Source organism: Rhamphochromis longiceps, linkage group LG12 (assembly GCF_057381845.1).
Source record: "Rhamphochromis longiceps isolate RC_006_pf linkage group LG12, R_longiceps_female_GT1.1, whole genome shotgun sequence".
Taxonomy (NCBI): Eukaryota; Metazoa; Chordata; class Actinopteri; order Cichliformes; family Cichlidae; genus Rhamphochromis; species Rhamphochromis longiceps.
In genome coordinates, this window is record NC_140568.1 from 43,096,138 (window position 1) to 43,236,284 (window position 140,147).

Below are 140,147 nucleotides of genomic sequence, written 5' to 3' on the forward strand. Positions count from 1 at the left end.
TATGAAGTAGGCCACATCTTATGCAAGTCTTTTATAAGTTTTTACTTTTCCATATGGGTCAGCTGCCCGTCGGTGCAAGTGTAGTCTCCATGAGTCTCCAGTGGTTCATAAAACTACAATAATACTTAATTTCTAATTGAAATCAATATTGTTAAAAGCTGTAAAATAAACCTAAAGCTTTAATGAGGTAAAATGAGCACAGAATTCTCGAAGCTCTGCCAGTGCTGACATGCAGCCAGTGTGAAAACTGAATGTGTTCAAACACAGCTCACTTCAGAGTCAAACGTGGCATCACAAGTGAGACCTTTTTTTGTTTCGAGCATGTTTGAAAGCAAATGACGCACAAAACACTTCTTAGCTTCCTATTTGACTGCTTTTGTGTTATGAACCAAATCTGATAACTTTGTGTCTGAGTGTTCCCTCCATGTATAACAAACCATGTTGTGTAGTTGGTGCTCCATGTGCTCATCCACTCAATGATGCAAATACCTGAGCTATATAAGTTTTGCAAGAATTGTTTGGTTTTGCAGAAATGTGTCGTGTTAACCTGCTTTGATATGTTGTTGTTACTTTGTAGTGTAGTGCACCAAAATAGCCTAAAAACAATTTGCAGTCATGATGCAGCAGCACAGCTGTGGATGCAGATATCAGCTAGTTCCCCCCTTTTTAATATTGCTTAATAGAAGCTTAAATTACACATGCCTGAGCTTTCTCCAGGATTTCCACTTGAGCAGACACTAGTGTGCTTCTCACCCTGTGAAAGGGAAAATAGGCTCAGGTGACCTGACTTTGTTTAGGGGATGAAGATGGATGGATGTTGCAATGTTTCCATCCAGTTTTACATTAGTTGCAGAGAATCTCAGAGTCACTGCTCTTTGTCTTGCACTAGTGGGTCACCTGCACTGACTGATACAAGCTAATCCTCAGACTTTTATTTTCCCAAAAATCAGAAGACTCCAATTTATTTGATTGCAAAATCTTTCCTTTTTTGTAACATTTGCACAAAACATACATGAAAAAAAGACTCCTGCTTGGTGTCAGGAAAGCATGTGGGAAAAAAAAAAATACTTGTTAAGTTTCTTTGGCAAGAAAACCAAAAGTCAGGAGGAGTTAAGCTGTAATAGTCCTGCCACGTGCCAACATTTCCTTGTTGTTGTGCCAACTTTCACCCATTTCCAGTCAATGAGCTGAGAGAACACTTTCAGTTTCGCCTGCTCACCTGTATAAATGCACCTGTAGTTCTCCTCCTCACACCATCGCCTCCTCTGCTCTCCTGAAGAGACTCGCTCAAGCAGCCAAGCCGCAGCAAACCTACGAAGAATCAGAGACATGGCTTCCCGAGTTGCAGCTCTGCTCTTGCTGGGCGTCCTCTGCTTTAGCTTTGCATCAGGTAAGACAGAGAGAAAACAGGTGCAGACTGCATGACATCTCTCAGATTTAGACTATCACATGTATAAAACTCTTCTGCCTGTTAAACTGACATTGGTGTGTGTCCTTACAAGTCTTCTCTTGTAATTTCTCCCTGCAGGTGAGATCGCAATGGACTGCTGTCTGCAAGCTATCGACAAACGTCTGCCCTCCAAAAACATCGTGGACTACATCATTCAGGAAGCTGGGAAAGGCTGTCAAATAAGCGCTACTGTGTAAGTGTCAAACACGTGCACAACATTCATGCATATGTATTAAGTAGTGAGTGTATTTGTGCAGGGTTGCTTTCCTAAAGACCCACAGTGCCTGGTTTACCTGTATTTGCCTCATCTCACGTCATGATCTCATCTGCTTTTTCAGGTTCATTACCAACAGTGGCAGAACTCTGTGTGTCATCCACCCCAGCCAGAAACCATGGGTGAGAAATCTCATCAATATCGTGAACAAGAAAAAGCAACAGTAAATGAGGTGAGAACGAAGCGATTTCCTCACTCCATCACATGTGATTTTTAAAAGTTATTCCCTGTGCACCGGCTAATCAATGAATCTTCTGCTTTTTCTTAGATGAACAAACTCTGGGAAGGATGGATGGAGACAACCAGATCTCATAGTCTGTGATGGCAATGTTGCACTGTAGAAGATTAAAACCTGTTAGAGCGATTACGGAGAAATCATCATTTCATCTTATTTATAATGTTGTCCTGTATAAGCTGCCATGCCTCGGCCATTGGCTCAATATATAGCTACATGTGTTTCTTCTGTTTTTTTGTGGTGACTGCGGTGAAACTGTGGTGAAACTCGAACTCTGAGACGAGCAGCTGTGGACGTCTCTTTTTTCTTTCTTCCTTTTTGTTATGAATGATCCATAGAAATAGAAAGATTTGCCTGAACTTGCCCTGGAACTGACAGCAGTGTTACAATCCTGTTTCTGTCAGTGTCTGTGAATGACTCGCATTTCTGTTTTTGCAAGAGCTTGTACAAAATCTGATGACACGGCTTGTATATATCAAACGTATTGTAGAGAGTTATCCCAAAATAAACTCGGATATTATTTTGTAAATTCTAGTTGCTGTCTTTTTATTTATGACTAAATCGTCTGTTTCTCTAACAAATCATTTAAGAAAAGAAAAACAAAAGTTGTCACGTTTTCTAATTACACACACACACACACACACACACACACACACACACACACACACACACACACACACACACACACACACACACACACACACACACACACACACACTTCATTCACACACCAGAGAGCAACGTGGGATTCTGTATCTTGCCAAAGGAAATTTGCCATGCAATTCCAATTCCTTCTAATTAGCACATGACCTGCTCTTCCTCCTGAGCTACAGCAACGCCAAAGTAAAATTCAAAGAACTAAAAAGCCCAAACAATAAAACAGAATAAAACGATAACTGAGAGTGAATGAAAACAAACTGAGCCATATGTGCTCAGATAAAAGACGTGTGATGGTGGAGGGAACATGAGTTCCTTATCAGGGTGTATTTAGCGGTATCTCACTCTGCACCTCTGTGAGCGCGATGTGTTATCCAGCAGCCACACAGATGTTACCTGCTGATATGTGGAACTGGTGTCGTGCCAGAAGAACTATGAACACACACACACTGAAGAACTGTTAAAGTGGACCAGTTCTCCTCATTTCCGAGATCATATTTCTATACTAGAGTGAGTTTACATGATTATGATCAAAGCAAACAAAACAAACTCCTCATATACTGGGTCTTGCAGCAGAAACACGTCCTTTAAGCTGTCTTCTGATTTGCTTGTCCTTGCAAACAGAAGGTCAGAACAGCAAGCTGCTGAGTGTTCTGTGCTTACAGCCACAGCTGTGGCTAACAGCTAGGAGTAGAATAACCATCTACAATTGAGTGTTTTGGACTTTTGGAGTATTTGCACATGACCTAACCTCTTTCCCAAAAAGTAGATTCTGTTAATCTGGACGTCGGGATGAACTGAATCTAATCAGAATACTTACAGCAGGCAGCACGCTGATGGCGCATGCGCACTTACAAAGGAACCTTCTGACCAAACTTTACACAAACAACACATTGGGAAGACATGTCAGAGAGGTGGGCTGATAGGAAAAGACAACGAAAATACATAACATGAGGTGAGGTGAGAGGAAGAGAAAAAAACTCCACTCAGAGTGAGCTCCTAATGGGAGAACAGTTTGATAACAGAAAAACCCCACAAAAAGCACATGACTGTCAATACACCACAGAAACACAAGACAAGCAACAGGGACGGGTAAAAGGGTGAGAGACAGCGCATCCGGTCCTGCAGCATGTCTGCGCCGGTCCAGTCGACCTGCCATCTGACCCGGGAGGAGAAAAGCATCGAAGGCGTTTGGAAAGGGGGGTGTGAGTGTGTATCAGTGTGTTTGTGTGCGTGTCCAGAGTTCAGCTGAGACAGTGTCCTTCGCCCTGCCAGGCTAAGCAAACAGTCTTCCAGCCGACCCAGGTGGCCTTGCGTAGGATAGGAAGAAACCGTCTATCCACAGTCTGTTATCAGGGTGTTTTTGTTCAGCTCCGGCCTTGAGACCACAGCTGGCGCAAAAGCGGTAGCCGCATGAAATGCTGGTTTTTACTTTAGTGCGAACAACTCGTGTGAATTTCAAAGCTGTTCTAGCATTTAGATAAACATCTAAATGTCAGCTCGAGCTACACTTGTCATCCTTTTTTTAAATGTGATGTTGATGATGTGTGAGAGGTTAGTGGTGGTTACAGGTGTTTACCCTTCTTGTTGCTGCTTTGCTTGTGCGTACACGTCTTTTACAAAGTGTGCCTCCGACTCTCACGATGCTCGCCGCTTGAAACCAGTCTGCTCTGCATACATACTGTAGTAAGTTGGTTCACATACATAACAGTAAAATGTGGTTAATTGTTGCTTGCATTTGTGATTTCCTCATGCTTCAATGTACAGCTCTGGGCAAAAGTTCCAAGTGTGTCAGACGTCTAGAATTTTACCCCTTTAGCGAAGTATCTCATTCAAGATATTTAAATCGACTTACCACACACCTTAAAATGTTTACCAAGAAGAATCGACGTCGTTGTGTGAGGCAAATAATAACTGGAAAAGGTTATTTTTCTCTTTTTTACATGCATCTCCTTTTCTTTTTGGTTACAGTTACCATTATATTGGTTTTGCTGTTTCTGTGTAGTTTTTCAGGCCTTTGGGGTTTATTATCGTTGTGTTTATTCATGTGGCAATAAATGATCAAATAACAGCTGTTTATTTAAATGAAAATGTTTGACAACGCCACTTCCAGGAAGCTGTGCCTGACAATTTATGAAACCTTCAAATGGAAACTGGAGTTGGCCTAAAGACTCGACTGCTGTAAGTGTAAGTGACGAATGACTGGCGGTAAGCATGCTGAACATTTATGAGAATCCAGGCTGGGATTCAGAGGGTCTGAAAACAGGAAGTGCTTCCAGCTCATTTTGACCATTTGACCTGCTCGTAACAGAATCTCTGTGCTCACTTTAAAACTGTCCAGGGAGCCAAAGATCAGCAGTTCACGGCATTTCTTTTGAGTTTCCCACAAGATACATGATCTGTATAACTACAGACCACCCAAAAAGGAAACACGCTCCTGGGGGGGGGGAAGCACTTACTCTGGTCAGATCTGCTACAGATGTCCTTTCATAGCAAAACTAAACGCTTCAGATTTCTGTTGACTTTCACTCTTGTCTTATCGGTAACTAAAAAACCCAAACAGTCCAATCTGAGACTTTCTCCAAACTTTACCGTAAGTGTGATTTGTAAACTGACTCAGTACTTCAGCATGCTTTAGGATTGTTTATCTTTCAGGTTTGTTTGCATTTCAACTTGGTTTCTTCCATCAGATTTCCATTTTCAGACACAATCTACCTCAGTGTTCATGTTTTGTTATCACTTCCATATCTATGAAAGCCATATCTGGTTTATCAGGAGTTAGAAAATTCCCAGGTTTAACTACAACTTGGACACAGACTGGTAATCACAGACCGCATATAAAAACATGTTGCAACAAAATGAATTTGTATTACTGTGGGGCCTTTACCTTACAATATAAAGTGAGGTGAGTGTTATTGTGATTTGGCACTACATAAACAAAACTGAACTGAATTGAACTGAAAACCATCTCAATATTTTGTGCACCAACATTTTAAGGATGGCCATCACCATCTTGGTATTTGAAACCAGATTTGACCATATTGGGATGAGAGGGTGGAGTTATTAGCTCAGTTATCAGCTAGCATTTGCAAGCCTGGTTAGTTACAGGATCGATCAACAGGACATGTTCCTGTCATGGACTCTGTTACCAAACAGTAACCAGACGTCTGACATGTGAGTGCAACAGTCAGCTGTTTGTGAGGGCTGACTGCTCTCTGGAGGATGCTGCTAAAAAGCTTCTTTCAGCTTCTCCTTATTTGCAAGGAGCACCGAAGTGGATGGATGTGCATAACTGATGCGCTTCCTGATGCAGCCCTATGAAGGAGTATTAGGGCCACATTAAGAAAAAAACTGTTGATCATTTGGAGATTGAAGGCAAAATTTAAATCATGGAGATTACAGTTGTTGTTGCCACAGCTGCTAAACCCCTTGTGAAAGCGAGTTATTGAAAGCAACTGATCAACCATCTTGTGATAGAACATACATCCTCTGTATTGCACGAGCGTTCAGCCATCGATGACCTCGCATCCGTCCATTACATTTCATTTTGTGCAAATCCCCTCTTGCAGGTTTGTGTTCTTCTGTCTGACCAGATGCAGCTTTCTGCACCATGGTTTCGTGCATCATGACACTGTTTATGTGCTAAAAAAAAGTTCTTCCTTGTTACTAAAACTGATTCTCGATTTCATTACAGCAGCCGTAGCAGTTTTTCTTGAAATGCCAGCTGTAACCTTCACATCTCTAAAATAAAAGAAAGTATTTGGGCCCCATTTATTCTGGACGTCTTGAGAACGCTCCATATGAAAGTGCAAAAGAGTGCGATTTCAGTGACATCTGCAGCACTTTATTTTCAGCCCATGGCTTGGATGTTTTTAATTCACACTGGAAAAAATGACATCAGCGTGGTATTAATCACTGTGAAAAAGTGGGCAAAGGTAAAAGGTGAAAGTTTTCTGAAATGAGTATGGATGACCTCTGGCCTTGTTTAACTCTAATCTTCATGCCTACCTGCATCAATAACCGTGCATAAACTATTCTCGTAAGCATGTCTTCAAAGACACATTGCAAAAGCTAAAACATGTCCTTTCTTGTTCATGCAGGACGCAGATTTATAATGAGAGACTTTTTCCAACACAGTCCTTTCACATGGATTACTTAATGGAATCCTGCCAGAGGCTATAATTCAGGCGTATCAACTGTTTAAAAACGTTCCTGTAAGTGCTTCAGCAGGGAAAGTCCAAACACTGCACTCGCCCAATAAGGCAAACTTCCACCCAGCAGGTTACAAGAAACTGAAACTCACTGGAATGACACGTGAGAATCAGTGTTTACTCCTGTTAATGCATTAAGACGGCGGTGCAAGCAACTTCTTATTTCCTTCAACAAGTTGTTCAAAAGTAAGAGGTCATCAGTCTGTCACAATTGTTCTAAGTTCCTCAATACTATAAGGGGGGAAGAGAAAGCTGCTCTTTACAGACACCACATTCAGCTGCAGCGGTATCTGTTTCACTGGAAGTACAGCTCTTCCATGGAGGTATCATTTACGCAGGAACAGATCAACGAGGAAGTTTACAACAAAGTGTTGTAATAATGGGAATCTTTATTCTTATCGCAGGTCCTGATTTGATTGTTTCTGGTCAGACAAGTCTACAGCTGAAAAGTCAAATAGACCCTGAGGGTACTTCACCTCAGGTTTGAAGAAAGCTGTGTTACAGGAGGCTAAAGCGCTCTCTGCTCAGAGCACTGTTTCTTATCTCAAAGTTGCTTGTTTTCTGTATTCCAGCTAAGCTATGCTGAAGGACATGCATGTTTATTTAAAATAACAAAAACCATCCATGCATCAGTTTCACACATATCAGCTCAGTTTGAGGCTACCGGTTAATCTAAACTCGTGTTTTTGGACTTTGGGAGGAAGCCAGATTAGCTTCACAGAAATGGGGAGAGCATGCAAACTCCACACAGAGATGCCCCAGATGGGATTTAAACCAAAGCCCTTCTTGCTGTAAGAATACAGAAATGTGCTCAGTGCCAACCTGACACTAAGTTTACTCTATTCCACAGTCACCAGTCAATCCACTGGAGCACCTTTGAGATGGAATTGGAGATTATCATCATGAACGTGCAGCAGACAAATCTGCAGTCACTGTGGGACGCTATGATGTCAAAGTGGAATAAATTCTCTGAATCCTGGAAGCCACGAATAATTAAACTGTCTGGTTAGATTAAACCACACTGAGGAAACCGTTGCTGTGAACTGGCACTAAAACAGATAGAACTGAATTAAAAGTCAGACAACATTTGAAAAAGAGACGTCCCAACAGCCCTCTTTTCATTTCTCTTCTGCTCAACATTGGTCTGCTCCCTTTACTGGGAAGGAACACTTCCATACATAATTCAAAAAATTATTGTTGCACAAAAATCCACAATTTCTCAGAGACAGTTGGGATTTTGGAAACATCATCAGGACATCAGTTTGTGCCACATTAATGTGAGGTGCTATAGCGTAAGTGCGACAGGCTGGTGACCTCTGGGAGGCCAAGAGGATGCACAAGTCTCCCTAACCAGAGGATTGATGTCCCAGTAGTTTTCATGTACAGGCAGTGCACTTTGGGAAACAAATGTGAAAATTTAAATTGAAGGTTACATAAGAAAATGTGCAAAGGATTTGGTTCCAGTCTGTAAACATGTTTTTAAATGCGTGAAGTTGGGCATTTTACAGCGAGGGTCTGTGGAGGTTGACTTCCTTTAGGAGCCAGCGTCCCATGATTACTGCAGCTTTTTGACGTCGGTGTTAGCTTTGTTTTACAGCACAGGAGTTGCCACTTTGGTCCTCTGCACATGTAGTGCTGTTTGTAGATGATGTGACATCAGTTAAATCGATAAGTTGAAATAGATCGTTAGTGAAACAGGCTCTCTACGCTCGTCTACACGAGGCATTTTATAGAGCATATTGCAGCCGTGTCAGTTTATTTTATTTGAAACAACTTTAATCGACTTTAAACTTTAAACACATTTTGACTTTATTCTCAAAATGAACAACAACGGTTCTATTTTTCAAATATAAATGTGGCCCTGGTACTCCTTCAGGCAGAATTATTATTTATTTTTTTTAAAGTGCAACAAGCACGACTACATCTCATTCAACCAGATCTGCAAGTACAACCTCTGTCCTGCGATTGCTAGGAAACACCCCACAGACACCTGCTTCATGGTAGAACTGAACTCAGGACCTTCTTGCTGTGAGGCAGCAGTGCTAACCACTGTGCCACTATTCAGTTCTTGGTCCTTGCAGTGTCTGAGCTGCCATATCCATGAATTACTAACCATTTTTAGAACTTAATAGAAGTAAATTAAATGTCCTGCCTTATTTTTAAAGTTGAGCTTTTATTTCACTTGTGTCCACACCCTGTGCTTCATAGGTTTGCTTTAAGCTATGCCTTATCTAGTTGTACGTGAGCCCAAGTCCACTGGATTCAGCACACAGCGATACAAGTCAAATCCTTTAGTTGTTTCTAATCTATATGACCGAAGCATTTAACTGTACTATATTTGCTCTTGTTACTTTAATATCTCCATAGAAGCTGTTAAACAATATGGGAAATGTCAGTGGACACTGTGACTGAGAATACAGTCCAATGTGGTCCAGTGGGGCTCCCAAAAGCAAACTACAGCTATTTATTTATTTATTTTTATCAATTTTTAAAGTCAGTGCAAGAGTCACATGTTTGTGTCTGCAGGGTTTCTCTCCTGTCACTCCAGCTGCCCCCCACAGTCCAAACACATGCACTGGTTCGGTAAACTAGTGGGTGTGACTGGCTGTTTGTCTTAGACTTCGACTTCTCCACCTGCGCAGACCTGAGTTGGATAAGTGGAAGAAAATGGACGGATGCTACAAACTCCTGGGGTTTGATCAAATGTGTGCTTAATGTTATGTCTGATTAATTTCATCTTGTTATCGTCAACAGACAGTGCCAAGAAACAGCTGTTAAAGCTAAATAAAAGAGGGGATTTTTCTTTGATTAAGAGGGAAGGGTTTAGGAGAAGTAGAAACAGGAAGAACAAAGTGGGATGATGAAAAGTGAAAGTTTGAACAGGCCGGTTGCATAGTGCACGGTTCCTATATAAGGAGTGCTGCAGCAGCAGTCCCCTCACTTCCTTTGCCACAGTAGTTGTTGAAGGGAAGAACAGGCTCTGCATCAGTGCATCTGTCTCCAGAGAAACCAAAAGGCAACTCTTCCTGCAAGACCAGACATGGCTCCAAGGGGTGATGGCAGACTCTTCCTCTCCATCCTTTTCATCGCTTGTTACTGCACAGGTGAGTTTCTCCCAGGCATCCTCCGGTGCCAAATCTTTTTATTTTCTATTCATGCATTTTCATCTCAGGCAGAAATATGAAATGAATCACTGCAAAAACATGTCTGTAGGCTTAAAGGGATGCAATGTATCTTTAAAAAATAATCACTTGAAATGACAAATAGAGAAAGCAGTAATCCTAAATATACATCTGTGGTTCTGTAGAATTTGAGTTTTACGTTTGCAGAGATTCCTGACAAATGCATCTCCAATTGTTTCTGCTAGATTTACAATTTATGAATCATTAAAGAGCTGAACAAAAGAGGACAGCAAAGTCTCGTGCAGGATGTAGAGATGAGGGTGACATCCAGTAAAAATATAGTAAAATGATGAGCAGAATATTAAGTAAATGTGAAAATTAACTATAAATATGCTGATAAGCATTGTTTATCAGTGCAATGGCAAAGGTGTGGCAGTGGCATTCCCCTCGCCTTGGTGCATTCTTTGTTGTAGGTGAAAGCTAAAGTTCAACTGTGGAAAATCCCTGTCCAGTGACAAAAGCGTGCCATGCCCCTGGGCGTGTTCGTCACTCTGGGGACTGCATCCTAATAACTACTAATAAGTTGCACGCATGTAGTGCTGAACAAACCTTTCCTGGAAATATGTTCTTTAAATATATAAAAGTAGTAATGATGAAAAATGATGCAACTAAAAAGAAAAATCTTAAAAACTATGAATGAAAAGAGGCAAATATACGAACCTGATATGTAACCTGACGCTTAAAAAACTATAACAGCTGTTTTCCTGTAAAACCTCACAGCTCAGCTGGACTGAACCTACGTCACCTTATCCTTCACAAACATGACCTCAGAGACAGAGCATGTGTTCGTGGTTTCGTTTTGGAGCGTCACCTTTTGCTGACACGGTCTTCTTTGTGTTTCAGTGACGCTGGCACAGGTGCCCGTTGACTGCTGCTTGAGTGTGGCAAAAAAACCTATCGGGAAAGGTCTCGTCGCAAACTACCACCATCAGGTCCAGGGACAAGGCTGCGCTATTGATGCCACAATGTAAGTTCTGATGAGGTGCAGTGGATTATGTATGTAAGGGATCAGGATATAGAGACATGCTGCTATCACAAGCTCATTTTGACCTGAGTGATTTGTGTTCTGGCAGATTTCTGTCCAGAGGTGGCCGGACAATGTGCGCCCCCGTTAATGAAAAGTGGGTGGAAGGTCTGAAACGCCACGTGGATCAGCTGAGGAAATTCTGCAAGAAACAAAACTACACGGTACGTTTACTCTACTCTGCTTCTCAGCAAGATAAACTCTTTAGATGTTTTCAAACGAGATGGTGACCCTACTTAAGCGAAATACACTTGATTTGAAGGAATAGTGCCGCTTTTTAGGAATGTAAGCTGCAGTTTTAAGAAGACTGCTTATGTGCGCTGAACAGGTACTCCCAGAAAATCATCACATCAGTCCCACTGTGTGAAACTTATCTTCAGGCAAAGTTAAAACCAAGCAGTGAATTTAAAAGTCCAAAGGTCCAAATTTTAAATCAAATCAAAGTCTTTTTAATATTAAAACACCAGAACTTACACCCACCACCTCCTAACATGGACTTTCTACATCAGTAAGATGTTAGTTTAATCTCCTGCTTCATCTCCAATTCGTCTCCTTTTGCTTTCTTGGGTTAATGTTTTGTCTGTGACGAGCTTCTGGATATTTTTGGGGGGATGGTGCCTGAAACATCTGGATTTCAATTGTTTTTACATCACTGAACAGAGGTCACTTTAGGCCTGAAGGTTTAGACACTGAGGTTAGAAGTCAGGCCAAGATGAGTGTTATGGATAAAAAATAACCCTTAAACAGATGTTTATTATTTAAAATTGACACCAGTGCACATTTCACATGCACTTATTCTTATTTTACAATATAACATTTACTAAGCAATACAATAAATAAATAATAAATAATAACATGTCTTCAAATAAAAACACCAGAAAAAGCTGCAACGTATTAAATAGTGAGATTTAGAAATGTTAGATCATATATATTTGGACTTTATGCTGTCGTGGCATCATCAGTTAAACTCCTCACAGACTTTAACCAAAGCAGCCACATGTTTCAAGCCTCATTTAATTTCAAGTGTTTTGAGGCCAATGAACTGTTAAACCGCTAATCCTGATACTGGTCATGTGGTGGTGCTCACCTCTCACCTTCAGCTGTTTGCTAGGTGCACATTGTTACCCTCTGTGTTGCTTTTGTGATAGATAGTTGGTTATTTTTAGAACACTCTCTTTTATTCCTCGCTAGTGACCCGTATGTTTTTATCTTAGAAAGCACAAGTCGAGACACAAGCTGCAATCACTTAATCGCTGTTCTTGCACTCGACTGGATTACACAAGAGTCCCCTGTTACTGTGTCATTAGGCACCATGCTTGACAAAACAGGAAGTTAAAGCCGTGGTGAAAATAATGACCTTGGGGTTTCTGAACATTTGTATTCCTACAGGGCAAACGCTGCACTGGAGTGAAACCCTAGTGAATCAAACGTTGACCCTTCAGCCAGAGCAGTGGTTCCAAGTCAGCGAGGAGAAAGATGGGATCGACCACAACATGAATAAATTAAGAATTTAAGCTTAATATGAAAATGATCAGCTATTTTTCTGCCTACTAAAACAATATCTTGCCTTTTTTATGTAACTATCAATTTTATGAAAGACAAAATATTTTGAAGGACGTTATGTTTTGTATTCTGTGTGTTTTGTTTTAGAAGTAAAGGGTCTGTGATATCGGTACATGAAAAAACTGAAAATGTGATTGTTTGTTTAGTGTCTGGTTCGCTAAGCAACTTAAAACTCAGGAACAAGCAGTTTGTTGGTCATATGGATTTATGTGAGTGTTGATATTATCAAAATAAAGCTTCCCCCCCAAAAAATCCAAATCGTGCCTGTGTTCTTTGTCGATGATGCTCTACTCTCTGTTAAGACTGAAAATGAGTAAATGACCTTCACTACAATGCTATAATTCATCTTAATGTAGGTATATATTCAGACCCTGGCTTATTTAGCTTTACAATAGGGGCTGAACCCATGTTCATAGATGTGTTCATAGACATCTGTGTGGAAAATATTTGCCCCTTCTTTATTTCTTTGCATATTTGTCATATTAACATGTTTCAGATCATCAAAGAAATGCTATTTTTGCACTAAAGTGTTTGGATGACTGAGAATGACTCTTTCACATCTCTGTGGAGAACTTTTGGCCGATATTATTGAGAAATTTCCACACTGGAGAGTTTTCTAGCATGGCCAGCCTACTGACAGTCACACCAAACCATCTGAATATGATCTCATTGTTGAATCATGAACACTGACCTTAACTTTGACAAGTGGGATCTGCAGTCCTCACTCTGCCTTCTGGATGAGTTGTTGATGCACTCCTGTGGATGGTGGCTCTCAGCACCTTAGAAATGGCTTTGTAACTTTTCCGGACTCATAAATGTGACTTTATTTCTCAGCTCTTCCTTTAGATTGTGATGTGATGCTTTTTGAGATCTTTAAGCCTGCTTCAGTTTCTCAGGCTCTACTCCAGCGATTTCTTGGTTCAGCAGGTCTGGCAGTAATCAGGCCGGGGTGTGGCTGGTGAAATTAAACTGGGTCACAGTTAATTCCTGATCTGGGGCAATTATTTTTCCCACACGGGGTCAGCTAAGTTTGGATAGATTTTCCTTTGATAAATTAAATAATGTTTTTAAAATATGCATTTTGTATTTACTCTGGTTAGCTGAATATCAAAGTTAGTTTTGATATTTTTTTACAGGACTGTAATTAGTGCTTTGAACATCTTCACAGTTTCTTTAGATGACTCATATAATGAATCATAACTGCTTTGAAAATATGATAAAAGTGCTTAAAAGCGCTTGGTTGGTTTAACCAGCCATCATTTAGCTGTGGGAAGGTTGGAACCCATCCCTGTTCTCATAAGGTGGTAGGTGTGGCACATCCTGGACAACGATGCACTCTCACATTCACACCTATGGTCAGTTTAGAGTTTCCAGTAAACCCAGCATGTAGAAGACAGAGTTCTGAGAGCTTAAACTGTTTTGCATGAAAACTGTATGAATATCCACGAATAAATCAAAATGACTGCAGGTCAGAACACACGAAAACACACACACACTCGTTTTTATATCTTAGTGAGGACATCTAATTGACATAATGATTTCCATACTTGAACCCTAACCATCGAAAACGAATGCCTAACCCTAACCCTCAGCCTAACCCCAACCATAACCTAACTGTACACCAAAACCACATTTTGAGCCTCAAAAATGGCTTCAAACTCGCTGGGACCAGGATGTTGGTCCCCACAAGTATAGTAACATGCCAACTTTCTGTCCTCACAAAGATGTCTAAACATGTGTACACACACACACACACACCATAGTTTGATGACCAGTCTTTACTCACCCCTTGCCTTTTGATTCCAGTTCTAGGTATGGTGCACTTTGCACTTCACAGTACCAGTGCGTTACTGCGGAGCCCTCTGTTTGACCCCTCTCCTGCAGCTGGGCCACAACCACAGCCTGCCACCACAGGTCCCAGGCTAAAGTGGCCTATTTCAGATATGAAAGTTACTCGTTGGTCTCTCTGGGTATTTGGATCCTGCATAACTGTGTATGTGCAGGTTTGTCTTTCCAAAACACTGATGGTGTCACACAGGCCTGAAACCCTGGTTAAGAGGCAGATAGCATTCCAAGTGTTGAAATGCTAAACTGATAATTACATGGTTATATGTCAGTTTAGGATTTGGTTTAGTGAATGTGGTGAACATCAAACGTTGGCATAGACAGCTCTGTGGACTGCTGTGTTCTGTGCAAAACCTCAGACTCTTGTTTAAAGACATTATGGCTCCATTACCAGGAATCTTCATTGAACCCAATAACTGGCTAATTCCAAGAGACCTTCACATTTTCAACCACTGCATCACCACAATGATCAGAGAACTTTCATATAATCTTTGATTTACTCACAGTTTCAGTGGCTACATGAGTTGGTTTTTTTTGTTTGTTTTTTAAGGCCACTTTCCTAAGATGTCAGGATTTACAGGAACTACTTTGGCCTCACTGTTTTCACAGTTACGCAGACGTCCGAAACTCCAGCAACTCAATTTTATTTGTGTAAAAGCAAAGAAAACAAAGCTGCAAACGTCCATTTTGCAGCTGCTTATTCAGCTGAGTCAGCTTTTGTTGTGAGCTTGCACAACTTCCCTTTCACAGTAACATAAAACCCCCACAAAGTGAGACCATGAGGCATTATTTGGGTTTTATGTAATAGACGGTCTGTGAGGTAACTTTAGAAAACGAGAATTTACACGCTGGTAAATTTGGAGTGAAATTTCAAGGAAGTGTCAGTGAGACATTTAATAATTTACTTATCTGGATAAAGTTTAATCTGGTGTGTGAGAAGGCCTTTGTTATCCTCCACCACACATTCAGGAAATATAGAGCATTAGATTTCACACTAGGCTGTCCTCTACGGATTGATTATGATGATGTGGGAACAACACCAACACAAGGATATCAGATCATCCGTCATCTACAGTCAATGCGCCAACATTTCTCTTACAACTCCTTCATTTATTTCCCAACAGATCCTTGTGCCATGACTGTCATTATAGTGCAAAGACACTCCCAAGAAGGAAAATCCCTCTCTTCTTTCATTACATTAGGTATAGGCGTGTAGCCACATATATCACAATGGCTCAGGCTGCTCTGAGTTAGGACATACCTATATGCAAAAGAATAAATAAATGGAGAAGAAGAAATGGAAGCGCGGTCATTTTTCTGAGGAAAAGGCATCTTTTCAGGGGAATCTAATCTACGTCTTTGCGGTTAAACCATTAAAGAGGAACTGTGACACAAATAAGAGGCACTCACCGTGTGTCAGCACACAGCAGTCAGTGTGTCTGCAAGAGTGGCTCACAGAAATATTAATAGCACAAAGAAGTGATTCTTGCAAAATACACAAATTGGCAATATCTGATCACAAATGTGAGTAATGTGTCCAGGGCAAGCTGCCTGACCGTGAGCTGATTTCAGTTGATTTGCAGTTTCAGCTGAGCCGTTATTAGCCTGAAAAACTTGCACCAATATTAACAAAAACATTTCCAGGAAAAAAAAGCTGTGCATTTAAATGTAAGCAGACACGACACGTTGTGCACTGATGCATGTACTTCTAACTTTGCATTTGAGCGCTGGAAATGTGTTTAACTTCTGTCTTTGTGAGTTATTTCAGGTTTTGAGACCGGACCCTTGACTGGAACTTTTCAGTATTGTGATAAGAAATACAGTTAGGTCCATAAGTATTTGGACAGAGACAGAGATGCTGGGTTTCCTGCTTTTTATTGTGATACCACAACTTTACTGCAGCAGCTTCCAGTTGCTGTTTGTTGTGGGCCTTTCTGTCTGAAGTTTAGTGTTTAACAAGTAAAATGCATGCTCATGATCAGGTGACTTGTCCATTTAAGAATATTCCACTTCTTCGCTTTGATAAACTCCTGTATGTTTGGATGGTCATTGTCCATCTGGATTAGAAAAACCACCCAATCAATTTGACTGCATTTAGCTGGATTTGCGCAGAGAGTAAGCCTCTGAACACCTCAGAGTTCATTCAGCTGCTTTTGTCCTGTGTCACATCATCAATGTGGATTGCTTTGGATCATGAGCTGTTCCACGCATCACTCTGGTAGAAGTAAATCTCTTTAACATCTGTCCAAAGAATGTTTTTCCACAACTTTGCTGGCTTTTTTAGCTCTTTTTTCAGCAAAGTCCAGTCTAGCATTGCTATTCTTGAAGCTTATGAGTGGCTTAACCTTGCAGTGAGCCCTCTGTACCCTTTACTTTCATGCCATCTTCTCTTTAGGTGTAGTTGGATATCAGTACGCTGACCTCCTGGAGAGTGTTATTCACTCGGTTGGCTGTTGTAAAGGGTTTGTCTTCACCATGGAAATGATTCTGTGCTCATGCACCACTGTTATTTTCTTGGATGTTCAAGTCTCCTTGCATTGCTGAGTTCACCAGTGCCGTCTTCCTTTCTCAGGATGTACCATTTTACCACTCCCAATATTGTAGCAATTTCTGGGCTGTTTTTAATCTATTTTCACAGCTTGGGACGGCTTGTTTCAACACATGTTGTCAGTTCACAGCAAAATCTGCCAAAGCAAGCACCACACCTCAAATCAACTCCAGGCCTTTTATTTATTTAACTGATAATGACATAGCGAAGGAATCGCCCACACCTGCACATGAAATAGCCTTTGAGTCAATTGTCCAATGACTTCTGTTCCCTTTCAAAAGAGGGTGGTGCACACTAAGGAGCCGATGCTCCTAAACCCTTCATCCAGTCCGAGTGTGGATACCCTCGAATGAAACCTGAGAGTCTACACATTATGTCCATGTCCATTATAGAACTATAATTGGAACATGGTTCAGTAAAAAGGTAAAAGAACTGTAGCTCTTCAGAGGATATTAGAAACACCTGGTATCAGTTTGGGAGAGTCGTGATCTTACTGCTCTATAACTGCACAGATGTATGACCGAGGGCACTTGAGGATTTGTTTCTAGCTAATTAAAGCATGTGGTCATTCATATCATATACAACATGTGTAGCTTTTGTAGCATTACAGAGTCTGTAAAATGTTGCACATATTAATATAATTTTTACTTTGTCAGGTCAAACATTTGAAAGACAGCAGCACTGATAAACAGAATATTCTCATCAGTGACTGTGGAAAATACCCACCTGTGTGCTGGAGCTGAACTCAGAGCTCAGTGCATATCTGTGACGCTCTTCCACAACAAACTGGGGAAAGATTCATTTTGCAGAGTGACATTTTATATCACCAGGGGTTATATGTTATCGACTATTTAGTGTATGTTGAAGTCTAACATGCTCTGTGCTTTGAAACCAGGTGAATCATCAGATTAAGTTACACATGATGATGCACGGCTTTCACTAGCATATCTGTCAGCACCGCTGGCAAACCTCCCTGATGGCAGACAGATGCTCAGCTCTTAGCTGGTGTTAAATTACCCACCCTGGCTTTGATGAGCTGTTGACTGACATCACTGTAAGCTTTACCTCTTCAACCAAGAGCTGTCCTTAATTGCCCCAATATAAATGTCTCCTAAGTATACAGGTATTTAACCCCCCGCAATCCTAAACACATTAAGTGTTATATACACTGAATTATCAGTGTTGTTGCTGTTTGAGGATATATGACACTACCCTTCAATGAAATCTTAATTTTATGTCAATTTTTTTTTCTCATTTCCTTGTTTCAAATGTTGTTTCTACATTTTATGCAAAATTGTTTTGCAAATTAACACTTCTGAAGTATGTTTTGCTTCAAAGACTTTAGAATAATATTAAATCCACTCATGGATCAGGCTGGTTCAATGAGCTTTAGCAGTACGGTTAGATTAAACAGGTATATTCTTAACTACAACCAAAGTTCAACTTGTGTAGCTTGACATCAGTACAGAAGGGCATGTGTGGAGACACAGCTCCTTAAAGAGAGGACAACTTATAGAAGTAGAAAAATGATTTGATATATTTGCCTCTCAAATACATCTTCAGTGTGCAGCACATTAGTTCATGCACAGGTGGCTCAGACAAAAAGACAATATCGCCCTCTGGTGGCAACATGTGCTACATGTGGAATGATAATAATATTGAGGGCGTAATGGGAAGGATTTCTTTTTTAAATCTACTTCAGATCTGCAGACAATTAACCTGTGTAACTGGAACACCACTGGAACTGGAAAACTCAACTGGTGTTTAATGAGACAGAATAATAATAATAATAAAAAAAACAGACTTGTGTTTTATATATAATCATGGAGAAATTCACAGAGCTCTGTGCAGACTCGTAAAAACAAAACAAAAAAACCAAAACATCCACCACACAAGAAAACACTACAGAAGATGATTCAGTCTTTTGTGTGACTTCACGAGTCTCTCGCAGCATTGTGGAGGAATTCATCGCTACAGTTCATTCAGGTTTGTGGACATTTGTTTATGCACAGTATTAAATAAGGTTGAGGTCTGAACTGTGATCGGACCCATGCAGCACCTTGATTCTTTTCTTTTTCACCCATTCTGTTGTAGATTTGCTGCTGTGTTTGGGATCATTGAGAATTTATGGACAATTTCATGTCAATAGCACCTTTAGAAATAGATTTACTTGGAAATTTGGTGATGTGTTCAATGCTTATTTTACCTGCTGTAAAATGCCCAAACATCTGCTTTTACACAGGTGCTTAAACTTACTGATTCCTAGTTTATCAAGTAGGCTTGATTAGCAGTACCTGGCTGTTACTTACGTCCTATGGAAGCGGTAAAGCTGTATTTAGTTTGCATGGAGTCCTGTGAAAACTTAACCACTCATAAATCATAAGCAGCTGAACGCGTTGGCATAGCATTAAAGCAGAAAGCACAACTTGCACCCTCAGTAGTAATAATAATAATAATAATAATAATACAACTGCCTGACACATCTCTGGTTGCAGCCACTTAGTTTTATGCTTTTCCAGTAAAATTTAAGATGGGAACACTTACTCAGCATGCCCATCACTGGGGCAGCGCAGAGCCTCACTGATAAATGAAGCAGGTATTTAATAAGCACGCAGTGAACCGAGTCGTAAGCTGGATGCTGCCCATAAATCCAGAGTGTTCTCGGGTAGAAAAATCCCTTCAAAGGTGACGTGTGAGGGGGAAAAAGACACTGGAGCCACACGAGTTTGTGATCACATGAGCACTTTGTTATTTAACATCCATAGTAGTTTGATAATGTCATACGTACACATCATATAGTCTGGACACAGAGAGAAGAGCAGTGTCACTGATGCTGAAGGTATTTACAGGCAGCCGGGAGAGAGAATGCAGGGAGAAAACAGACGAGAGAAACAAAGATCACTCCTTTCTTTCCTTCTCTCTTATGTCACTCCTACAAGTATTTTAATGCACAACATCCCAGATAATTAAATGCTTAATTCTAAAAAGAAGTCTCTCTTTGCCTCTGGCCCCCTGGGCCTCCCTCGCCCGTCTCTGTTTTAATTACTGTGTGTTTATTTCTGTCGGTCCCCGGTGAGCTCTGAGCAGGATGGCAACGAACAGCAAACCTTCCTCCAACGTGACGGGCAACTTACAGTCAGCAGGTTGGTTAGCAGTGAGACTAAAGCTTATGCTCGCTTTCTGTAGTCAACATAAAATGCACTGAGAAACCTTTAATAACATTTGTACGTACAGCTCTACAGCAGAAATTAATTCAGGAGGGTTTTAAATATATTTACATTTGGATGAAATGTTAATCATCTCGCTGAAATTAGATGTTAAAAGTCTTACATAAAAATAAAAACTATACAGCAACGGAAAACTGAAATGGTGAAATTATATCCTATGTGAGATTTTCAAAAAATACACAAGCATTCATTTATTTAATATATGTACATTAATTTGACCTGTTTATAATTTTCCAGACTGGCCTTCTGTATACGTTTAAAGTATACAGTCGGAATTTTAGTTCTCCATCAACTCATTTTGAGCCTAAGGCCACATTTTGCACCTGAACAGGACCCCCCCAGAGCCTCCATCACAAACAATGTGTCGGGGTTTCCCTTTAAACATCAAAAATATCACCACAGATCTCCTTTTCTTTCACGTGAACGTGTGCAGACATAAATCTGGAGGACGGGTCGCATTAGACGCGTCAGAGCATGTACAAAATACACCATCAGGACAAATAGCTGGACAGGTGCCCCCCCCACCTGCACTCTTTAATGCACAAGTGTAGAACTCCAGGCCTCGAGGGCCTGCAGGTCTTAGATGTGTCCTTGATCCAACACAGCTGATTTAAATGGCTCCAGAGGCCTGGTAATGAACTCGACTTGACCCAGGGTGAGATCTAAACCCTGCAGGACACCGGCCCTCGAGGCCTGGAGTTCGACACTTGTGCTTTAAGGCATGAATGAGATCTTTGCACTTTGAACTGGAATAAACTTCCATGCTGGAGTAAATCCCATCATCCCCTTTTCCAAAGACACCTGCACAGCTATGCTTTGCTTTCATTTGACATCCATGTTTTCTGTAAGCATCCATTTAGGTGCTTCCCTCAACTTATTAAATAAATAGAATTTATCAGACGTTTAAGTCACTAATGCATTTACAGTATGTACCAATAAATCGGGCCGTGTTACCACCAGCTCAGTCCTGCCATCCTCACAGGTTGTCAAGTCTTCTTAGATGTGAGAGTGAGGAGAGGGGGAAATAGGACGGTAAGGAAAAGCAAAAGATTTCGAGAGATTTCATGCAAGTCGTCGGTGTCAACCATGGTTTTATCCCAGCTGTGAGGAAAGGAGGATTACTTTGACTGTCTATCCATCCAACAGTCACGCTTAAACGAAGGCAGATCAAACAAAACGGAGGATAAAAAGAAAAAGCTGATTCTCCTTCTGCTCTCTTTTCACTTTGAATGTCTGAACAGCTGCTGTCACGAGCTCGTGTGCAGATCTCCACCGTCTCATTAGAATAATAAAAATATGCTGAATCACAGAACATTTATCCAAAAGCTCTTACATTCATATCAATCTTACCAAAAAGCAAAGACTCACTCGTTTCTACACGAATGCAAAGATCATATTAGCACTAAGTTTACAAGAGGACGTCAAACTAACCTGCGCCGGCACCGAGGGCGATCGTTTGAGCGGCGAGTTCAACGTGTGGCACAGCTGTACAGCACAGTGCAGCCAGGTGTGGAGCACGAGAGATCTGCCTATTTTTTTGAAATTAGAGCTGGATGATAAATAGACTGGACCTGCACATTGCTAAGCTAGAAGGAGAGGCAGAGAAAGAAGCGCTTGAGAGTCTTTGGGTTTGTTTGTGATCTTTGTGGGGTGCTTTTTTGTTTTTTGGATGTATGCATGCATACGTGTCTGGGTGTACCCTTGAAGCAGATGTCTGTTTGTGGTTGAGCCTGCATGCTTGCCCTCGCAGTCATGTCTGCATCCTCTCCAGCTTTACTACAATGATTTGTCTTTTTTTCCCTTTAAATTACAGATGAAAACGGGTTTTTGTGTTCGGTCCGTGTGCGGGAGGGATACCCTCCATGTCTGTTTGGCTTCACCTTTCGGACAGTTTTCTCTTGCTCAGCATTGCCCGAAACCAGGGGCATCCTGGCTGTCCTCCATGCTGTTGAGGGTGACGTAGACAATTGGAACCAAACCCCGGGTGGAGCCCAGGGAACAGAGCAGCCAATCGGGGTCAGCCTTGCTCAGAACGCGCAGGATGTCGCCCTTGTTGAAGCTCAGCTGTCCGGGCTCGGTGGCGATGTGGTGGCACAGTGCTCGTACTTCGCTGAGAAATCAACACGGAGGCAGAAGGTGAGGATGAGTGATCGAAAAGTATTCGGAAACATTTTTTGAGGGAGGAATGCTTGGCATCACTTCCAAGTAACACTACGATAACACTGCAGGCGGTTCCTACCAGCTGGACTGTAGTTTGGCCTCAGCTGGGTACGTCGACGCTGGTGGAGCTGTACTTTGGGTGCGAGTTGGTGTGGCAGGAAGCTCCGCCTTTTTTCCGGGGCCTGCTCCAATGGTCAAAGCTACAAGGTCGAGAACAGACCGATCCAAGCCGAGCCAGCCAGATGGAGGTCTAAGAAACACAAACACAACGTGAAAACAAAAGGCCGATGTTAGTCCAGGTCAGTCTTTCGTCATTTGCGGCACGACATCAACGGCATCCAGTGAAGCAAAAATATATATAAACCCACTAAATTTGTAAAGAACTGGAAAATGTTCCTCAGGAAGAAGGTGATCGTTCTGTTCGTTTCAGATTAAGATATACAAATGATATTTTGGTGGTTTCAGTCATGAACATTTTCTCACCTGGTCTTTTGGGTTTTTGGCTTCTGTTCACCTCCTTCTGCTTTCGAGGGAGAACCGACACTAGAGCCAAAGAGCCTGCTCCAGCGCAGACTCTGTCCCTGTGAGGGGCTCTCATCCTGGGCTCCGCCGTGGCTCCCAGTCACCGTGACCTCCAGAGGGTTGGTGTGATTCTCCTGGTTGAGGACAGACTCTGGGGGGCTGCCCATCCACGAAGGCCGCCCCCTGGATCCAGATGAGTCCCCGCTCAAGCTACTGCTGCTGCTCTTCCTGCCCTCACCTTCCTGAGAGGCCTCCGCTCCCTCCACCACTCCCTCTCTTGTGGGTGGGATTTGGCCCTGTCGTCTCTCCGATGACTTCTTCCTCTTCTCGGTCTTAACAAACTTTGTCCCCTCTGTGGATTGGTCGATGTAGACCTGGGAGGACTGCATGAGCTGGTACCACCAGCCGGCCTGCCTGTCTTGCCGCTGACGCCCTTCATCTGCAGGAAATCTGTCTTTTTCCTTCCTCTTGTCCTTCTTCTTTTTATCTTCATATTCTCCATGGCTCTCCTGTCCTACACCTTTCACCCTCTGCCCTTGGACCCCCCTCTCCTTCCATAAATGTGCAAACCCTACTTCCTTCACTGTCCCTCTGCAATCAGGCCCAGCTGTCATGCTCTGAGCTGTAACGCTCTCTTTCCTCAGCATCGATTTCCCCGCTGCTGCCTCTCTTCTCGATCCAACTCCCTCCATCCTTGGCCATGTTCCCTCTCGCCTGAGCCCCGCCTTCTCTTTCTTCACCTCTGCGCTTGAGTCTTTGACCATTTCACTGACAGTGTTGCTCCACCCCCTCATGAGCTGGAAGGTGGAGCACTTCGACTGGTCGACGCTCTGGCCTGCAGAGCAGAGCTGCTCTTTGCGACGAAGCTGCTCTTGTCCCTTTTGGAGGAGATGTGGTTCAAACAGCAGGTCCAGGTCAAAGGGGAGCAGTGAGAGAGGCTGCAGCAGGAGGAGGAGCTCCTCAAAGAGGGGCTGACACGGCCCCTGTGACAGGGGAAGGAAACCCCAAGGGCTGTAGTATGCGGCAATAATATCTGAATAAAAGATAAGAGAGGTAAGGAGGCGTCACAACAAGATGCACAAGAAGAAATCCGTCGTTTCAGTCACTATGGTCTTACCTTCATGCGTGTAGAGGTGATTGAACCAGAATTCCAAAGATTTCAGACTAAAACAGACAAACAGTCACTTATTTAAAACCTGCAGCAGAGTAAAAGTCTCCTGCAGAAGACATTTAAACAGTCATCACACCCAAAACTGAGTCTTTTAATCAGCTCTGACATGGTTTTAAAGGGGACCCGTCATGCTCTTTGTTATTCTCTGCTACTGATGATAATGGGGTCAGTGTATGGAAGTCATTCTTTAGCTCCCGAGTGATTTAGACGCTCAGTGTCATGGTTCTGGGTCCTTTTGACCAGTGTTTTGAGTTTTCTTGTGTTTTGGTGTCTTTTGTATTAGAATTAGTTTACCGCGTCCCTCTGTGTGTGTCTTTGTTTTTGTGTGTTTGTGTGAGCCCTTGTGTCTTGTTTCCCTCTTCTGTTCCCATGTTCCCCTCCTTGTGTGTCGTTCCACGCTCCCCCCATCTATTTTTCCCAGGCCGTCATGTCTCTCCTCTCGCTCTGTCTCGTCTCCGTTAACTGTTTCTGCGTCCCCCTCGTTATCTCCTCCTGTTATCTACAGAATCCATTTTGTTTCCCTAAGTGTGCTTTCCTCTCAGTTCCCGTGTCATGTTGGGAGTTAGTCTGCGTCTTAGTGTTTCCTGTTTTATTTTGACAGTCTTGGTGTACTTAAGCCTTCTGTTTCTGTCTGTCCAGCGTCGTGATCTGTCTCGTTCCCTGCCGAGTGTTCTGCCTTCCCACCTGTTTAGTTTCATGCGTATTCCCAGTTTAGTTAGTTTTTGTATTTCTGGTGTTCAGCAATGAAGCTGCCTTCTGAGTTTATTCTTGCCTTTGTGAGTCTGCATTTTGGTCCATTTCCGCCTTCACACGGCCAGCTTTGAACTCAACTCTTGCCTTTGTACTTTCATGTCCAACACACAGTTCATATATCCCAGAAGCCCCGCCCACCCACTGTTCAAACCTGTTCAAAGCCTATTAGAGGAAATCTGGGAGGTTGCCCCTGACGATGAAGGCCAGCATTAGGTAAACTGAAGTGTGAAGTATTCAACGTTACTTTACGTACCTCAAGAATAATAATTTAGTGCTGATTAGGCAAATATTAGGCCGTCTTTAAGGAATAACACCAGTTCAAAACACACATGAATACACTTCAGCTTATAAACATGTCCTCAGAGAGCGGGTAATCAAAACTTAGAACAAAAAGGTTACGAGAGACAAATAACAGCTCACAACATGATTACTTTTTTCATTCAAAAAAAATCTGATTACATTTCACTGTAGGTTACACACATAGCCACAAATACACCAAAGCACTGACCAACAGGGGGCACTAATGTGCCAAGATATGCAGGAATGTACCAGAAAGAAATGGAACAAGAAGTCATGAATGCAAACAACGTGGGGTTTAAAATACTCAGAACGAGTTTTCAATAGTTTCTAATCTGTTTGACTTCAAGAATTCACAGATTGTGTTTTTCTTAACTGACTGAGACTTTCATCCATCACCTCTGTTATCGGACATAAACAGTAACGCTTTTAAATGCAATGCACTTCAGCACACCATGATGACCTCGAGAATAAACCTAAAGTAGAAACGTCACTATTTTGCAGTCACTAAGACCCAAAAACACAGAAGCTGTTGTCGTGTCAGAGCGAATCAGAGTGAGCTCAAGGCTCAGAGTGTAAACTGAGAATGAAAACAGCAGTAAATGAAACGACTCACTTGAGCAGGCCGAAGATGAAAGCATTCAGTCTCATGCTGTGGCTCGTGAGCTCCGAGTACTGGCTCACCTTTGAGAGCAGGCTGTGGAGAACACGTGTGGACGGGCCTGAAAGGACACACGTTTCAGAAAACACATGTTAAGCTTAAACAACATCTGCAAAAGAATGAATGTAGCGGTTTGTGAATGCACCCCAAATAGAGAGGAAAGTACAACGAGTAAGCATTTTGGGACCCTGGTTAGAAGGTGAAGTTTGACATGGAGGTAAGGAGCTCATTTCTTTGTGCCCTGCTGCTCTGCAGTCACCTGAATCCTGCTCATGTCAGCGCTGCCAAAGGTCAAAGTTTCGTTTTGTTACAAACACAATCTATGCCTCCTATTAGTCATTTTTATTTTTTATCATATTTGTTTTTATTTATCTGCTTTGCAGTTCATATTTTATTTGTTCATGATTTTTAATCTTCTAATGTTTCATTTATCTTTCTAAATGTTTTACTGCTTGTTGTTTCCTTTCTAGTCTTGTGAAGCACTTTGTAGTTTTATTTTGAAAGGTGCCATTCTACTCTATTACTTCACTTCATCCTTCTGCACCATAGTTGTCTGCTCCGACACTGATGGTGAAAATCTTGCAGTTTAGTTCAACATGTCACTGCTTCATCACCTCTTAGAATTAGTCAGGCCTTTGTCAGCGCAGGGTCAGCATTACAGTGAGCGAGTCACTGCGGTGGATCAATACTAATGCCAACTTCCCGCAAAATCAACTTTAATTGTTAAGTATCGGTATGTCCCCTCCACCCCAGCTCTCTCACCCAGCTGTGTGGACGCCTCCACGAGGCTCCAGGGCTGACAGCGGCGCTGTCCAATGATCAGGTCCAGCACGTAGGCCTTCAGACCGTCCTGCAGCACGTCACGTAGAGCCGGACACAGATACTTCAGGATGAGGTGACCCACGTTGGGACTCACCCAGCTGTTCCCGAGCTTTGCCTGGCGGGTTGTAGAGAAGTACAGTCACAGACTCAGAGATACGAGCTTAACGCTACGACAAAACTGACATGTTATAGCGGGAACATAGAGACAGGGAGACTAGACATGAGACGTGGGACCAGGAAAGGTACAGAGAAAACATGGGGACAGAACAGGGACTGTCAAAATAAAACAGGAAGCACACGACAGGTACAGAGACACGGACTTGATACTGAACAGAGGGAACATGGAGTGAGTGACATGAGAAATGACTGACTGGGGAACATAATAAACACAAGGACAGAACTAAACATACACCAAACATGAGGGGCACAGGAACCAAAACCTAAAAACTAGGAATCACAAACTGGACAGCAAGAAACACAGAACAGAAACACTGGGTCACCGACCCCGGACCGTGACACTGTGGTCCACCTCACCAACTGATAAACTCACATGTATTTGCCAGAAATTATATTATAATATTACCACTGTAACAATAAACGATAGATGTTTGTGTCATTGATGCTCTGAGACAAGATTACCCGACCGTGGGTGACAGTCTGACAGAACGCTCTGTCCCCCTGACACTGAATCTAAAGCTACTGAACCAAGCGCTGCTTTAGATGCAGCGTGTGTTTATTCTGTATTTGTCCCATATACAAATACAGAATAAAAATACAAATAAATATTACATAACATTTGCTACAAGTACACAAACAGCTTGCTCACTCTCACCAAGCAGTCAGGTGGCGCCATCTGATGGTGAAGCTGGTGTAATTCACCACAAAACACACATTTTGGTTCTTTTGCGCTTCATTGCAGTTGTGATGTGTTTGTGCAAATTCTATACGTATAACTTTGATCAGCCAGTAGAACCAGCGTGTGAGTTCATATTCACAAATGAGCAGTTCGTGCCATCGTGTGTGGCTGCCTCACCTGTGAACCCCAGGCTTACCTTAACATCGGGGTCTCTGCTGGTGCCGAAGTGAGCCACGATCAGATCCACTGCAGTGTTCACGGCTTTCACCAGAGCTGACGAGACAAACCGAGCAAAGCGTCTGTAAGTCCATCTTTTTATTTCTGTGTTACTGTGGCAACAGTCACATGGCAGTCATCTGTGTGCTATTTTACAAAACCCCTGCAGGAAGGTGAGGTACCAATATAATAATGAGTCTGAGCTCCAAATCTGCACTGTTAGATTTGCTACAGCAGTAAAGTTGTCTTCTAGGGATTTGACTCACATCAGTCTGAAAACAAGACAAACGTTGAAAGATATGAGTCACAAAACGCTGACAAAGAGTGCAATTCAGCTCCTACTGAGCAAAAAGCTTTTTAGCTTCACTTTGAAGGTAAAGCAAATCTTTGTGTCCTGGTTCATCTGTGAAATTGATTTTTATGAAAGTAAGGTGAAAGGGCTTAATCAGTCTGCTCAGCACTCATGTCGCTGCTCTCTACAGCTGTGTAAACCTGCATTATCTGGTAGGAGGATGATCTCCTCTCTCACTGCTGTGGCCTCGGATAACTCTGTGAGATCCACTTCATTTAGGGTGATTTGATTTTACAGCTCACAGGTTGTCAGTAAAAAAAAAAAAAAAAAAAAAAATGAAGGTGTCATCCTGCTTTTACATATTAGGAAGGACTAAAGTTGAGCATCTAAACAGGAACAGTGATGCCTTTTTTAACTGAAGAGCCAAATAATGTCTGAATTACCTTCTAATGGACTTTTATGGGATTTTTTCCTTGTATTTAAAGATCCATGAAAATTGTACTTTGTGTTTAATCAAAGTTAATGCAAACATGTTGCTCCTTATAACTATCTAAGAGTTGTGTTGTAGAAAAGCGATCGTGGCTCAAGAGTTGGGAGTTCGCCTTGTAATCGGAAGGTTGCCGGTTCGAGCCCCGGCTTGGACGGTCTCGGTCGTTCTGTCCTTGGGCAAGACACTTCACCCGTTGCCTACTGGTGGTGGTCAGAGGGCCCGGTGGCGCCAGTGTCCGGCAGCCTCGCCTCTGTCAGTGCGCCCCAGGGTGGCTACAATGTAGCTGCCATCACCAGTGTGTGAATGGGTGTGTGACTGGATGTGTAAAGTGCTTTGGGGTCCTTAGGGACTAGTAAAGTGCTATACAAATACAGGTAGTGCATGAGGTGAAATCTGATGTTTCGTGTTTGTATTTTGGCTTGTACACCGTTTCTGGAGGTTTTAAGCTCTTCTTTAAGTGTAACTAATTAACGCTTAGACCAGCAGCAGCTTTTGTTAGTGTGAAAAACAGTCAGATCCCTGAATCACACTCGTATTCAGTTACCAGACAAGGAAAAGCAAAAAAGGAGAACAGTGCACTTTTGTATGAAAGACTTAAGGGAGCTTGAATTTAGTGTGAACTCTCCTAACAAATCGATTAATTCTGTATCGTTCACAGACAGTAATATTTATAAATGTTGGGAGATCCCTGCAGCCTGTGAGCCCAGAGGCACAACAACAACACCATCACACTTTCTTAGAATAAAGACCCGCTTGTTGGTGTGTGTGGAGAACGGTAAGCAGTAACCCTAAACCGAACCATAACCTAATTAAACATTAAAACCACATTTGGAGTCAGAAAAATTCCTTCAAATTTGTGGGGACTGGGGTTTTGGTCCCCACAAAGATAGGAATACACACACATAGGCATGCACACACACACAGAACCCCCACCTCTCTTCTGCGTCAGGTCAACAGAGATGTGAGACTGCGAGGACGAGCACAAAGAGGAGGAGGTGGAGGCGTCCGGGGAGAGGCAGAACTCCTCAGGCGGCTTCTCTGTCAGGGAAAAGTAGTCGGACAGGAAGTCGCTGTAGCTCTGCTGCAGCTTAGCTGATTGGCCCACTGCTGAGACACACACCAAGTCACTATTAGAGGCATTGAGGTAAGGAGCACACTTATATGAGCCTACTAATACTGCCAGTACTTAAAATATCTGAGTCTATTGTTTAAATATTTGATATTCTTGCAGGTCTCAACAGTGCCAAGAGATTTTTGAGCACCGTTGAGTCGTCCCAGCTTGTGGCCAGAGGGGACCGAAGGGAAATCAAAAACGTTGCGTCTGGCAGGTCGTGGCCCCAATCCAGCAGAAGCATGGCACCCCGACACCCTCTCCACTCCCAGAGGGTTTCGACGGCGGTACTCCCTCCATTTGAGAGCCTGAGGCGAGAGGTGGTGCGCTGTTGTGGGACGGGAGGTGTTAGGGTTGCGATAAAGGGGTCGGATTAGGGTTTGTTGATGAGACAGATGGAAATGATACGCAGGAACAAAGCAGATGAAGATGGGCGTGTGGAAAAGGTGAAGGGAGGACAGGAAAACGTTTAAGGTCATGCATGAAGGGAGAGAAGAAAGAGAAAAAGAGAACAGTAAGAATCTACAGGAGCTTCTTTTTGACAGTAAGTCAACAGAACTTTAATTCAATGCAGATTTTATAAACCAACTGCATCAGGACAAAACCTGCTGAGCGATTCTGTAGCGAAGGGCTGACAGTTAAAAGAAGGAAAATGTAAAGGCATGAGAGACGACGAGGGGAAGATGGCCTCAGTCAAAGTGAAAGCAAAGTGTGAACAGTGAAAAAAAACTGTTCACCTATTTTAAAACAGCATTTTCTCATCAGGGATTTAATGAATAGTTTTTAACGGAAACGTGAGATTTATTTATGGGCGTACCATTATGTGTCCTGGCTGCGTGCCCTTTGTTGCCCTCCTCGTGCTTTGCAGAGTCGAGGCAGCCCAGTGGGCTCAGAGTGTCACTGTGAAGCGCTGGTAAGCCAGGCAGCCCTCCACGGCGGAAACAGTGTCCCTGCACTGCTGGCAGCATTGGTGGCACCGCCCCTCTCTTCAGCCCCAGTGATGAAGGAGGAGGAGTAGGGGGTAACGGCGCTGATGCCCCCGCCTGTTTTATTGTGGGCGGGGTCTGCAGGGGGCCGAGGCCGGCTGAAAGGGGGCAGGAGAGGCTGTGCGTTGGCTTAGGGCTGGGGGTGCAGGTGGAGCAGGTCCCGGAGCTGGGTGCTCCCTGGAGTCGGACCGGGGAGTAACTCCCAAGAGGCGAGGGCCTAACCGATCCAGGAGGAGGAGCCGTTGTGATGAGAGAACCCTGGAAGCTGTGGACTTTCTCAGCTGCGTCATCGCCGTCCTCCCCGACTGGACCTCCAGAGCCTGAGCCCAAGCTGGAGCGGGCCTGCATGCTAGAGATGTAGCCTGTGAGCAGGGGCGCCAGGGGCTTGGGCTGGGGGGCTTTAGCTGCAAACTGGTGGTGGAAGGTAAAGGGCTGGATGGGAAGGGTCGTGGGCCGCTGGTCCTTGCTGTAGCGGACCACTGCTGAGCGGCTGTCTGCAGAACTGGAGAGACCACCTAGAAGAGCCCAAACACAAACTGCTTAGTTCTAGTTTGCCACACGTTTAACAGTACAAACCTGCTCTGACAGCAACAACAAACAAAGATATAAAAAGTCCTGACTCAAAACTGCAACTGAGGACTGTTAATGTACTGAATATATCCAGGAGTGTCACTATGTGTGTCTGTGGGTGTGCGCGCTTCACCGTTAATCCAGCCTGCTTCATATTTGTCGGCTGTATTGTTGAGTAAATGCGGTGCCAAGTTTGAGGTATTTTGATGGAATGCTTTTCATGTTTTTGTGCCTACTGTCTTTCCTCGGGGCAGACGAAAAGCTCTTCTTCTTAGATTATCACAACTAGCAGCAGCTCTGTCAACTCCCTGCATGTGAGACGTTCAGGGGACATATTTGAAATGCAGAAACAGAACCCTAACCCCGTCCACAAGTGAAGCATTTGCAATAATGAGCTGTCAGTGCTGCAGCTGCATAGCTAAGTGTTTAATGTGTTTACCAAGATGTCACAAATGCATCTTTTACTCCCATTTATATTCTCTTTGACCTCTTCTCTGAAAGCTGAGACAAGCTGACCTCAGTACAAATGTGTGTTGCAAATATTTATTTCCACTGTGGATTCCCTTTTGCTGATTATTTGATTTCTCGGTTAATAATTTAGGAAATAAAATAGGATTATCACAGACTCCTCCAAATTCCTCACACTGTCCAATCAACAGGCTAAAGCTAAAAGTCAATACATTTATAAAGACTCAAACACCACACATATTCACAGCTCAGATACTCAAACAAATAAATAAAGAAATGAAATAAAATCAGTACAGGCCGGCGTAGAAACTCATGAACCTGCAGGTCATCGCAGCTCAAGACTGCACAAACAGAAAGGTTAGAAGTGAAACCACAACACACAGCAGAAAACTGCCCGGTCATAAAGCTCAACCGCTCTTATCACAGAGAACCACACTGCTATTCACAGGCCCACACACACTCACTCACTCACACAGACACACAAAGACAAACACACACATGCAGACTAAACCTGGGAAAGTCAGGAGACACAGCAGCGAGGAGAAGCCTTTGTCTGCAGTGTGTGTGTTTGTGTGTGTGCTCCTAGATCCAGCGCACTGGGTGACAGACAGTGACGTGTGACGTCAGCGGGGTTGCGCAAGCTGTTTGTCGCCCAACGGCCGGCCCACCAGTGCCACCTGACCCGAGTGCAGTAGCTGTTTCTCAGCCACAGACAACAAGCTGCTGTGGAAAGCGGGGGGAAGGGAGGGCGGAGTGAGAGGAATACACACCCAGCAGGACTCAGCTCCCACTGGGATGGAGAAGAGAAGCCCTCATTCTCCGACTCTGGATCTGCTCTGTCATCCTTCTAATTGGACTCATTTCTTTTCTCGCTAACTGGCCTCTCCCAACTTCATTCTTCTTCCTCTCTGCCTGTTTTTCTCTTCAGCTCTTCTCCTGTTTCACAGATGAATCCATTAGACAGCCGAAGCTTTTCCTTTGCAGCTCTCTGCTTTATGTTAGCATCATTAGTGAGCAAGCTGTCTCCCAGAGGCTTTTACTGAAGCCTGTACTGTACTGCGGTGAAACAACACAGCTGACTGAAGTGAAGTCTAATGAATAATATATGTGCTGAGATTCTGCACAGCCTTTCATTACAGCCTTAAATTATCACGGCCTTTATAGACACAACGTTACAAACTAAGGGAGGAACGTGCCTCTATTCTTTGGGATGATCCTTTACCAAATTTCCCCTCGCCTTCTAAATTATCAATAAATCCTCGGTTTCACTTCCCAGCTGAAGGGCTTAAAGACGTGAAATACAATCTGTTTCAATCACTACTTTCATCTATACTCAGTAAATCTGGTGAGGTGACGTGTTCTAGGTTGTTCCTGCAGGTAGAAGGAAAGAAATACAACCTTTCCATTTTGTGCATAAAAGTCTACAAGGACTATTTTAATTATACCCTCAAGTAAAGACAATATTCATTATTGTGATTTAGCTGTAACGTAACAGAAAAATCAGCTGTTAGATGATCTTCCGGTGTTGAATGCTCTAATGTAAAAATGTAGTTGAAGTGCGGCCCACAGGCTGGTTGTAGCACGCCGTATGTTTTCATGTATTATGGCGCAGCAGAGCAGGACGAAACCCAGAGAGCATTTCTCTTTAATTCCAAGAAACCTTGTTAAACACTCAGCCGAAGGCAGAAGTCTGTTTTTAATTATTAAAAGATCATACAAGTCCAAATTAAAAAGATTTTTTTATGTTCCTCAAATGATGTTCGGATGACCCAGTTTTCCACTAGCACTTGAATGCAGCATACATTTGTGAATCTGTGTGAAAAGTGCCTCAAAACTGCGCATGCACAAACGGAAGCTCATCATTTAACAATCAAACCTCAAACGTTTGTGCATCATTACTACAGGTACTGATCACTGAAGGTTTCCAAATATGTTTTTGTAACGCGTCTTCAAACGTGTGTAGATCAGAGCACATATTTGTGAATACCCACAAATCACACACATCTGTGACACATTTGAGGCTGATTTCTCTCCGTACGCCAGCCGGTCTACAACTATAAAAGGCGACAGCTGGGGCTTCCTGGGATATCACTCTCCCAGTGCTCTTTACCCTCCTTGGTCTTATTCCACAGGAATCCCAAGCATGTGTTTGTGTATTTACCTAAGTAGACAAACAGCGAGCAGCTGAGACTGAGCTGACGACGGTCACTGTTCTTATATGTACAGAAACTGATGGGTTAGTGACTTAATTCATAGAAATAAGTTATCTTGCACAGTTTAAAAGTACCTGAAACCCTAACGAGTCAGAGTTAGTGGCTGAAAACTTTCTGATTTTACTTAAATCCATCCATCCACCTCAGTCCAACACTGTATTTGTGCTACTCTTTGACAATAATCTTTATTTTAACATTAAATTACCAAGTACAGACAGTTATCTAATGCACAGTCTATCCATTTAGTGTACAGTACTGTACAAAAGTCTTGGCCCATCCCTCATTTTACTTTTTTTGCTTCCAAGGACACTCGTGATCTTTTAAAAATGAGCATTAGCTCTCTGGGTTTTCTGCAGGTAGTTTTCTTTGGACATTCCACTTCTATTTCTCTAATTTTCAGTTAGTTTCTCTTTAGATTTTTTGTTTGTTAAGCTACTTAATGCTCATTTATGAATCATTCGAGCCTGAACCAGTGTTGTAATTGTATATTTAGTCACTTTATTGCAGAGGGCTGGTGTGACAGCAGAGGACGTTAGGTGTAGGATGAGCTGTTGTGGCGATCCCTAAAAGGAGGAGCTGAAAGAAGAAAAACCTTTAAGCACTTTGTTACTAACAGCCTGTTGCAAACACACATCATTTGACCACATTTCTCAGTTCAATCTAAAAAAATTGAAAAGTTAACACAGTCTGAAGTATTTTTGCACCAACAAGCTGATTCCCAAAAAGTTATTAGCTCTGAGAAACTGGCGTGTGGCGTGTCTTTACACAATCTGAAGAAACTGGACAAGAAGAGGACAAAAAAAGAAGAAGTGGCAGGCTTACAAGAAACTATCCGCAGCAGACGAACAGCATCTGAAAATCATGTCCTCAAGAAATAGGAAATAAATCCAGCAAAAACCTGAAACAGGACCTGAGAGATGCATCTGGCCCTTGAGCCTCGATCCATCTACTGTTCACTGAAGCCTCATCAGAAATGGTCTCAGTGAAAGGATGGCTGTCAAGAAGCCGTTCTTAAGGAAGGCAAACTGGAAGAAAAGGCTGAGGTAAGAACTGGACTGAAAACCAGTGGCAACAGGTCGTACGGACCCAAAGGGCAGGTCAAAGCATACCTGGAGAGAAAACCACAAAACAGAACACTGGGACCGGACGTCAACATTACTGAAGCCGTGTCACGACAGAGAGCAGAGCAAAAAACAGCCGACATCCAAAGAAGAGCGCCGAATGTCCTTCAAGAAGCTTGGAGAGCTACTCCTGAACTTGCCCGAGAGAGAATAAACGTGGTCATACCAAATATTGACTTTCAAGCTTGTTAGAATTGTACAAACTATTTTTGTCTTGATGCTGTATTTCCATGCATCTTATATCTGCACCCGTTTCTTTTTATCCCTGCAAAATATACAGGAATGAGGGTTGGCTGAAAACTTTTCCATAATGCGATATGTTAACGGCTTTACTCTCCTTTATTTTCATTCACAGATGCAGATGTTTCAACTTCAAATGATTTCTGTCCACCTAATTGTACAGTACAGAGTGCTTTCATTGATTCCAAATCCATCTTTCTTTTTTTTTTTATTCCTGATTTAGTCTGCAAGAATTACGCCTAAAACTCCACGTGTACTTGTAACAACCAGCATACTGTGCTAAATACATCCAAATTAAGCAGAATTGATCTGTTTTCAGGCACAAACAAAGGCAAAACAGGATTGTGCAGGAATACAGTGACATCTTAGTCATAAGTGACTAAGGTTGGCTGAGAAGGTGATGTGGGTACCATTTCAAGTTCAACAAGCCAAAAAACACTTGACACCAGTAGAAACTCCTCCGTCAGATTCCTCACATCTCTCAATTCTGGAAAATAATCCAGTGCTACAGATGGAGGTTTGTGTTGAGGTTTCTGAGAATAACTGATCTGTTAAGCCAAATGAAAGGGAGCTGAAAGGCATCACATTCAAACACAAACTTCATTAGAAGTTTCAGAAATAGAATTGATTGAGAGCGATGACACAGAGGTTTCTATCTACGAGCACTTGTTTTAGGAAGGATGGCACAAACATGCAAATATACAAGCCACACACACACAGCTCAGCAAGCTGATGCAGAGCTCTGTGGGGGGCGGGTGTTTCACTGCATCTTTCTCTCCTCTCTCACCTGTTTGTTATTCTGAGCACGCTTGGCCCACTTCAACCCTTCATTCCATCTAAAGCACGCACACGCACACACCTCAGAATCTCAATAACCCTAAACCTAACCATAACCTAATAACAACCCTGACAACACCTTTAAGCCTCAAAAATGCCTTTAAACCCCATAAGTGACTGTTGCTTCTCCACAAGTATAGTAAGATGCCAATTTTCTGTCCTCACAAAGATGTCTGAACACGCACACACACACACACACACACACACACACACACACACACACACACACACACACACACACACACACACAAAAAGTGAAAAAACACGGCCGAACAAAATGCCTGTCCACACCTGAGGGATATTACCTCAACATTTGTTCACATTTGATGATCTGCTGTTTAAAGTAAGTCTATAAAGTATGTAAAAATGTCAGCATATTTACAATTGAATGAAAGGTTTTAACTGTTTCTGATTTTTAAAACAACTTTCTTTCTTTCCCTTATAACGAACTCACAGTCAGGGCTTGATCACATGATTCATACCTTCGTGATGCTGCTATTGGCTCAGGGTGCAGGGGGAACTTCCCAAACATGTTGCGTTTATATGTCATTATTGCGTGACATCAGCTTTTATCAAACCAAATACTTTCCACTGGAGTTTGCAGAGCCCAGATTAGTTCAAAGTAGGGCTGCTCGATTATGGCAAAAATGATAATCACGATTATTTTCACTGAAATTGAGATCTCGATTATTTGACGATATTTATTTAACCCTTTAAGACCTACCATAGAACCAAGTCCACCAGAGCTTATATTATTTTTTTACATGTTGTAGTGCCATTTGTGGGAGCATTTCAAGTTGCTATACAACTGTTATAGCCCATATTTTAATAATATGTATGCATTAAGTCCATAGTAACTACATTAATTGCAAAAAAGTGCAATAAACTACAAAAAAATTGAAAATCGTTTTTTTTTTTTTTACATATATTTCTACTTGGAGAAATTTAAGAGGTTTATCCCTCAAAACTTTACATACAAAAAAGTTGCAAAAAATAGTTTACAACAACAGGAAATTTATTTTGAGCGTCTTCATAGTTTTATTTTGGAGATACAGCAATTTTTATATACTGCAGGTAAAACAAAAAAAAACAATCCTATGATGCAAATTTGCAAAGAAAACAGCATGTGCATCAAAATAAACTATTTCCAGCAGTGCAATTCGAGTTCTAAGCATCCCAGCAACTATTCAGAAAAGTCAAACATGACCAGTATAGGCTTTTAAGGCCTACAAGTAAAAAACTACATTTCCGCGAAAATGACGTCACCTCCGGTTTCGGGGAGGAAATGGCCGACATGTGATAGTTCGCACCGACGTCTGTTTCACTGTGGGAAGTGTTATGAACAGCTGATCGGATCGGCAAAGCGTGTTTCTGGAATATTATGTTTTTGTTCCTGCAAGCGCTTTTTATGCAATTTTTGCAAAGCTTTATGTGGAAGGAAACCGTGACCGAGGACAAGCTGATGGCATCAGATGTAAGTACAACTCCTCCGGTTTCACATGCAAAACAAATTATTGCGCTAGCTTACACGGTTCCGGTTCTACAGGGATTTAAAAGTAGTTACACAAAACGGAGCGTGCTGCTCTGACCGGCTTCAATGACTTTAAAAAATAATATAACATAGTGTGCAACACCACTGAAGTTTTTTTTTTTTTTTAACTCTTTTCAACCAACAGCAGTCACTCTCCTCTCCAAATAATTTCTGCTTAGCTTTCCACGCTTCCCTCGGGTCCTCTTAATCAGCGGTCTCCACCCTTTTTTGCGCCACGGACGGTTTATGCCCGACAATATTTTCACGAACCGGCCTTTAAGGTGTCGCGGATAAATGAAGGAGGGGCTAATAATCGGCTCAGTCATTTTTAATGATCGTTGAAAGCCCAGATCGTAATCGTGATTAAAATTCGATTAATTGAGCAGCCCTAGTTCAAAGGAAACTATGTATCTTCCATTCATTAGGTAGACAGAAGGAGAACAAATGAATGCTAATGTGCTCGAGGCGGATATGTAGATGGGAAATTCTCTAAGTGTAAAAACTGTCAGTTTAAGCTCCTCTGTCCCTTTGCAACCTAAATGAAGGAATAAATGAGGTTTACACTGTTGTTGTGCAGTGTAAGAGGTGGTGTACCTTCTGCCTTGGCCCGGGTTTCTCTCCCCCCTTCCAGGTGTCGCTCTATGCTGCCTTGACTGTAACATCTGGTAAAGGGCACAGGCGACAGGGCCTGACTGTCAGCCTCGACACGCTGCTCCAGGATCGGAGAAAAGTCCACTGAGGAGTGCGAGTGAGAGGAGACGGCGTCTGAAGCAGCCTTCACCGAGGGCGATCCACCCGCTCCTCCATTTCTTCGTTTGCTTCTAGCTATCTCTGCGAAGGAGGTGACCCTCGGAGGAGGAGGTGGGGTCGCGGCAGCGCCCTCGCTGAGCCGGACGGGGCAGCTCAGCATCCGCTCCAGCGAGCCGAGCCGTGGAGACGGAGACTTGTCCAGGTTGCGATCGTAGCTGCGAGAACGTGGACGGCTTCCTGCAGACGCTCCAATAACGCCCCGACCAGACAGAGGAGGAGAAATGTTGACATACACCTGGCCTTCAATCACAGGACCAGCTTTAGCTCCCTGCTGATTCTTCCTCTTCTCCTCATCCTCATCATTGTCATTATCATCATCATCATCCTGCTGAATAACGAGGAATATGAAAAGAAAAGACTGAAAGTTAAACTTTTTCCAAGAGATTATAAAATAAAACACATTACTAGCTGTGGTTAAGAGGTCAAATTAAAACCAAACCAAAGGCTTAAACTGACTAATCCAGATTTGCTTTGACACAGTGGCAGTGGCACTGTTACCGACTGATATTAATACCCTTCAGTCTACATAAGTGCTAAAATAATCCTCAGACATGAGCAGATAACTGCAGACGGTGGCTAGTGTCTAAAACGAGCCAGTGCCAGACTAATACCAGTGTTACTGCTATTTAAAGGTTTCACTGTTTCAGTTTAATTTACAGTTTAGGAGCTCTTTATGTTTCTTCTCCCCATTTTGCCTTTTCTGTTGAGTCAGATGTAATTTCTGTCTCTGTTGTTGATTTGGTCTTGCTTCACTGACCAATTTAGTTTTAGCTACATAAATAACAACAACAGTCACCGCGAAGTGCTTCATATTATAAGTTCAAAGCCTTTACAACCCCAACAATCAGACGACCCCCTATGAACAAGCACTTTGGCGACAGTGGGAAGGAAAAACTTCCCTTTAACAGGAAGAAACCTCCAGCAGAACAAGACTGAGAAGGTGCAGCTATCTGCCACAACCAGTTGGAGGGGAGAGACAATTAATAAACATTACATCATAATCACTTGTTTGTGTAACGTAATTAAACTGACCTTTACTTAACTAAAAACATCAAACACAGATTCAGTGGAGGATAAATCAAAGACTAGATCTTTTACATTCGACTTGGATTATAGATTCTTTATCATCATAAATCCTTATTCACAGTTAAGTGCTGCAGTTATTCAGTAAATCAGTGTATTTACCTTTACACATAATAAATAGGAAAACAAAACTGTCACTGATCATATTCGATTATAATCATATTATATCAAATGGAACCCAATGTGACATTTTAGTTTTGTCAGTGTTACAATTTTACATCACAAAATAGCTGATGAACTTTGACCCTTTGGTCGCACTTCTAGTGGACTGCATTTCCACTCTCGTGTGGACCTTTGCATGCAGTGTATCCTGAAATGGATTAGGAACTGTTGAAACTACAGAGGCCGGATTCTCCACTCACCCTAGATGTCTCTCCCTCTTCATCCTCTTCCTCCACTCCTTCCTCGTAAGCTTGCTGCCTGAAGAGGAAGTACTCACTCGGCTGAGTCGGGGTGGGGCTGCCTTTGCTGTGTTCGTCTGAGCAACTGTGAACCGAGGAGCCCGCGGGACTCGGGGACGACTGCGACGAAAGGTCGCACGTGACCAGTTTGTAGTAGTTCTGGGTGGCGACGACCAGTCGTGCCTGACTCTGGAGACAAGAAGCGAGGTCGCCAGAGGACCCTGCGTGAGGAGGGTGGTAGGAGTTGCAGTTGGCATCGAGGTCAAGAGCCCCCTGGTGCTCCACTGAGCAGGAACAGGTGGAGGAAGAGGACAGGCGTGGTTCACGGATGAGAGGGAATGTGTTTCCAAGTTGTTGAGATAGGGGAGGTTCGGTTGGAGAAGTGTGAAGGTCCAAATAGAAAGCCCCTCCAGTTGAGTCTCGGTTTCCTGGTAGATCGGAAGCAGATGAGGTGCAGGAGTGGTCGGTGGAGCTGTTGAGGTTGGTGGGACCGGACACTGGTGGCTTCTCTGGGACGCTGTTGTTCATCTTGTTGTAGATGGCACTGAAGTTGACGAGCACACCATCGGAGCTGTTGCAGGAGGAGTCGCTGCCGTAGCCTTGCTGGCACTCTAAGAACGGCTCGGAGAACGCCTCGGGGAAGTGCCGAGGGTAATTCTGGGAGAGAGTACAGCAGGAGCAGTGCTGGGTGGAAGAGCTGGAAGAGTAGGAGCCTGTCTTGCTGCTTCTCCCACACCTCATCGGATGATCTTCGTCTTCTTCGTCGTCATCACCCCAATCTTGATCTCCGCAGTCCATCGACATGTTGGAGCCACTGCTTCCATGGCGCCGTTGACTGGCAAGTTCCAAAATTTCGAGGTCTTCTAGGTGGTTTGAAAGATCCGAGGCGCCACCTCTCAGGGACTCCCCACTACTTCCTCCCACTGAGCTGTGAAGGAGGAAGGGCTGGGGAGCAAAACCAAGGTCGTGCAAATGGAAGGAAGTCAAACCGTCACTGAGAGCAGAGTGAGCGTCACTGTGAAGGTGAAAGGAAGAGTCTTCAAGGTAACCACTGAGGTTGTCACCGTCATCTTCTTCCCCTTCGTCATCCTCGTCCTCTTCGGTATTCAGCAGAAAAGGATTTTGACGGAATGGATTCCTGTTCCTCGGTTTGGCTCTGGGTAATGTGTGCGCTGTAATCAGCTGGTCCTCCGAATTGCTCGAGGCAAATGATGAATCATCGCTGGCTGTGCTGCCGCCTCTCCCGCCTCTCCCGCCACCCTTTCTTTCTCTTCCTCCATTGTGGGAGGACCAGGAGCCACTAGAGGTCTGGATCAGGCTGCTGTAGAGGAGAGCTTCTCTCTGGAGGACGTCTCTCTCCGGAAGGGAAGTGGTGCGACTCAAGCCCAGGTTCTCTGGTGGGCTAAAAGGGTTGGTCCTCTTCATTGAGCTCCCGCAGCCACCCTGCCGCCTACTCGACACCTGACAGTGCACCAGGGGAATGTGGTGCACAATCAGCGTCTCACCAGACAGTTTAGGAGGGCTGTCCATGGCCTATGAGGAGCGAGGGAGGGACTGGAGCTGCAGCAGCTGAGCGAGGCCCTGTACGGGTGAGGGGGGGAGGCTGAAACGAGGTGTGTTGGCAGTTGTATTCACACTCTGTTTGCTGGGCCTCTCTCTGCAGGGCAGCCAGGGATTTGGAAGGAGAGGTCAGGGAAGTCTACACCATGGTCAGAGTGATACATCTGGAAAACACAAAGACAAAAGAAGTTAGGAAAGCAGGCAAATACACGCACGCGCACATGCACACACAGGGGTTGAGGCTACAAGGTTGTAAAAAAAAGCCAGTGAAACGGTGTTAGATAAAATCATAACTTATTAGACCACAAAAAAAAAAAAAAAAAAAAAGAGCTGGAAAAAAAAAGGCTGTTTTATTGGTGTTTGGTGTCCTTGTTAAACATGGGACATCAGAGCAGAGTTTTCAGTTAGTAGGTAACATCAGAGGCAGTTAGGGTACCAGGACTTTGGTACCCTATGTACCGCAGCCAGCTGCATGCTTTTTACTAGCAGCTCCACCAATATTATGGTGATATTCTGTCCTCATATCCGACACCATCAAGATATCCACGGACAATCTGCCCAGGTATAATGTGATAAATCAACTTCTATTCCATAGATGTTTCTTCTTTCTTGAGCAATTTCTTGGCCGAATGGTTGAGATCAAATGGAAACCACAGCAATGAGCTTTCAGTTTGAGTAAAACAAACCGTTAAAATGTCCCTTTCAGTGTCTTGAGGAACAAATCTTCTCCTGCCCTTCACAAACTGCATTTCAGTTCTCTCAGATTAATGAATAAATAAACGACATATGGTTTTCTTAGCTGAAGACTTAGCTCTTACTGTTAGTGCGTTGTTACATCTTGCACAGAAGTTCAAAAAAAAAAAAAAAAATCACATATTTCTGTAAAGTTACCATATAGTATTTACAGCATACCATAATACTGTATACCATACAATATAAGTACAGTTAAAGTATTGAATGGCTTAAACCACAATCATTTACAAAAACCTCGTCCTTCAAGGAGCATCAGAGCTTTCATTAGCTTGTAATACACGGGATCAGCTAACCCCAAAGTCCCAAAACCAATCACTGTAAAGCCCCTCCAGGGAAAGCAATAACAAACCAGTGACTGAAGTTTTCCTTTCCCAAAGCAAACAAGAGTCTTGATGAACTCCCCATAACTGAAAATTTAGATTCTGTGTTTACTTTTAGTCTTTAATGGAAGCATCCACCCAGCAACAGGAGCATCCTAACACAGCTAACAGGGCTCACACTGTGTTTAAACTTTAATGTTCGAGTAATTTATGAAACAACAGGAACAGATGAGTGTGTTTATTTGTTCTCAAGCCACTTTTCTTCTAGTAAAGCCTAAACACACCTAGCTTCTTTTTTTGTTGCTAGCTTAACTAATGTTAGACATGAGAAAAATAGAGGACATAATGTAAGAACAAAGTCTGCTGCATGAAAACAGTGAGCACTGTGTAAAGCAGCTCTGTGTAAAGCAGCTCTGCAATGGTCTCTTTGTTTTGGGTTGGTTGAGCTCAGGGGTAGTTCCTGCATGTCTTGCTTTCTTCTCTTCAGCCTCCCTTCTGAGCAAATGTCTGTAGTCTGCAATTAGACCAGGAGTACTTAAGGCCAGAGGGAGGAGAGCCAGAGCGACTCTGCAGTCTGCTGCTGACTGCTAAATCCTGCTCAGTGAAGAGGAGGGTGTTTTTAATCATTTAACCTTCTTGACTTGCTCTTTTAGTGATCAGCTTCTAGGTTTTGCCGTCTCTTTCTTTTCACTGTGACAGAAGCTTGTCTGTCCCTTTCAGTTTAATAAGTAAAAATTAAACTTCTATTAGCAATTTTTTGTTTCTTCCCCACATGACAGACTTTCAGGAGAAGGTAACGGGAAACCAGAGCTGCATTACAAAAGGTCAAAAACCATGCACAGACGATCAAATTAATAGTCCTAATGTGGTTTTGTTACTCCAAAAACTCGACAGCATCCTCCACTGCAACCATACTTGTTGTTAAAATGTAGTAAAAAGAGAAATTAGAGTTCTGGAACTACAAAACACAATGCACAGTTGTTTCCACCAATGATCAGCGAGTCTCCCAAAACATTTAATAAACTGTAGTAATGTAAAGTAATCCTATTAAAACAGCTTCAGTAGCTGTAGAGAAACACATGCAGTGGAAACAGTGAGAGCCAGTAACACACCAAACAGCTGACTCTTAAACAGGACTATGATCTCATCCTTATTCACATCACACCCTAAATAACAGACACAGGATTGAGCCTTCATCCTTCTCTTGCCCCTCAAACGATCAAATCTCCACGAGGCCCTCACATCTTCTTGCTGTCAGATTATATTTGTTGGTGCAAACACACATTTACCTAGCATGCAATTTATCTTCAAATAAGGAAAAAAATATTACTTTGCTTTTGTTTGCAGGTATGTATGCACTACCTTGCACTCCATCAAGTCTGTCATTTTTCAATTACAGCCCAGCAGCGTTTGTGCTGATGAAACTTTATAGATAAAGGTGTCTTTATATGTCAATACATGTAACTCCCAAATTAGGTGTCGTTACAGAAAATTTACACAAAAATGATGTATTTCCTCATGCTATTCTCACCGCACTGAGGTGAATAAATACACTGAAAGTCATTTTTCCATCAGATTCCCACTTCCTCCCCAGAGGAAGTAAAATGCAGCTCTATTTGCAGTAACAACATTTCACACAGGCTTTAATGCTCTTTATCATTTCAGACGCTGGGAAGCTTCTCCATCATTTGTTTATAGGATTTTTCTAATCAAGTTATGTAGAAATGCTTCATAAACCACCTTTCTATCCTTTGTGTAGTCCAGACTGATATGTACTGTACGCAATCTCAGATTAAGTGCGCCTGTGACTAAAAAAGTGGGAAATCAGATCTGAAGATAAAAGCAAAAGCCACATTTTAGCATATTGGAAAGCTGCACTGCTAACAGTTGCATGGATAAGAAGATGAAGATATAAATGCTGGTGAGAGCGTCACGATCACGATGGAGGCAAAGACACACAGCAGCTCTACAGCTACGTGTTCGCACTGTGCGACAGGTTTACTTGGTGGCACTGCAATAACTGTGATGCTTCTCTTGATATCCGACCTTTTAAACAGAGGTATTTGCTGTCGGGATGGACTCGGATTTCACCTCAAGTGGAGCTCAACCTATTTATCTCAAAGCTGTGAACAAAGAAGTGATGGGTTCCCACTAACCTGTGCTGCAGGTATAAATCATGACATTTTCTGACTTTTCTTTTTTAGTATCTTGAACTTTTTTTTTTTCCTCTGCCCGTTCTGTTGGTTTTTGTCTTTTGCCCTTCTCCCCCGTCCCTCTTCTCAGCTGTTTCTCTTTCCCTCTTTCTTTCTCCCAGTCAAGTCTGTCCCGTATTCAGTAAGTGAAAATAAAATAAACAATAAAAGGTGAATCAAATGGACCATTACGGCAAGGCTGGGATGGTCAATTTGGTAAAGTAAATCCGTTGGGCATCTTTCTTTGCCTTTAGACAACAATTCTGATGGCAAAAGAGCCAAACAGGACAGGCACAAAAAAAAAAAAAGTATCTTGAACTGATAAATTATAGCAGGAAGGAAACTATTGTTCGTCACGGTGTGAAAACCCCCCACAGTGAATGTGAACCTGCACCTGCCTGGGTGGAAGTTGTCTTTCATGTGATAGCGAAGGATGGAAAAGCCTTTAAATTCCTCCTGGATTAAACAGCAAAGTAAACAAACAACATGGACCAAGATCTGAGCCCACGTTCACCTCACTGCATTTAAAAATCACAGTGAGGATACTGAATCGAGTTATAATCGCAGACCATCAGAAGAAGCTGACTGACAGAAAATATAAACCATCGGTTGTTTGTTTAGGGCATCATTAATTAAAAATACCTGTTTTGTGACTACTTGCCATAAATTAATTGTAGCGACTGAAACAGAGAATAAGACGTTTCTTAGCTGCCGCTCTGAACCAAAGCCTAAACTAAACCATTACAGCACTAAAAATCGTCACAGCTTTTCATTTTATCATAAACAGTTTCATGTAATTTTCCTTTTCTTGACGGACTAATATAAGAACGATTTTCAATCGGCGTATCGTATGAAACACACTCATCATGCACTTTTATGTGCGTTTCAAACAGAAAAGTGCATTTTGTTTTGTTTGTGTGGTAAGAATCAGAAGCCTGACATCTCATTACTACTACGCTTAGCAACATGATGTCCTGTTGTTACATAACAGAGACGACACAAAGACACCTGACGCAACAAACCACCAAAGAATAAGTCTAATCTTCTTGCAGCGTATTCTCTTTAAGTGTTGAATACAAACGCTCATGTGGAACAGAAAGGTAAGTGAAGTATACAACATCATAGAATCTGCTCCTTTCTTCCGAGACTCCACATATCTCTGCATATAATATACGTATCAGGTCCAAGAAGCCTTCAATGTATCTGAGGCTGTCACTGGTTCCTGTTAGCAGAGTCACATTAATGACTCTATGCGCAGTTAAAGACTCCAGGCGAGGTTAGGGAAAGCCAGTTGGTTTTATGAGATAATCTGCAGGATTAGGTAGGCGAGACTGTAATGTGTCTTCAGATTAGACAGCTGTCTCGTTCATATCACCTGTTGCTGTGAATTCTTGTGAAGATGATGAACTTTAGGAGAGCAGCCCATGTGAGTATTGATCTATTCATGTGAGGAATCTCTTTTCTACTCCTAAGAGTGTGAAAAAGACTGTGCCTGGACTTCTGCACGTGTGTGAAGACATTTCATCTCTCAAACAAGAAGCCTGTTCAGTTCTAAAAACAAAAAGATGGAGGGACTCAGGTTTAGTTGGGGTTGTCTGCTTTGGAGGCGGGCGTTCATCATATAACAACAGGATTTCACTGCTGAAAGCAGCGGTGATGAAATATATCAGTCTTCTAAGCCTGGTTTTTCCCAGATTTCTTCCTGTTAAAAGGGGAGTTCTTCCTTCCCACTGTCGCCAACTTTGTGGGTTAATCTAGTCTCTGAACAAAACTAAACTCATTTTACATACTGCTGAGTAGCTGAAGCAATAATTGTACTTCTATTACATTTTCTGTTTAATAATCTAAAAGGTGCAAAATAATTAGTAAAAACCGCCGTGTCCCTCTTTAGACTCACCCCTGCCTGCTGCAGCTGTTATTGATCGTCTGCAACTTACAAGAAACCAGCAAAGATTGTGGTGAAATATATGAACTGCATGCAGACAGATTCTGTTTGGGTGGTGGTGAAATCACATTATTCTTCACGTTTAATTTGTGATAAACATAATTTGATTAAAGACACTTGTTGGACTTTCACCAGTGAGATTTTGATTGTAGCTTACTGTAGTTTTCACATCAGAGTTCATGCTAAGGAAAATAAAAGCTGCTCATTATCTTAAAACACTGAATAGCTACTTTTACGTGAGCTTAAAGAGCGTTTATATTTAACTGGTCAAAGGGGCCTCTGCCTGTTAAACCAAAAATAAAATCAAATAATAACAATTATCTATTGCTTTGCAACACAAACACACTTGGCCTCTCTGCTGTGTTCACCGGGGACTTTTCACACAACATCCTGGTTGTTGTTTATAACCGTCACCTCATGAGCCAGGTAACCGAGTGTGACATCATCTGCTTTGACTGTGCAAGATGACAGTCCACAGTCTCACTGCTTTCCTCGATCCTTTAGTGATTTTACAGATATCAATTTCTGAAAAACTGTGACAAATATGTTTCCTTTTGATGATTAATAAAGACAATCTGAGGATTAAAGTGTTTGCAGGGATGACTGATACTGACAAAACAGCTATGAGGAAAAACATTATGTCAAAGCATTTTTCACTACAAGCCACGTTTCACCTTTCATTCATACAGCAATTAATTTTTTGCAAATCCAATTTACTGTGGAAATTTGTTTTAAACTGACAGAATCAGTTAAAAGCAAATGATATAAAATTTCTTACATTAATTTAATGCATGTGTCTTTATGAAAATCATTTAAAAATTGAAGTATCAACAGCTAGGTTGTGAAGACATCTAGGCACAGACCCACAAGTTAAGCCTTTTTAAATCTACAGCGTGATATTTATGCTACATCAATCAGCAGCAATGAAACGGCGCTGTGTGACGCTTGTCTCAAAACTGCCTCTTAAGAGATTGACAAATGTATGCAGGCTGCCAAGCTATTCAGCTATTCAGGCACACGCAGAAATGACAGAGTGAACAGTGAATACGTCCAGTGAATGCCCATTATGCTGCATTAACCACCACATTTATCTTTTTGGCATTTCTATGGGGCACCCATACCCATGCAGTTACATAACTGCAACAGTTCCACCCCGACAAATATAAATAACGGTCCTACAAGTGAAAAAGTTAATCTAAAACTGATCAGCCTTTATGCAGCCTTTGCAACAAAGAGCACAATACAGTGCAGAGAAAGCTTCTGCACACTTTTCTTAAGAAAACATGCACAACCAGCCTCACACAAGCCAGCAGCAGCAGCATGACTGAATTCTGTGTTATTACCAGATTGCAGCACATCTGATCAGATAACGGGTTAAGAAGAACAAAGAGGCTGTGTTTGGCCAATCGAAATCCATTTCCCATGCAACATCAGAAACCCTAGCTACAATGCCACCCAATCAGAGCCCTGCTCCACGAGGGGCAGCATGAGAAAGTATTTCTTTTCTTCGTCTCTCTTTACTTCCAACACAATACCTGCTTACATAAGAACCTGAATTCATCCAGAAAGGTCGAGCTCTCTCAGGACGTCCTACTGTTGATGCTTAAACAGTCTAAACCCCGTTAAACCTGACGAGGAGACCAGAATATCATTCTGAAATCAGCAGCATCGGATTGTTAGTGTTTTTATTCACTCAACTAGTCTCCAAATCTGTCATGAGCCTGAAAATACACAAGACAAAATAAACACAGCACCTTCAGATTCACAGCATTTTATACCCACAGTGCTATTTTCCTATACTGTGCAGTGTTTTAGCATCATTTAGCTAAACGTTCCAACAGGTAAATTTGCTGACGAACATAGTTGCCTTTTAGTACTGAGACCTAACCAAAGTCCTGCAGCAGAGTAAACATAACTAAATGCCAAATCTGCTGAGGGCACCAAAGACTTCCTGTAACTTCATGATCATGTTTCAGTGTTCAGACTGGATAAAACTCAACAGCATCCCTGATATTTACTGTAATAAAATAGGAATTAAAGACAAGTCAAATAAATTGAATGGTGGCTTAAAGAAACAACTGCCCGCTTTGACAGTAACACTGTCACCGTGAGCTGTGTGGCAGGCAGTGGTTGGACCCACGCGCAGGACTCAAGACGGAATATTTAACTCAAGGCAACAGTTTTTATTCACCGGCAGCAAATGAAAAAGAAACACAAGACGAGCACTAGAAACAAAAAAACAACATTCAAACTAGGAAGGATGATCTAAACTAGGAGTTCATGACGTGGCGTGACATAACCTGACAAAACATGACGACTGAGGCAGGGGCGTAATTTCCAGGGGGGTTAGGGGAGTTATGACCCCCACAATAATCAGACACAGCCATTATAACCCCCCCAATAAAACGATGAATTATCTTGCATAAGTAGGCTGTTGATTTTCTTTACTCATTTCAGGTATTACGAGCTAAATAGCTGCATGTTTAATCATCTGGGAATTTACCCAGATTTATTTATTTAGACAGAGATCTTGATCCCCCCCCAATGTTCAGCACAAAGTTACACCCATGGACTGATGAATACACAACTAACGCAGAGGACACGACAACGGGCAGGGAAAAACACAGGGCTTAAATACATACTGGTGTAATCAGGGAATGGGAGACAGGAGGGAAACACTGCTGGGATAATGACGAGACACGGGGAGGCAGAACTGAAACCATAACCATGGGACAAGGACTACCAAAGTAAAACAGGAAACTAAGACGCAGACTAGACACTAAGACGTGGAAACACAGGAACCTGAACCGCAGAGATGATACAAAACAGAAACCACAACCCAAGGACTAAAGACGTAACATTAGCAGAAAACCATAATTATAGCTAGAATCACCAATAAACACAAAGCACTGAGTCCGTGACCCAGTACCGTGACAAACACTCAGGATCGTGTGAGGAAGGAGCTGTACTGCCGTATTTTTAGAGGTTTTTTCGCCATGAAACAGTTAATCAATAATGTGATAACGATGGAGAACAAAAAAAAGACGATTTTTGGTCTCTGACACTCTGATAACTACGGATTAGTAAAAGGTTCTTGTTAAAAAAAAATCAATTCCATTATTATCTTTCTCCACAACTACGTCGTTAATGGGTTCCTCTGAAAGCATTAACAGCATAGCTTAGATGCTAACTAGGGTGGGAAACTGACCTATTTATGAAACACGAGAGGAAAAGGAAAGCAAAGCTGTAACAAAGGACATCCTCCCTCTTAAATCATCGGGGCTGTACTTCCAGGAATGAGTCTAAGCCCAGGAGGGGTGCATCCGAGTGACGGCACACCCTCGACGGGCAGAGACAGCACAGCCAGACGCAACAGCAATTATGATGATGGATGAAGTCCACGCACAGCCAGACACATATTTATTGCAATAAAACACAAGCAGGTGACAACTTGTTTCAGTGAAGAAGTCAAGACAGACAACAGATTCAGGCAGATTCAGAGAAAATAATAAAACGTCGAATTTAAACTGGCCTGTATCAAAACTGCTTAAAAACGTAAAAACAAACTCAAATTCACATCTTTAGTATACACACACACACACACACACACACACACACACACACACACAAAATATACATATATTTTTTAAGAAAGAAAAAACGTATTAAATGAATAATTTAATGTCTTAGAAGTATAATTAAATGGCTGGAGGATGCAGAACAATTGAAAATAAAGCACCCTGCTCATACAAAACGGTACAAAGAATGAACTGAAAGGAGCTGCTGTACACCACCTATACCTGTACTGCCTCTGCAGCCAATTTAAATGAATGGGAAAGCAACCATAGCTGTAGTTTTACTGCAGTTACTAAGAACTACATGTGTAGAATCACCAGTCAGGTCCGATAAAGAAAAAACAAACAAACAAACAAAAAAAAGAAAAAAAACATGTTGAAAAGTTGAATTTGCTCCAAAATAAGGACTAATTTGTTTTTTCCTTCGTAAACGGAATTTCTATTAAACATTAGAAGATTCATAGATGAATGTATACGATCAGTTTCTTTGGACCATCCCACCAAACGCCATCAGAGATCCACATACAGCCAAGAAAAATAACTAAACTTACCAACAACCAACAGCACGATTGCATTACATGTTACACATCCTGCATCTATGATTTGTTGGCTCGTTGTGGAAAACAAACAAACAAACAAACAAACAAAAACAAACACTGTCACAGAAAACAAATGTTTCTCTTTTTCAGACAGTCCCTGCTTCGCTCTCATCTCCTGCAACAGTCTGTAGCTGTCTTGGTGCCGAGTTATCAATCAGTGTTTCTCTCTGCAGAGCGACTGAATGGATCTTTTGTCTGTTGCACACATTCGCCGTCACAAAGCAAAATAGAGCCAGACAAAAAGACGGGAAGAGCTAAAAGCGAGGAATGCTGCAACTAAACAACCTTGATGGGTTCTTGGAACTTTGAGGCCGTTTTACCGCTGCGCTGAACTCGACGAGTAACAAAAGGTTTATCTGCTACTCAGGAAGAAAGAATATGTAAAACATCCACACAGATAACTAAAAGGAGAAAAATAGAAAACAAGCAGGAAGTGACCCAGTCACAGTACACTGAGTCACATATTCAGCGTGGAAACATTCCACCAAGTCCAACCAGCTGCCGGGAACAAAAACACAAAGAAGGATGTGTACCAAAACTCAAACAGTCATGAAATCCTACCATACTAACTCAAAACTAGAGCATTATACATGTATGAGAGAAGGATAACAAGGGGCTCTACTGTTCTAACAAATAATCACATCCATCTTATCTGCGGCTCGACTGGTGCTGGAATAAAGGCCGGGGGGGACTGCACGGGCTCAGTTTTACACCTGTGTTGTCAGTTTAAGCTTGCACTGATGTTAACATGCACAACCTTTGATTTAATTCCATTGTTTAAGAAACACTGTTTTGCTTGTGATGCCAATTCTCCAATAAGGGGACCACAAAGTATTCAAGAGACCATAAACGTTATGAGGATACACAGACTGTGGATGATGTTTCAGTCTCATCCATAATAACTCAAGAGAGCTAATCATACATACAACCCCAGTTCAAAAAAAACAGGACACTGAAAATAGAGCATAAAAACAGAATGCTGTCATTTGTAAACCTTTGATAAAGACGGGATGCTGCACATTTTTCTGAGTCGTGTCGCTGCCACGATACGTCTCACCGTGTCTACTTTCTACTGTAAAAAAAAAGTTTGAGATTTCTGAATAATTGCATTGTTTCAATTCATATTCCACATGTTTTTGATTTGATTCACCATCTATTGATCTATTTAGCAGAGTTCACTGCACTACATGCAACTGAGGGGTGGGGGGTGGGGGGGATGCTACCTGTTGACACAGCAAAAATCGGTCGTCCTATTGATCCTGTATGTTTAGCGCCACTGCCACAAACATATGAAGGTGTTGCTGTCCCACAGGACTCCTCTTTACTGCTTTATCACAGAATCCCCAGCATGACGGCCTTTATAGCCAAATTTATTATTGCTTCAGCTCTATTCTATTTCTACTAAGCATCACTGCATTTTATTGAGCTTTTTGCTCTTTTAATTTTTTTTTTATTTATTTATTTTTTTTTATGTGGTTCCTTTTGAGATATTTACTCTATTTTATGGCACTATTCTGCTGTATTGAGCATAGTATTGTTTATTACTTCTGCTGCTGTAATAGAGGAATCCATCAATCTGTAAATCAAATAAAATGCAGTCATCCCTCTGCTACTCCAGTCACATTCAAATGCCTTTATCATTGTAGCGCCTTTAATTTACAATACAAAGCGCCTTGAGGAAATGGTTGTTATGATTTGCTGCTATATAAATAAAACTGAACTGAATTGAAATTGAGCTGATAGAGGTGACAGTAACTGCTCATGATAACCGAGATATGCACATCTCTGAACAGATGAAGAAAAGTGATACCTGCACTAAGAATTACAGCACATCAGTGCACTTCTGGCTGCTAATCGCTCCTAACTTTCAATTAAAAATGCAATTTATTGCCCATAAAACAACACATTAAATTTCAATACATGAAACAGAAACACCGGTTTTCTCACAGAGTTAAAGAGGTTTCCCTCCCCGCTGCCTAACCACTCGAGGATCATTATATAAATCATTTGATTATTGTGCCACGTGACAAATATCTTCTTGTTTTAATGACCAACCTATTCAGTTTTATCTAACCTGACAAAAACCATCACCATACTGAATTCAAACGTGTCCAGATGAGGATATTTTATCCTTTTTTGCAGATAAGATAGCAGACAAAGATCTTCACCGTGTGTCACATGACACAGGAAACTCTCTTTTATTTTAAGTAACTGCTTTTCTCACAAACACACCCTCAGAAAATGATTAAGTGCAGGTGGGATTTTTGCTGGTTGTTATATTGAACAGGTTGAGCCACAGATTACTTCAAAGACTTGTCATTACAGGTATTTAAGTTCCCACAAAGCCTGACAGCGTGAGCATGAGTCTGCATGAACAACACGTGACACCGTGACGTGTCAAACACAGATGTAACCAGCTGTGAACATGACACCAGGTTTCATCAGTATGACTTGCAAAGCATGTTTGAAAATGCAGCGCTGCAGTTCTGCTTCCGGCCATCTCACCTCCGTTCCTCTCGACCTCCTCCTCACACTGTGCTGACTTTGTCCTTCTTGCTCCTCTCCTCCTCCTCTGGTCCACATCCAAACACCTCTCACTCTGTTCCCCATCTTCTTCTGACACGTTATTGCTTGCTCTCATTTATCCCCCTCCCCACTTACTTGCACCAAATCCCTGCTCGGCTACCCTTTCTGCTTCGCCTCCATATTGCACTGCAGTGTAACGCATCTTTCCTTTACTTCTGCCTCTCTCATAATCTCCCTTCCCTTCAATCTCTCTCTTCCCTTCCGTATCCAACTGACACTGACTGTATATGGTTTCACTGAGATCACCTATTACAATCCAGCAGTGCTTTTATTTTGCGTGGCCAACAATCGATTCACTGCCAGTAAGAAAAATGTATAAGATAAACTTGTAAGTAGAACCAGAAGAATTAACTTTAATGAATGTTTTTAAAACTTTAACTGTGGTTTTACTTCACTTCGCTCTGAGCCTCCATCTGGATCACATATCTGTCTGGTCCTGACTCAAAAAGCTGAATAAGGTATTCTGATAACAAGCCAGTCAGCTTTATTTGTCAAGGTGGCTTTGAGTTTTGTTTATTTACATTTTCTATATGTTTCTTGGTTTGCTTGGTGTTTCTATTCTCAGGTTTTACCCTCACCTCCTCTTGCAGTCTTCTTTCTGTTGTACTTCTTTGATTTTTCATTCCTGGAGTTTGCGTTTACCCCCAGCTTCCCTGTGTCTCCTGTTGAGTCTCCATCTCTGTGTTCAGTCATTTTTATTGGTTACTTCCAGTTTTATTTTGGTAGTTTTGGTCGCCTGTGTCTTGTATTGAGTTTATCTTCCCTTGTCTCGTTATCCCTGATTAGTTCCCGCTGTATTTCCCACGGCCTCGTGTATATATTGTCCCAGTCTCCCCTTACTCATTGTAGTGTCGTCTCTCAGAGCTGTGTGCTTCCCTGCTCAATAGTTCCTGTAGTCCTTGTTGTGCGTCTCCTGGTTTGTGATCACCTTGCCAATTGCTTTTGGACTCATTTAGAACAGCCGGCAAAAAAGGTTCCCTTTCCATTCCCCCCCTGTGTTCTGCAACCTGCCACACAACTGTTGTTCTTTATTAACTAAGACAAATGTTGTTGCAGCAGGAGAAGCAGGAGCTTCCTCAATGCTAACATAGCGCAGAGGTCAGAGATCATCCCTGAAACACCAACAACTTTTCCTTTCTTTCTTGCAATATTTTGAGTTTAACAGTTGTGACGTAACAGTTTAGATTTACTCAATTTGATTTTACAAAGTTAGGAAAGTAAAGTTTAAAATCAATCCTTAAACATAAGTAATCCACATCAGCAGATATCCAGAGCCAACCTATTGATATTATATAAGAGTGGGAAAAAGTTAGATTAACGCATTGCTTCTCTCAAGCGCTTTAAAAAAAATCAAATGTAGTTAAAAGGAAAATGCTGAGATTTTTGTCACATAAGCTAAGACAGTCTTGCCGCCTTCACACTGAATGATTTTGCTTACATGTCACCCTCCCATTCTTCTCAGCAGCACAGTGAAAATGTCCACAGTACTCTGATGGTGTCCCAGCAGCTCTTTCACAGTCAGACAAATCAGCATGCAGGGCGGGCAACATTCATCTGCTTCAGCAATAAACACACGCACACAAACTCACAACTCTCCCAAACAGCCGTCTGGGCGCCTTTAAATCAGCGAAGCATTGCAGGCCGCGAGACATGAAAGGAACAAAACTGCCATAATAAGCTGGAGGGCAAAAGCTGTGTGGGTGCACGATCGCATGTGCTTGTGTTGATGCGTTCGACTCAAAAATTTCAAAAGGGAAAGATGCATATCCGACGTGCACAGCCATTTTCCTTTCTGACACCGACTGTGGCCGTGTCCTTACACTTTGTGCTGGTTCTGCTTTGCTTTCCTTCCACGGCCGGCTGTGTGATTCTGTTTCATAGCTTTACTTAAATAAGTCATTTCACACAGTCAGTGGTTTATGAAGACTAAAAAGGACTTATCAGCGTAAAAACACTATCAGTAAAATGTGCTTCAAAGTAAGACGTGCGTATTTTATTATTAGTTGCATAATTAGATCAGAGATTTTTTTAATGATGCTGCTGATTCCAATCTTGCATGATTCCTTTTTCCCCTGAAGACTATCAGCGACACACAGACCTGTTCAACTTTTTCCTGTACTTTAAACAATACCCACTAATCTGAGCCAAGTTGGAGCTAATAGTTTAATTAACTGAAATTAAAGCAATGTGAAAAAAATAAAGGTTTGTAGAGTTGTACATTGCTCCCAAGTGCCAAAATAACCAAGCTGAAGCATAAACGCCAAAAACTGCAGTTCTTCGAACGGCCACTTGAGGCAGGCTCTGAAAATCATCCCACCAGACTCCTGTGTTAAAATGTCTGATTTTACAGCTTTAAAAAGTACGTTTACAGCCTGGTACTAAAAACAGCTTAGTTCTCTAGAGTTAATTTCCCCCTTCGTATTTACTGAACACAGGATTGTTTTTTATAACTCATTCCTAATAGATTGATCTGAAAATTAGTAAACTTGATGTTTGCAACTTGCTAACATAGCTTGTTAGCATTGGCTGACAGCTTAGCCGTCCACCCTCTGGTCAAGTTATGGTCACTTCTGGCTCCAAAAGCCCAGTTCACTACCAATATGCAACTGTGTGGAGTCATAAATCTGCCTCAGATATTACTAAATTATAGTACTTTAGTCAATGCACTTTGTTAATTTGAGTATTGCCCTTTTCCTGGGAAGCCAAAGGCTTTAAACAAAAAGACCCTGATCAGCAGAACACTTGCAAAAGCCCTAACAGAGATGTTGCATCAAAATCACAAGGAGGTTCATTTCCAGGCCAAACCACCACAGGCCTGCAGAGGCTACACGCGGCCTCGGCTGATCAGCCGTGAAGAATCAAGTTCTTAACACGTTTCCTTGACTTTAAATGCTGAGTTGTTGGGGGATAAATACCTCGGTTACAAGCTTACTGTCACAGATTCACTCTAAAACAATGGATTCTGATTTTAAGCAACAATTTTTACGATAAATATACCTCACAACTCTAGATATACATTTCAAGCTGCAAACAGACAAAATTTAGAGAGGCCAATTATTATATGTTATGGTTGCAGATCTTAATAAGCAAGAACAGCACAGTCTACTCTGAGCACGGAGTTACACAAACATGAGCTAAAGAAGCTCAGTAAGAGATGACTGGGAGATGCTGGCATGGCTTGAAAAGGTTTCCAAATTATGTTTTTGAAAACTAACTTTGTTCTTTACAAACTGGAGAGTCTCCAAAACAAGCATTTGTGTGGCTGAGTGCAGCTGCAGATAACAGAGTGCTGAAATCCTCTATTCAGGAAAACTCGATTACACGCTGGGAAACGGGCGTCACGTCTGTGCATGTTTTTTTTACATACTTAGCATAGCTCAAATCACAGCACACACTAACACATAGGAAAGCCACACATGTGCACACACACACACACACACACAGAAACTATTCACATCCGGCCTCAGCAGGCCTTCAGTTACATAACAAGAGACACACACACACACACACACACACACACATATTTGAAGATGAGGACAGGCAGCTGAACAGCGAGAGGAGGCACATCGCCCTGACTCAGTGAATCCGCCAGTTTCGAGAAATGACCAGTACGCTGAGGCTTTAGTCCTGTAATGCCATGACGATTAGCTCAGCGGTCACAAGTCCTCCTTCACACTGACTGGTGACGCAGACAGAGTCGGCACAGATTCATGCTTTGCTAACACGCTGCTGCTTTAAGTGGCTTTCACTGTGAACAGTGTGAGCTGCTCTGACAGTCAACAACAACTTTACATAAGACAAAACAACCAATTTGAATCCCAAAATTCAGAGTTCTGGAAACACGTGACTTTAGAATAAAAAGCATATCCACCACAACATATTTATCAGCAATCAGAGCTTACACAATCACCTGTTGATGGGCTGGAAATGGCCAGTTGGAACATTTTAACATATTGTGCAACTTAAAGAACAGCAGATAAACACACTGCTATTGTAAAACTTATGTTGATTCTATAGCTGCACCCCAGTATGAGTGTAATGACACGGTTTGGGCCCTTGGGTTGACTTAGGTTAATACTCTGACGCTATAAGCATCAGCCTAAGCCTGCTGATCTTCACGGCTCTTCCTTGATCTCTTTCTGTCTTTAATCAGTGAGTTCAGTAAATTTCGCTGCAGCAGGATGTAAGGGCAGTTCGGGCAATGTTTTAAAAACAGTGGCAGTCGTAATACTCTTCAGTGCTTTCATCATGAGAAAATTGTTACATTTTATTTCAGGTTCTGCATATTTGTGTATCTACTTCTATAATCTCTAATGGAGTACCTAACCTGAATCAATGTACGCAACCAGCAGGGAAAAAAATGTATTTTAAAATTTCTTACGAGTATCTAATTTTATTATTAGTACTACTAATAAAAATGTGAGCACAGCTCCTGCAACAAGCTCTACCACAGCCTTCTAAGTCTAACTGTTACTACTACAGCTATAATCCTAAAAGGAAAATCATCTGTGCCCCACAGGAAGAGCGTAGTAATCCCACAACAGTACAGGCTACAAAATAAACAAAAGTTTCTTTTAAATACAATACTGATAAAAACAAAGAAAATAGAGAGTATAAGTGAGACAGAGAACTGCAGAGGTCAGTAGGGCTGCATAAAGCTGACAGCTAGCTGTAAACAAATGGATTCAGGTTCTGGAGATTAGAAAGCAAGGCAGAAAAAATAAATTACATAAGACACGCTGAGCTTTCTCCCTTCCGCTGCTTCCCTCCTGAGATTATCAGGTTATCTAAAAGAGCACCAGGACAAGCAGACCACCTGGTGTATTAACATCTTGCATGACTTATTATTGCATAAACAATGCAGACAAAACATCTGGAGTCCAAAACAAGTATTCAGTTAATCACTGAATCAAATAACAACTGACCTGTTAAACAAAACACCACAAAATAGAAAAGATGTCACCAAGACATCACACAGTGATCCCTGAGAGAATGATCAGTGTCGTCACTTTATGGCATTTTCTTTCATTATGTAATATTTTAGTTGGTAAAACTTATACATTAATGTGACCGTGACACAACAATGCCTTTCAAACGAGTTATCTGCATCCCCACCATGTCGCATAATGTAATGTAATGTACCTCAACAGATCAACAACAATCCACAAAAAAAAGCAGCAATAGGAAGAAGCCTTAAAAAATAAAATCCTCAGAGAGCATGCTACAGTAGAGCAACTCTATAAAACTGAATCCACTATGGTTACTTGAGTGTTTTGAAAAACATATTTACAGTTTACTTCATTTTTTGCCTCTTTTTTCCCATCGATGCTCTGACAACCAGATTGGCTTGTCTTTTTGAGTCAGCGTCCAGCGGACATCTGATCCAAATCTCAGATCAGTGCATCGATAACATTTTAGATCTCCCATTTCCTTGTGTTCTACATTACCTCTGATGCATAGTAGGGATGGGCAGATCAATACTAAGGATATGTAGCCTTGTTCTGAGTATCAGTAACCAACCTCAGTAGGGTCTATGGCAAAAATGGATCCATCCATCACATATCAGATCAAACGTAGATAAAAATCAAGTTTTAGTTCCGTGTAATTTATGTTTACTGCAGTTCTGAGCATTTGCAAGGTTTTCACCTATTTAGCTTCAAGAATTTACTGTCTTGAACCTTTTAATAATGGATCTGAACAATACAAAACAAAAACACAGATTTTTTTTTTTTTTAAACTTACATGGTACGGTACATTTCCTTTTCAAAAATACAAACTTCATATTTCTATCAGTTGAACTGATCCTGTTTTCTTTATATTTTTATTTATTGTATTTTTGTCTCTTGATCCATCCTATACACACATCCTGCCTTTTAATAGTGTTTGCTGCACACGTTTATAGTTCTTCGATTCAGCCAAGCTTTTATTTTGTAAATCTTTGGCGGAAGTCATCCCTTTACAATCTTACTAAGCTGACGCTGCTCGCGTATCCCTGTTGTTTCTACTAATAAGGGATCAATATGGTGATGGCACGGTGCAGGCCGCTGGTGTCACCAGTGCAGATGATCCCGAGCAGTCGCAGTTTATTACCGAACATCGCGCCCTTCGCTCCGGAGCCCAAGGCCCCCCTGAAGCCGCGGATAGATGATCGAACATGGATGATGTGTTAGACCGTTACCACGCTGCCTTTGTGCTGCTGCGATTAAAATAAATCTTTGTTTATCACGTCAGAAGGCAAACGGGCACATCCATCCACTGAAACTGTCATTTAATCGTAAAAACAAGGCGTCTTCTAACACGACACAGCGGTTTGAGGGTGACCATCGTCTGAAAGCCGAGCCTCCGTCCCTCCCGATCTGATCGAGCTAGGCATCATTTTTCTGCCTCCGACGCGATGCTGCTGAGCGGAGCCCTTTTCCCTCCGCACCTCTAACCAAATCGCTCACAAAAGAAAACAACAAAAATCACAATTTAATGCACTAACCTCGTCTCCGGGGTCGGCGGTGGTGTTGTTCTCGGTGAAACGCATGTGCAGCTGTGGAGGAGCGAGGCTTGTTTTCTCACCGACAGACTGCGGAGCGGACAGCGTCAGCGGCGCTGCATCGCAGGATGGGCTGGGCTGGAGCGGCACGTCAGCCTGAAGTCACAGCCTGGTCCCAGACTGGATTATCTAACCCTGGGTGGGACAGCTGCCGCTCATTAATAGCCCCGTGACCTCAACCAGCGAAGCTATACTGACTTAATGAATGCACAGTTCACAATCGCATGAATATTGTACGAAGAAAACACAATGTATACTTTATTTGCCCCAAAGTTGGGAAAGTCCTTTATGACAACGGCTAAAATCCAAGTTAAACACAACATACAACAAACTTCTCCAGTGGTATATAATTCAGTAAGATACACTGTAACCATTTTGGCAATATTACAAAAACAAAAGAGTTAAATTAAAATGCAAAAATAAACAATGTATACATTTTTAAAATGACTAATAAAATGATATAATTTACAAAAACTATAAATGAAAGAAAAATGGAACAGTAATATAAATAGCACAGTATAACAGATTATAAAGTGGGATTAAAATGACCTGGTGCACACACAGTGTTTAATAAAAAAGTAAAAAGAGAATAATAAATTATTGACAGTGGACAATAAATTACGCTTTACCCAACGGATCTGTTGCAGGGGGCCCCCACAATTTTTTTATAGGCTTAACCATATGGGGGCAACTAAAAATATTGGGGTGGCACAGCAGAAACAGAATTTTTACAGTTGTATTATGATTTTGTGAAATATAGGTTACCTGAAAAATACGAGGGAAAGGAGTGAAAGAAAAGAATTATATGCATAGTTAATTTCCTGCTATTAAAGTTTATTTCACTGAAAAAAGTTATATATGAAAACTAGGGGTGCAACGATACACAAAATTCACAGTTCGGTTCAATACTTTGGTGTCACAGTTCGATATTCTTTCGATACAAAAAAATTGTTCATGCTTTTTTAATTTGTCATTTATTAAAATTATAAATATATATTTTGTACAGTTTTTAAATTTAATGTTGCTGAAACAACAAAATACTAAATCTATCTGATGGAGAAATCACTCATCTTTGGAAAAGAGAGTTTATTACAGAGAAATGTCTCTTTCCAAAATAAAAGCTATACTATAGCTTCTTCTGGGCTATATTCTCAGCAGCATATTAAACATATCAGGTCCCCATAAGGAGAATCCTGTGCTAACGGCTGTCTAAATGACTCGGGTAAAGTTTGTAGCATGCTGCTTGTTGTTTTTGTCTGCTTCCACTTGTCTTTGCACTAGGATGATGTCGGAGTAAATGTGCAGTCATATTCGTTATGTTCCCACTAGTGCTGTCAGCGTTAATCTCGTTAAAATGACATTAACGCCAAAACGTGGCAAATCTCCATTAACGACCTACCGCGGATCACCCGTGTGTGGGACTGGACTGCGTGAACACGTTAACAAGCTAACTGCGCTAACGCACTAGTTCCCACAAATTGAGCATTGCATGGCACATCCGACATACTGTTTTACTTTTGTCCATGACGCGCTTACCTTCAGGGTCATGCTTCATATGAAAATAGTTCCAAACGCCAGATCTGAATGAGGGTGGGGGAGGTTCAATTTGCCATCTTGCAGCGAGCTTAGCTTCTGTCTTGCTAGCTTGCGCTGCGCTCAGTGGATCTGCGCTCGACAGTGCAGCCTAGGCGGAGTAGTCGAATGCAGATCCACTGAGCTCTCAACACAGACAGCATCATCAGAAGACAAGTTGATAAAATAAACAAAAAATGTTGTATTGTTCGATACATATGCGTACCGAACCCAAAGCACTGTATCTAACGGTTCAATATCTACACGAGTATCGTTGCACTCCTAATGAAAACCAAATAAGATTTTGAAATCCATAATAATCTGTTTTTAATCGATTATTTGATTGACTAGAAGTCCCAACCACCGCTTTAATGATTCTCAGCAGAGCTGAGCACAAGCAGCTTAAGATTCCCTCTCCAAGAATGGAGTTCACTTTAAGAGTAAACTTGATCAGGAAAGACAGACACGTGTTGGATCATGTAAGACTGTGAACTGTTGTCTGTCTATGTGTTGGCCCTGAGATGCAACAGTGATCTGTCAGGATCAAATACCTGTGAATAATATAGAAAACAAATTCTACCATCACTTTGATCAGTAGTTATTTCACTGGAAATACGACTTTGAAATTTCAAACCCCACACAGAGACCTTCACGGGTTTCAATGCTACGTGTTTACTGGTGCAAAACAAAACCATCTTTTGGCATCACATTTATTCAAAACAGTTTTGCTCCATCATTTTCATGTCTAAAAGCATCCACAAAATCATCAAGGTTCATGGCTCTAGCCCTTCTTGCCTCAGTGCTTAATGCCCCCAAACTGCTGAGTCGGTTGTCACTCATCGTGTTCCTTAAAGAAGATGTGAGCACTGAAAAGCTGTGCTCACATGACGCAGGTCACGGTAATGGAAGTGCTATTTTGCACGGTTTGAATAGTTCACGAAACAGCTCCTTATACGGCTCATGATAAGCTCTAATAAACTTGTGTTTATGTTTTACAGTCGCTCTTTTTTTTTTTCAAGAATTCATGTTAGTTGGGGAATCTGTATTTCCGGTTGTTGATGTTGCTGTGTGTGTACTGTGCAGAAAATGGAAAAAATTTAGATTTAAAGCTTGTATACCTTTCATAATAACAGTTTCCTGATGATAATCTTCTCTTCTCTCAGACCGAAGCATGTCAGTGATTGGAGGAATGTACCAGTTTGAAATGATTCCTTGTCTGTGCTGATCTGTCTTTGAACTACTGGAGTGGAAATATAGTAGGCTCTAAGCCAGAGCTTGGTGTGACGTGACGGCCTGGAGATGCATCACCAGTGTTACCACCAGTGTTTCAACAAGAGCGTCAATAACAGCTGTGACTAAACTGAGCTGTGGGGATGGCAAAATATCAGACAGATGTTTGACCTCACCAAACACAAAACAAAGTTATAAGAAGACAACATTTAGATGTATTTAGGCTAACAGACCTCTTGTCTCTACAGTTCTGTCACCATTCCCTTCCTCAGATAACTCTTTCAGCAGACGTACAATGGCAGGTAGTCTGTCCCTCACTGTTGTGTAAGCATTGTACCTTCATACCCACTGTGTTTCTATCAGCCTTTGTAACTCTCTAGGTGGACCTTAAATATTTTCCCTTTGTACCTCTGGCCACTTTTGGTACCAGAAACAAAAACATAAAGCTATTGGAAAAAAGAAAAAAAAACAGTCTGCTTCAGGAATGCATTTCACACTGTGAACTAATACTAAACTTAAACAATGTGCATTAAAGCAAACATAAAAAGCTAATGGGGCATAAAATTTAACGCGTGCCTGCACACCTGTGTTCTTTCCACTCATTACTGAGGCCCCAACATTTACAAGGTTAGTGTTAAACCACAAGGTGGTTTCTGTAGTCAGGCCCATACTTCTGCAGTATTTATAGCAGCATCCAGATGCTCTGCAGCTTTAGAGTTGAGGAAGCACCCACACACTGACCCTTTATAATAATATGTTATTACAAAAGACATCTGGTCCTTCTTACTGAGGTCTTTGGTTACATCCACCATTATAATAAAAGCCTCACTTTGTGTAACTTCACTAATTATTGAGGAAAGGCCCATTTCAGCCAGGCAATCCATTATTTCATTTTGTGTAGCATGTCCAAGGTATGTGACATTTCTCTGACTTGTCATTTTTTTCCTTACAGCAGGATCGTGCTTTGCTCGTAGTTCCATAATTGACAGGAGATTTCCTTTATTTTCACCATCTCTGTCATTGTGTGCTCTCTGTGCTATGTTTTGACAAGCTGATTTGTTGTGTTGCAAAGTTATTGCATATGATATGATTTTCTGTCATATCATTCTGCCCCGCCCCAGGCAACCGCCCATGTCGCCCGTATCAAAAACCGCTACTCGGTGATGGCAAGCTACATTGTAGCCACAGCCACCCTGCCCTCTGACCACCACCAGTAGGCAACGGGCGAAGTGTCTTGACAGTCTTGGTCATTATGGACACAACGACCGAGACTGTCGGAGCTGGGGCTCGAACCAGCAACCTTCCGATTATAAGACGAACTGCCAACTCTTGAGCCTCGATCTCCCCCTCATTCAAAATCTGGAAAATAATGATTTTATGTTTGTTTTATTTTTGTAACTGTGTTATTTTAGTCAGATTACTTTGAATCTTTACATCCTGTAACTTGATGGAACAAAACAACTGATATGTGAATACAGTAACTAAAAAAATCAGTTGAATTAAAATGAAATTAGTGCCTGGGCCTGCAAATTATATCTTACAGCAGGTTTAAAATTATTTATACCATAAACTAAAATATTACATGTTTGGCTACAAACAAATAATATGAAATAATTGACCTGTAAATAAAAAACTTGAGTTTTTTTCTCAAACAAAAGACAATTTTGTTGTGTAACATAACCAACGGGACTCTCATAACTTTGTTTATTCTAATCTTCTTTTTTCTCATGCATGGAAGAGGTTTAGTTTAAAAAGTTGGGGGGGCCCCCGTCCCCCCAACAGCTGAACAAAGATATAAACTATAAACAAATGGCAAAGTTGTGCAGGTTGCAATGATTGCCTGAAACTGTCTGATTAATTGTACTTGTTGAAAAGCAAGCTTATGGTTTCTTCATTCTCATGCGGCTTGCCCAACCTGCAACCATTATCTCAGTTCACAAAGATGAGGGTCAACAACCAAACATCTTAGGTTGAAATAAGAATATGTCTGATAAAGGTGAGAAGCCATAACAACATGATGAGCCTCACAAAAGACTGTAGGTGATGCAATCTCCCACACAAATGGGGCTGCCAGGCCAGGTGTGGAGAAGAGGAGACAAACAAACCTCTTATGGATTTTGCAGAAGATTATTTCATTTAGACTATACATTATACTATACTATACTACTATACAGCATAATTTGAAGGACAATCGTTTACTTTCAGAATGGCTGAGGTTCAGGGCCTAGAGTAGGTCATCTACTAACTGCAAGGGTGGTAGTTAAATCCCTTGCTGATCCACTCTGCATGCCAAAGTACCCTTGGGTAAGATACTGATCCTCGAGTTGCTCGATGCATTTAAATGTGAATGTTAGACAGAAAGCGTTTAAACGTAGAACTAAAAAAAACTCATATGAACGGGTGAATGAGACATGCTGTATAAAGTGCTCTGAGTACCAGTGTTGAAAATCACTATACAAGAACCAGGCCACTTTCCTTCCCAATGAGATTTAAACTCCAGTTCAGTTTGAGTGAGAATTGCATATGCTGAGCTCCACCTACTGGTTTCCTGATGTTATTGCAATGGCCAAGACAAAGTTACCCACAGGAACTAAAGCTGACATGACGTTAATGTGAATAGGCCCGAATCCAATCCAGCCCTGATTTGTACAGCCTTGAGCTCTATGGATAAAGATTATGTCAGTTAGTTATCCAGCTATCTTTCAGTTCCATTCAAGCCCTTAAAAAACGCTCCCACTTGTCTTTATTTCATTTATGTTATTCTTTAACATCAACAAAAATATAAACTGTTCAAATATGTACAAAATCATGTATTGTTGTAACTGAATTTTAAGGCGGGAGAAGTTTCACATATCAATACGTGTCAATACATCACTCGCACTTCTAACTTTAGCTCTATAATCAGAACAATGGTTTGGCTTTTTATCCACTTACATACAGTGGCTGTTGTAGACTCTGTTAGGATCTCGGAAAAACCCACAGAGGGATGCGGTGGGTTCATCACTGTGTTCATCATCATTATGTTACAAATAATCTGACACCAACAGAAAGATTGCATGCTCAGTCACATCACACAGGATGCTCTGTTAGCTAAGTCAAAGTCAGAATAAAGAAAAGAAATAATGTCGTGCTACAGGAAGCTCTAATATTCAAGTGTCCCCAACATTTAAGGATAGACTATTTACCATTAGATTTAATTGTTATGTGCCTAACTCACTGATTTGTTGCTTCGATTGCTTTCATTTCTCCTCTTTTCTCTTTTTTCTTCATCTTTCTTTTTTATCTTGGTGTCAGATTGTTAGATTTAAATTTTTTACACAATCATCATACATGCCACTTGCACGCACAGAGTGAGTGGAGTCAAGTGGGGCTCTCTTTAGAAGGCCGGGTCTCTCATACTTTCACTGCAAACTTTGCACACTCTGCCGCTGCTGGAAAGTTAAAGTTTGTCCGTCTTCAGCACCACACACTGGCATCACTAAGCAATTGACTGGTTCAGAAAGAAGTCTCTTCTCTTCTGAACACCTGTGTATCATAGTGAATCTGCATCAGGTGCAAGCAATCTGTCTGTTTCCTGTCAGTTGCTTTGGAACCGAGAACTTTGATTGGCTGTCAAGAGAAGATAAATTGGGTGCCTTGACCCTACCTGATACTGTGCTGCAGAAGGAGGGAAGCAGAGTTGTAGTTGTTTTGTGCTGGGCTAACAGACGCTAGATTGGGGCTTCTCAAGTTTATACCTGATATTATTTCTGCTTGAAGCAATGAGCTTTATATTTTGGTAATCTCAAATAATTCTTTTCCTGAGATTTATGATTTTATTTGATGTGATCACAATAGTTTGTTCAAATATGTTTTTGTTTTAGTGTGTTGCTGCCATGGGTACTTCTTGTTGGGGAGCTTCAAGCAAGTATGAAACGTAAGTCTCATGTGAAGCTAGAATTTGAGTTAAGTATGACAAACATGGTTATTCACTATTAAATTTCATCTCTTTTCAGCTTCTTATCTTGGCTTTGGAAATCTTGATGCCAGTAAGCAGGTCTCGGGTGACCAGCTTCATCAGTTGCCACACTGGTTCCAGCCTCAGCCTCGGAGCTCTCTGGCTCCTAGCTCTCAGCCCAAGGTCCAACCCCAGTCTCGCAGCTACCTCCCCCAGCCATTGCTGCAAGCTCATGGTTCTCAACCACAAGTCCAGCCCCTGTCACAGCCCCTGGTGCAGGCTCGCAGCTATCAATCTCAGCCACAGGTTCATAGTTACTGGGCTGAGGCCTATCCCCAGCTGCAGATTCGCAGTCAAGGCCATCCTGAGATCCAGGGTCCCCCCCAGGTCCGTCCCCACACCCAGCCTCGGAGCTTTCAGAATCGTGCCCAAATCCAACCACAGCCTCGCAGGATTGAGGGCCATCCCAAGACCCAGATGCAGCCTCAGCCTCGTACCTTTCAGGGCCAACCCCAGACACAGACTCAGCTGCAGCCTCGCAACTTTCAGGGTCATCCTCAGGGCCGTCCCCAATTCCAGCTTGAGGGTCATCCCCAGAACCAGTTGCAGCCTCACAGCTTTCATGGCTATTCCTACCAGCCACAGCCTCGCATCTATCGTGGCTATCCCCAGGCTCAGCTGAAGTCACAGCTTCAGCCTCGTAGCTTTCAGGGCCATCCCCAGGTACAGACCCAGCCACAGCCTCGCAGCTTTCAGGGTAGTTCCCAGACACAGCCTCATAGCCATCAAGGCCATCCCAAGACCCAGCCACAGCGCCAGCCACAGCCTCGCAGCTTTCAGGGCTATGCCCACCAGCCACAGCCCCATAGCTTTCAGAGCCAGGCCCAGAACCAGCTGCAGCCCCGCAGCTTTCAAGGCCAGGCTTATCCCCAGGCGCAGCCACAGCCTCGCAGCTTTCAGGGCCATCTCCAGGTACAGACGCAGCCACAGCCTCGCAGCTTTCAGGGCCATCTCCAGGTACAGACGCAGCCACAGGTTCGTACCTTTCACGGCCATCCCCAGGTCCGTCCCCAGACCCAGCTTCGTAGCCATGAAGTCCATCCTGAGACCCAGCTGCTGACCCAGCCACAGCCTCGCAGCAATCAGGGCCATCCCCATGCCCAGCTGAAGTCCCAAATGCAGCCCAGCAGCTTTCAGGGCCATGCCCATCCTCGGGCCCAAATCCAGACCCAGCTGCGGCCTCGCAGCTTTCAGGGCCAGGGCCATCCCAAGGCCCAGACCCAGCTGCAGTCTCTCAGCTCTCAGCCTGAAGGCTATCAGGCTGACTCACTGCCACAACCTCGTAGTTCTCCGGCTCAGCCCCAAGACCAGCTGCATGCTAGCAGTTCTCAGTCGCGGGGCCACTTAAAGCCTCGCAGTCATCATGCTCAGGCCAAGACACAGCCTCATAGTTATCCAGCATATCCACATGCCCATTCTTACTATCAGACTCAAATCCCAATACAGGCACGCAGCTATCAAATGCGTCCTCGGATGATGCGTTACCAGCACAGACCTCATCTTCAGCCTTGGGTAAGGGCAACTGGCACAAACCACCAGATTCTGCAAGGGGCTTAACCGAAGAGGTATACTCCATAAAACTAGTTGGTGTTTACTTTGTCGTTTTTTGTTTTTTTTTTTCCTCTTTCCCTTTAGAACCTGCATAAGCTCAACATCACTAATTATCTTTCTCATTCCAGGGCCAACATCAGAAGATGGATCATTAACTGCATGGATACAATTAAACTGATCTTTAGGGGAAATGTAAATAAATCTTTCTAGATGAGTCTGTGTGTGGGCTAGCTTATTTATACTTTATAGTAATATCTCACAGTTGTGAGAGCAGGTGGTGCATGTTTCAAATTTTTAGCTCAAACTGAAGCCATTCATGTGCAGCACTACGGCAGGCAAAGAAGATCTGCTCTGAAAGCACAGGTGATGCGTAATGACCTGCTCTTCATTTTGCTGGTGACCCAGTTCAACTGGAACTTTTTTCTTTTTTTTTTTTCTTTTTTTTTTTTTTTAAAAGGGTGGGGGGACCCAGGCAAAGAACCCTACTGTACAGAACTTAAACAAAATAGAGACTTTAACATTGGTTCTGCATATAGAGCCAAAGTTTACATTTTTTTTTTTCGGCATGTAACTGAAAACGTATGAAATCTTGAATACTTTTTTGCACCTTTTATTTCCAGATTGCTTTTAACTTAAAAGAGAAAATCCAACTGATTCAGAGCAGTATTCAGTCTGGTTACTAGATAAAGTCAGATTTTTGATGTGCACCAGAGACAAATGAGTCTCAGGTGCACATCTAAATTCACTGGGTAACTGCAAGAAGAGAGAAAACAGGCCTTCATGGAAAATTGCTGCATGCAGTGCACTCGCAATGCTTAACTCCCATGTTCCTTTTCAACAACCAGCAAAGCGACCAAATTCATCTCTTTATCAGTTAAGTATCCTCCAGGAGGTATGGATAGAACATAGGTGGTAGAAATAAGATTGTTCATTATAAGCTTTGAAAATGTGCATGTCTCTGATAATTCCCTTGACTGATGAAATGCTGTTTGTCCAAATTGTAGTTTTGGTGGATCTTGTTAAATTGCTTTGAGATGTGGAGACTGCAGGCCTGTGACTAATTCCATTTTGTTTGGCAATCCCTCCAAGTCCTTAGCAGAGGCATTCCATGTTTTTGAACTTCACAGCACATTTAATCTATCAACTGTTTCCTATCCAGCATACAGTGTTCCTACACGTCCATGCTTATGTTCTGCCATTAGGTGGCACCATCTGACATGAAACTTGAGACTGTCATGGACATGTTGGGACTAAAAGACAAATACTGCTGGGACTAGAACATTTTAATAGTTTTTTTTTTTTTAAACTATAAAACCAGTTTCCCTTAAATGGCAAATGTCAGGATAGATTCTTTAAGGAACTGCTTTCTAGAAAGTTGCTTTTAACTGAAATGACTTTACGCTGTCTCAGAAGTATAACTTGTGCTATAATGATATATTAGAATGAGTTAAAATTCTTCTATATCTCCTGTTTAAAATGACAGTCACATTTTAAGGTTTTAAAGTAACAACAAAGTAACACGTAATGACAGCTGCAGCTTAAAAGTTATATAATTTCCGGTCACACTAATGCTCAGACGTGTGTGTGTGTGTGTGTGTGTATATATATATATATATATATATATATATATATATATGTGTGTGTGTGTGTGTGTGTGTGTGTGTGTGTGTGTGTGTGTGTATGTATGTATGTAAATTAAAAGGTTAAAAAAATACAGTTGAAAACTGACATTAAGCCACCAAAAAGTCAGCTGTGAATGCAGCTTGAGTCACTGCAGCAAAAGGTTGATCCTGCAAGAAAGGCCAGAGGGCTGAAGAGGCGAGCCTAGTGATTGTTTTGTCCTGCCTCCCTTCAGCTGTGGCAGATGGCCCCGCCCCTCCCTGAGCCTGGTTCTGCTGAAGGTTTCTTCCTGTTAAAAGGGAGTTTTTCCTTCCCACTGTCACCAAGTGCTTGCTCATAGGTGGTTGTCTGAACATTGGTGTTATTCCTCTGTAGTATTTTTAATCTTGAGGTGCCCGTTGCTGGGATTTGGTGCTATATAAATAAAACTTAACTGCATTGAATAAAGACCGCCAGTCTCCAGAGGGGTTTCTGTTTCAATAGTCACTACAAGCACAACTGGTTATGTTAGTGTTAAATCATGCAATTTACATGCTACACTATGAAGTCCAGTGTCCAAAGAACTCCCCGAACATCTGCGCAGTTAATTGTATTTGGTCTAGTTTAGGCCATGTGTCACCAGATCCTATCATTTAACAGCATAATACATTTAGTAAGCCAATCTTCTTTAGTTGATTTCTTATTAATTTTTTTTGTTTTGTTTAATTTTTGTACATTTGTTTTTTTAATTAGCTTCTTTACATGCAATATTGCTTTGACTCTGAGTCTAGTAATTGCATTGGCAGTAGTGATGCGTTATTGTTACCTAACAATAATAAAACTCATTTTAATCTTGTCTCCATTAATTTCAAACACAGATCTTTAGACAACCATTCTGTGAATCAAACTGGTTGGCATAGTGACCACTAAGCATTTAATTATAGAATAACTCAAACAATAAATGCAAAGCTACCAGATGGTAACCAGAATGTGTCGTTTGCTTTATGGCAATTTTGAAATAAGATTGTGGCTTTGATATTGTTCAAAGTGTTTCACAACAAAGTCCCACAACACCTGTGAATCATGATGAATCTGGTCCAGGTGCAATCAATCCACCTGTTTCCAGTCAATCAGATGGAGGGCAAGAACTTTGACTGGCTGTCAAAAGAAGATAAATTATGTGCACTGGACCGCTCCTACAACTGCACCACCGAAGGAGGAAAGCAGATTTTTTTTTGTTTTTTTGGGTCTAGCTGCCTTTCTGCATGCATTTAGGTCACTGATTGAAGCTATGAGACTATTATGGTACTATTTTGTGCCCCCATACAATGGCTATGTCCATTTGAAGTGACACAGGGTTACTTAAACCTGTATTCTTTTCTAGTGCGGTGCTGCCATGGCTACTCTGTGTGGGGGAGCTTCAAGCAAATGTAAAATGTAAGACAACATGTTGACTCAAACTACAGCTTAAGTAGAAAATGACAAAAGAACTATTTCACTTGTGGCGTCGATCTGAAATTTTCTGTTTTCAGCTTTGTATCCTGACTCTGAAACTGCAGATGTGGTAAAACCTCAGCAGGCCTCAGGTTACCAGTCCAACCTTCAGCTCCAGCTTCCCAACTACCAGCCCTGGTCACATTTCCAGATTCCTAATTATCAGTCCTGGTCAGATTCCCAGATTCCCAATTACCAGTCCTGGTTGCGTTCTGAGGTTCCCACCTATAAGCCTCGGTCAAATTATCAGATGCCCAGCTATAAACCTTGGTCACATTACCAGATTCCCAACTATAGGCCTTGGTCACATTACCAGATTCCCAACTACAAGCCTAGGTCACAACACCGGGTTCCCAACTACCAGGCTTCGTTGCCGTCCCAGGCTTCCAGGTATCAGGTTTGGCCTCGGTCCCTGGTTCCTGTCCACCAATACCAGGTTGGATTACAGGATCAGGCCTTCCAAAGCAGTACTCTGCCTCAAAGTCAGGGCACACAGAGAAAGCCTCAGACTTTGAGGCAAGTACAGAATTCCCAGCACAGGTTTCCGACACGTACCCAGAGGCAGGGCTCTCAGCGCAGGCTTCAGATTGAGACCCAGAGGCAGGGCTCCCAGGATATCCTTCAGACTCAGCCTCAAAGCAGAACGTGGCCTTATCCTAGGGGCAGGGCTTTTCCCATAGACAACCATCAAGCTTGGAAATAGGCTTAATTAGCACACATGAGGATGCTCAAGGTAAGAATGGCATTTACTTTCTAATCTACTGTTGTGCTTTTAACATAAGATCGACACCCTAAATTATCTTTCTCATTTCAGATATGTCAGAAAATGCATCTTTAACTACTTGGACCCAATTAAAATGATCTTTGTAAAAATAGTAATAAAAAACTTCTATTTGTTTCTTGCTGTGAAGCAAATCTCTATAGTTCAGTCCTGGAATTGAGAACTTATGCACATGCTGTGCTGAAGTCTTGTCTCAGAGGCCAAACTGCTGATGTACTTTACAAGCTTGCACCTACTACAGACACGTGTATCTGCTCAAGTAGGATGACTGTCTTGACTCCATACAGTGAAGGAAGATGGAGAGTGTGGTATTGGGTGGGGTTGCTCTATGTTGGGATGGAGCACTGCTTAGCATATTTTATTTTGGGTATCGTGCCTTTTTTACATCTGCATTTAATATTCATTATGTTGATGAGCAGAATGAATGTTCAAAATCATGCTGTACTTGAAATTACTTACTGTATAATTTGTTTCTCCTCTTCTGTAAAATACCTCAAATTGTGCAATATTTAAAATGACTTCTGCACTGCCAAAAATGACTTACGCATCAATTAAAATCCTTACAGACTTTAATCACTTTACTGAAATATATAATTATTCTTTGTTTGTTGTAAAAACTTTACTCGTTAACCCTTTATTTTAGCGTACGTGCCCTTAAGTATTAGTAGGTAAACATAATTACTTTGTAATTTTAAATACAATAGAATGAAGTTCAATTTAATTACAAAGGAATTACGTGTTTAGTCGCGGTCATATCATAAAGTGTTGCCAAGTTTTCTTTTGGCATCACTTAATACTGTACTGTTTTTCCCTTCTTTTTGTCAGTGAAGCAGGAAACTAGGATTTGGGCATGGCAAGCTGAATTCAACATTTCAAATGTGGCGTAAAGTGTTATGAACCACAGGAGGACAATTGTATGCTCGAGCTGATAGCCCAGATTCCTACTTTGCCTGTGACATTTGAACGCAGCACAAGTGCCGCCCCGCTCTACCGGATTTCAGCTGGTAGGCACTCGTTTTCTGCCAGTGACAGTCATCCCTTTAAACCCTAAGGACCTCCTGGATTGTCCACCTGCCCGACATCTGTCCCTTTCCTCACCGCGCGGCGCGATGAAGCGGAAACTGAGCGACATTTAGGAGCAGTCTAAAGGACTTCTGTGCAACAGGCACCTGGGCTGCAAACTCACTGAAGGCTGGTCGGAGGAACTGTTGCACAAAATCCCGCTGCGATGTCTCTGCTGTGCGTTAGAGGTATGCTCTCACTTCACAGCTACAGGTTATCGTTTCAACAGGAGAACTCATGGATCTGCTCGTGTGAGGGTTTCTTAAACAGGCGAAGTTCTCACGGAAAAGATTTTATATATAAAACACAAAAACTTAGATGAAAGAAAAAAGGAAGGCAGAATATTTGAGGGCAATACTGTAACATGATTCTGAAACTATCCAGTTGTGAAGATACAGAGCACAACACAAACTTTAAGTGTTTCCCTGAAAGGTGAATTTAAACCTCATTTGCCTCCAGTGACATTTAGTGTAACACTCAGGCTGGATGCTGACTTTAAAAAAGGAAAATCACAGTTAAGTGAGAGCGTTTGGTCATTATCGATGGCTATGTGCGCATTAATGTTTTGTTGCTATTCTATGGTGCGATATTGCGAGTCTGAAAAGTTACGCTGTGGTTAAATCGAGCCATAGTAATCAGTGCTCAATGCCAATGCTCACCAAAGAGCACTCTCAGTTTTCACCTGTTAAGGTATTAGCTTTGTATCTAAAGGAGGATGGATTTAGTCTGTTAGGCTATACCCAAACATAAGAGGGACATTTATTTCTGAAACTATTAAAAATCATAGACTCGTTTTTCTGAATGAAAAAATGCTCACAAAATGATTGAAGTTTGTTTTCTTCCTGTTATAGTAACATATGCTTGATTCTGATAGGAGGTCTTCTGGCCCTGATTTTTACCCATTTCGTTGGCATATTTTTATGATTATTGTTTTTTTTTTTTTGGTTTGTTTTTTTTAGCTTTTCATTATTGTTCTTGAACTTTAATTTGGATTTCCATTTATCCGAGATTCTATGATTATTTTAGCGTTCCAAGTCCTGTTTAGAATCATCATTATAGGTCAAGTAGTCTTTGAGTTCTATTATATTTGGTCCTTGGTGTTTTTGGTGATCGTAGCCTCCACCGTGTTTCTCGGTGTTCAGTTGAGTGTCAGTGGCTTGTCACTGTGTCTAGTTGGCTACTTCCTGTTTGATTTTGTCAGTCTCTTTTCTTCACCTTAGTTTTACTACAGGTGCCTCATGTCTCAGTAGTTTGAGTTCAGCTGTGTCTTCTTACCTTTATGTTTCCATTTCCCTGTGCATATCCTCGGCTACAGTGCAAACAAGGCTGGATGCCGTGTCTCCATGCCGTTTTCAGACTTGATTTGTGATCTGGAGCTACATCAGTAAAAGCTCGGTTTTCTGATTCTTTCAGGTGGATTCTTAGCAGCCTACATTTGGGTCACTTATACTCTTAAATGACATGAACCTGAAAACTGTCAATACTACATGTTAAAATAGTTTAAAACTGGATTCATAACATAACTTAGGACTGTATACTCTCACCTGACCGTTAAGACTGCACATCTTCAATACGGTAAGAGGAAGAAAATAGATTAATCAGTGGCTATTTCTTTGTAATTTGCTGTGGCAAGAGCACATTTTATGTATTTGCTGACATTTGGTACTTTAAGGTCTTTATCCTTAAGCTGACTGACCCCTTTAAGGTAGCAGGTTATAGATCTCTGCAGGGACATTATTAATAAAATGTGCACTTCCTTCTTCATCGTTCAGCGTTCTCTTTCCACGTGAACTGCCCCCCGAGTTGCCCTGAAGCAAGTCACTTGATCTGCAGTTGTTCAACTAAAGCTGATGAGCGATGTGAGATTTTAATGTCTAAGTAAAAGAATAAGAAATGATTTTGGATATTTTTTTGTTGAAAACCTGCATGTTTATCGGGTCTGACAAAGTTTGATTCATTAAAGGTTAAAAAGCCGGCGCTTCCCCTCACCGCCAGTTTATTAACATTTTTGGCTCCTTCCCAGGTCACAAATTGCTCTTCTCTCGCAGATTGCTGATTGATTTTTCACACCATCAAACTATTGTCTGGCTATCTCCAGCTCTCAGCCCCTGGTGTATTGTTTCTCACTGATCATTTCTGACCATTTCTCATCTTTGGGTGCGAGTGCTGCCTGAGGATGAAAGGCCACCACCACCTCCACCCAACTCCTATTACAGAGTGATGAGATGAGGGTGAGGCTGGAGATGGAGGGAGTGAAGCACACCTGGGTCGCAGTGGGCTCAGACAAGTGGAATTATAAAATAATCTAATTTTGTTTCATAGCTTGCCCTGGGATTGAGAAAGAGTGCTTCATGCTCACATAAAAGTTGTTACTTGTTCAGGTTAGCATGAACCCTGGACTCGGCTTTTTAAGCTTTGCTGTTTCACTCAGAAGGACAGAAATATGGATTCAAATCAGTCATGACATTGTCCCACAACATCTGGACATATACGCCAGAAATGTTCACTACATCATCTTTATAAAGTGCAGATTTGTGAGTGCTTGCAACTTGTTTCTGCTGCCCAGATGAGGCCATAAATATCAGTTATTGCAGGTCTGACTTAGGATGGACTCAAACACTCATCGAAGCGGTGATTGAAGTAAATGCATCTTATAAATATGAGTGGATGTGTGATTCTCAACACAAGTGAATCTACATAATATGTCATCTGACTGTCCTTTAAACAGTATTTCTTTTCCTTTTTAAAAAAAATCTGAGATATTCCATCATCTGACTTTCACAGACGCATCAAATCTTTTATAAAGAATATATTTTTAGATGCCAGACTAGAATGGTTTAATAGTAAACAACAACACTGTCAGAAATAGGAAGTAAACCACAGTTTCCCATGTGAAAAGCTAATGTTTTGTTAACTTGTCCAGCCCATCATTGTTTCTTTGCAGATTCAGTGCTTTATAATGTCACCTGAATTCTTCCTGAGATAATCTCCCTTTTTAATGGAAAGGTCTCGAGGGGTCAAGCTTGGTGGCCTTTCTTTGTAACGCTAATAATAGACTTGGAACTCTACCTAGTATCTCCTTGCATATGCAGACAGTAAGGTGAGAAACATGAGCTACAGGCAAATAAGGAGAAATAACCTCACAGGAACGAGCAGCGAACAAAAACAAACAGTCTATAGTATTAAGATTCACGCTGTCAAAGAGCAGTCCTTGGACGTGCATGACCCCACCTCCTGTAATGTGTGCTCTTTACTCTGCTTTTAGGTAATTTCTGCATAAAAGTAAATTTAGCTGCTTTAAAATTTCCACAATCCTTATGTTTTTTCCCTGTTTCTATGGTTTAAAAACTGCTTGGTGTAGTTTAAAGTGATTATATTGGACTAAAAAGAGCCTTTCTTGGCGTAAAACGTCAGACGCTGACAACATATGATGTCTTCAGGCTGTTCAGGGACAAGAGATGTATCTCTGTGTGATGAGCTGGGAAATGCTCTCTCTGCCTGTGGTAAATGTGTTCTTTGGCAGTTTTCTTGTCTATGATGTACCTGACATGCTATCAGAGAAGCCAGTCTTTCCATCTCTTAAAGGAAGTGCCTGATATAAACCCTGACGAGTGGCATTCTTTCTTGGAAGCTGTGATACCTTTCAGAGGCTCATTTCCTCATTCCTGGTTGTGTTGAGCGCCCTCAGAACCTGCATGGTGGCTTGCAGATCTCTGCAGGAAGTGAACGGCTGCAGAAACGAAAGCAGGATGGGAGGACACAGCTTCTGACAGCTCAGTCAGTACCCACTCCTAGCTATTTCTGGATAGCAATTATCAGTGGAATAAATGCATACACTGATGGCATTGCATAATTTGCTCAGTGTTGAGTAAGGTTACTGTGAAGAAATTGGATTAGAGGAAATTATCCGGCAGTAATAGAAGATAAATACGTGCAGGTCGACTGTCAGGCATTTGGAGAAAGCAGAGTGGCATTCAGTCTCAGCAGATCGGCACAAAAACTGGAGCTTGTGCTGATTTTATTTATGTTTTTTTTTTTTTTAATGGCCTGGTTTGGATTCATCCATTCAAGGTGATAACTAAAACCATTTTGTAGGCCACCAGATGAGGGCAAAGGTGAAGGCAGACCAGGTCAGCCAGTACACTGGCACACACTGTAGTGAAATGACAGGGATGCAAGCAAAGCTTCAGTGGCCAATCTGTGGAGGCGGGGGTGGGGATAGAGGGGAAATAATCCCCATGCCATCTGCTGCTTTTCCTATCCTGCGTGGTTATGCTTGTATACGTGTGTGTATGTTGGACTGCAGCTCACATGGGCCAGAGGACTTCACTTCCTCCTTCTCTTTCCCTCCCTGTCATGATAAGGCTATTTCCTGCTACGAGCATTGGCTCAGTCTAACAGTTTCTCTTTACACTTAATCTTTGCTACTGGCCACTTGTCTCAACTCAGGTCGAGGAGTGCTCAAAGAAGTACACTCCAAGACGATTGTGACATGAAATGCAGAGAAAATACAGACACAAAACTGCGTTCACCTGATTTTTCTGCTCTTTGCAGAAATTGGTGCTGTCTCAGCACTTTTTCTTCTCTTTTTCTTTTTTCTTACAAAGGCGGGAGTTTTGATAGTGATTGGTGATTCTTATTGCAGTAAAAACATCAGTTGGCACATCACCACACGTATTTGTAATGACAAATATGTGTAAACCAGCATCCGTCCATTTTTTTGCACTTATCTGAAACAGAATTGGATCAGTATTAGGCTAAACGTTCCTAACATCACTGTTTTCCAGTTACTCCTGGAAAATCCCGAGATGCTCCCAGGGTAGATGAAATATATATTTAATATCTCCAAAGACTTCTGGTCTCCCCTCAGAATCTCCCAGCTGAAAACAGTGAAGGTGCAAGGAGTAGAGATGGTGAGAGTACATGAGTTTAAATACCAGGGCTCAACCATCCAAAGCAATGGGCAGTGCACAAGAGATGAGAAAGAGAGTGCAGGCAGGGTGGAGTGGGTGGAGATGAGTGTCGGGGTGATTTGTGACAGAATGATAGCAGCGAGACCTGCTATGGTTTATTATTTGGAAACCGTGGAGCTGACAAAAGACAGGAGGACAAGCTGGAGGTGGCAGAGCTGAAGATGCTTTTTACTGGGAGTGACCAGAAAGGACAAGATTAGACATGAGTACATCAGAGGGACAGCTCAGGTCAAGCTCTTTGGCAACAAAGTTACAGGAAAAGAGGGAGACCACAGAAATGATCCATGGATGTATTGAAGGAAGCTGTGCAGAGGATGCTAGGGATGGAAGTACATGATCCACTGTGGAGGCCCCTAAAGAGAAAACCAAACAAGAAGAGGACAAAGAGTATTTAACAGTTCATGTGCACTGCATGGTTTTACATAGGTGATCGTAAAAGTTGTAATATTTCAATTAGGGCGCAGCGTTGTGGTTAGCACCACCGTTTCACAGCAGGTGGGTTCTGGGTTCGAACCTTATGGTTACCTGAGGCTCTATGTGTGGAGTGTTCTCCTGTGGCTTTCCTCTCACAGTCCAAAGACTGTTGGTTAGGTTCATTGATGACTCTGAATTGGGTGTAGATGTGATTGTGTGGTTGTCTGTCTTTCTGTGCTCAGCCATGTGATGGCCTCTTCCCTCGGTGACATCTGGGATGGCCATGATCGCTGTAAACCTAAGATAGACAAGGTGGAAAAAAATCAACATATGAAGGCTTCTGGGATGAAGCGTTATGACTCCTGGATTCTGGATTCTCTTTGCGCTCATCACAGTGACCACAAAGGTTAGATACTGATAAAACTGATTTAATGTCATTGTTTTTATTGATTCTTATCGTTTCCTGGTCAATTTTCTTGAATTAAAAAAAAATAGACCTGCAGAGGTTTGAAGGGTCAAAGTAATTGTGCAAAAACTGATCAGGAAAAAGGGGTTGGATGTAACTCAGGAATGCAGAAGTCCATAAGTTTCATTTCCTTATGAATGCAGGTCCTAGAAAAACACGGAGGATCTAAAACTGGTTTTAATCCTGGTTTGTAAACTAGGTTTGTGAGTTCTGATTTGTTTTAGACCCCAGATATTGATCGATTGGGACTCTAATTTATGTTTGTGATGAATACATGTTGATACACAGTGAACAAATGAAGACAAGCACTCAGGTAATGGTGCGACTGTATGTGTCTGTGGTAATGTCATGGTCTATAAAGCCCTCGTTCCATGATCCACTCATACTGGATCACTCGTGGACTTTCAGTAGCGTCTCTCTAATTGGCTCATTACCGTGGAGAGGTAGGGAGACGGTCTCTTTTAATTTGCGTTTATGCAGGATAATATGTGGTATACATGCTAATGTAAACACAATGAGGCACTGGCATTGAAACAGATAATTAAATGAAGGAATGTGTATGCCCACAACACTAAACTATACACAGAATATATATATTACAGCTTAACCTTGCAATATAAAGTGTCTTTAGATACAGTTCAGAGAAATTATGCTAATCCGTAAGCTGAATTTGAAGTGTTTGCACACAAACATACAGCCATATATGCTGCTAGCATAAAGCCCGAGCGTAAGCAGAAGCTTATACATGAGTAAAATGATCAAACATACTTCAGTCAGAGGATATTGACCAACCCATGCTAGATCCACAATAGTTGTATTTATTAGGTCGGCCTGGCGAGGTCCACGGGGGCTGTACATTAATGGAAGTGAGAGGGTGTTAATGACATGGCCAAAAGGTTTGCAACCTGTACGCTCTCAAACCCACCATGAGCTGAAGGACTGGAGCTAAAAATAGAGGCACAGTCTGGCCCCTTGTAATGACACTGCTATAGTCTGCGCCTGTCTGGCTGCTGAGCATGTCAGGTCTGCTGCTCCTGTTCAACATGTTTTATTAGGTGTTACTACACCTGAGTGATTGTGTGGTAATGTTATATTTCAAAGTAAAAGAATATATCTTTTATGTGCAGCTTTTCTTTAGATGAAAAGCGCATCATTGTAAAAGGGTGCCATCTTTTATTTTTAATGAAATAAACCCCCAAAGTATGCCAAACATAAATAAATATGCACAGATATGCTCAAGTTTCATGAGGGGTGCAGATGTCCTGTAGGTTGTCTGGCGGGGTGTTGGTCACAAACTGAGACCAGCTGGCAGAAAGAAGCAATCAACTTGTGTAGACTTTCAGATATAATTTAGGGTGTTTAAATATTGCATTTGACTATTTAGGAATTACAGCCATGTTTTCCCAACCTGATGAACAGTCTTGTGTCCAGCTGTGATCTGCTTTTTTCTCTTTTTTTTAAATGAATTCATGACAAATTAAAGAAATGAAGATATAGAGCTGATTCCAGGCATTCGTGCTGAGTTTGGTTTAAGAGGTGTCCAAAGGGATGTAATTACAAGTGTGCTAACCTGGACTTGTAATGCTGACATTAGAACTTGGTCACTGGTGTTTGCTGATGATGTGGCTCCTGATAAAAGTAGCTTAATCAAATGATAACACTGGTTAGGTGTTGCTTCACAAGACAGAGGTAAAGTGGCCCAAAACTTCTAAGATCTCCATAAGATCACCAAATTTTCTGAGACTGTCGCCTGACCTTTGACCCAATCAAGCATGTCTTTCACTCACTGATGACAAAACTGAGGGAAGAGGATTCGTGAATGTTCGGGCACAGATTAGAGGTCGTGGATCCTGTCCAGGGCTCTCCTCTACACGGCCAGCTTCCAGCGAGTTAAAGTTGTGACGCTTCAGAGGCTCAAAAGTGTCTTTATTTCACCACCGAGACGCCATTTCCAACCCTGAGCTTCAAAGCTGCACTTATTGTCACTTCAAAGAGCTCAAACCTGAGACACCAGAGCAGATTGTAAGTGGTCACAGTCAGAGCTGCAGTCCAACAAAGAGAAGAATGTCATCGGGGTACAGAGGAGATGACAGAAAATCATTTTAGCTTTCAGAGTTTGTCAGATGTTGTTTTTTTTCTCTCCCATGTCAGGCTAAAAGTTCAGTCTTGGATAGTTGTTTTGGATATCGGTTACAAACGTGCATTCACTGTTCATGTAATTCATAGATGTTGTACTCCTGGTGAGAGCAACGTAACAAATATTTAGGCCTTACTTTCAAAATGTATTTGGATGAATTTTACATGTGATACGGAGAATAAACTTAACGCTTAAGTGAACGATGCATATCCGTAAGTTAAATATAGTGAAGCCCATAATTTGACTCAGTTTCTGTAGTTTAGCCTCTGCACGCAACCACAGTTGCAGCTTTACTCAAAAAAAAAAAAAAATGTGTGAGGGGTTTAGAAATTACACCCATTTTTATACACATAACTCCATTTTTTTAGAGGTTTAAAATGAATTGACCAAACTAACAGGATGTTAAATATAAAGATTGTTTTGTATTAAAAACATCTAACTTTGTAGTCAGTGTCTGTCTGAAATGTGGAACCTCTGGAGTTCACCAATTGTGGGTGGGTGCTAATTGTGGGTGTTGCTTCCTTGAGGTTCCTTGAGAAAACTTGTCTAGTGGGTTGAGATCAGGTGACTGACTTGGCCATTGATGAATATCCCACTCCTGCCTTCAGTGTAACCAGCGGTTTGCACCTTGTTGTAAACCTTCTGTATTTCCTTCCATGAAGGCGTCTTTTGATTGCACTTGGCTAAAGATTTTGCTTCCTGTCTGTTAGGTTTAGTTTGACCTAATGATTTGATGTGGAAACACCCAAAGACCCTGCGATGTGATATTATCATTATTATCATATCATATTATCATACTTCACTCGCAATAAAATATAATTGTGCTTTTTAACATTTAGCAATATCTGAGTACTGAAATAACATACATACGGGGTGGCAGAGCAGGTCAGCCACTAATCAGAAGATCGGTGGTTCGATCCCATGCTGCCTCCTGGCTGCATGCCAAATATCCTTGGGCGCCACCGGGCCCTCTGACCACCGGCAGCCTCGCCTCTGTCAGTGCGCCCCAGGGCAGCTGTGGCTACAACGTAGCTTGCCATTGCCAGTGTGTGAATGTGTGTGTGTGAATGACTGAATGTAGTGCTTTGGGGTCCTTAGGGACTGAGTAAACAAATGCAGGCCGTTTACCATTATGATTTAGGCATGTTTCTGATAATCTAACAATTAGCCGTGATAAATCATTAAAAATCCCACATCTGTTGCCGTCCACTTTGACAGAAATTGACATTTAACTATTACATTTGTGCTCATCAACCTTCCTGTTATATAGGAATGTAGCCAGAATATAACCAACGAGCTGCCTTTGCTCACTGACAAACACTCATTCAGATTGATGGCAACATGTTGGCAATCTGACTGCATTTGTAAATTAGACAGCAATCTTTTTTTAAACCTTTGATAATCCCTCTGAGAGCGAGTGCAGTCAGTTCAAGTCAGGCACCAGTTGGCTCTGAATTTGTGAAGCTAAGTGTGTCCAGTTGTTTTTTTGTTCGCTGTTTTTTGAGCCAATTTAATTTAATTTTACTCGGCTACCGTTATCTCAGGACGATATGCATGTTTGTAGTATTCCTAGAGTAATGTAACTTTGTCCCTGAATGGATACAATATTGCAATTTTGCAATAGTATTGTGATACCATGCTGTATCGATTTCATTAAAAGAAAAAATCTACTTGTCCTGCTAATGATGACCTCCCTCTCTTTGGGCCTTGTATTTAAAATGACAATGAAAAGTTATATAATGCAAACCCTGAAAGTTCAGGATAGATACAAGATGGCTCAGTAAACTTGTTTTCAAGCAAACATAATTATATATTTTAAATTGGGCATTTAAAGAACCAAATGAAATATATTATCAAGCCTGCTGTGCTTGAATATAAGCTTCAGTATAAGCATTGTGTTGTGCAAAAACACAATGCCTTGTCATCCACGTCCTCCATTGCGTATGGAGACATTACAGATGTGTGTTTGAGTGCTCCTCAGTAGCAGCTTTAATCCAGTGCACTAGTCATCACACGAACATCAGCCTGCTCTTTTCCCCAAATGGGTTTTCTCAGTCTCTTTATTTTTTTCAGGTATTAAGAAAGAAAAAACTTTGTAAGGTTGAGAGTTAGCTACTGACCAATGAAAAGAAGTCTTTCTGCTTTCCTATGTCTCTTTTGTAATTCATCCACAGAACAATGTAGCAGGGTCTGGTAGATTTCAGCCCCGCTTAAAGCATTAGCTTGGAGGGATTATCCCACCAGCTAAACACGCGGTCACCAGCAGCACGCATCCTCTCATACAATCACTCCAGAGGACACGTGCCTGCTTTACTACCTCTGATCAGCCTCACCAACCCTGTAGCCCAGAGGGATGCTGACCTCTGCAAGCACTAAAATGTGACACTGACCATCGCTTTTTTATTTGTCCAGATCTTAAAGAGTGCTTCTGTCTGGTGTAGCGATGCACTTGCATTTATATTTTAGGTGATTTTTTTTTTCATTACAAGCCTTTGTTTTCTGCCAGTTTGTCAGCACTTCCTGTTCGTTGCTGTCTTCAAAGAGAACATTGTATTGGCTGCGCTTCATTTGCATGAAGTTGAGGTTTAGGCTGCTTTAAACAAATCAGGATATCTTGTGCTACCCAACACCTGTAACACGCACTCAAAACTGGATCGCAACAAATTGGCGCTTTCGCGAGTACGTTTGCTGATAGTAATGTCATGTGATTCAGCTAATAACACAAGGATTTCATCATTTTTGAAGCCACGCTGAAAATACTCAGCAATCTGTGCATTCATGACTGGATGTAATACCGGTAGCTTAGCTGTAGCATTTGTACCTGAGGGTTTCAGCTTCCAGGCAACAAGGAATGACATCATTCACATAGATTACTGATTGGCAGCGCTAACTCGACATTTTGAGTCACTTTTTCTCACAATTTTGAGTTAATAACTAACTCAAGTAAGTCGAAATTTTGAGGGAAAAAAGTTGAAATGTTGAGAAAATGACTCGAAATTTCGAGTTATGGAGCCTTTTTTTTCCTTTAGTGGCGGAAACAGGCTTCCATACACATCAGACTAAGGGGAGAGGATGCATTTTTCCACCAGGCAGAAGTTCAGAACTCATTCTGATGTTGCATTGTCGCTCTCAGGTTTTGAAGGATTTTTTGATTGTGCTGCATCATTTTGATCCTTGGTGCCTTGTTTCAGAGATGACTCTGTGCTCAAATGTCACAAACGCACATCATCACATCTGGTAGGGCTTTAAATCCTTTGTACGTTATATAACGTCTAAGTATAAACTTTGCACAAGTCACATGTCCGACGCTGCCAATCATGTGTGTCATGATAAGGCTCTTTTTGATTTTAATTTGAATGAGCTGCTGATCCGGTTTTATCGACTTGAATCGAAACAATGTTGCGCTGTGCATTACCTCGGACTCAGGTGTAACACCTGACAGCTGCCATCTGTTGTCACACAGTTACAAATATGAGCTGTGTTGTTTTAATGTTGGTTTTAATGCTTCTCCATTAGGAGCTGTGATTCTGAAAGGTGGCTCACTGGCAAACAGAGCCAACTTTACACTGAATATTTTGTAAAGTAAATTCAGAACATGTGAGCTAAAGTTTCAGAACACTTTTTACATTTATATAAAGCAGTGGCGCTACCCTTGAGTCACCTGTTTCACATTTATTTATTTTTGAATGAGACTAAATCACATCTTCTCTCACAGTGTTGGGTCATTCATACAGGTAGCGTCAGAGCCCAGTTGGCACTTGACCAACGAGGCCACTGTGAGCCTCTGCCGAGCTGGCACGACTGACACACAAAGCAAGCTGTGCTGACAGCCTAAGATAAATGACCTGTTAACAGTCTCTCTCTCTCTCTCTCTCTCTGTGTTTTTCTTATCACATCTCTCACTCTGACTGTGATTGAATGAGCATATTGATCTTCCTCAGTGAGAACATGTGTCTAAACTGGATTTAAATAACTGAATTAGCCCTAAAAAGGCAATAAGCTTTCATACTACTGCATAGTCAAATGACTGCAACAGATTTAAGGGAGGCCTGATTGAACTGCAGATCAATATCGGGGACTTTCAAGCCTGAAGCCAAGAACATGTTGGCATTTCAAGACTCTCTTGTGAATTTCAAGGCATTCTGGGTCTCAGTACATTTAAAATCTCAGCTCTGTTTTTTTTAAAATATAAAATATTATTGAGTGCTTTTTTTCTAGACAAATAACCCCTTTTTCTCTAAATGCTAGCTTATAATAGCAGTTTCTCAAATTTTTGTCATGCTGCTCTTTAGAGACTAATAATATTTAGTCCTCAGAATAAATACATTGATTGCAACACCATCAGGAACACAAGGTTTAGTTTTCACATAGTTCCTGCAAACAAAAGTCGCTGCTTGATGCTTTGCTCAGCAAAAGTTTAAAATGCAACATTACAGTAAAGCCAACAAAACGCACAAAAATGTGTATACAGATGACATGTGTCAAACTCAAGGCTCTTTATACATTTTAATAAGGCCTGTGTATCACTTTAGGTTCTTAAATGTATCAACTGAGCTGGGAAACTGAGTAGAGCATAAAGAGAGCCCCATTCTGCTCGATTATTCTGTTTGAATCCACATAGTAGCAAAGACACGGAGTCATAGATGAAGAACGGTTGCTTCAGAAAGCTGGACTGAGAGGAGAAATGTAACTGCAGCATCATGTTTCCTTGAAAGTGAACGAGCTGTAGTCATATTCAGGTTTGCGTGTTGCTGTAAAACTGTAATCAGAATACATTATTTTGCTTGGCTAAATGTTGTAAACCCCTCAGTCGTAAATGGCTGAGGAATATTGACAGCCCGCTGATCAGGCGGGTGGGGGCGTGGCCAACGAAGTTTGTGAACGCCATCGGCACACATTTGGGATTGTCGTGCCAACAGGTGCAGCTTGAACTAGTAACACAGTTGCTTTATTCCACCAATTACTGCGGCGCTAGTGTAGCTAATAGGATTACTGATTAGCAAAGAAGTAACTAAACATGTAACAGAAACAGAAACATGTCTCATAAACTCACATTTTATTCATGATAGAATGTAGAAAACCAATCAAATGGTTAAACTGAGAAAATGTACCATTTTAGGAAAAGTATTAGTCTATTCTGGATTTGATGACAGCAATACTTTTCAGAAGTTGTGACAGGGTGATGTTTACCACTGCGTAGCATGCACTCGTTCTTTTTTTTTAACAACAGTCCAAAAACATCTGGGAACAGAGCAGCTGTTGGATTTTTGAGAAAGCAATGTTTTCCCATTCTTGTTTGGTAGAAGATGGATTTGTCTGTTTGTTTTGCGTGCAGTATTATGCGTGCAGTACCAGGACGGAAATAATAACCAAAACCTTCTTAAAAGCAAAATTCTACAGGGAGGAAGGGTTGTATCAGGAAGTGCATCAGGAATAAACTCTCTTCCAACTCAAACATGCAGATTTATCCACTGTGGAAATAAGAAAGCACCCAAAGTACCATCAGCCGTTCATCAAGGTGGAAGCTATGGCTTATAGTAAATTATGTGAAGTCACTGAAAAGATTCCAGTAGGATGTATGCAGTGAGAAATGTGTCCCATATCCTTCCACCCACAAGATAAACTATGAACTGTTTCTTATCACGGATGTGTGATCTCTATGAACGGTTCCAGTGTTTGGCTGGGTTAACTTATTCTAGGTTAATATTTATGGATTTAGCAGATTGTGTCAGTGTCTTTTCACAACTCATTTCCTCGCTGATTGTTGATTCACACAGTCCATTCTTCCTGCAGCTATTGCAACAGTGCCAATACTGTTTCAACCACAATAATATACATCAAATATAAAAACTGTATTTGTTTCCTACAGTCATACAACACATTGAACTGTTATTTAATAGGCTTGGGGTTAATTTTATGAAATTTTATTGCACAATTTTATTTTTGAAGTACATCAACAATCAGGAATAAGAGTGTAGAGGGGTTAGAACATTGTTCAGTCCCTCAAAAATTAAATTCCATTGAAATATCTAAGAGTATATAATCCTGATGAGTCACAGAATCCTCTTCATCCTCTTCATCACATTGGGACTAATAGGTTTTTTCTCTCTTCTTCTTTCAGTAAAGAAAGCCAAACTCCACGGGCCCCCAGGTAAGAGCGTATTATTTTGGCTCTTTCTCTGCTGCGCTTTTTTTGTATATGCTATTTGTATTTCTACATTATTTCACATTAAGTCACTTCAGTGATCTCCAAAACCTGATACAGACATATTGACTCTGCAGTGTCTGTGTCCAAGATACAGAGAACTTGATCATCCAGGAACAACGGTATCCACTCATCACACTTTTTGTTTTGTCTTAGCGATAAAAAAAAGAAAGAAATATAAACAGTTTTCTTTAAGTTTTGACAGAGTCCTCTTTTTAAGACCTTGACCTTTTTCTCACAGCCTGAGGTTTTGCACCAGTGTTAGAAGTCTTCAGTTTGTAGGCATGCTAAGACTTTAATCATGCACAGCTGAGGCTGGCGGTGCTCTCATTAGTTTTGAAGATATTTAATAAGCAAAAATTGAATATTTTGAGCAGATGTTTGAAAAACAGTAAGAGGTTTCCTAATGTTTAAAAGTCCTCCAGTGACCTTGAATGTCTGACAGCATCAGAAATCATGCTCATAGCTCAGTACAACAGATAGAAAGTTTGGCCTTGATGATTTTTGCACCCTTTAAACCTTTAAACTGCCTCTGAGCGGGGTGACCTGGACACTGGAGGGGACGTGGGGGCGTTGGTGTCCTGCCATAGACGGCTGGAGGCCTCATCTCTGCTAACTGGAGTCACTGAACTTTAATATGTTTATCCTGTTGGTGCCATTTGGAGCAACTTTAATGGAAATTTCTGACTAATATTGTAGCTTGTTGTTCATAAAGTTAATATTTTGGTTTTCATTAGTGAAATGTATTTTATTAGGCAAATATGTATATGACACACTTTTTTTGGATGCAGTTTGCTAACCAAGCTTACTAGTGTTAGCTGATAGTACTCCATATAAAGTCTTTTATCCACATGAAGTCACTTCTGGCACCAAAAAAACAATAAAGAGGCGAAAGTCTCTTCTTAAATGTTTATCCAGTCTATAACACAGCTAACACAGAGAAACAGACAACCATTCACACCTACAGCCAATTTAGCCAATGTGACGTGTAAGTCTTTAGACTCAGGGAGGAAGTCGGAGTACCGGCTAGTGGATTTAAACCCAGATGGTTGCTGTGAGGCAACAGTGGAGTTCAGTTGCCTATGGGCAATTTAGAACTGCCAGTAACCGATCCCCACTAACTGCATGTCTTTGGACTGTGGGAGGACGTCAGAGTACCCGGAGAGAACCCATGCAAACTCCCCACAGAAAGGCCCCGGCCAGGTGGTGGATCAAACCCGGGATCATGTACTTAAGTTGAATTAAAATGTGGAAATAAAAGTTTGTCAGTCCAAAAAAAGGGTACATTTTGATCTGCTAAGCAGATGTTAGTCTGCACTTGTCCCTTTGTAAACATGTTGCAAAACGCTTGTTTGAATCTCTCTGTGGCTGCACACAGACGTGTCACAAAGCTGAAAAACCATTTTTCAAACGGTTCCTTTTCACACATGAAGCATCAACGATTCAGCAGCCAGTCAAGAGTGGGACTCCGTCTTCCCGCACATTTTTGTTCTTTGTTTTTTAAACAGTTTTGCTGGCTGCAGCTGTTTGTCCTTCCATCTTCTCTCCAGGCGATGATGACGGTAGAACAACAGCAAAGAGTGGGAGATTGAGAAATCAAGCTGGAGGACGGGAGAAGGAAATCAATAGATCATCACAGACAAAGGGCCACCTGCTAGCCTGAAATGACTACGTGTCATCCCGGCATAAAGGAGACGATGGAGACAAATCTCTCAGTTTCTTTAGTAGACAGAGACAGACTCCATACACGAGCGATTTGTCACTGGCTGCCTTTGGCCTCTGATTGACGAGCAATTTCTCAGAGCAGGAGGGCGAGATTTGAATCCAGGGTGCATGAAACGGGACATGGGTGGTTGTGTCGGTGGCGCCTGTGGTGTCCTGTAGTTCCTCTGAACTACCTGCAGTAGGACACTGTAAACACATTAGTTCACAAAATGTCTTTTTTTCCTATCTCGGCCTGCTTACACAGGGTCTGTTGTTCTCTTGTTTTTCACTGTTATACATTAGTGTCTGATGCACACTGGAATTACTGGAGCTCTCTGTTCGTAATTTTCTCATTGGAATGACCTGAAATAACACACCTACTTCTCCTCCCAGCTGTAACACCCAGTCACGTCAGTGAAAGAGAATAAGCGCAGGACGGCTTTCTGTCGGGCGACATGAGTTTGTCCCACTCTAATGCCCCAGTTTTAAAAACATGATCTGATTTTATCTTAATAGTAGAAGCAATAGATTGTTTGCCTGGGGGGAGCTGGCTGCTGTCCCAGGGCCCTCCTGAAATCTCATGGGTGGATGACCTCTGAGGGATGTTAGCTGATTTGTGTCACTTTATTAGTTTAGAAGATGTAACTTTTATCTTGTTTTTAGGCTCTGGAGACATTAATCTCAGCTATACAGCACCCAGCAAGCATTGGGTTTCGGTGCAAATATTAAAATATTATTAATAGTGATTTTTGTTTTCATCCAGAGCCATAAGCAGGTCAGTTGTTTGGTTGTTGCTGAGCAAGAATACCAGCCCAGTCTCAGAGTCCAATTTAAATGCATAAGCTGAACACCATTTTTAAAGGTTCACAAGCAGCAGTTGATTTGTAAACATAACCAGGAAGTTAAAAAAACAAACAAACAAAAAGTAAAAATTAAAAAAATTACCAAATCAAAACAAGAAGAAATAAAGTTCACAGAGCTGAGCTGTCCCCAGAAAAACCACAAACACTGCAGTCACCTAGCTGACAAACCTCCAACATATTTGTAGTTCTTTTATTTTTTTTATGTTCTGTACTTTAAGAACCATTATCTCTACACATACAGTTTAGCTGCGACACATGAAAATACTTGTGCATAACTGTAGTATTATTTGAGCATATTGCTCCAGCTCTGGCCTCCTTACACTGGCTTCCAATTCAATTTAGGATCCATTTTAAAATCCTTTTACTGGTTTTTAAATCCTTAAATGGTCTGGCACCTGTATATTTGTCCGATCTGCTGAAGCCCTGTGTCCCCCCTCGCTAACAGCTGTTGCTCTCAGTCCCTAAATCACGTTTGAAACTTAGAGGAGACCGAGCGTTCTCTATTGTGGCCCCGAAGCTTTGGAGTGATCTTCCTCTGCCTATTAGACAATCTACATCAGTGCTGGTTTTTAAATCCAGACTAAAAAGTCATTTTTATTTGCTGGCCTTTGACTCAGTGGGTAACTGACACTATTATTTTATTGTTATTTATTTACTGTATTTATTATTCTTATTGTATTTTTATATGTTTTCATTGTATTTTTTATGTTTCTGCTGTACAGCACTTTGTTCGGCCATGTTTTGTTTGTGCTATATAAATAAACTATGGTATGGTGTTATGGAGTCAGAGGCCACTTAAGATGTTCACATGGACCATTCCACGGCTCATTAAATTGAATGCTTCCCTTTTAAATAATGTCAGAATTTCAAACATCTGCTATGACAGCAGATTTTTAGTATTTTGAGGTCCCAAGCACAGGTAGTTGAAATGACTACCTGTGCTTGGGACCTGAGGGGCCGGACACTACTTACTGTCTGGGTTAGAGGTTTGGGATGTAAGAGTAATGCTCATGACTGCAGAAAATCTGACTGAGAAAACGACTGTGTCAGTTTAATAGTAAATCAAATGGTTTCCTGCATCTTTAAAAAAAAAAAAGTTAATTGTCCATCTTACCTGTTTTTAGTTTTACGTTTCAGCTGAAGTTGAGTCAGTTAAAATATTTAGGCGTTGCTTGTTAAAAGAAATCATTTTCCCTCAAAACAAGAGACTATTTTTCAGTTTTGTTTAAACACAAACTCGTCTCAAGCCATGTTCTTTTCCATATCTGACAGCTTGCTCATTAGCAGAAGTGGCTATATAGCTGTGATGGTCCACTGCTGCCTTGTAACTGCAGAGGAAACCCTCACCCTAATGAGTCAATAGTGCTGGTGTAATGAGGCAGGCCTGTCTCTGCACAGCCTGAACCTGTTGTCTGACTTATTGCAGCTCCTCCCAGTTAACAGTTTATTCATAAACTGCGTAGCTGCCCCAGAGGACAGTATTATTCCCTATTAGAAAAAGAAATCTAGGTTCAATTAGGGCTGCTCAATTAAATGGTAAATGGTAAATGGCCTGTATTTATATAGCGCTTTACTAGTCCCTAAGGACCCCAAAGCGCTTTACATATCCAGTCATCCACCCATTCACGCACACATTCACACACTGGTGATGGCAAGCTACATTGTAGCCACAGCCACCCTGGGGCGCACTGACAGAGGCGAGGCTGCCGGACACTGGCGCCACCGGGCCCTCTGACCACCACCAGTAGGCAACGGGTGAAGTGTCTTGCCCAAGGACACAACAACCGAGACTGTCCAAGCCGGGGCTCGAACCGGCAACCTTCCGATTACAAGGCGAACTCCCAACTCTTGAGCCACGATCGCCCAATCGAATTTTAATCACGATTACGATCTGGGCTTTCAACGATCATTAAAAATGACTGAGCCGATTATTAGCCCCTCCCTCATTTATCCGCGACACCTTAAAGGCCGGTCCGTGAAAATATTGTCGGGCATAAACGGGTCCGTGGCGCAAAAAAGGTTGGAGACCGCTGATTAAGAGGACCCGAGGGAAGCTCGGAAAGCTAAGCAGAAGTTATTTGGAGAGGAGAGTGACTGCCGTTGGTTGAAAAGAGAGGTAAAAAAAAAAAAAAAAAACTTCAGTGGTGTTGCACACTATTTTATATTATTTTTTAAAGTCATTGTTAACCCTTTAAATCCGGTCAGAGCAGCACGCTCTGTTTTGTGTAACTACTTTTAAATCCCTGTAGAATCTGAACCACGTAAGCTAGCGCAATAATTTGTTTTGCATATGAAACCGGAGGAGTTGTACTTACAACTTATGCCATCAGCTTGTCCTCGGTCACGGTTTCCTTCCACATAAAGCTTTGCAAAAATTGCATAAAAAGCGCTTGCAGGAACAAAAACATAATATTCCAGAAACACGCTTTGCCGATCCGATCAGCTGTTCATAACACTTCCCACAGTGAAACAGATGTCAGCGCGAACTGTCTCATGTCCGCTATATCCTGGCCGAAACCGGAAGTGACGTCATTTTCGCGGCAATGTAGTTTTTTACTTGTAGACCTTAAAACCTCTACTGGTCATGTTTGATTTTTCTGAATAGTTTCTGGGATGCTTAGAACTCGAATTGCACTGCTGGAAATAGTTTATTTTGATGCACATGCTGTTTTCTTTGCAAATTTGCATCATAGGATTGTTTTTTTTGTTTTTCCTGCAGTATATAAAAATTGCTGTATCTCCAAAATAAAACTATGAAGACACTCAAAATAAATTTCCTGTTGTTGTAAACTATTTTTTGCAACTTTTTTGTATTTAAAGTTTTGAAGGATAAGCCTCTTAAATTTCTCCAAGTAGAAATATATGTAAACAAAACAAAAACGATTTTCAATTTTTTTGTAGTTTATTGCACTTTTTTGCAATTAATGTAGTTACTATGGACTTAATGCATACATATTATTAAAATATGGGCTATAACAGTTATTTAGCAACTTGAAATGCTCCCACAAATGGCACTACAACATGTAAAAAAAATAATATAAGCTCTGGCGGACTTGGTTCTATAGTAGGTCTTAAAGGGTTAAATAAATATCGTCAAATAATCGCGATCTCAATTTCAGTGAAAATAATCGTGATTATCATTTTTGCCATAATCGAGCAGCCCTAGGTTCAATACAGTAAGGCTCTACAGTGTCGGTTAAACAAACAGGCATGGAAAGTTTTTCTACTGGAGGGCAGACGAACTCCAGAACAAGCTGATGCACAGAAAAGAGTCTGCTTAGGAAGAACAAGGAGACGACTCAGACTTCACTGTCATTTCCTGGTCTTGACCAATATTCTTCAGGCTTTCTGAAGGTCTGCCCTAGTTTCTCTTTGGGCATTGGCTGCTTTTTCACTCATTTTCAGTCCAGTCTTTGTACCTGACCATTTTCAGAGAAATATTGTATGTGTGTTTTTTTATTTTTTTGTCCTTTGTTGTAAGCCTGTTAACACTGACTTATCAGTTATTCAAGCATTACTAACTCAACCACCTAACTTGATGAAATCCTTGTTCCTAGCAGAAGCATTCATGTCCAAAGAAATAAGAAAAAATCCAAGACCTGACACTGACTTAGAGATGCAGCTGGTCGATCCATCCACTGCTCACTGCAGCATCATCAGAAATGGTCTCAAAAAGCTATTCTAAAGAAAGAGAAAAGGCTGAGTATGCTAAACTACACAAGAACTGGACTGAAAATCAGTGACAACAGGTCTGATGGACAGAATAATGTGACATTTTTGGTTCAAATCATAGTCAGTATGTCTTGATACATGCTCAGTCATCCAGGTCGTGACAATTTGCGTTTCTCCCGCTGAAAACGCAACGTCCAGATGAACAGAATCAACCTTTTGGCATAGTCAGTACGTATAGAGGAGGTCAGGAGAAAACCACAGTCATCTATAACAGCATCCCCAACCTTTTTTGCAACACCGGTTTAATGTCAGACAATATTTTCACAGACCGGCCGTTAAGGTGTCACGCATAAATAAAACAAAATAAAATGACATGACCAAGACAAAAACTGTGGTTTTTGTAAATATAATAATAAACGCAAATTCGCTGTGTAATTGTGTAACTTTATTAGCAGCGTCCTCCTGAAAATTGTGACATCCTCCTCTCTGCCCCTTAATGCTCTGTGGTTGCTATGGTAACATGTAAATAAGACACACAACTACAAAGAACAGGGAAACAGAGTTAACAATAAAACTCCTGAAAGCCATAAATTTCACACCCGAGCCTCAACTCTCGTGACCCGGTACCAAACGACTCGTGGACTGGTGCCGGTCCGTGGCACGGAGCTTGGGGGCCGCTGATCTATAAGACGGTGGCTGCTCGATCTGCTTTTCAGCCAGCGGTGTTGGGATCTGGTCAAAGTTGATTCTTGCTTGGAGTGCGAGAGGTCTCCGATCCAAATCCCAGATGAGCCCACAGTTTTGTTACGCTTGGCCTAATACAGTTAGTGCAACAGCGACATCCACTTTCCCCAAAATTTTCTTCACCGGTGTCTCAGAAAATACTTTTTAAATTTAAATTAGTAGCAAAGAATTTTAAATATATTATATATATTAAATGTAATTAGCTGAAACAAAATGCTGCTGATTGTGTTTGTTATGGAAGAATTTATTCCTTTTTTTTGTCACCACCGTAAGCTGTCCTCATCGACCAACAGCTCTTCTCTGTTTGAGCTCCCCATCACTCTGCCACATTCTCCAGCCTTCTCCAGCCCCGCCACCTCCCCTGACACCCATAATAGAGTATTCATTACTGTAGACTGCCTAGTAAATGTCATCTTGCCTGGCTGTGCTCTACACATCCATGTATAACTGAATATAACTTATTTATTTTCATAAGTCATCGCTGCTTAATTATAAATGACGCTGGCTGCCCCCTGAGAGAGTCCCGCTGCATGCTGGGATTTGTCTTTAGCAAGGAGCTGCTGACAAGAGGAAGGTGTTTGTTTGTTTTTTTCACTGCAACCATTTATGGAGATGTGCTTAATGTCTTTCAGATATTTGTTATGATGCCCATATTTTGCATGACAACCGTGGAGGTGTCATAGGAAATAGATGCCACACTTTTACATTTTTACTATAATGTGTTTTAGGTTATTTTTGTTGTTGTGCTTTTCTTTCATTCACTGCCTATCCAGTTGTTTGTTTTCCTCGTTTTTTTTCCCTTTACCCTTGGTAGCTGTCAGTAAATTGGGCTGCCTTCAGCCCTGCCAGTCACCTTGTTCCCTTAATCACAGACCTGGCAACTGTCTTAAAGGAATGATGGATTATTCCCAATGTAACCCTTTCCCTCCTGCCCCCTTTCACTCTAGAGCTGTGCTTGGTGAAGAGAAAGCACTGTACATAGACAGTGGACGTCATTTTAGTTTTATTTTATTTCATAAATGGACAGGTATTATTTATAGATGGAGAAATCTATTGCACCTAAACCTGATGAACGCACGCACGTGCGCGCACACAAAGAACAGTGATTTATGAATGGCAAACTCTCTTTTGTTCCACTACAGTATGACAGAAAAATCACTTTCAGCCATTTCATAATCGCACGGCTCAACATAGAAGAGCCACCTCGACGGGACAACACTTAGCTGCACATCTACATCTAAAGGTCAAAGGTCACTCTTTCGAGGATGCCAATATTCACATTTTGGGCAGAGAAGACATGGTTTGAAAGAGGCTACCTATGTCCACTGTGAACGACAGTCTTTGGACACTGGGTGTGGCTCATGACACCAACTGCAACCTACAGTACAATGCAACTGGAGCCCCCACTCACACCCTGTGTCAGGTGAGCTCAGTGGGTGACATAATTGTGTGGGGCAAGGCCTCACAATGGTTTCACCCAAAACCTCTGCCGATAATGACCCACACGCTTTTGCACACCTTGGCCCATGTGGTGAGGTGCATGATCATTAGTGGGTCACAACCCCCTTAAGGGACAACTTCCACTAAGTCTCCTCCACAGAAGAAGCTTTTTGGATGAGAGTGGAAATGTGTTCAATAAACCTAAAGAAGTCCAGTCGATTTTTTCTTTCCAAGCTCATCCTCCTTAGCTCGTGCAAAATGTTTTTAAATGACTTTGCAAAAAATGTAAAAGTAAATGGTTAAAAAAACGTTTTGTCAGACGTCTAAGTCCCACACTCTTCATTATGCATGATGCATTTGTTTTTATTCACGTTGTACCTTTTAGTTGCTAGGCACTAAGAACAACTTGCTTAGGGTTAAGTCATGTTTGGGAATGACAGCAGCGTAACATTGATGCCATAACCCGGTCTGTTAATGCACTGTCTCTAAAGGGCACTATATGCATAAATGAGAAATGCCAGTGACTTTTGAAAATGGCATTATGTGACACACCAGTAACTGGAACGATCTTAAAACCATTCCCAGAATACTTTGATAAATATGTTGTGTTGTATTTGTGTTCATTCTAGCATAAAATCATACGTTAAAAATCTGGCAGAAATGGAAAACCTAAGAAAATACGCAGAGAGAAATCTTTAAAGTGACCGGATATGGAGACCTGCACTGGTACAGGGTAGAGCCAAAGGGCTTATTCATCAGGGTAGTTAACTAAAATATTGCCATGTTTATGGCGCTTGTTTGAGGCTTTGTATCAGTCATACATTTATTTATTTATTTATTTTAAATCTTTGGGTGTTCAGTGTTGGAGTTACACTATTTCGGATTTAGCACCACAAACTAAAAATATATCTATCCATCCATTTTCTTCCACTCATCCTGGCCGGGTTGCGGGGGCAGCAGCCTAAGCAGAGAAGCCCAAACCTCCCTCTACCCAGCCACCTCCTCCAGCTTGTCGAGAGACATAATCTCTCCAGCGTCTCCTGGGTCTTCTTCAGGCCTCTCCCAGTGGGACATGCCTGGAACACCTCACCCAAGAGGCGCCCAGGAGGCATCCTTGTCAGATGCCTCAACCAACTCAACTGGCTCCTTTTCCATGTCGAGGATAATTTTATTTATTTTTATATAACCTTTATTTATACAGGTAGCCCCATTGAGACCCAATGTCTCATTTACAAGTGAGACCTGTTTCAGACAAGCATATTTTTAAAAAGCGGCTCTACTCTGAGCACCTCCCAGAAGGCTGAGCTCCTCAACCCATCTCCAAGGGAGAGACTAGCAACCCTTCGGAGAAAGCTAATTTCTGCTGCTTGTATGTTTGATTTCATTCTTTCAGTCACTACCCACAGCTCGTGACCGTAGGTGAGGGTGGGGACGTAGATTCCCGTTTACTCTCAGCTCCGTTTTCCCTATGACAGACCAGTACACTGCAGCCACAGCACAAATCTGTTGATCTCCCACTCCCCTCAGCCGTGAACAAGACCCCGAAATACTTAAACTTCGACACTCGTCCCTGACCCGGAGTGGACACGCCACCCTTTTCCGGCTGAGGATATATAATTTATTATAATGCCAAATACCTGTAAAGATCTAAACTCCATTAACATATTTTTCAGTTGTATATTTTCAGAACGTGGCTAATGAAGTGTCATATTTTTAAATGATTTTTTATTTAGCCTTTATTCCACATGGCAGTAGAGAGTAGCACTGGACCCGATGTACAAGAAATGGCTCCTGCAGACATTTGAAACCCTCGACGAGTCCAGTTGATGTCTTACCTACTTCCTTAATGTTTTTGACACCTTTGGGTCCACTGTGGTCACCTTGATAAACGGTTCCCTGCGATCTGGCTCTGTCCGCAGGTACTTTAAACATTGAGTTATTCAACATCTGCTGAAAAAGCCTAACCTGGATCCAACACTACAGACAAGCTAGAGACCCACCGGGTTTTAGAAAGTTAGACTCCACAGAAACAGCTCTCCTTAAAGTCACAAATGACCTTTTGATGGGCGCGAACAGGCCGGGGACAGGGGCTCAGGCCTTGTTCTATTGGACCTTAGCTCAGCCTTTGATAGCATTGATTATCAGATATTAATCCACTGCTTAAATCTTTTAGTAGGGATATGTGGATCTGTCCTCATTTATGGCTGATTGAACACTTTTGGTTTCAGTGGGAAACTTTCGGTCAGATGGAGCTGAAATTTCATGCGGTGTCCCACAAGGATCTGTTTTAAGCCCCTTGTATTTTTCATTGTATAATCTGCCTTTAGGCCTTCTCATTAGTTGTTTCAAAATTATTTCCTACCATCTGTATGCAGACGATATCCCAAAGTACATCTCCTTTAAACCTTGTGAATTGGACAACTTCCAATCCACTTCCAATGGACTGTCTTAAGGAAATTAATGGTTGGATGACAAACAATTTTCTGCAGCTGAACGCAGAGTAGACTGGGTGTTTAATTCTTGTTCCAGAGAGTATCATGCCCCAAATCAGGCAACATCTGGGTCCTTTCTCATCCTTGGTAAAGAGTCTTGGGTTAATTCTTGATCAATCTCTGTTTTTTGATGCTCAAGTCTGTGACCCGTTCTTGCTTTTTTCATTTAAGAAATATTGCCAAACTTAGGACTATTGTCTCCAAAGGTGAACTGGGGATGCTTGTTTGTGCCTTCATCTCCTCCCGATTAGATTATTGTGATGCACTCTTTTCCTGTCTGTCAAGGCTTCTTTAAATCCCCTTCAAGCGGTCCAAAATGCCACAGCAAGGCTTTTAACCCACAGTCATAAATTCTCTCATATCACTCCCTTGTTAAAGTCCATGCACTGGCTTCCGGTTGGGTACAGATATCAGTTTAAAATCCTCCTCACACGAGGACAGGCCCCCACTTATATCATTGAGCTTCTGCAGTATGCTATGGATTCTTTTTAAAAATGAACCACATCAACCTTTGTTAGATGGAAAATTGCTGTCTATTTCTACATTACACTACTAACCACTTTATTTCTATAAGCAGGTTTTAAACAGCTGGCCAATGATGTCTTTTCACAAAGAATATGTAGTTTTCAGGTATTCACAGCCCTTATGGCATCTAAAGGTCACCTAGCAGGAAAGGTCACTTTCCTGTACTGCATGGCTGTTTGACCGGCCCATATTTCACATATAAAGACATTTTTGAAACGCCTTTTCAAACTCACACACACCCCTAAAAATAACCAAGGCATGGCGTGGACTGATGTGATCTAGAATTTAGGCTTTAGCTATATTTTACAAACTTGGGCACAGATTCAAATGAAACCTGGATATTGGAACCGAGCAATGGCTGTAATGTATTCATTCATGCAGATTAATGAGCTCATCGCTTACCTCATCTTCACCCCAGAAACACTAATGCTGCTCTTCAAAAGAGAGTAATTGTAAGATGGAGAACGCAGAAGTATACAAGGACACACACACACACACACACACACACACACTATAACACTGAGTGGATTCTCTTGTGTGTAGAGTGGCTACTTGAGGCAGGTAATCAAGCAGGGATTAGGTGGCTGGATGCTCAGACCTCCTCCGTTATTGCCAAATATGCAGACACACTTTGGTTTTGTGTGTGTGTTTAAACATCAAATCACATTTTATGTATTTATTTATACCATTTATGCAGTAAATTGATTAAATAATTTCAGTTTAGTAAAAGAGCAGATTAGTGGGTTAAAATGACAAAGAAGATAATCTAAGAAATGCAAAATTCAAATTAAGTGCTTTTAAATTTTCCACCAGAGTATCACGTGCAGTTATTTTCTGTTCTCAGGATTGTGTCATTCATCACTGCCTTCCAAACCATTAAAAGGCTATAAAGTTTTGTTTTTGAAGTACATTTAGGCCCATAAAATCAAGAATTTGAAAACAATAAGGAACATATTTGGTGTGGGTTAAACGCTCTTATAGTCAGGATGGCCTTTAGTGACAACTGAATTAACTTCTTGGGCAAAATTTGTTGATTTGATTAAACCAACATAGCTCAAAATGTAAGGCGTAATTTCCCTTCTCAAGTACTGATTGCTGGGAAATCACACTGAGCTCTCAGCACCCATGAATCTGCAAAATAACCCTAGTAACCATATTTCATTACAGTTTTGTAAGTTCATTAAATACCTTTCTAATTGCAATTTCTTTTGTTGAGCAGAAAATAGATTTTAAAGGAGAATGCAGTTTATTTGCATGGCAATGTAGATTGTAGGAGTTCTATTTATTTTATAAATACTGACATAATTGATTATGCTATTGATACTTTAGAATAACCAAATGTAACTTTGATGTGACTGAATATGATTTGCGTTACATCTGAGTGCATGACTTGGACTAGTTTTATAAAAGGAAACAAAATAAATTCCGTTTTGCTTGATTAATAAATATAATGTCTGGTTTACCTTCTGAAATGGCGTTTTCTTGTCACAGCTTCTCTCCTGCTCAATTATCATACAACAGAGTGCAGTTTTTAAAGCTATTTCTACTTGTTCATTTCTCTTCACCATCTCCTGGTTTTTTCAGTTTGATCAAATATTCAAGATTTAGAAGGTTTTTTTTAACATTTTTGCTGCATATTTCCTCAAATGACTACACTACTGAATACTATTATTAATAGTAATTATTCTGTTTTGTCATACAGTATCCAATTAAAGCCCATTAAAAATGTAAATGTGTGTAAAGTTCAACTCACACCATTATTTATGTGTTTTGATTATTTTTCACACGTTGCTTTAAGTGTCAGTTGCTGTTTTGTTAGGTTAAGGAAACAAAACTACTTGGTAAAGTTTAAGAAACGATCGGGGTTTGAGTTAAACTCGATATTTTCAAACAAAGTGAAGAATTTACAAACTTTCCCTCCATTTTTTGGCTCACCGGGAACATAAGTGCTGCCTTCAAATAGAAATGATACAAAAAAAAATTAAAGGAACATTTTGAAAATACATCAGTTCTCAATGGGAAAAGGTCATGCTGGCTATGTATGCTGTTACAGAATTAAAGACTACCGCGTTGTTTGATTGAGGTGAAAATTATCGACCTACAGAGGGCTGGATCCAACAACGCCCTGAAAATCTGACAAAATTCTGCATCAGGCTAGTCCTTTTTGTCCAACCCCAGGGCACGGTCCTAATGAGATGACGGATGGTATCCTGCAGGATCTCCTTCCAGATCTATACAAATCACTGAGCTCCTGGATAGTCTGAGGTGCAACCTGGAACCATCGGACGGCCTGAAACATAACGTCCCAGGGGCGTTCTACTGATTTATGCCAGCGAGCACGTGGGCCAGTCAGTGGTATCATTTCCATCCTCCAAGAATTGCCTGCATATTCTCGCCAAGTGATGCCAGGCATTGTTGTGCACCGTATAGGGTCTGATAGTGGATTCAAGGATTTCACCCTGATATCTAATGGCAGTCAGGGTGGTGATGCGTAGCCTGTAGGTTTCTCTGTTCCTCCATGGATAGGACTCCCCAGAACATCAATGACCAACCAGCAAAGTAATAATGCTGAATAATGGTAGAGACAGCAAAATGTTCTCTGTGGCTTTTACTTTTTTTTTCTGAAGAGGCAATAGTAGGAAGGCATGAAGATAAGTTGCAAATATTAGGATTAAGACTTATAAAACAATAAAATTGTTTGTTGCAGCCAGCAGGAGATAAAAATCAAGACATAAAGTTGTCTAAAAATCTGAAATTACTACTGATGCTCCTTATGGAACAACAAAGATTTTAGATGCTAGGAATCATCATAAAAACCTCTGAGGTCTGAGGAATAAATGGTGACGTTGTTTTCTAAAGACCTGATTGGTTATATCAAGCATAAGCTGCTCCAGGTTATACCATGAGGTAGGTCTTTATCTTATAGTGGGTAGCAGATAAATGCTTTACCTTTTCTGTGATAGTAAATTCTACACAGAATTCTCCATCTAACTGGACGTGTGTTCTTTAGTCTTTGTTTCCAATCCAGGTTATTCTTTTTTTTTTTTCCTGCTGTCTGCCAGATACACCGATACCTCTGTCTGTTTTCTGCCTCTCTTATCTCGCCTTCATCTTTCTACTGAACTCTTTATGAGACTGCAGTACTCTAAAAATAATGCCTGTTAATCATATGGCTCTGAAGTAAGGAGGCTGTGTGCTGGTTCACTGCAGCTCGCGATGGTAGAAAAGAGCAAAAAGTAGTTGAACCTTCAATAAAAGGCTTGAGATAAAATGAAAAATGTTGTGTGTTAAATAATCAAAGTCTCACATTTTATTTGCTGTTGCAGACAAATTCAACGCCTACGTGACTTTGAAGGTGCAGAATGTGAAAAGCACAACCATCACAGTCCGAGGGGACCGGCCATGTTGGGAACAAGACTTCATGTTGTGAGTACCTCAAACCCTGTTACTGCTTTGCTCTAAATTTCACTTCTCAGTGTATAGTTTTTATGTTTTATCACTTTTATATGTTAATTTAAAAAATGCATTTAAATTATTACATTTAATTCAGTTTCCCTGCTTTTTGCAGCATTTTTAAGCAGTAGAAAGCCTGACAATAGCTTAAATATAAAATGACAGTTCATACATCTTTATGTAGAAACTACATACATCTTTCATCCACTGAAAGATTACGTGTTCTTTTATGGTTTAAATATTGCAACATGGTGCTGTGCTCTGGCGTACAGATTTGCAGTATTCAAATTGAATAATGTGGGGCTGAAGTAATGTATTCCACCCAGCAGAAACTCATTGAACAGATGGCTTTGCTAGACTTGAGAACAAAATAAAGATTTGGTCAATAAGTGAAAGGTGGAAAGCTGGCTGTTCATTTGTCTATAAAAGCCTGTTACATCTGATTTAGCTTTTAAAGTAAAGACCGTCTCTTCCTCCTGCACGTCTCTGTAAATTGCCACCAGATTCAAACCCAGAACTTTGTTTCTGTCTGACAACGGATACGGAAAAGCTGCATTTCCGAAATGGGCTGAGCCTGATGTTGATACTTTCAGTATCACCCAAACTAATCCAGACTTTGAAGTTGAAAGAGATCTAAAAGATCTCTCAAAGACAACTTCATCTTGCACTTTTTAACCAAATGTAGGCAGGACCGTCCAACCACACTTTAGATTCCTGGTATTGGAGGCATATTTAGTTTTGGTTTCATTTATAAGACCTATGCTATAACGCATTGCACCGAGGATCAGTCACGTTATTCTGACTCTAGCTTTGGTTTACATGTTCCTCGTTTACTTTTTTGGCTCAGCGTTGTCACTTTTATTGGCAGCAGTACGACACTAAACTCCTGGGATGTATTAAAGAAAATGCAGGGAGAAATTGGAGCTTCAGGAGTATGTGTCAGCCCTTGGATGAATGCAGGCCAGGTATCCAATGCAAGCTGACTTGTTAGCTGGCTTTAATAGGGCTCGCTGAAATTGAAAGAGCACCAGCCGCCTGTGGGACTCCAGTCGGGCACAGGCTACTAAATGGGAATTTGTGGTTGGAGCAGGTAGGATGGATAGAAAGTGAAATGACATGCCCAGCTCAGATAAGTGGACGAATTGGTGATAAATCTAATGAATTGTCCAGCCAGGTCTGAGTATATGTGAACAGCAGAGGGGGTGCAGCTGCAGCTGAAATAGCTGAAATCCCACTTTACGTTTTTTTTATTGTGATTCCTGAAGTGCTGGTTCTTGGTACTCTTCGATTGGTGTGGATGCAAAACCCATTTTTAAACTGTTATGCAGCTGCCATTTCAGTTGTATATGTCTTGAGATCTGTGTCGGCACATTACTTTTTAATTCCTACAGTAAATATTAAATGTGCATGTGCTTACTGTAGGAAGTAATTTGTTACTTTGTGTGCCACTTTCTTTTTTTGCGGATCATGTAACTAGCAGTTATTAATTTTAAACCCTACGTGTGCTGACATACATGCAGGGTTCGCAGAATAATAAGGACTTTCTTGGCATTTTTATTCTATTTGCCAGTAACTGCTGTACACTGATACACTGATTGCACTGACTGGGAGATCAGTTAAAATAAATGCATGTTATGAATGCATATGGGTCAGGCTAGGATCACCAAGGATGTCTTATACCTCAGTTCTTTGCACAGATATGCTAAGAAGCTCTGTGAGAGTGTTTACAGGCTAAACTAACGAACAAACTAATCACCAATCGTCACAAATGGTAAATGGTCTGTATTTGTACAGCGCTTTACGTAGTCCCTAAGGACCCCAAAGCACTTTACACTACATTCAGTCATCCACCCATTCACACACACATTAACACACTGGTGGTTTTGCATCCACATCGTGGAGAATAACATAAAAGATTTGAGTGAAAAACTCAAAAATCCGTGTGCATGTAATGCCACTCCAAGCACCTGGTCTTACACAAAACAGCGAACCCCAAATCCTGAGTGTCAGGTCAGCACTTTGCTTGAGAAAGCGTGAGTGAATGAGGGGTAAATTTTAAAGTGATAGATAAACATGCTTTATAAATGATTCACTAGTACAACAGTGTGAAATAGTATTTTTCTTTACATAACAGTTTAGCATTTGAATGCAGCTTGTAAAGCGCGCACCAGTATCGCACATTAATCTCCCTCCTCTCCCCGTCTGTCTTTGTCAGACACACACACACAGTTGTCAGTCGTGCATTGTGTGCTGTACAAGGGATACTGATCTTTCCTGCAGACTGATCCCTCTAGACTTGATTAGAGAATGGAGTGGAGAGATTGACTGTGAATCGACATTATTATATAACACTGTCTCCTCGCCTCACTCTTTACCTGTTACTCTGTGCTTTTTCTTCACATCCATTTAGACCGTTATCCTCACTTCTCTCACCTTTCTCTCTTTGGAGAATTAGTTTTCCAGAGTCAGTATGAAGATTTTTTTTTTTTTAGTTAAGTAAAATATTAAGTTTTATGACCTTACCCAAAAAGTTGACTCTGTTCATCTGGATGTAAGAGGTCAGCTGGATGAGTGACAGACGTTTCTCCCACTGAAAACGCTGTGATCAGATGAACAGAATCATCCTTCTGGGATTTCCTTACCTGGATGATTGAGCGTGCATCGAGATATTATGACCTTAATTGTTGAAAAAAGAACCACACAGCCCCCCATGCTGTAGCTAAATGACTAATTAACTCCTGAGTCTCATTAGCAGCAGTTATGCTCAGTGGGGCGCAGAAGCAGTGCGCTGCCTTTGAGCCACGTTCGAGGTATCAAGAAGGAATTTCAAGGTTTCAGTGAGACGGTCATATCTGTCATAGGACCTCCTGAAATGTGTTTTTATGTGTTTTATTAATGGATGAAATCACAACATACCAAAGCAAGGAACTAAGACAAATGGTAATATTTTTTAAATAAAAAGCATTCACTACATGGGCTTGGCTTAAAGTCATGGGGGGCCTCTGCACTCAGGTTTAAACTGGTGACTCTAGATATTGTTCTAGGTGTTGCTGTGATAGAGATCTGCAGCTGTTCTCGACCCACAGTATATAACACAGTAAATCCAATAATAAAAAACTAAAGAGAAGCTGAAAATTACCTTTTTGCATCTTCTTCTTTTTGTACTGAAATGACATTTTCCAGTGTGATGCATTGTAAATATCAACTGTATTACAAGCAGGACTCACTCTAAATATGGTTGCATTGCTCAGGAACAGTGAAGAAGTCACCTCCTCACAGCTGGATAGTGACTGTGCCGAGACCCTGCCAGATGTGCAGTCTGACTCTTAGGCCTCACTGGGAGCACCAGGCACATCTGTGGCTTTAGATTCTTATATTGTTTCTTCTCAAGATTCTTAAAACGGATGATTACAGACAGAAGTTACCGTGCGTTCAGATACAAACAGGGATGGCACATGTCTAAGCTTACACAATGTTTGTGTGCTCATGTTTACCTTGTGTGTGTTAGTGAAGATAGGAATTGGCATGCCTATGTCACACTGGGCATCTGTGTTGATCAGGAGTAGATTTCATAGTGGTGGGATAACCAGCTTCACTGTGGCGTGCTGGTATCTTGGCTCGGATGAAGCTCGGATCAAAGAAAAAAGTCAGAGATGAGTTTGGACTGATACTAGCTTGCACTCAAACGTCATGCCAAACCTTTCACTCCTGCCCAAAATTAAAAATAAAGCTGAGAACAGTAACCGCCTTGCCAGCTGCACTTAGGCCATCCTTTCAAACTCGATCTCTCACCTGCTGATTGCATTCGCTTACTCTGTCTGACACTCTGCAACCTTCTGAAATCCTGATTTCTGATTTTTGAAAGCCACAAGATATCTGTTCTACAAGATATCTGTTCTACAAGATATGTTTAGGTTGGGGGGGTCCGCTTACTTTGAAAGTAAACAGTCAGTATTTTTCCATGTTTCAACTGTTGGAAGTATTTTGTGTGTCAATCAATGGTCTTTAAGTTGCATCCAGGTTACACTGTAGATATGGATGTAGCCACCTTGATGTCATCTATTCTTGTAACATAGTTTCAAGGCCTCCAGTTGAGCATTTTGGTCATTAGCGTTAATTTAACCCTTTGTGATGAGCAGCAGATAGATGTGGCTGAGACACCAAAGGACACTCCAACACCCTAAATTATGCCCTGCTTTATTGTCTCCTTTACTCTTAATGGAACCATAATTTCCAAAATGAACATCATCATGTGCTAAATATGAAATATGATCCAGACTATACATACGGGGCTGTTTTCTCAAAGACTTTCATTAAATTTGACTTATTCTTGGAGCCAAACAAGTTGCCCCCTGCTGGCCATCAGAAAGAATGCAGGTTTGAGGCACTTGGCTTCACTTTTAAAGCCCAACTTTATATTTATATTTGTGCACAGGATAATACCATTATACATAATGGTGAGCGAGGACTAATGGTGAGGTTTAGCTGAATCTTAGTGGTAGTAGTAATGGCCTGAATGAGTGTATTTTCCAAAGAGCCTATACCTCTGGAAAGACCGGAGCTTTCTCAGTTAAACCTCGGGTAACGTCACAGGTGGAGATACTGTATAAACATCTGGCAAGGATCTGTATCAGGATAGGATAGAATAGAATAGAATAGAATAGCCCTTTATTGTCATTGTACATGTCCTATGAAATTGTGGAATTCATCAACAAAATTATCCTGTAAGAATCTGTTTCATTATAGCCACAGAGTAACCCAACAACACTCTTGCATGCACACATTCACACAGACAGACTGCAGCCTGCGACATACTTGAAGATGAAAAAAATCAAAAAGTGAAGTTAGGAAAGAGTTAAACAACAACAGCAACAACACAAATGGACTCAACAATACAAACACAAATATTAAACTACTGTATTGTAGCAGTCTTTGAATGAAAGCAGTAATAGCACCAGGAAGGAAATACAAATGTATAAAAAAACATGTTGCTTTAAAGGTCACTGCCAGCTGGATTTGCTCAGCAGAGGTTGTTTCAAAGCTGAGGTGTCCTCGTGGCCACAGCACGGTCACCTCTGGAGACATGCTTTGACTTTGGAGTAACCACAAGGATCCCACCTTAAGGTCTGATGCTGAAAACCGTCTCATACCAGTTCTGCTGTGTAGTCTGTGCCTTATATGCCTGAGCTATCAGTCGAATGCTAAGATCAGTTAATTACTTAGTGTACCTAATCCTGACTTCTCTCCATGGGTCAGTCTGTCCAGCAGTGTGTTGGTGAGCAGGATACAGCATGTCACTGAGTACCAGTGCAACTACTTTGAGATTCAGCTTAGTTGCAAAAGGCCACTACTGCATTCTTTGACATTAAATAGATTAAATCTGCACATTTATTCTCTGTAGATACTGAATGTTTACATTAACTTCTGAAATTTGTCCTAAAAAGAAAACAGACTCAAAAATTATGCACAGATGACGGCCTCGACAGTACAGTTTGAAAGTATTAAAACATCTCTGTCCACAGACACGACCTAAGCCTTTCAGAGATTTAGGGCAAACCCCTGATGAGCACCAGTCACACAAACGGGCCTCCTTCTACACAGGAATACATGTTCCCATAAAAAGCTGCTGTCGAAAACTCAAGAGGAACCAATTTTACACATCACTGCTGCAGCAATTTTCTAAATTTTAGAGATTCTAATTTAAGCCATTTATTTCCTCCAGGAAGATTTTTCTTTATTTTTTAGCTCTGCTGTAGATACGGTGATGGCAAAATGATCAGGATGTTGCTCCATCAGGACCAGGGTGAGCTGTAATGAAGTTTGGCTTAGAAAATACACATTTTCTTGGAGATGAGAGGAAAAATGAGGCGGGTGTGCGTGTGAGAGAGAAATAGAGGGAGATCACAATAAAGCAGCAGTTTAAAGGTGATTCGTGAACCTCCAGCACTGCCTCTCAATCTCAACACACACAAGCAATCTATGATATGTAAAAAGTATACATACTTACCAAATGACTCGTAGTCATCAGGCTATGTACGAACAGATGCTCAGTTGGGTATTTGAGAGGTCACATTTGCATTATTTATGACATTTTTTTCTTGTTGTTTGTAAATTGAGTTTTTCTTCTGCTGAAAGCGTCTATCTAACATCTTATTGCAAAGTCTAATATTTTTCCTTCGGCTATCACTAACTGTCTTGTGCGATCTTAGCCTCCTTCGTTCTTTGTGTCGTGTCTGATCTGTTAAATATGTGTGATGGCTGCTTGGTGGGCTGGTATATGAGACGATAAGCAGTTGAATGTTGATGCCTCTAAACAGACTCATGAGACTTAGCCTGTTGGCCTCTCCTCATGCATGTGAGGATTTCAACTCTCCAGCTCGGTTTGCTCTTGTCTTTCTTTTCTTTTATCACAGGTAAGTGGGAGTGGCTTAGCTTCTTTGTCTCCATTTCCTTTTTCAGTATGTCTCTGCTTGCTTTGGCTCTTTGCTGAATCTGGCTGTTTCATTTAGTCTGACTTGCCCACTCGCTTAAATCTAGATCTCATGATTGGCACAGTTCAGAGGTCTGCTGTGAAGGCGGCTTCAGTAAAAGTTTACTTTTAAAGTTACAGGGGTTTGAAGGGATGTGTAACAGGATGCCACATGGAGCTTATGCTTTATCCCATCATTTCCTCCTGAAAACAGCAGCTTTCACATTTTTCTCTTCAATCTGAAACCCCCTTAGTGTAAGACAACGCGCACATAAAATAGATTTGTTTCGATTCCTTGCCCACGTGTGTGGCCTTTCCTTCAAGTTCTCTGTCAATTAAGTGTTTAACTATCAAAAAAGGGCAACCTTTCCGTCTTTTCACATCAACCCTTATTAGTCTTTGGCCACCGATTTTATCAAGTTATAATATCAGGACTGATCAACATCTTTCTGATCGTAACCTTTTCCTTCACTCTTTTGCACTCATCTAACGTTTGTCTCAGTGGTGTTGTTTATTAGAAAGAGTATTTTCCACCCACGTCTGGCTTTAAAGGAAGCAGTAGTTGGATATTTGAGCAGTTTTCTTAGAGTGCATTAAAAAGTGTTTTGATTTGTGCAGGTGATGTCAAATAAAGGGAAAATGTTTTGTAAATTTGAGCAGGAGCACTGATTCGTAGCTGGAGGAGCAGCTTGTGTAAAGCTTTTCTCACAGGAACACATAAAAAGCTGCTTCACCACTGACTTTATCCGTTATTCTCCGGTGCTCCGGTCTCTCCCTCACAGGACATAATTTCCATCAAGCATTATGCTCAGTAAAAATACATACTTACACATCCTCTCTGGCCTTTCTGTTTTTTCAGTTTCTGTCTCTTCTGTCAGAAACTGAACTCAAAGACATCCCTGCACATGTACGCACTCCCATCTGAGTGTTAAAAATACAACGTTTCATTCCCTTTTACCACAAACCATTCCCTCAATAATGGATGGGCTTTGATGGAGGGCATATGCCAGAGCCAGATGTAAACCTAAGGCACATGTACACGCACACAAACACACATCTGAGCTATGAGTCACATAGTTTGGAGACAGGCTTCACAGAAGGGCAACGTCAGACTTATTTCTAAAATTTGGATTATATGGTATCAAATAAATAATCCCTCAGATTAAAATGAGCAGATCATGAGGTACTTTTGTTTTTTGGTTTTGTTTTTTTCCCCTTTCTTTAAGCCCGTTGATCCAGAGCTGACTCTCTCGTTATGCAATGCATTACTTGCCATTAGTCGAGTTCACCTTCATCTTTTTGGACCTTCGAAAATTACACAATCTGCGAAGAACAGATCGCTTCAATAGCGTGGCTGAAAAACCCAGAAAATGTCCAAATGGTGTTTTTGCACTTTGGCTACAAACAAGGGAGACTGGGAAAGTCAAAAGAGCAGAAGTTCTGTGGAAGCAGCTCCCAGTTTGAATTTGGGAGATAGACACCCTCTCTACTTTCAAGATTAGACTTTCCTTTTTGCTAAAGCAGATAAGATGTGTCCCAAAACCTAGGCCGCATCCTTCGGAGAACCGGCCTTCGTGGTCTACGTGGGCTGGGTCCTTCGAAGACTGAGAAGGCCGCAAGTGCGAGGCTGTGAAATGGGACGGTCTAACCTTCAGATGTGCATCACTGCTGTCTTGGTGTAGTTAACTCAGCCGTCTGCTCCTTGCTATTTAAAATATAACAGGACACTGCCGTAAATTCTCGACCGTCTCACACTTCTGTTCAATCAGTTTTCTGTTTGACGGTTATTCAGCTGTGTGAAAACCCAGCTGAAACTTAATAGTGGCTGCCATTGTGGGGAAACTGGAACTGGCTGGGCCGTGCTATGAATTCTGGGATATGGATGGCCACAAAGGATACACCTGACCCATCCTTCAAATCTGGGGAAAAGAAGGACGCATTTGTCGGCCGGATTCGGAGGAGTCTATGAATTGGGACAGCCTTCGTCGCATCGCTGTGACGTAATCGGTCTACAAATGCCGCCTCAGGAGGATGAAGCCTACGTTTTGGGACACAGCTAGAGTTAGGGCTGGATCATGTGACCCTGGATCCTTCCTTAGTTACGCTGCAATAGGTCTAGTCTCCTGGGGGATTCCCATGATGCACTGTTTCTTCTTCACTCACCTTTTTCCACTCACTGTGTTTATACACGTCACATCTGTGGCCATCTTCAGCAGCATGTCTTTGGTTCCGCCAGAGGTTTCTTCCTGTTAAAAGGGAGTTTTTCCTTCCAGCTGTCACCAAGTGCTTTCTCCATTTGTTGGGGCTTTCTCTTTATTATTGTAGGGTCTTCACCTTACTGCTGTTGTAATTTGCTGCTATGTAAATGCTAGGGGTGCAACGATACTCGTATCGATATTGAACCGTTCGATACAGTGCTTTCGGTTCTGTACGCATATGTATGAACAATACAAAATTTTTAATTTATTTTATCAACTTTCCTTCTGACGATGCTGTCTGTGTTGAGCGCTCAGTGGATCTGCGCTTGACAGTGCAGCCTAGGCGGAGTAGTCGAACGCAGATCCACTGAGCGCAGGGCAAGCTAGCAAGACAGAATTTAACCTCCCCCACCCTCATTCAGATCTGGCCTTTGGAACTATTTTGGTTTTCATGTGACGTATGACCCTGATGGTAAGCGCGTCGTGGACAAAAGTAAAACAGTATGTCGGATGTGCCACGCAATGCTCAATTGGTGGGAACTAGTGTGTTAGCGCAGTTAGCTCGTTAACGTGTTGACGCCGTCCAGCCCCACGCACGGGGCGATCCGCGGTAGCTCGTTAACGGAGATTTGCCGTGTTGTGGCGTTAACGTCATTTCAGATTAACGCTGACAGCACTAGTGGGAACACAACGAATATGACTGCACATTTACTCTGACATCATCCTAGTGCAAAGACAAGTGGAAGCAGACAAAAACAACAAGCACGCATGCTACAAACTTTACCCGAGTCATTTAGACAGCCGTTAGCACAGGATTCTCCTTATGGGGACCTGATATGTTTAATATGCTGCTGAGAATATAGCCCAGAAGAAGCGTATTGTCATGATTCGGCCGTGTGGCAGGCAGGATGAGAACCCAAATTGCAAACTCACAGACACGGGGGATAAACTCAAAATGCAGCTTTATTGCTGACAGGTGATAAACAATAACGATGATACAAAAGCAATGCAAAACTACACTAAACTGGGAAAAGCTAAAGTAACATATACCGGAAGACACGGGGAGAACCACACACGGCATGAGGGAGAACGCGACGCCGAACAGAGGAAGATGCAGACAGAAATACACAGAGGGTTAACGAGGAAAGTGGGAACACACGGGGAACACAGCTGACACAGATAACCATAACGAGACAGGGCGGGGTGAACATAACACTGACGGGAGACGGGCAGAGTCAAACAGGAAGTACACAGAGGTTCAGACAGGAGGAGAGAGAGCACGGGGAAAACACAGACATAACGGGCTGGGGAAACATGGAATAAAACATAAGGAGAGACGAGGGCTCAGATACACAGAGGGGCACACAGGGGGTGAGAGTCACAACGGGAAAACACATAAGGAACAACGTAACAGATCAACCCAGGAAGCATGGCCTAAATAAAGAACAAAATACAAAAATACATGAAAACTAAGAATACTGGGCCCACATGGCCCAGGACCATGACACGTATAGTATAGCTTTTATTTTGGAAAGAGACATTTCTCTGTAATAAACTCTCTTTTCCAAAGATGAGGGATTTCTCCATCAGATAGATTTAGTATTTTATTACTTTGTTGTTTCAGCAACATTACATTTAAAAACTGTACTTTTGAGTTAAAATATATATTTATAATTTTAATAAATGACAAATTAAAAAGGCATGAACATTTTTTTGTATCGAAAAAATATCGAACCGTGAATTTTGTGTATCGTTGCAGCCCTAGTAAATACATTTGAATTGAATTGATTTAATAAAAGACCAAACAAGGTATTAATCATTTTATTTGGTTTTCTGCATATAATGAACTCATTAAAACATTATTTTTGTATCACATACATTACAAGTGAAAATAAGAAAAAAAAAGAACATTTTAATGTCATCAATGTTTTCTTATTCATGACAAATGGTCAACAAACATTGTGTTTATATGTTTACATTTACGAGCATCCATGATGTGAAAGATTTAATATGTGCAGAATGTTTTTGTGTGTCAGTTATATTGTGGAGCTGAATTGATTCCTGCTGTTTAAAATTCACAGATAAAAGTCAGAATTTTCCATCGACCTGGTCTCTGGCCTCTGCTGTCATTTTGCTTTCCTCAATGAGAGCGTCATTAATGGCGCTGTTTTACATAGTTGGAATAGCAAACCGCCAAAAACACATCAGTGTTTAATATTAACCATGCTAACATTTAGGAACATCACCATTTTGGTTTGACTTTCCTTCATCAGGCAGCAAGCACACACACGTACACAAGTGCAAACTTTTCACATAGCATCTCCCACACACCCTCTTCTCTCCATCATCCCAGCTGTGAAGTGTCATCTTGGATGACTGACAGCTAAACTGAGGCAAGATGAATATGAATGGGACTGTGAATATGAATATGCAGATGAGGAGCGGAGACGGTTTGGCTGCCGTCTTCTTTTTTTTAAAAGATCTGTCAGAAAAAGACGGCTGTCACCCTTCAGCCTCGCTTCTTTGAGATAATACTGGCCCACTTACAGACCTGCTGGGAGGAGAGCGGTACTGCAGTGTGCTGAGGTTAGTGGCACACACAGAGTATATAATGATAAACCTTGAACCAAACAACTGTTGTGTCATAATCACTAATTATTTAAGTTGTTATTAGACAAATAACAAGTAAGCACTAAGTGAGGGTAGCATTAAGTCAGGTAGGCCACAGAATTGAGCTCAGAGACAAGCTTAGCGGGTCAGCTGATCTCAGTGTCGGCCTGCATCAGCTGATGGATTAACCAGTCAGTTTCTGTGCACCCAATTTGTGAAAGTCATATAATATTAAAGGGAAGGCAGGTATGCTCTGAACACAGATGTGCCACAGATGAATTGCTACAGATGGAAATGACCGTTGGCATGGGCAGCGGAGTGGTGTGGTGGGTAGCAGAGCACGGGCTCAAATCCACCATCTGGATTTTTTTGGAGTTTCCATGTTCACCCCGTGTTTGTGTGGATTCTCTCCGGCCTCTTCCCCGTAATCCAAAGAGATGCGTGTAGTGGCGTTAGGTTAACTGCTGATTCTAATGTAGCCCTTGGTGTGAATGGTTGTTTCTCTGCATTAGCCCTGCAGCAGTCTGGTCCAGGGTGCACTCCGCCTCTCATCTTATGACGGCTCCGGCGTCCATGCAACCCTGAATTGGATAAATGAATGGATGGACATGACAGTCTTCTTTTGACTACAGTATAATAGATGTTTGATGTAACTGAACTTGGGATTGTCTTTAATCCCTTGATGAAGCGTATTGGGATGTTTGTTGCAGCTGCTCTTTTCAGGGGTCACCGCACCACTCAGCATGTCTTCCTCCACTACTTCCATGAATATACGCTGAGGGCTTCCTCTTTTCCTCCTGCCTGGCAGCTCCAGATTCAACACCCTTTGTCTCACAGATCCACTGTCCATCCTCTGCACATGTCCACACCATTTCAGCCTTGCCTCCTAACTTTGTCTCCTAACTTCTCATCCTGAGCGCTCCCTCTGATGCACTCATCTCTTATTCATCCTGGTGGACAGGATCCTGTTTGCCATTTATTCCTACTGTCTGCTATTTATATTTTATTCCAGCACACTTGTTGTGGAGCACCTACAATTTAATTGTACATTCAAAATGACAATAAAGGGCTATTCTATTCAATTCTATTCTAAAATCTGGACATCTTTCCCCTCCACCCCTGCCTCCTTTTTCTCACTGTTCCCATCTTCAAACCATAAATCGTAACAGGTCTCACTACCATCTTCTAAATCTTCATTATCACTTTTATTGATGTCCATTTGTCACAAATCGTGACGATTGTTGTAGCTAATTGTGTGAAATTGTGTTCTTTTTTTTGTGATATTTGATAAATCAAGTTGTAAACTCTGGGTTCTTCAGCATAAGGCCCTATATTCATCCCTGCCTCATTTTGATTTCCACGGCTCTCACATTTGTAATAAAGTCATACGAGACATCACCAAAGACTGCGTGGAGTTTATACGACAGCTCGACAAATTCAGAGCGAGACAACACCTCCTACTTTGTTTATACACGGCAGTGATTGACAGTCACATCAGTGTGCAACAACGGTACAAAGAGAAAAGTGAAGGATGTGATTTCCCACCAAAGTTATATATTAATAATGTTCTATTATGAACCTGAGTGTGTTTGCAAATGTTCTCAAACCTGCAGAACAGTTGTGCGTCTTTGTTTTGAAGCTGGTGACCAGAGGTCACTCACAGCAGTTTGCCACCTGAACAACTACACAGACGTGTTCTAGTTAATAATCTCTATGGCTAATACACTGGTACAGAGCTTTTAACTTTGACTGTAATATAGGTGATGTGTTTGTCTTTTTCCCAGTGAGATCAGTCATCTAGAGTCCGGGCTGGTGGTGGAGCTGTGGAACAAAGGTTTGATCTGGGACACGATGATCGGCACGGCGCTGATACCCCTCAGCTCCATTCGACAGTCTGACGAGGTAACACACCCTTTAATCTCTTTGTCCTCACATGCATGTGGACATGAAGGGCTTAAAACAACATCACCTGGTTATGTCACTAGACGCAGAGTTCTGCACATGAACTATGAGCACATATTCATGGTTTCAGTTTAATTTCAATATGCAAAGTTTAAGGTATAAGTCAAATAAAATTACTCATTTTTCAAAGTTAATCAATGCTTAATGGTTTGTTCTAAAATAAACCTTCCCCGTCGAGGAGCATGCTGTAATAGCGCTGTTCTGTCAGTTACTTCCAGCATGTCAGCATTGAGTGAAAGGCGTCCTTTGGAGTGAGCGCCCTGACACCCTGTCTGCACAAATATTGAGAGATAACAGCTCCATTTTAAACACATGCAAAATCTGCATTGGAAGGTTTGGGTCGGGGGATTTAAGTGTCGGGCTTTTCAACCAGGAGACCCTGGTTTGCGTCCCATTGAGACCTTTTTTGTTTTTGTTTACTCTCTTTCACTCTGACTCACTTGTTAGGTTTCGGCATTAAACATAAATGAGCCGTGGCCATGGTTCGTGCATTAGTTTGTGCCCCTTAGTTGACACAAAAGAAAACATTTTCTTGATTTGATAGCCTCACACTTCCACAGAATTATTGTGGACTTTGCTTTTTAATGGCCTGTGTGAACAGCAAGACTGACTATAACAACCAGGACCTGTTTCAACATACAAATGGGAACTTGATTGTTATTTTTACACACTTGCTGCTCTTTTTAGTACTTCTTATACCTGATAAAGCAGACTTGATGCTCTCCCGTCTGTGAATGCCTTGGTTCTTTTGCGGTTATTGTAGAGATCAGGTTTTATTCAAATAAATACTGCAAAGCATGAATCAGTTTAAGCATAATTTGAAATATTTGATCAGTCAACTGCCAACTGGAAGTGTAGCTTCCAGTCAGCTGTGGTCCAAACAGTTTAATCGGTCAGTGAATCTGCCACAGCGGGACACACCTCAAGCATAATTGAACCCAACAAGATGCAACTGATCACACACCACAACAAAGCTACTGATAAAGTTTTAATTATTAATTTTGGGGTTATTATTTGTATCTGATTATATTTGAACTGAACAGATGGTTACACTGGTTTTTACCATTACAGTTAAATTAGATGTGGTGTATCTGCAGCTCAGGCTACTTATGCTAGCAACAGCCCTTAAAGTAAACACACACACACCATCTGCCAAGCAGTGCTTACTTATTAAATCTCCATCTTTCCCTTTTAGCTTAGTCTTAAAAAGCCCTCTCACAGGTGAAGCATTGGCTAAGTCATTTTGTCGGACTGTGGGCAGGCCGGTCTCGCCTGTAGACCTCATTACTTTTTCTGCAGTTTTAAAGCGAGGCAGCAGCTCCTGTGTAGTCATTAATAATGTAGCCTCAATGTTTGGCGTCTAAGTATGAAGCACAGCATACACTCACCTTCTTTTTTCTTTTTTTCAACATCTGAACTGCCAGTGTTGTTCCTCATCTTTTCATCTTTGCTCAGGTTCAGTGGATGATATTCCTAATAAGCCCTCCTGCACCCTCCATTATTCTGCTGATGCTGTTTCCCACAAAGCAGATGTTTGGCATTGTTCTTTGTTTTAGTCTTCCTGGCTCTCTCCTGACTCTCTTTCTTTTTGCATCTGCTTTTCTGTCTTCTAGGAGGGACCAGGAGAGTGGACGTCTTTGGACTCTGAGGTGTTAATGAGGGAGGATGAGATCTGCGGCACCACCAACCCAACTCCGCACCAAGTGCTGATGGACACTCGCTTTGAGTTGCCCTTCGGTCTGTATATTTGTGCAAACACATTTTCTCACAAAGGAAAACTTATCTTTTTGTGTCCAAAGATATATGCGTTAGGCTCACCGGTGATTCTGAATCGGCCATATTTGTGGATGTGACATCGTGTCGTTGTCTGTTCTAAGTTAAATCAGTGGTTAAGAAAATCTATGCTGGGTGAGAGCAATAACAATTAAAATTTTGAAGATAATAACTATTTAAAGCATTTTAACTTCAAAATAAAACCTGAACATAACAACTATCCACAGCTTAGCAACATGTGAGATCTTTCAGAGTGGTTAGACTCTAAACATTGCACTAAATATAGCTGTTTGGAGTTTTACTTGTGCCATGTTGTATCCTCTAAGACTTCCTGTAGAATCCCTCATATATCAGAGCTTGTGGAAGAACCATTAGGCTTCATAAAGTTTTTATGAAAGATTTATTCACTGTAACATTTCACTCCTAAATATTCCTCAGTCCTCTATTTTTATTCCTCTTCCATGGAAGAGTTGAGGTGAAGAATTGTGCTTGGTAATATTTGCTTGCCTCTCATTTTTCAAGATAGTACATTTTTGTGCAGTTTAGGATAATTTGAATTGATGTATTTAAAAGGGAAAAACACAGCAGTGGCTGGAGTGCGTGCTCTGCTGTTGTCCTAATTGCTGTTTTTATTTCTGGAGTGCAGTCACCAAGCAAAGCTGGCAGATCAGCAGTTGATCCTGTTGTGACCATCCAGCTGGTAGATTTCATATATGGGGCACTTTTGATGTTAGCATGCCCACAGTAGTTCTGCATCTGCAGACCGCATTGTTACCCACCTCCTCCTCCCAGTGCTGCATGTAACCCAATTAACATCATATCTGTTGTCACTGAGCTCTGCTCTATGCTGGGGTTTTGCTGCCTCCACACTTCCACGTGTGCACACTGGACAGCAGGAATGTGTGCTCTAAACAGAGCCGTAAATACGAATGTAAATTACTGCAAATGGAAATAATTTTTTCCCCACTATCAGTGTTCTGACTGAAATAGCAACGTAACTGTGGAACAGTTTGTTTCCTCTGCAAGCTATTAATCTCAAGAAGCTGTCTGAAGTGTGTCTTCTTGAGCTGCCATTTTCCGTCCACCTTCACTGTTTGTCAACAGTGGAACTGTGGTTCATGTCTGCTCAACTTAAAAAAAGATGGAGAGTTTCTATTTTTGATAAATCCTCAAAAACAGGAGAAGGTATGTGACCTGCAGTTAACAACGTAGGTTCTAATCAGTGATTAGTTCTATTTTTCATCAGTTAGCACAACATATCATCTAGAAAACACATTGACAAATGCCTCAAAGTTTTTAAATCGTAACGCACAGCTGCTCGGTGAGACAGCTTGAGCTGAGGGGAGGCAGCGGGGTGAGATGCAGGGATGTGAGGTGAAGCAGACATGTGAAACCTGCTGCAGCACTGACTGAAACTTGACTGCTGCAGTTTGCATTGATACTTGAACATTGACCAGACATATGTGAATTACAGTGCTGGGATTTTGTGACCTTTTCACTGCTTGATTGAATTGTTATGAAGCTACTTTCAGCTACTCTGTTGTCGCCACACCAGGTAGCTCTGCAGATTTTTCGCCTTGCCAAGTGAATGTGGATAATGGAAGATGAAATTCAAATCCTGTCTGACAATGTTTCTTCGTTTTCAGAGTAATCTAGTAATCCACTTTCTTTTACATCCAACAAACATAAAATTGCCACCAGGTCCTGATCATGGCTAATTCAACATTCTTGTAACGCACACTCAGCTTGTGGGTGAAAACTGGTCTGCAAAGTTTGAAAGTGCAGAGAAGAAAGGTGTAATTGTTGGAATTTTAACTGTATTCTGCAGAAAAGTCATTGTGCAAAGTCTGAATCACCGTTTAACAGCTTTCTTCTTAAGAAAAGGCATCACCCCTGAGCCGCTATACCACTGAACAATGGTTAAGCCAAAGAGCCACACTGACGCATTTCTTTGAATTCTAGCTGTGGTCTAACAGGTTTTCTGTAATGATTTTACTGTTTTGGCACAGATTGACAGACTTTGTGAAATGAATCTCATGCATCATATATTTTAAAGCTATCGCCTGTAGTTTGTTCATAGATTGAAGTCCGATTGATGATTCAATTTCAGATGAATAGAATTTAGTTTAAAGATATGTTTTTGCAGCCAATGAGTGTGATATCATCTACAAGGCAATTACCCAGTTACTAACATTTAAAATTATTTTGATAAAAATTAACATTTAGAAACCCAGGCATGAAATATGAGTATATATGAGTATGAGGATCTAGATAATTTTCTCGATAGTATGGCCATAAATCTGCTTGTACAAGATTTTGCTGAAACATAAGCTGAAATATTATTTGGTTATTTTTTCTTGGGGAACCACAGCAGAGACGACTGCTCTTTCACATTTCCTCTTATGCTTAAGTTTTTTTCTTCTGCTACTCCCTTTTCTTTGGGAAGAACCTTTAGGCCCCTGAAAGGGAACCTCATCAACCTGCAGACAGAATAGGATGGGATGGGGCAGGGAGCATGGAGGAGTGGCAAATGATGGAAGGGTGGAGCTAAAGAAATGGTCCTTCATTTCTTTCTGCACTTTGCCTCATATTCTGTCATCTCCCGTTATGTATTTAAACCTAAATTCCCCCTTTTCCATGCACCTGTATTTCTTCCACACGTTCTTTTTCACCACCTTGTAATCGCCTGTCACTATTTTAACTCACTCCATATTTCTTCTGTCCCATACGTTTATCCAGACATTCCCGAAGACGAGGCTCAGTACTGGACCAGCAAACTGGAGCGGATACATAATGAGGTAACTTCACTGCATATTCTGTTTTCCTGTTACTGTGTTATATATATTAATCAGCTGTTAGAGATATTGAGTAATTGATGCTTGAGTTTTTATCTACAAACTCTGTGTGCTTTAATATCATATTGTTTCACACTGTGTGGGCTTCTCAGTGACGTGGCACTTTGTTTTGCTGCTCTGCTTCCACCTACTGACATAACATGGGAAACAGTAGCAGGGGGTTTATAGGAACTGCAGTGACAAGCCCATATTCCAATAAAGGCATTTCTTTGATATCTTAATGCTTCTAATTCTCCTCTATGTTTTGTTTAATCTTTGCAGTATCCATCACAAGATGAGGGCCAGAGAAGAAGAATGCCATCTGTGCCTTCCCAGTGCTGTAAGTATTAAACTTTCACTTTGATTTGGACAAAGTCATCTCACTCTGTGTAAGATGAGCGGAGATATAATTTTCAGCTACTGTGAGAAATTCTGCTGGATTTTGGGTGTGAAGCCGTTTCACCGCCTGATAATAATAAGTAGTCAAAGTATAAAATAATAAAGTATAAATTTGTAGTTACTTGTACACGGATATGAACTTACTGACTGTAAATACTTTTTTCTGTTTTGTTGTTTTTGTGTGATTTAACTCAGTCATCACATTACTTCATTTTCGTCTTCACTGCATTTCTTCACATAGTTCTCATCCATCTCTCTTTGGATGTGTTCAGTACCATGTTACACTCTCATTCGGCCATCATCAGTAACACTTACTGGCTTCGTTCTGCAGTAACAAAGTTTAATTTTTGCCTCCATGCCACCAGGCAGTTGGAGTTATTTTGGATGGAGTGACCAACAGAGTACGTATGGCGGTGTTTCCTCCCCTCTGTCACTTGTATTTTCTGTCTATGACTGCATGGTATGGATGGTGCCTACTGAAAACAAGTACCACTGCATGTTAGCTCTTTATTCTTTACGATTGCTGTAAATGAAATTTAAAAATCTTGAATTCTTTTGGTCAAAATATAAAATGCGAGTCCCTCATTTGTTGGCATGTTGTTTTGTTATGTGGCACTTTGATATGTTTTCTAGCAAACATATCCCATCATTTCCCATCATTTTGGGCTTTAACTTCCTTCACTTTGTAATACATGCCTGTTACCCCAAGAGGGAGCCATTTACACAGATATTTTCATTGTTTGGCTGTGCTCTAAGTGCAGGCAGCATTCTGCAGAGGGTGGACATGATCTTATTCTTTACTGTGTTTTTGTTGTCTTCCACCCAGCTTTTGATGACCATGACAGTGCAGTGGACGACTGGGACAGTGAAACTGGAAACAAACCTCCACCCTTCCACAACACTTCCCAAACAAATTCCTCAGTGCATCAGTATCCCATGATGCGCAGGGTTCAACATCAAACACTGTCAAAGGAGTCTGACTCTGTGCATAGCTATGAGCTAGAAATGAGGGGGCCCAGGTAAATATATGCTCACTTAAAAATACTCATAAGCAAGCACATCACTGCAGCACTGCTAGAGGTTAATATTTTCATGGTCACTCTTTGCCTCCAAATACAGTTTAAAGCTAGTAAATAATTCTAAATGAATTATTCACACTAATCCACTACTCTTCCTTGTGCCTTTGGTTTTAGTGATTTAGTTAATATTAATAATAGTTAAGAATCCTTTATTAATGTTTTTAAAACAGGGCTTAGATCTTAACTGGGCTGGACCAGTGAAACGTCCCTTTTCTGTCGGTAAAGTTGTTTAAGTGCGCATGTAATCCCTGACATGTGGGATTTTAACAGTACATCTCAATTATTTTTCATTTATTTATTTATTTTTGCATGATAAATGATGTGCTGCTTTAGTTAATGAAAGTCATCCATCAGCACAACTTTTTGGTCTTAAATTATAAGAAATTAATGTGTAAAATTACAGAATAACTTCTTAATAGCTCATTGTGCAGATTATCCTGTAATTATAAAGAACAAGCTTTTAGAAATTTAGACAGAAATTGTCCTGTTTTATTTATTCGTTTTACTGTGGACGCACAATAAAAACATTTCACTAGTAGATGAAGTGAAAAATAGGAACTTTTCTGTAATTTGATTCTTTATTATTTCATTTCTTTTGTAATGAAAAGTCTAAAGTCTATGCCCTTCTCTACATTTTCCAAAGACATCAAGTGGGCCAGATTTGAATTTTTGCTGAGCCGATTCTGGGCCCCAGGCCTTATGTTTTACCCTCCTGTTTTAAATGGCAACAGTTTGATAGCAGAAGTGGCACTTTTTGAGTGAACTATGCTCTCACTGCATATATAAAAATACTGTCTTCTGTCAAAACTTTTTTACTGAAGTATGTTAAGTCTAATTGATTGAACATTTTTATGTTTGAGTAACTCACCGCCTAAGATCAAAATCAAAAGCCAAATCTGATATAAATGAATGGTAGCCCTTTCAATTAAATCTCTCTCTGACCACTCCGACTTCAGATGCATCTCCACCGCTCTCTCAAAAGGCGTCCCACTGACTTGAATATCAATTTGGGAAAGAGGACAAAAATCTAGGAAAGAAATTATAGCAAGTACAGCAGTGATGATTGAAGATGGTGTTGCTGCGGCATTCATGAAAGCACCACAGTTAATTTTGTTTTCATCAAATGTCTCCCCATGGATGCCTCAGCATGTCACAGTAGAAAGCCAAGCTGACAGTGGCACAATGAAGGACAAATTGAGGGTGCATAACCCTGTGAATTACACACACACACAAATCCTAGCATGTCTTTTGTTGTGTATCTGACCTCCTGACCTGACTGTGCTATTTTGCGTCCACATTGTAGACAGCTCTCCTCACCTGTAATGACCCTTGACACAGATGTTTGTTTGAATTCTATGATGGAAATGCAAATGTGCATGAGCAAATAGTGATCGCAGGACTTCCACAGAGTGACCTATAAATGGCAGCTACACTGGAACTAGTCCAGAGGCGCACAATAAGGTGACCTTGAAAGGCAGATCACTGAAGGTTGAAATCAGGAAAGGTTTTTATGAGTGTTGTAGCTCATAAGATGCACACTGTTTTATTTTTTTACTCTATTTAAAGAGTGTGTTGCCATGGGAAACCAATATTTTTTTATATAATGTATTGCCAAAATCGGAGAAAAGCCATTATACCCAACTTGTTTTGCGAAAATAGAAAACTTCTCAATCACAACTGACATATGTCAAAGCATAACTTTCTGACAAAAAAATTGGACCATGAAAATTTGCACACTATCACATACTTTTTCCTCTGTCTGTATTTCTTGTCTTTTGTTTTCTTTTTTACTACACAGGTATTCTACAGTGCTTTTCTTTTCTGCATGATCTGTTGCTTTTGGTTCATGTCTAATGCTTAATATCTTTTTCTTTCTTTTTTCTTTGCATCGTCCTCTGCTGCTTCCCACTTGGTACTTTTAACTTTATTTTTAGGAAATCAAACAGTAAGGGTGGAGTAAAAATAATCCCTGTTGATTCAGGTATGGGTGTGGAGGACTGGGAGAGTAAATACAAAGTGCCTGACTCTGGTGTCTTGGACGATTACTTGGATGCTGAGCAGAAAATGTGGGAGGATGAGGACAAAAGCATCATCTATAAAATTAGTGACAGTCCATCCGAGTCCAGAGTCAGCAGATTCTATCAGACAGTGGAATGTGATGCACATTTCCCAGAGGACTTGCTGGAGCTGGATGGCAGGACACACAGACGGAGGCGTGCCTTCGGCAGTGGAGAAGTGCGGTTAGTCTACAAGGAAGCCGGCAGCTTTGAGGATGAATCGTCACCTCCTGAAATTGATATAATACCCTCTGCTAAACAGCTACGACAGCTGTCAGATAGAGAGAGTCTACTTTTCAAAACTAGACTGTGGGCCAAAACTGCTTTAGAAGACACACTTGAGAACTATGCAGCTTTTCGTGAGGAGGAAGCTGCTCGGGAAGAGGCTGAAAGGATCAGGGAGAGAGGGGAATATAACTCAGTTGGTTCAGATGAGATGCAGTATTCTTTTGGCTCTGAGGAGGAATTAGATGACCTGACATTCACTGAGGGAGATACTTGCTATGAATATGAAAGTTATTACTACCCTGGCAAGTATATGCCGCCTTACGGAGAAGACTTTTCAAGTAAAAGGAGGTCAAGTCATGGACAAGATCCTATGTTGTCGCCGGTGAAGGAACCAGGTGAAGAATATATAGATCCAATGGATGAACTAAAGAGTTTAGTTCACTCAGTGTCAGAATACTTAGCTGTAAAAGAAGAGGAGATCAGCAACTACGAATCAATGCCTAAACCAGTTAGACGAAAACTCCCAGCACTGCCAACTGATGCTAAAGTTGTGCAACCTAAAGAGAGTAGTAATGACGATGTCAAAGTTGATACTAAGGAGGATAGTGCTGTTGAACAGGGCATAGCTGGAGTAAAGAATGCAATGAGTTCATTGTTTAGTACAATAACAGGATCAAAGCCTGCCACTGAGGGAGATGCTACTGGTACAACTCCATCTCCCCAACCAACCCAAGCAGACTCTGGTATTTCAAAACTTCTCTCTTTGATCCCCAAAGCGAATACTGAAGTCACAGAAACCTCTGGTGCTACTGCCACAGAACCACCTACCTCTCAATCATCACCCCAACCTGAGTCGGGCATTTCAAAGCTGCTTTCATTTATTCCCAAAAGTGGTGGTACTTCCCCACCCGTAGCTATAGTTCCACCTGCCTCTCAGGAACCCACATCAGAAAAAAAGTTTTCCCTTCAGTCTCTTTTGCCATTTCAATCTTCCGAATCCAACCAGCAAGCTGACGCCAGTCAGACGGCGACACTTAGTACAGATTCACAAGGAAGCGGTTCTAAACAAGCTACATCTGGTTTTGAATCCATGTTAGGAAGACTTAGTCCTTTGAGACTTTTTTCTAGTGCACCACCATCTAGAGACCCATCACCTCAGCCATCAGAGCAAAGAAGTGCATCTGCTCCAATCAATGACTCCCAGCAAGGCCCTGTAAACAAAACGGTGGGTACTATTAGAGAGGGATCACAAACAGACCGGCAATTATCAGGTGAAATGAGAACAGGCTCTGGCAGTGGATCAGTTGATCTTTTGTCAGATACAGGAAGTGGATCAATCGAGCTTTTCCAAGAAACTGGTAGTGGATCAGTAGAGCTTCTTCCAGAGACAGAGTCCTCTGGTGAACTACCTGATGTTCAGCAAAGAAAATCTTCACCAGTACCTGAACCAAAACCTGAAAGCAGTTCAGAGGAAGCAGGATTTTTCAGTCCTTTTAAAAAGTCTCTTTCTTCACTAATGTCAACAACTCCTCCAGAAAGTTCCCAGCAGAGTGACACCAAGCCTGCAGATGAGTCATTTTTAGGTACCAAACTCAAACTTCCATTTTTCTCAGAAAATATTTCCACAACAACAGCCCCACCAAAGGCAGAAGGGGGCATGCTATCAGGGATTCTTAAGTTTGCATCTGGTGAAGATGCCAGTGCCACGCCAAAGAGTCCAACCCCAACCCCTACAAGAACACCCTCTCCAAGTCGTGCAGCACTTCTTGAAAGTTTACCCAAAGGAAACACAGAAACTGGGTGGTTTTCAAACCTTTTTAAAGTAACCCCAAATGAACCAGCTAAGGAAACCATGAAGCAACAAATGACTCCCACCGTGATATTAACCAAACCTACTGACCAAACTGAACAAATAGTGTCTGATATCACAGAGGGCACCGTTTGCAAAACAGAACCTTTGTGCCAAGAGCAAATGTCATCTGAAAAAGATTCCCAGTCCAAGCCAGATGTTCAGTCTGAATCAACTGCGACATCTAAAAATCAAAGTCCTCCCAAATCTGTGGAACAAGATGAATTGCAACCAGAAGCCTCACAGACTCAAGGATTTCTTTCTGGATTGTTGAAACTTGGATCAACTGATTCTGATTCTTCTGTAATGAAAATTGAAGGAGGAAACACTCAGTCTCAACAGGGTGGGCTGTTCTCAGGTCTATTTTCACCACCTTCCCAGTCTTCTCCCCAAACACAGCAAACGTCTGCCACACAACAGTCAGGAGGACTGTTGTCTGGATTTTTAAAATTTGCCTCTGATGTCTCTGCTTCTACGAATCAGTCCTCATCCACTTTACCAGGAGGACAATCTAGTCAAATTTCAACTCCAAAGCAAGAACAGCCTACTTCTGCTCAGCCATCATCTGTAGGACTGTTATCTGGGATCTTAAAAAAAGCCACAGACACAGTGTCTGGGTCTCAACCAAATCTTGCTAGCCATGAGTTACAACCAGAAGTGGCTGACCATAAAGCAAAAATGGAAGGATCTGATCAAAACTTGAGCCAAGGGATGACTCCTACTCAGTCAGCAGGGATTTTGTCAGGAGGGACTCCATCTGACCCACAGCTAAAACAGCCTGCAGTCTCAGACCAGAAACCAAGCAAACAGCAGCAACAGACAGACCAAACACCCCCCAAACCACCTCCAACAGAAACAGGAACAACACCACAACCTAGTGGATTGTTTGGAGGTTTGCTAAAATTCCCAGAAACTGGTTCCCAGCAAGAACATCCTCCTCAGCAAGGTGGCTTCCTCTCTGGTCTTTTTGGAATGGGAGCTCAAGACTCTGCTCCAGCTAACCAAACCCAGCACTCACAAAACCAGTCGCGGACTGTCAAACCTGGGAACCAGCCCATTCAGCAACCCACCAATAGGCAAAACCTACAACGGCAAAACCAACTCCCACCACAGCAACCCCCCAGTAGTCCTGCAGGGATGCTCAGTGGATTATTTAGCAAAATTACAGATGCAGCTACTCCACAGTCTACAGTGGGGAGTCAACCTGAACAGCAACAAGCACAAAGACCAGGGCCTAACATTACTCAACAAGCATCTAGTCAACAGGGAGGCTTTTTCTCTGGGTTATTTTCAACAGGTCCTACTCCTCCACCTCAGCAACAGCCACCTGTCAGTAGAAACCAACAGCAACCACAACAAGGTAACAGACAACCTCTCCGGAGACAAAACCAAATACCTCAGCAAAGTGCTGCCTCTGCACCAGAGCTACAACAGGGGGGACTATTGTCAGGGCTTTTTAATAAATTGGCTGCTAGTGATAATGCACCACAACAGCCCACCCCACAGACTGCATCTCAACAAGGCAATAAATCAAATTTAGCTGGACCCAGCCAACCTGTAGGTCAACAGTCATCTCAAACAGGTCAGCAAGGAGGATTTTTGTCTGGTCTGTTCAGTCAAACATCACCTCAGCAACAACAGCAGCAGCAATCTGGTAAAACAGGCTCTCAACAAACTGGAACTCAGCAGCCGAGTCAAAGTGGAGGCTTGCTCTCAGGTTTTCTTAAGCTTGCATCCGGTGACAGCGCACCACAGGAACAACCGTCACCTCAACCTGTACAGGGAGGTCAGCCATCTGATAAGCCTGGACAAACTCCAGCTCAGTCTGAATCAGGGGGATTATTCTCTGGCATTTTAAACAAAATTTCAGGTACTGTGGAACAGTCGCCACCCCCACCTGCTGATCAGAAAATACAGGAACCAAAGCAGCCACATACAGGACAGGGCCGACCTCAGATTCAGAGAACTAAACCTGTAGAAATGCATTCCTCCCAAAATGTGGGAGATAAAGATAAGGACTTAAAAAGTACATCTCAAAAAGGTTTTCTCAAAAGCCTTTTTAGTGCCACTGAGGAATCACCATCAAAAACACAGCAGCCATCTACTCCTCAACTTGGAAAGGAAGAACAAAAAACCAGCGCAAGTAGCAGGTCTCCTAGTCTGTTATCAAGTATTTTAAAAACAGGCACCAATGACAGTACTTCTGCTCCTGGAAAGGAAAATGAAAAAGGCTGCTTCGATCATTTACTACCAAAGAGTAAGGTGGATATCCATTCAAGTACAGCAACTCTAACGAGTGGCAGTCCAGTCACTTCCACTGTTGAGACTTGTAAAGAAGCCACACATTCTCAGGGCTTGCAAGATCCTACAATTTCTCCAACGCGACGTTATCTTGAGGAAATACAACGTCTCTTGTATGGAACAGCAGATGAGTATGGTTACAAGGATCTTTTATACAACTTTACAGAGCATGGTGTTATTCCACCAGACCTCTATGAGCATCAGTGTCTTATTGAAGCTCTTTTGTGGCAACAACTCAATGATTATATCCTTGCTGAATCCCTTGCAACTCAAGTCCAGGAAGGCTACCAAACATACCAAGGGCATATGGCTCCTACAGTTAGACCACCTCAATGGGAGAATCAAACATGTTTGAAACCTAAAGAAATGGACATTAGTGGCTTTAATGTACCCTCGCATCCTTGGAGGGATTCTGCTGCCCAGCTTTTTGGAAGCAGAAATCGTTTCCTTGAGCCAGGTGAAGATGTTATTCTGTTTGACATGAGCTGCAGAGATAACAAATCCTGGAGTAGCTGTGACCAATTGAATAATCTTGCTGGAAATGCTAAACCTTGGATCGTTAGAGGCAGTGCGCTGAATCTGTCTACGGAAAAAACAAAGACCCAGTTAAGTAGATGCCAGTCGCTCACTGAATGCAGAGGACAGGAATTTAGCAAAATGGTGGAAGAAACTACTGTTAGTCATTTAAAAGATAAAGACTTTGATTTGAAATCAGCAACTGAGTTTTTAAAACAACTTGCCACAAAAAAGGGTCCAATGGATTTAAGACGTGGTGCCCTGGATTTAAGCAGATCTGCAGGCATTACAGGAGATGCAGAAGAACAAATGCTATTTAAGGACTCTGAGTGGTATCAACAATGGCTTTTACTATTGGAACAAGGGCTGTGGTGGCCAGCTGAGGCTGGGGACTGTGGATATTATGTCTATACAAATGAGGATTACATTTATTCTCTTTTAACTGACAGAGCTGGTAAACATCTCTATGCCTGTGCTACACCGGAGGATGTACAAGCTCTTGGAAATATCACTGAAAATATTGCTAAAATTCTGAAACAAAAAGAAAGGGATAAAGTTACCCTTTGTGGTTTTAAAATCCCCTTTTACACTGAAAATGAAGGCTTCTGGATTCAAGGTGACCAGCAGAATGGGTTAGTTCTTTCTGATGCTCCTGTGAACCTAACCTCTGCACTCAAAAAGGGTGAGAAAATAATGAACATGAATTTGGAAAGCTTTTCTCAAATGTTTCAGGAATCGCTATCTTCCCAAGCAGAACAACCTGTAGACTTTTCTGTGTACAAGCTAAAAAAGATCAATGTAGAATCGTTACAAAATACTCATGACCATCAAGAGGAACCAATAGAGGCCGCTGATATGACTTTAAAGTCACTGAAAGGTGGACATGGAGGGCCATATTGGAAGAATCAGGCAATAGCAGATGTAAATACAACCTCATCAGCACATTCTCCAAGGTATCGTTCAACACAAATCTTTCCAAATAGACACTCCCAAATTCCTGAAATCAGGATTGCACCTGCAGAGGATGTACTTGCAGAACCACCAAGACAAAAGTCAAGCTCTATAGTTTCAGCTGCTGGAGAAGCTGTTAAAAGGCTTTCCAAGACTGATACAAGTAAAACTAGAATACAGTCATCAACACCTGCTACATCACCACCAGTGTCTAACAAGGTTTCAGAGACATCAAGGATTCTTTCAGGGAGCCCATCAGCTCAAAAAATACCAGGACCTGTGCATTCAGGAAGGAAACTCCCGACACCACCAGCTGTTAGTACAGGTGTCAGCTCTGCAGCATCTCCATCACAGGCAGTTTCTATTAAGATTTCATCCACGACATCTACCTCAACTGTACCTTCAGTTTCACCACAGCGACATAGGCTTGCAAGACAGCCCTCTCAAGCAGAGAGACCCAGAGTATTATCACAACCAAATCAAATCACAGTCACTGGGATGTCTAGCATTAGCAACGTGAACAGTTCTTTAGCAACTGATGAAAGTGCTTCCCTGTCTCAAAATCAACCACAAAAATCCTCTCAGCAACTTACACCCCAGTTACATATTTTAAATGACAGCTCGGATACATACAGTGAAGCTTACCTTTACAATAGAAATCGTACATCACTTTTAACCACTGCCAGCTCTCAAATATGCAATAAAGTCATAGACTGTTCTGCCACAACGAAACAAATCAAAAATGTCAAACAAAAAGGTGCAACCGATGACAGTGTAAAGTCTGCACAGAGAATTGAAGTTGTTGACTTCACAAAGTACAAGTTAAAAAGATTCAAAGAGAAACAGTCCATTGATACTCAGGCGAACACTGACTTGACTGGCCAGACTACCATTGCTGTAGATCTTACCAAACAAACTGAGGAAGATGAAGTTGAATGGCCTGATTCAGAATATGGCACAATGAACACATTACAGCAAAGTCCAACATGTTCTCAGACTGATCACAGGCATGCTGATCCTCACAAGAAATCAGAGAGAAGATTGTCCAGGCCAGAAGTTACAACCAGCCATGTAACTTCTGTAGTTCATATCCAAAAGCTCCCAGGCTCTCAGAGTACCCATATAATGACTGAGACAAACTGCACTAAAGTTGAAGCAGACAATTCACCCAAGCCGTCTTCTACCTCCAAATTGTCAGAGAGTTCTCACAGTAGTGTTAGCTCTTCAGTTACTGATGTTTCTAGTAAAGCCTCTGGCCTCAATAGTGGTCTTAAACAAACTGCAAAAATGAAATCAGCACAACCTGTATGTACCTCACCACTATTAAGCCCAATTTTCAGAAAACAAGTAGCTACTCAGGAACCACAACCAAATTGCTCTGTTGGTGTGGGCCTGCAAATGCAGCTGAGCCCACAGATATCCACAACTCCTCCTTATCAGTCTAATGGAACAGCTGAGCAATATCAGAAGAACACTTCACCAGCAAACTCAATTAAACCTACATTAGATATGTCTAAAAAGAAAACAACCCAGCAGACTCAGCAAACTGTTGTGCCAACTGTTCCTATCTGTGAGGCACTGCCACTGACAAAGAGAAAAACATTACCTTCTGAAAAGACAGACAAAAGTCTCAGTTGTCACGAATCCATTGACTTGTCAAATAAGGCAGAATTTCAAGAGCCAACGGAACAAACAATAGAGTATACTAATTCCGTTCCTGTTGAGAAAAAGCTTCCTCTTACTGTTGGAACGATTCAAATAAGATCTTCTAACACAAAAGAGGAGACTTTATGTGGTGATAGGAGGATATCATTACCAAGGCAGCGACCTCTTCTTGGACAGTTTACAGAATCTCTTGAAACTGGCAAAACACTCTGTCAAGCCACAGCACCAGCCAATGCAGTTAAGGCCACACTAGACATGACTTCTAAATCTTCTGCCAAATTTAAGGAGGCACATCTAGAAGTGGGAACGAATGATACTCTTTCTGAAGCTCTACCACTAACAAGAAGCAAGCCAAGTGCACATGAATTTGTACGAAATAATTCTGTTGGCATACCATTAGTTGTTGATAGCCCATCTGAAGTACCTCTTGGTAACTTAAGAAGTTCAAATGCAAATGCCCAGCAAACAGATATGAATAAGCTTCAAAATCACTCAGGTTCTATTCTGTGTCAACAACCATGGCACAGAAAATCTGAGGCCTTTCTCCATTCAAATCAGATAACTTCACAGCTATCAGTCATTACCCAAATGAAATCACCTGCTACATCTCCAGCAAACTCTATTAAAAGCACAATCGATATGTCAACAAAGACAGGTAAATCAGATGCGATGGTAAACTATTCAGATCCAGTATCACTGGTAAGGATAAGACCGTCAGGCTTTTCATATTCACAAGGGGATTCTGTTGGTGTACCACTAATTGTGGAAACCCACCTATCTCAGATACAAACTAAAAGGCAGCCAACAGTGGCTGGCTCACAGGTGCCAATACAACAAGGATATGTTCAAAGTGGATGTCAAGAAATATCTGCACCTGCTAATTCTATCAAAAGCTACCTAGACATGTCTCCAAAACCACAGGAGAAATGGTCTGAAACAGTGCCTGATACCTTGTCAACTGGAGTTGTGCCACTGATCAAAAACAAGGCAAATATGATAAGAAATGGTTCTGTTGGTGTACCACTTATAGTGACACAATCTGCAAATCAACAAGGAAGACAAGTTTTGAGTAGAATCAGCAAAACTGAGAGATTGCACACAAATATATTTCCCTACCAATGTAATGATGTATTTTCTGGGCCAAATGCCATCTCTAAGGACATGTGGCAACAAAATAAACCAGTGAACTTCTCAGCAAAAGACAGCCTAAAGCCTAGTGCTTTAAGTAATCAAATTGAGCCAAAAGCTGAAGAGCCCATGAACTTTTCAAATGTTAAAGCAAAAAAAGAAATGTTTGAAAGAAGGAAAACCGAAAGGCCGTTAGAAAGGGAAACACCAGATGGTATTGTGAACCTAACTGTAGCTCTTCAAAACAAAATCACAGTTGTTAGAGATCAAAATACAAAGGATTTTTCTTCTTCTTATATTTCGTCACAATCTCAAAATGGTATCTACTGCCACCAACCATACACACCTGCAGCCAGTACTGAAGTTATCAGAGAAGATACTCAGAAGCCTTTGCAATACAGGGAATATTTACCTGATAAAAACTCTACCATCCAACCTGGAATAAATTCTAGATGGCAGTTGGGAACAGGAATAAACTCTGAGTCATTGACTACTTCAGTGTTATCTCCTGTACCTGTTCAAATGAAGACACAGCCTCCTCAGGCTATAGAGGAACCCAAGAGATCTTCACTAAACAATGCATATCAACCGCTCAGTTGTGCAAATGTTGATTACAAAAAACATGATCCACTGTCTCAGCAGCAGCAAACCCAACATTCAGCTGTGCAACACCAATATCAACATTCTGGTGCTAAAACTGGTTGGACTCCAGCAATTGTTACATCTCAGCCAATACCTTTAAAGGTGGAAAGACATGATCCAAGTGTTCAGTTTGACATTTTATCTAGACCCAAAATTCTTATTAAGCAGGCAACTGTGGACAGCTATGAGAGCACTGAAGAAATCCTGCCAAACAGTGAAATAGTATCAAGTAATGGACATGCATTGCCTTCTGCATCTACCCATCAACTGTATGGTACAATCCAAAATGATCCCACCACACACAATGTTCATAATCTTTCACTTAGTCAGCAACCAGATGGTAGGCCTAGACCTGAACCTTCTCCACAGTCTTCTGGCATACAACCTGTACAAAGTATGGCAACAGAAGATTTTTCAAAAGGACCTCTTGAACTGTCAAAACATTCTAGTCAATACCAAACCCCTGTCACTTATAAGCAGTATTCCACACCAACCGTACCTTTAAAGGTAAGCACATCTGTATCCCAACCATCCACAAAATGTGATCCACTACCTGTACAACCATTAAAGAGCAACTTTCCTAACCAGAACTTTGGGGCTGAATTGCAACAACCAGAGGCATCTGTGACAGGATCTCTTGAACTATCAAAACAGTCTACTCAAACTCAAACACATGTCACTGTCCAACAATATTCCACACCAACTGAATCTTTGAACATTAGCACATCTATATCCCAACAGTCTACAAAATGTGATCCTGTGCGTGCACAACCATTAAAGAGTAGCTTTCCTGACCAAGACTTTGGGGCTCAATTGCAACAACCAGAGGTATCTGTGACAGCAGCAAGGTCTACCTCTGTTAAGGGTTTGATTTCATTATTCAGCGGTGCTGGATCGCAACCATCTGCCAGTACAATGCCAGCTGCTGCTCCGTTCCACCAGCTTATGTCTACATCCGAGGACCAAAGGACACAATTTACTGGAACACAGGTGACAGCTGATATTAAACAGACCACCCCCCCAGTAACCCCTGCTGGGCTTCAAGGAAAAACTGCTTTAAGCTCACAAAGTCTTATTGTGTCAAGTTCTCTGCCTGTTACTGACCAAGCTAACTTTGGTTCTAGATTGACCAGTGAAAATAATGACATATCAAACAGGAAAGAAATTACCTATCCAGTTACACAAACAAAATCTTTTGAAGACTCTAGATCAGTGGTGGTTAAAGATAAAGTAACTTCTTCCTTTTCATCTGAATCAACAAAGGATCAATCTGCAGCCCTACGGACAGAGCTGGATCCGACCCAATCACTAATAAGCAAATCTGAACACAGAAACAACGATTCCTTTTTAAGTGATATAAGCTCTGAAACGTCACCAGTGATACTGCCTATGGTTTCCAACATCAGTGAGTTGCCAGTACATGGTTTGCCTTCATCTCTTTCTCAAGAATATCAGCAACCACCGCCAATGCTAAATGCAATCCCAGAGAAAGAAAAACAAGATAAAGAAAGGCCTTTTCCTGAAAAGGTACTAACAAAGCCATCAGATACCATGCCACCCAAGGGAATTCTGAGTTTTGACAGTTCAGCAGAACCTTCGCAAACACCGTCAGAAGTTACATCAGAAGCAGGTGGCAAAGAGGGTTCTGTCATCACGGATAAAATGTTTGTACCAGAATCAGACATATCTATGCATGAGATTCTAGAGCATTCCAAACAAACTGTAGCCACAGAGTCTTCCGATGGCAATACTGAGTGTGGTGAAAATTCTTTGTCTAATGGATCACAGGATAAAAGTCAACATCAAAAGTCAATTTACATTGGCATTGGCTCTGAAATACCTGAGACACAAATTGAACCAGGTGACCAAAAACCTTATATCAGGCTGCCCCATATTTTTGTCTCGGCAGCAAGTTCACCAGAAGAAGAGACAAATGAGCATGAGTTTAGTGAATGTAGCACGCCTGAAATCCCAGAGGCCAGTGTTTCTAAAGAAACTGCTCCCGATGTAGAATATAAAGATTCTTTACCTTATTCTGTTTCAGAGTCTGAGATATCTAAGGAGGCTAGAGCTACAGAAATATGTAGCACAGAGCTATCCACTGAATTAGAACAAATCAAGACCTCTTCACCAGAAATGCCACTTATACTGACTGCAGAAAGTAGTACTCTTGCAGAGAGAGACTCACAGCACATCATGACTGAAAAATGTTCAACTACAGATGATGTGCTCTCTAGAGCTGAAGGAATATCAGAGAGTACTGAAGCCAACGAGCCACAAACTGAACTGACTTCCAAGGATGCAAAATTATCAGTTCCAGACAATACAACACTTGATGTGGTTGAACAACTCGGTGATCTGGCTGGCCAGATTGGCAATACAACTTCAGTAATAAAATCCTCCAATGCTCCTGAAACACTTGACGCTCTAGCTAATAAGAGGGAGAGCACATCTTCAGAAATCGTACTGTCTGAAGGAGTACAGTCACATGAAAATGTGTCACCAGAAGAATTACCTTCAGTCTCAGATGCAAAATTGCCTGAAAAAGTCCAACCACTTTATGATGAAACTCAAAGGGATGTCTCCTTGTCTGAACCTAAGCCCAGTCCTGTCAAACCTCTCACAGAGGAAATAATAGTTTTCAAGGAGGACAGTTCTGCTGGCAAGGTTGATCAACCTGAGGATGAACAAGCAGGTAAAGGATTATTTTCTTTATTTAGTGGCTCTACTCCAAACTCACAGCAGACTTCCTCCCCTGGTATATCATTACTTGGTGGTATTCTTCCTGGCTCATCTGCCAAAGACGCTCCTGGGACAGGATTGCTTTCAATGTTTGGTGGGTCAAGTACCCCATCTTCACCTGGATCCAAAGAAACAACACCAACGCCACAAGAGCCACAGGGAAAAGGTTTATTCTCCATGTTTGGTGGAGCCAGTAGTCAAGCATCACCTGCTCCAAGAGGTCCAACTGTTGGAAGTGTGCGACCTAGAGGTCCTCCACCCAAAGAACCTCCAGGAAAGGGTCTGTTTTCCATGTTTGGTTCATCTGCACCTCAGCAACCACCCAGTCCCAGAGGTCAACCTATGGGTAGTGCTACACCAAGGGCACCTTCTACTGGATCTTCTATATTTGGTGGCATACTCCCTGGTTCTACTACAAATAAAGAAACCCCTGGAGCAGGTTTGTTTTCAAAGTTTGGTGGTCTTGGTGCCCAGTCTCAAACTAGTCCTAGAGTACGCCCACCTGGGCCAACTGTTACACCACCAAGACCCAGCAGTTCAGAGATAACAGGAAAAGGACTGTTTTTGATGTTTGGTGGACAAAGCCAACAAGCATCAGAAGCACAATTACCAGTTTCTAAACCACCTGAATCAGAAGGTTTCAAAGTTTCCTCTGTGTTTTCACTTGGTGGGAGTTCTGATAGTAACAAATCTAAAACTGGGTTTGGTCTTTTTGGGATGTCTTTCTTGGAGGAAACCAAACCCGAACAAGAAACAACTGCTTTTGTAAAGGAAGAGATTGTTTCAGAACTAGTCAAACCTCCAGACACAAAGGATAACTTGGAAGAAGGAAAGAATGACCACGTTGAGAAGATAAAAAGTGTCTCTCCAGAGCCTCTTTCTGTATCATCAGATAAGGAGGAAATTGCCTCAGAACAAGTGAAACCTCAAGGCACAAAGGATGACTCAGAACAAGAAAGGAGCGACTGTGTTGAGAACAAAAAAATTATATCCCCAGAGCTTCTTTCTACATCGTCAATTCAGATGGAATCTCAAATAGAACAGGCATGCCAAGATGTCAAAGACTCAACTGCAGACATCGATCAAAATGTTACGAAAATGTCTGTTCCCTCGACAGATCGAGATATAGAAAATAAAACCACAATACAACAGAAATTGCCCTTTGATGAAAACGCATCAGACACGGTTAAAGCTTCCACTGTGGACACTCATGTCACGACTTCTAAAGAGACACTTGTGGAGGCTGAAAAACAAGTTTGTCAGGCAGAGTCGGAAACGGAAAAAGAAAATAAAGAGATAAAAGACAGCGTAGATGTTGAGAGAAAATTTGCAGAATCAGAACTTGATAGCTTGAAAGACGAAAGTAAGTCCACAGGTGACGAAGCAGAGACAGCTGATATCAAAAGTCTTTCAGAGAAAAATGACACTATGCAAATGGCATTGCAAGTTTCTAGTGAGTCTACCGACAAGAACCCAAGTTCAAATAAAGTTGAAGATAAGGCTGTTACTAATGCAGAGCTAGCAATTTCAGAGATTGAAAAACCAAGTGAGGAGCTACTGAAGGTTGCTGATGAAGATGAAACTAGTGTTACAGGTATAGAAAAAACATCTGAGGAGGCTTTGAAAGTTGCTGCAGAAAAAAAGACAGTAGTTGCAGATGTAGAAAAACTAACTGAAGAGCCTTTGAAAGTTGACAGCTTTGAACAAAAAGCTGTTCTGGAAATAGAAGAATCAACTGAGCACACTTCAGAAGATGCTAGTGAAGAAAATACAGTAAAGGCAGTTATAGAAAAATTAACTAGTGAGCTGGAAAAAGTTGCTGATGAACAAAAGGTAATGACAGATGAGGAAAAATCCACTGAACATACCAATGTAGTTGATTCTGTGGTACAAAAACCAGAAACCGTTACTGCAGAGTCTGTAGTTACTGCAGTTTCAGATTCTGAAAAAGCTGTCCAAGAAGACTCAAAAATCACATCTAGTGAGACAATAAAAGAAATAACTGAGGCAGAATTAGAGCATGCTACTACAGAACCTGCAGAAAAGGTATCTGAAAGTTCACCTTTGGCAGGAGTGGCCTCTTCAACAAATGAAGAAAAAACCATTGGTACCAACTCAATTCCACCTCTTGCTCCTTCAACTCCTCCACCACAACAACAACCTAGGCCGGGTATGACCAGGCCTCTTGGTCCACAAGTCCAAAGAATGGGAGTACCAAGAATGGGTGGGCCGCGAATGGGAGCACCACGAATGAGTGGGCCAAGAATGGCTGGTCCAAGACAGCCAGGGCCACAAAAGCCACCTGAACCAGCTCCATTTTCTGGGTTTATGTCTATGTTCTCTGCCCCAAATACACAAAGTAAATCACCAACTGTTGGTGGATTTTTTTCAAGTTCAGCTGCCTCACTTTTTGGTTCATCACCTGCGCCTCGTCAGCCACCACCACAACCGCAACAGCAACAACAGAAAAGCTCATTTTTTGGCCTTCCAAGTAGTATTGCTTCAGAATCTCTTACAAGTGACTTACTTGGTATGTTCAAAGGTCCCGAGACAACAAAACCTGAGGAAACTCAACAGTCTGGTACACAGTGTAGACCTGATGAGCTTTCTGCTAGTGTGACAGACTGTGCAATCACTGAAAAACCAGAGATACCTTTATCTGAAGATGGACATGTCAAGAGCACAGAATCTGAACTTCCTGAAAAAGGTTTGGTGGAGGAGACGGAACAAAAAGAAACGGAAGCAGAAGGAAATTCTCTCACTGAATCTATTATTCAAACTACTGAGAAACAATCAGGGGATGATGAACATGTAGAGCATTCAGAAGGGCCAGTTACTGCAGTGTCTGACAAAGCAGCACCACCCCCCACAGCTCCAGAAAACAAGGGCATCTTTGAAATTCCAGGTCTCACTGCCCCAAAATTAGGCTTTTTGTCTGTAGCTGCTGAAGGTACATCATCGATTGGATCCCTTTTCTCCACCTCAACATCTCCAGCCACTGCTTCAAAGGCACCTCAGACACAACAAACTGATGGTGGTCTATTTTCTGGTTTTAAAAGCCTTTCAGCTGGTATTTTCCATGATGAAAAGTCAACTGGAAAGGAGGAAGCATCTGTTTCATCTGTGTTCGGCATGAAACTTACCTCAATGTTTGGTAACTCTGACTCTCCCAGACCTGAATCCACCCCTCCTGTGGTCAGCGTAGAGCCTCAGTCTGAAACTCCAAAACCTACTGAATTTGAGGATCCAGAACCTGATAAACCTTCCCCAGGTTCTGGAGAAACTGAAAGTGAAGATGGCAGTGATACAGAAGGACCAACAGAAACTTCAAAAACAGGAAGCTGTGACAGCTTAGCACAGTCACCTCTGTCTGGTGTTCCTTCGCACTCTGTTTCCCAAATAGAAAGTTTGGATACACCTCAGTTAATGGTCACCCCATGTGAGTTAGATAAGAGTGAAGTAAACGCACCTGATGTCGTGCATGCAGAACTGGAAATGGATCAACCAAAGGAACAGTTAACGAAGGAAGCTATGAAAAGGCTAGTGCAATGTACATGATAAATGGCATTCTTCATTTATCATGCTAGCATAGATAAATGTACAGTCCTTTTCCCGCTTTTCTTTTCCCATTTTCCCCCCTTTTCCCTAATTAGTTTTCATTAGGACACTCCAGTCCCATTCTCATTCTGCAACTCTTGTATGGCTCCATAGCCATACATGGAAACCAGTTACCAGATATCTGACATGATCGAGGCACAGGAAATGATAACATGTTTAGAAAGTGCTAACCATCAAGTGTAAATGTACTGCAGCTATTTTGTGCTTACACCACCTCAGTAATAGCTTTTGTGACAGTGATGGAAGCAAAATGAATGACGAAACCGGCGGCTCTTATTTATTACCTTTCCACTGGTGAGGTGGTTAAAAAGCCCCTCCTTCCTCTGTCCCCTGCAGTTCTCTGAATTATTTCCAAGCCTTAGCCAATTTGTTTATATGAATCAAACTGATAGATTTATCATGGCATTACAGCGTACACAGTAGAGGCAGGCTGGACTCTGGAATAAAAGGAGCAAGGAGAAGTGGTTTGGCCCACACCCAACAGAAAGTAAATCGTGCAAGTTAAAGCACAGAGCCAGGAGTCTCAGTCTTCCAGCCCCTGAGTCGATGACTTATGAGATTTATCAGTTTTATCCCTATTACTTAAACAGGTTAACTTTTTCTTTACTAACATGCCAACATTGCTTTAAACTTGCACATGCTCTTAAAAGTTGTGCACAATTTTTAACAAGTGGTGGTGTCAGAAAAGATAGCAACATGCAGAACAAGGAGAAGCAGACTGCAAAATTAGTAAAAATGACACATCAACCAAAAATGCACGAAGTTTCCAGTGATGGCAGATAGTCACATAGTCATGACCATCAACTTTGCAATCCTGGTGGAACCTCACTTGACCTGACTGTTACAGAAATGTA

At 41.6% G+C, this 140,147-nt stretch overlaps 5 protein-coding genes across 9 annotated transcripts; 4 read left to right on the forward strand and 1 right to left on the reverse strand.

Annotated features, from left to right (window-relative positions):
- Positions 1–1,258: 1,258 nt before the first annotated feature.
- On the forward strand, positions 1,259–2,471 carry LOC146658056 (C-C motif chemokine 21-like). The gene is made up of 4 exons (XM_085427101.1): positions 1,259–1,390; positions 1,529–1,643; positions 1,789–1,896; positions 1,993–2,471. Exons 1-3 carry the CDS (start codon positions 1,330–1,332, stop codon positions 1,889–1,891), a joined length of 279 nt encoding a protein of 92 aa, XP_085283227.1. The 5' UTR covers positions 1,259–1,329; the 3' UTR covers positions 1,892–1,896; positions 1,993–2,471.
- Positions 2,472–9,760: 7,289 nt separating this feature from the next.
- LOC146658057 (C-C motif chemokine 19-like) lies at positions 9,761–12,854 on the forward strand. Its single transcript, XM_085427102.1, has 4 exons — positions 9,761–9,931; positions 10,853–10,976; positions 11,083–11,197; positions 12,423–12,854. The coding sequence occupies exons 1-4, from the start codon at positions 9,868–9,870 to the stop codon at positions 12,450–12,452; spliced, it is 333 nt and encodes a 110-aa protein (XP_085283228.1). The 5' UTR covers positions 9,761–9,867; the 3' UTR covers positions 12,453–12,854.
- A 5,916-nt stretch (positions 12,855–18,770) lies between these two features.
- rusc2 (RUN and SH3 domain containing 2) lies at positions 18,771–61,536 on the reverse strand. Of its 5 annotated transcripts, none has more exons than XM_085426455.1 (14): positions 61,435–61,536; positions 59,842–60,033; positions 39,789–41,551; positions 38,128–38,668; positions 30,385–31,068; positions 29,719–29,895; positions 29,390–29,563; positions 27,655–27,731; positions 26,543–26,717; positions 25,736–25,841; positions 24,016–24,062; positions 22,860–23,931; positions 22,456–22,626; positions 18,771–22,326 (listed from the first exon to the last, which is right to left on the reverse strand). In XM_085426455.1, the coding sequence occupies exons 3-14, from the start codon at positions 41,355–41,357 to the stop codon at positions 22,119–22,121; spliced, it is 5,001 nt and encodes a 1,666-aa protein (XP_085282581.1). In that variant the 5' UTR covers positions 41,358–41,551; positions 59,842–60,033; positions 61,435–61,536; the 3' UTR covers positions 18,771–22,118. The 5 variants fall into 5 exon arrangements, with proteins under 5 accessions (XP_085282581.1, XP_085282580.1, XP_085282579.1 ...); XM_085426454.1 differs by having other exon boundaries at positions 29,390–29,560; positions 38,128–38,671; XM_085426453.1 differs by having other exon boundaries at positions 38,128–38,671.
- A 4,925-nt stretch (positions 61,537–66,461) lies between these two features.
- On the forward strand, positions 66,462–68,434 carry LOC146658059 (uncharacterized). The gene is made up of 4 exons (XM_085427111.1): positions 66,462–66,478; positions 66,564–66,616; positions 66,696–68,262; positions 68,377–68,434. The coding sequence occupies exons 1-3, from the start codon at positions 66,462–66,464 to the stop codon at positions 68,252–68,254; spliced, it is 1,629 nt and encodes a 542-aa protein (XP_085283237.1). The 3' UTR covers positions 68,255–68,262; positions 68,377–68,434.
- Positions 68,435–70,933: 2,499 nt separating this feature from the next.
- On the forward strand, positions 70,934–72,044 carry LOC146658060 (uncharacterized). Its single transcript, XM_085426798.1, has 3 exons — positions 70,934–71,070; positions 71,232–71,284; positions 71,380–72,044. Exons 1-3 carry the CDS (start codon positions 70,934–70,936, stop codon positions 72,042–72,044), a joined length of 855 nt encoding a protein of 284 aa, XP_085282924.1.
- Positions 72,045–140,147: the final 68,103 nt, after the last annotated feature.

What these genes read in the sequence shown, in the direction of transcription:
- rusc2 (XM_085426453.1), bottom strand. Translation starts at nt 41,357, where the DNA reads ATGGACAGCCCTCCTAAACTGTCTGGTGAGACGCTGATTGTGCACCAC. An exon ending in GGAGGCGTCCACACAGCTGG is followed by an intron (nt 25,842 to 26,542) that starts GTGAGAGAGCTG and finishes GTGTCCTTTCAG; the next exon opens with GCCCGTCCACACGTGTTCTC. An exon ending in TCACCTCTACACGCATGAAG is followed by an intron (nt 23,932 to 24,015) that starts GTAAGACCATAG and finishes TCTTTTATTCAG; the next exon opens with ATATTATTGCCGCATACTAC.
- LOC146658059 (XM_085427111.1), top strand. An exon ending in GCTTCAAGCAAGTATGAAAC is followed by an intron (nt 66,617 to 66,695) that starts GTAAGTCTCATG and finishes ATCTCTTTTCAG; the next exon opens with CTTCTTATCTTGGCTTTGGA.
- LOC146658060 (XM_085426798.1), top strand. Translation starts at nt 70,934, where the DNA reads ATGAATCTGGTCCAGGTGCAATCAATCCACCTGTTTCCAGTCAATCAG. An exon ending in TGCACCACCGAAGGAGGAAA is followed by an intron (nt 71,071 to 71,231) that starts GCAGATTTTTTT and finishes ATTCTTTTCTAG; the next exon opens with TGCGGTGCTGCCATGGCTAC. An exon ending in GCTTCAAGCAAATGTAAAAT is followed by an intron (nt 71,285 to 71,379) that starts GTAAGACAACAT and finishes TTCTGTTTTCAG; the next exon opens with CTTTGTATCCTGACTCTGAA.
- LOC146658056 (XM_085427101.1), top strand. Translation starts at nt 1,330, where the DNA reads ATGGCTTCCCGAGTTGCAGCTCTGCTCTTGCTGGGCGTCCTCTGCTTT. An exon ending in CTGCTTTAGCTTTGCATCAG is followed by an intron (nt 1,391 to 1,528) that starts GTAAGACAGAGA and finishes TTCTCCCTGCAG; the next exon opens with GTGAGATCGCAATGGACTGC. An exon ending in TGTCAAATAAGCGCTACTGT is followed by an intron (nt 1,644 to 1,788) that starts GTAAGTGTCAAA and finishes CTGCTTTTTCAG; the next exon opens with GTTCATTACCAACAGTGGCA.
- LOC146658057 (XM_085427102.1), top strand. Translation starts at nt 9,868, where the DNA reads ATGGCTCCAAGGGGTGATGGCAGACTCTTCCTCTCCATCCTTTTCATC. An exon ending in CATCGCTTGTTACTGCACAG is followed by an intron (nt 9,932 to 10,852) that starts GTGAGTTTCTCC and finishes TTTGTGTTTCAG; the next exon opens with TGACGCTGGCACAGGTGCCC. An exon ending in GCAAGAAACAAAACTACACG is followed by an intron (nt 11,198 to 12,422) that starts GTACGTTTACTC and finishes GTATTCCTACAG; the next exon opens with GGCAAACGCTGCACTGGAGT.